Genomic DNA, 144,179 nt, shown 5'->3' with positions numbered 1-144,179 from the left:
TTGGCATCTGAAGAATAATCGCAGCATTTTTTTTTTTTTAAATGGGATGCTATTGAGGGTAGGAGGAAATATGATTGGAGAAATTCAGAAGATTTAGGCAGTTGCATTTAAGATGGACCAGAGTGGAGATAAAATGGCTTCTGAGGAGGATGTTATACTTAGGTAAGCAAGATTTAAAAATATTTGGGGAAGTGAATTGTCCTCTTGAGTAAGAGTAAGGGTTTCAGGAGGCGCTAACAAGGCTCTACTTAACAATAATCCAATGTCGCCGGCCGGTGTGGCTTCGTGGTTGAGCTTCGACTTATGAACCAAGAGGTCATGGTTCGATTCCCAGCCAGGCCACATGCCCTAGTTGCAGACTCAATCCCCAGTTGGGAGTGTGTGCAGGAGGCAGCCAATCAATGTTTCTCATCTTTGATGTTTCTACCTTTTCCTCTCCCTTCATCTTTGAAATTAATAAAAATATGTTTTAAAAAACAACAATAACCTAATGTCTTCTAAGTTATGTTTTGTGTGAGAAATGGGATATCTGCTGCAAAGAGAGACGAATTAAGAGAAGAATGGGTAAATTTGTAAACAGTCTGATGCATTATTCTTAGATTTCTACTTTCAATAGTGAGGAAAAAGAACAATTGATGATAGAAATGACCTAGGACTAGACGTTATAATTTTCAGTTGCAGCATTTCTCTTCAAGAAGTGAACCCAACCTCCACAGGTAAGAATATGAGAATGGTAGAACAGAGAAGAGCTGCTCAGGAGACAGGAGGTGGCTAATGCTATCTTGTGCTAATTACGCTGAAGTTCTCACCAACCTGGGAACCAGTCAAGGTCAATTTACATTAGTGTCCAAGTAACCATGATTCTGACTCCTACCTACCCTCCACAAACACTGCTGTCCTTCAAGGTGTCCTAATTCATTTTTGTGAGTCATTGGTGCATCCTATATGCCCAGGAACATGATTTTCCATATTCCTTTCTTCTTCCCTTCTTGTCAAACTGCTTCACCAACACCAAGAGAAATCAACTCCACCAGGCCCTGCTCTGTCCAAGATTCTGTCTATGCATACTCCCAAGCCTACTTCCTCTGTGTCCCAGGGCAGAACTGGTTTGTATGAGGGAAAGGGGAGCACTTTTTTTTAATGTATTTATTCAGCAAACATTGAAATGCTTACTATGAGCCTGGAAAGCTTCTAGGCTGTGAGGTGTATGTATCTCCATAAATAAGACAGACAAAATCCCTGCTCTCAGTGTTACATCCTCAGCTATGCTCCCTCATAGACGGTGAAACAGCAGTTTTGGAAGTTAGAGCCTTGCTAAGATTTTGGTGAAGACGGCTGTTTCAGCTTTGGGCTTCTGCTAGCATGTCTCCCGTAAGAACCTCATGTGCCACAAAAGAAGCAATAATTTTTAGGCACACAATGGCCCAACCCGTACTTAGAAAATAATTGACATTTTTGTTCTGTTGATAGAACACAAAGTATTCAAAGCTTTAACTCTGCCTGCTGCATTTTCAACGTTTTACATGATTCTGGAGCAGCAACTTTCAACCTTTCCCACCTCACTGCACACGCAAAATAATTGCTAAAATTCTATGGCACACCACAAATATAAATTTTTTGCTGATCTGACAAACATGGATATAATTTTGGCTGATTCACACTGGGCGGCTATGGTTGTGTTGGCTGTTGGCATTGTTTATGTGACGATCTAAAGGGAAAGAGTCTGTGCCCTGACTGAAAAGCCTGGTACTGCATGTCTCAAAAGAGCCTGTGGCACAGCAGGAAGCCGGGGCACACCAGGGGGACATCGCTGTCCTAGAGCCTCAGCTTTGTCCTTGAATAGTCACTTGGCCTTTTGGGAGGAGCTTCCCAGAACAAGTGAAGAGCTTGTCCCCAAAGGTGTACCTACGTTGTCCCGTCTTGCAAAACAGAAAACAGTTCCGCTTTCGACATGACCCTGATTTTTGGCATTTGACGCGTGCATCAAGATTTCAAGGTTTTTAGGACCATGTTTCCGTTAGATTCACGGTCAGGGAATTGTGACTTTCTTCCCTTTCCATCCTACAAGGAAGCTGCTCTCAATGGCAGCCTGGGGACGGGAACTGGCCCTTCCGTGAGCTCGTGGAAGGTCTCCTTTTCCTCTTCCCTCACGGTGCAACTTGTGATAGAAGGCGTAGGCCCCTAGGATGTGATACTGTTATGGCATCGTTTTCCTGAGAGGGAAAAACAAGGAAATAAAGACTTTACTTCAAATGGCTCAACTTGAGATCAATGTTCACAACTCGATCCAGATTCAGTAGCCATTTGTTGATGGAGTGTTTTCATTTCTTTTTCTGCACCCCCTTGAGGATTTGAGAGATGCTGTTAAGAGGCCAAGGCACCACTAGGGGGCAGTATTGGGTAGGAAGAAGGAAAATTTCACATCCACTTATTACCATCAAATTAAATATTTCAGTAAACCTAAATTTAAAATATCAGCTGTAGCCAATCAGAAGCGATCACCTCTGAATTCCTGTAACCGCTCACACGTATAGGTGATGGCACCTACTGAGGGAACGACTATTCATAATGAGCATGGAACATCCTTATCTGTCATTACTACTGAAGCATCGTTTTCCATGTCCCTGCCAATTTGTCATTGCCTCTCACTGAGTGCTTGATAAGTGTTAGCCGTTATTATTACTGTTATAACGTTAGTCATTGTTATTTCATAGTAGAGGCCTATTCTGACCACTTGTTTGGTTTAGTTTAGGAGTCAGAAACACTGAAACTAATAGAGTCTAACACTTTTTGGTGGACTTGTTTGGCTTTTAGGGTAACTACACCTTGTCCTTTCAGCCTGATACTCTCGAGGAAGGCACTGATGGCGTAGCACTGTCCGGCACAGAAATCTGAGGGGGACCCAAAATTCCTCTTTTTATTTTAATGATGAGACCTTAAGATCTGAAGAGCAATGTACTATACTTGCTAACTCTTGTTTAAAGTTACAGGACCTACCTTCTTAAGCTAGCTTTAACATGCCTTTCTTCTCACTTAAATAATATTTAAAATTTGGGGACAGGAATAATATTTTTAAAAAACTTTAGTTTTGAAATTCAAGTCAGGGAAAATTAGAAAAAAAAAAGTGTGTAATCAACAGTTGCTTCGGATACCATCTGTATCAGAAAATTGTTATATTCTTGCACATATGCTTTATCTGCGTGTTTCTGTTCACTAAGCCACTTTGAATTGTAGACTTTATGAAATTTCACTCCAAAATGCTTCAGCACATTATCCAATGTAACATAGTAGCATTATCACATTATTTCCCAATATACTGGCCATATATTCAATTGCCTCAACTAACCTCCCCCAAATATCTGTTTTTGTTTGTTTGTTTGATTGTTTTTGTTTTTTCAAGTCAGGCTCTTATCACAGACCATATATTACCATGTTTCCCTGAAAATAAGACATCCTCCGAAAATAAGACCTACTTACAGGTTTCCTTCTGAGTGAAATATAAGGCATCCCCAAAAAATAAGCCCCCCTAGGCTAAACATGAGAGATTTGGTCCACTGATTCTGAAAGAAATGGAGTCACAAGAAATTCATCAGGAAATTCAGGAATTGGATTGTTATGATGATGTTCCAGAAGTTGACATGATTGTCATTGAATAAATGAGTAAATTCTTGGTACTTTAGGATTCACAGTTTGTCTGGTTTGTGTTGACAACTACCGTACTACCGCACTGTATACAGGTAATAAATTTCCTTTATTTTCATTTAACAATAAATGCGTACCATATTCTTCTTCATAGAAAAATAAGACATCCCCTGAAAATAAGACCTAGCGCATCTTTGGGAGCAAAAATTAATATAAGACACTATCTTATTTTTGGGGAAACAGGGTATATCTGTTATATCCGAGGCTCTTATAAGCTGAAACAGTGCTCCTCCTTCCATTTTCTTTTGTCAATTTGAGAAGTTATTAAGTCTGTAGAGCATGACCCTCACCCCTGTGTACTTGAACTTCATTGTAACTACAGTGCTCCGTGTTGGAAGTGGGGAGCATCATCTGATGGGTGGTGCTGAGAGTCTTCATGAGATACTTACGGATTTCCTTTGTTTTCAGTTCAATGTTGACGTAAATGTTACATTCTCACAAAATAGGATTGTGACATATTTATTTCACAATTTCCTATATTATCTCTCTTTCTTTACTATCATGTTTCTAACATTTTTACAAACTATTTTCTTTTGAGATTGGCCATCCAATCATTTTCCACTGATGCTTCTTATTCAGAGTTTGACCTCTACCAGGCTGAATGTCATAAAATTAAAGTGGCAGGCGATTCCACCCGGGCTCACCTGATAAAATGGTCCAGACCATGGTTATGGCAAATCGGGATTCTACATTGTGTTTCAAAATTGGTCTGTTAATGTTCTTTTGTAAATAAAAATTTTATATGTAGGAATGCTTTCAATCATGTTCCTAATTTAAGAAAAAACCCCTATACACTAGTGTGTTTGTTATTGATAACTAGATTGCAAAGTCAAAGATCAATGGACCAGTTGTCCAAGGTGGGTGGATAAAATAAACCTTCCTTGGAAAACAGAGTTTACAACTCGCCATGAACAGTTTCCTACAACACTTCAACAAATGCAGCTTCTAAAAACAAATATTTATAACATCAAGGTTACAAGTAGAAATGCTAAAAAATAGTGAGACAAATTTTTAAAAAACTCTTTCCTTATCTTAGTCACAGAATTAAATAGAAACTCAATTTTATGATGATAAAATTCAGAATAAGCATAGATTTTACTTATATTTTATGGAAGATCTCCATTCCATTTTATAAAAAGCGAGTTATACAACTTGTGTTTTGTATTCTCAAGTGTACTTACAAAGATAACTTCTTAAAATTTCCCTCAACATTTCCTGTTTAAAACAAAAACAAAAACAAAACTAGTGAACACAAAATAAATTTAATATATTAATTAAAACTGAAAGATATTTGGAACTTGAATAATTTCTTTCCACATAGTGGACTCTGTGTCCTAAATTGAGCACCATTGAATTCCTTTCCTTCTACCAATATGTATAAAATATATAAGGTTCTCCTTCTTCCTAAATAGTTAAGCTGGAAACTTTATTTTTTGTGTGTGAAATTGTTTTGAGGAATACTTATTACTCCAGGCTCTCATTTGGTCAGTTTGATTGATACTGAGTGGAGAGGCTTTGGGGGGGAGTGGAGCAGAGGCGGGAGTGGGGAGAGAGAGAAGATTCCAGATGCTCATCCTTTCTGCTATGTGGACAAAACAATATAAAATCAATCCTCTACCTTCAGAGGGATAAAAGAACAGGCAGCTCAGAAAGGCCTTCCACACTGGCCCACCTGCTTTTTGTTTCTCTGCTCTTGTCCATTGGACACATCTAATAGCCAGGCGGCCTTGAGCCAGGTTTCTGTAGGACAACCTGCTCCATTGCTAGTTGGATATCTGTATTTATTTCCCTTCTCTTTTGGAGATTCAAATGTGTGAGAGAAAATAAGATTCATACATTTATTGGTTTGAAACATTGGTTATGAGAGTCTTTGTCTTAGCGGCATTGATTTTGGCTTTATCAAAATAACTAGGCGTTCACTGAAAGTCCTGGTCCCTTTTCACAAAGGTCATGACTACTCCCTGTAAACGGTTCATCTTGGGGAAGGAGGCCTGTGGAATGAGAGTGGGAGTTACCGTAGGGAGAATGATGGGTGATGAGGGACTGGAGGTTCAGGTAACTATGGAAAGCAAGCTCTGTGGACCAGAGGTAAATAAAGGCTGGTCCAGCTGAGTGGATGACAGGAGGGCCAACCTTTAAGGGATAGGTGGTGCTTTAAAATCTATCCACCGTCAATGGGGGAGCAAAAGGGGACATCTGTAATACTTCCAACGATAACAGTAAAAATAATACATCCCCCAATTCTTTGACACTCCTACTGTCAAGAGTTGGAGTCTGTGTTCCCCCTCACTGAACCTGGGAGATCCGTGGCTGCCTTGATGAACCAATGTGACTGAAGTGATGCAGTGTGGCCTCCAAGGCGAGGTTGGAAAAGGCCACGTAGCTTCCCGCAGTTTCTCATGGGACACTCGCTCATGAAGCCTCAGCTGCCATGTAAAAAGTCACTTGAGGTCACCCAGCGGGGAGACCTCCTAGAGAGAAAGAGAGGGAAATGTCCAAGGAGCCCCAGCTGTTCTGGCCTGCAGATGTGTGAGTGGTTCCAGCCCCGGTGCCAGATCTGAGTGAAGAAGCCTCAGGGTGACCTAGTCCCAGCTACTGCCTGGCTGCCACTGCACACTCTCCAAGTGAGAACCGCTCAGCGGAGTTCATGCAGCCCAAGATCAGCAAGCAAAAGAAATAGCTATTACTGTTTTAAGCCATGTTTAGGGGTAATTTTTAAAAACTATGTTTTTATTGCTTTCAGGAAGAGAAAGGGAGAGGGAGAGAGAGAGATAGAAACATCCATTGGTTTCTTTCTGCACACTCCCTACTGGGGATCGAGCCTGCAACAGGGGCACGTGCCCTGACTGGGAATTGAACCATGACCTCCTGGTACATGGGATGATGCTCAACTAACTGACACACCAGCCGGGCGGGGTACTTTTTTTTTTTTTTTTTTTTTTTTTTAAATGTAAGAATAGATCATTGAAACATGGCACGAGAACATTACAGAATACAAGGAAAGAATGATGCGGATAAACTCAAGTTTTCTCATGAAAATTCTGGGAAAATATTTAAAAAAATTTACATTTTTGTTGAAGTGGCTGTGCCCTTGTGAGGCCAACAGTTAGAAAGCACTTCTCTCTAGCTTGTGTTCATCTCTGCTGTGTGTTTGCATGAAAAGCGAGAGAATGAATGTCATTTCCCATTAATGGGGATGGTTAGGGGAAGTTGGAGGAAGAATAACTTTCCCTCTGCCCTTCTGAGTTCTTGTCTGAAATCCCTGCAATAAAAGGCAGAATAACAGGGAAAAACAAATAAGTTTATTAATAAATTTTCCTTATGTATACATGGAAGATACCCAGGGGGAAATTATTAGCTTCCTGAGGTGGATTAGAATTTAAGGCTTAAAATACCACCCTAACAGGGAAAAAGGAGGGGAGATGTAGGCCTCTTGGGGAGAGTAAATGATTTTTAAGAAAGATGAACAGGCCCTTAGAAGAATAAATGGGAGGTAGGATAGTTTGTGACAAGTTTTATCTGGGTATGGTGTCTTAAAGGCTTCTAGTCTTTTCTCCTGTGACAAGAACCAATCTTCCCTGGTGACGAAACTCCCAGATGAGATTTATGATCATTGAATTCCTTTAGGAGGGTCTGTCTTTGACAGAAAAGACGTATTCAGAGAAAGCCTCTCCCTGCATTTGTTGCTTCTCATGTGCATCCAGCTCAGACATCGACACATGGAAGCAGCCTACCTTGGGGTGGTTTGCCTTGAAATCTGGGATGACATAGTCTGCTGCCCTCGAGGACCAGAAGGTAGAAGGGCAATCTGGGCAAAGCTCTCCTCCTTGGTGAGCAGAGCATCAGGAGGATGAAGGCTTCCCTCCCAGCCTCTGGGTGCACTTGTGTGAGGGGCTGATGCTCGGCATCCACCTTGCAACCAGGAGACGACAGAAACCAGCTCCGGACCCTGCAGAGGGGAGAGATGGGGTTCTACAATATCTTCATTTTGCTGCTGAACTCACTGACGTGAAACTGCCGGCCACTGGACTTCTTGCTAGATAACAAATGTGCTTACTGTTTAAATCCCTCGTAGTGAGATTTTCTGTTATTTAGAGCCCCAAACATAGCTGATGCACACGACATAATGATGCTTCCAAGGAATGAATGATAAAAACATTTCTAAAAAGCTTTTAGAGTATCTCCCAAGAGAGGCTACCTTCCAAAAGTCCCAAAGGAAGCTCAGGAGAGAATGAGCACTTAACAAAAGCAAGGGCTATTTTGCTGGGTCCCCCCCCCCCCCCCCCGGTCCCCCTTCTCAGGACATTGTGTTAGCCACAAGAAGTAAAAAGTGAATGAGTCTTTTGTTCCTTCTGTCTCTGCAAATTTTCTGGTGTAGAAGAACATAATTTGGAATCCAAAAGTGAAGTATGAAATGCTATGTCAGGTTGTTACTGTTAGGATTTGGTAACCAATCCCCCTGCCAGCACCTCAGAATGTCACCGAATTTTGGAAATAGGGCCTTAAAGAGTTAATTAAATTATAGTGGGGTCCCTAGGATGGGCCCTAATCCAATATACTTGGTGTCGTTATAAAAAGAGGAGACTGGAAGCCAGCCAGTGAGTCTGCTGACCTGAATGTGTTTCTGCAGAAATTTTAGAGAAAGCTGGCAACAGTCAAGCCATGTGACAAGCCTTAAAGACATGAAGGTCCCCGAAAATGGCTATAAGAAAAGAAACAAAACAGAACAGAAGAGGAAATTAGGATAGAGAGAACGACACCACTTAGGTGCACACACAGAGAGACAACCATGTGAGCACATAGTGGGAAGGCAGCCGTCTGCAAGCCAAGGAGAGAGGCCTCCGAAGAAACCAAACCTTCAACATTCAGATCTTGGGCTTCCAGCCATTAGAACGGTGAGTGAGAAAATAAATTTCCGTTATCTCAGTCACCCATTCTGCAGTATTTTGTATGGAAGCCCTGGCAAACACCATACAATAGGTGTATGGCATTTGATTTCTGGTGATGTACGTTACGAATTTTTCATCACCAATAAATGAAGGGATGAAGAAAATCACAACTCAAGAAACACTTCCAAATAAGTTAAAGTGCTATGTCCTATCCAGTGCCACTTCTTTTGAAGGGCATAGCGTTTTTATTAGGTCATCAGTTTCATACCGCCGACACTGTGTGCTGAATAGATATTTACAAATTGCGGTTTGAAGGTGGCATTAAGTTATTTGGCTTCCAGTTTGCCCACGGGTCCCAATCTAACCTTGGAAAGAATAAGCGACTTGGAAAGGAGACTGAGAGAAGGATTATTCTTGGAAGGAGACCTTGGAGCTACTTCCTGTGATAATGAGGTCTTTGGAAGGAGAAGAGATGGAATAAAACCCGAGTTATTGATTTCAGACTGTGCTTAGCTGTGAGACAAAGATGTCAGGAACATTGCTAATGCTTTACACCTGTTAGTGGATAAGGAAACACTTGAAAGATTTTATTTTTGCTGAGAGTGCCCAGAAGGTAAATTCGTTTCTTAAAGTAGTCCAAGTTCTATTGGATTGACTCCTTTTTAAGGTTGTTTGGAGGCAAATTTGTTTCCTTTGTATAATAATTCAGGTGATTAGTCTTTGGCCTCGTTATGAATTCAGTTCTCAGAACGGTTTGTTCCTAAGTAAATTGCAATGCTGTTTTCTATTTAATTTTCTAGAAAAATAAAATCCAATGGAAATGTCCTCGCGAGTATCTATTTGTTATTACATTGCAATTAATGGAAATATGTGGTTATTGCTCTTTCTCCCCAGAGTATTTTGATGCTATGGAAATTACTCAGGATGTTTTCTAATAAAATAAAATAACAGAGCAACAATCTTATCTAGGTTTTCTCATGTCTGTCTTGCAAAATTAGCCATCAGGATATGTCTACCAAAATAGAACAGTACATATGCAACAAAATAGTAATCCTTGAAATGTGGTTCATAGCAAAAGGTGCACGGAAAGCTGTACTTTAAATGCATTTTCTCACCCAGTTTTTAGTGACATTCTTGGTTATGAAAACCTGAATTTATAAAAGAAAGCCAATTCTTGTTGATATATTGCTGTGCAAATTTCGGAAAGACTACTGGATAAGTGCCCCAAAAAGGCAACTAATTTTTTTTGTTTTGTTACCAAGAATGGAACCAATTTGTTAAAAAAAAAAAAAAAAATGTGCCAGGTTATAACAAATTAATGATCAACAATTAGAAAATAAACATATATACAGATAGAACTTTTGCTTGGAAAGTTTTGGCACTGTCATGTGCAGGAATACAAACATTAATCTTTGCAAACGAAGAAAGAATTCACACAAAAAGCTGCAGTTGTTAGAGGCAGAGCCCCTGAGGCACCTTTGACAAGCCACGTGCCCTGGAAGCTCTAAGGAAGGCCTCAGAGGTGGAATTTAATGGGAAAAAATACTTTAAAAGAAAACACACCTCTGCCAAAGACATTTCCCCCATTTTAGAAATGCAGGTTGTTCCCCCCAAATTGTATACACATTTTAACTGCTGATAGCTCAATTTTGAAAGTGAAATGTATTTTAATATACACTACTTTTATAATCACAGTGTATGTATACATATTTGGGGGATACTCTACATATTATTAAATGCTATTTGCTTTAGTATAGCATTATTGTACCAAATTCACCTCCTTATTTTTAACTAGCTTACCAAGACTGTCAGTGAGGGGTCGGGAGAGGGGACGAAGATTAGATTCAATTACTATCACTTTTGCCGCAATAAAGTTTTATGGCTTCATGACAAAAAGCCAGTATTTATCTAGCACTTACTCTGTGCCAGAAACTGACTTTAGTACTTTGTAAAGTAACCTGCAATGCTCCAGGGTTATACTAGATTAAAAAAAAAATTTTTTTTAAATGCCTCCAAATCAGAAAAAAATTTTGATAAGTAAATTCTAGAGTTCATGTTTTAACTAGAAAATGCCTTATCTCTATGGCCCCAGTACTCTGAGGAATAGGGGATCTCTTCTTTGATTCAGGGACTCCTGGTTACCCTACAGTTCCCCTTCTTTTCATCTCTAGCAGCTGGCCCTTGGCTGCTTGGAATAAAAACTGCATTTCTCATCATTCCAGCTGGGTATGGCCATGTGACTAAGTTTTGGCCAATGGAATAGAAATAGGAATATTATGGAGTAACTTGCAGGTACTTATTTTGTGAGGCGACGTATATGCTTTTATTAGATGGTCAGATTGTACTGTTCTTGTTGCCTCTTTGGGAAGAGACTTTTGTACTATGAAGGAACCCATTATGCTAAATAATATCTGTGTGTTCCACAATGACATAGTATGGCAGACAACCAGATTTTTGCGCGTTTAATATTTCTTAAAAAAGTGAAAAAAATAGGAAGAAGAAAATTGAAGTCAAGCTATTCAAATAATAAATTGAAGTAAACAGTATTTTCCGGCGTAATAAGACGACTTTGAAATGACAAAAAGTCAACCGAAAATCAGGGGCAAAAGACCAAAATTGCACAAAAATTACCTGCAGATCTTGATGGCAAAGTAAGTCTTTTCTTTGAAGTGGGTGGTAGTCCTTATATAGCGAATATAGGATTAAACCTATGTTTTAACTGTAAAATTAGGGGGTCGTCTTATATGCCGGAAAATACGGTAACTGTTTACTTCAATATATTATTTGAATAGCTTGACTTCAATTTTCTTGAATTAGTGAAGAAGTAGATATTAGAAATGCAACAGATCACTAAAGTCTGTGTTGATCTTTGAGTCACTAAAGAATTGATAAATCACTATGCTAAAGCAAAGAATGCATGTTCTTGTATGTAACAGTCCTGTTTGTTTATGAATTCAGTTTTCTGAATTATCAAGATCATCTATACTTGCTTAGAAAGAACAACTCACATTTTAATATGTCTCGCTGCCATGGCATTCATTTTCTGATGCAGTGTCTAAATTTTGTTTTTAATTCTCACCTGAGGATATGCTTTTATTAAAAATTAACTTTAAGAGAAAGAAACAGATTGGTTGCCCCTTATACAGGTCCTGACCAGGTATTGAACCCCCAACCTGGGTATGTGTCCTGTCTAGGAATTGAACCTGCAACCTTTTGGTATATGGGACGACACTAACCAACTGAGCCACCTGGCCAGGGCTCATATTGTCTAAAATTTCTCCTATTCATTATATTATTCATTTTCAAAACTAGAGCGGATCCATTAAAACCTTCTCTCTCTCTTTTTGTACCTTTTACTTCCTTAGGTAAGGATTTCCTTCTCTCCTATCTGGCTAAGACTGCCAGTATCTTGGCTCAGCTCAAGTATTTCTTCTGGGAGTTCATCCTTCTCAGAAACTGGATGTAGGCACTCCACTGTGGCTCAGCCCACGGTGCGTGTCTCCGCCAATGCACTTACTCCTCGGAGCAGAGGCTTTGTCTCCCCTCTCTCCTCTGCTGCACTATAAGCTCTGTGAAGTCCTTCATCTCCGTATCCCTAGATCCCAGCAGAGTGCCTGTCCTAGCAAAGATGCATAAATTCTTTTTTAAACATTTTTTTTTTCAGACCTGAGATTCAAAAAATCTCAAACACATTTTTCTTTTTTAATACACGTTTAAAGTTAAATTTACTGAGGAGTAACACATATATAATGAAATTAACTTTAAAAATTGTACAGTTTGGCCCTAGCCAGTTTGGTTCAGTGGATAGAGCGTCAGCCTGCAGACTGGAGGGTCCCAAGTTGGATTCTGGTCAAGGGCACATGCCTGAGTTGCAGGCTTCATCTCCAGTAGGAGGTGTGCAGGAGGCAGCTGACCAATGATTCTCTCTCCTCATTTATGTTTTTTTTTTCCTCTCTCTCACCCTTCCTCTCTGAAATCAATAAAAATATATATATTTTTAAAATTGTACAGTTTGATGAAATTTGGCAAATGTATAAAGTCCTATAATCACACACACCACAATAATGATATCACACACACACACACACACACACACACACACACACCCAGTTCTATTTGCTCTTTGCAGTCAATCTCCTACTCCATCCCTAGCTTCTGGAGACCACTGCTCTAATTTCTGTCTCTATAGTTTTGCCAGTGCTAAGCTGTCATATAAATGTATCTTTTTTCTATGGAGCATAGTATTCTGAATTCCATTCATGCTGTACATATAGTTTTTACCTGTTCATGTCTAAGTAGTATTATGTCTAAATAGTTTCCTATTCGTCTATGCATAGTCTAAAAGTATTTATTCATTTGATGGACATTATAGTTGATTTCAGTTTTTGACTCTTATGGATAATGCTACTAGGAACATTCATCTACAGGTCTTTATATGAACATATATTTTCACTTTTCCTGGATCAATACATAGGAGTGGGATCCTGGGTTGTATGGTAAGTATGGGTTTGACTTTATAACAAAATGCTCATCTTTTACAAAGCGATTGTACTTATTTATACTCTACCAGCAGTATATGCATTTTTCAGTTTTACTAGTGCTTTTAAAGTGACTATCAAAGTATACTTGTAATAGATTTTTGGTTTTATACTTGTCAGATATTACTAAGTTAAAACAAAATAAATGGATAGATGCTCGGAGGTTTTGCTTTTTTTGGATGCTAGAGTAGAAATATGTTGAATAAGACCCATTCCTCCCCAAACAATTCCTCCTCTGTTTTAGTGAGCAATGCTTGAAATGCCTTCTTGGCAGTGTCATTCCCTGCCCCACCCCCAATACTATGTTAAGATTCAAAGGCCCCAGGAAGCTGATCTGATAGGGTCACTCTATCAAGGCCTATCGGGACCATTTTGTGAAGGTCTAGCGAAGAGCTGGGCGAGGAAGCCATTCTGAGAATGGGCAGTCCAAGTCCAGGGACGAGCAAAAGACAGGAGGAGCAGACAGCCATGCTGAGGGCGAGAACAGACTACTAGGCTCCATGGAAAAAGATAGACACAAAGGAATACACACTACATATGATTCCATTTATATGACAGCCTACCACTGGCAAAACTATAAAACTAAAAAGCTAGAGATGGAGTAGGAGATTGACTGCAAAGAGCAAATAGAACTTGGCGGTGTGTGTGTGTGTGTGTGTGTGTGTGTGTGTGTGTGATGGAAATGTCCTATATCATTATTGTGGTGTGGTTACAGGACTCGATACGTTTGCCAACATTTGTTATACATGTGTTACGCCTCAGTAAGTTTAACGTTAAAAGTGTATTAAGGAACAACATGTTTGAGGTTTTTTGAATCTCGAGTCTGAACCAGGTGGGAAGGGAAGGGCCTTTGAGCAGGAAGCCCGCTCCTCCTCTGCCGGCGTTGGCATTGCATCTGGATCTGAGAGCCAGGGGTGCCACTTCCTAGTCATGTGGCTTTAAGCAAATCATGTATCCTCCCATCTAAACATCAGCATTTTATTTTTCTGTCTGGGATGCTGAAGAAACAATATGAACTCTACCAGGGTCAAGCGGATTGTTGTGGGCATTGCACTGAGATGTACTGTGAAGTGCAATATACGTGGTGCATGAATATTCTTTTTCATTCAGTCAATCTTTTTTAAACTGCTTTTATGCCCTTTAATCTCCTTCTGCTAAATCTTCTGACTTTTACTCGATACCTACTCTATCAGTCTTTCAGATTCATTTGATCTCTTTCCCTGCCCCTTTAAAACATCCTACCCACTGTAGAGTAGGTGATCTGTGTCACTTTCATAAATCTCTTTCCACTGCAGTTCATCTTAGTCCCAGAGAACAAAATTGGGAGGTTTTAGATGTGACTGGGACATGCCATTCAGGTTCTGTGATATGTCTCAAAAACAAACAAACAAACAAACAAAAAAAAACAAACCCAAAACTCAAATTGCATTTCAACGAACTCAAAGTGGGGTTCAAGGAGATCTGAGATGCTAGAAGGAGCCTTCTTCATTTTTGAGGGGATAGAGTTCTCCTCCTGTGACTTTTCTGTGGTCTCTAAGACAAGTACAAGCATCCTTTTGCAGCAGAAGTTCAGTCATAGTCATTTGTAAAGCGCCTACACTTTCCTGGAAATTTTCCTATATTCCCTTTCTATTTATAACTGCATTTGTTTTGCCTTCTCTGTGTTCCAGCATAATGTTTGTTTATAAAAAAGATGTCATGTAATCCTTTCAGTGCCCCCTGTGATAGGAAAGATGAAATGAGATTTTAACGGAGTAGATGGCTCTCCAGGGAAAACACGTGTCTCTGCAGTGATGTCACCAGATGAGGGCTCCATGGCCCCATTGTTCTCTGGGGACCCGCTGTTTCCATAAGCTGTCTAGCTCACTGGATGGTTTTCCTTTCAAGTGAAGCCATCTCAGAACTGTGCGAAGTGTGAGGGCCAGGAGTTAAGAGGAGCTAAGGAATCTCTGAAGACAGCCGTGCAAAGGAGATTCCTCTGTACTTGGCAGCTAGCTCTCCAGACTGAATGGCATGAGTCGAAGTTCCAATGAAAGTCTTGTTAAGTCTAATGTCAGTTACTATTTGACACCTTCAATAGGGCTTGGCTTGCTTTTTAGCTACCAAGTGGCCAGCACAGATGTCCACCAGAGGTGGATATTTACCACTGGAATGCTATCAGCGGTCAAATCTGCTGGCCATCATCCATCATCCCTTCTCTCCTTCCTCAGAGGCACTGCCTTGGTGTTTAGATGGGCACATGGGTGACCAGACTAAACTATACTGCCATGCCACCTTTGCAGCAAGATGTGCCCATGTGATTAAATTCTGGCCAATGGGATGTTATCACAATCATCAAAGAGCAGCTTGTGGGAACCTTCCTCAGAAGCTGACAAAGATCACCATGTGACCATCTCCCCCAATCTTTTTGTTTGCCCTTTGCTTTTTCCTTCTGGGTAACATTTTTATGTCACGTCTTAAGCTGGAGCAACCAACTTGGGCCATGTGGCACCTTGAAACAGAGGCTGCCTCTGTGGCGTAATGAGACGGAGGAAACTGAGTGTCTGAGGACTCCATGGAACAAGGCCATTGTATCAGCTACAGATGACCTACCTCTGGACTTCCACGACTGTTTTAGTCCCTTGTGTTTCTGATCTCTGTGGCCAGCAGCAGAGCACTCCCGATGCAGTCGGTTGCCAGTCGTAAGCACTTTCGTGGATGTGGCCATGTTCTCACTGATTCCCAGCGGTGGCCTCTGGGAGAGGGAGTCCATTGTGCCGGGTCTTTCCTTTCAGCCGCACTCAGAGCACACAGACGCTGCTCTGGTGCTGCTTTCCTACCCGCAGCAAGAAGCGGAGCTACCACCAAAACCGGTTTGGCTCAGAGCGTCGGTCTGCGGACTGAAAGGTCCCAGGTTTGATTCCGGTCAAGGGCATGTACATTGGTTGCGGGCACATCCCTTGGTGTGGGGTGTGCAGGAGGCAGCTGGTCGATGGCTCTCTCTCATCTATGTTTCTAGCTCTCTATCCCTCTCCCTTCCTCTCTGTAAAAAAATCAATAAAATATATTTAAAAAAAAAAAAAAGGAGCGGAACTACTTTCCTACCTTACTGTCTCCAGAGTGGGAATGAATGGCCCAGAGGCTCTCATCTCCTATCAGCAGCTCTGTCAGCTGTACTGGTAAATGCTGAGTGGGCCAGGTATATGTAGTTGCACATGTTACTGCCTGGCCAGTTTCATTTGGCTTAATTTTAGAATGTGGAAGATGCAGATGTATTGAGAAAGGTGGCAGCCTTCCACTGCTTTTGTCCAGTTTCATTCTTGAGACAATGAGGCAATGAGTCCTAACACGGTTTGCAAGATGAATGACAGGGCCAGGAATAGGGTACCCAGAATAGTGGAGAGAAGACCGACCATGCAGAGGGGTGTCTGGATTCTAGTCCTGGCACTGCTGATAGAAACATGGCATCTACTGAACAGCTCCGCTTCTCAGGTTTTATAAATGAAAAATGTGGAAGCTGGCAGGTTAGATGATTTCTAAGATTTGTTTCAGTCCCATCACTCTGATATTTCCTATCATCAATAAATGAGACCTACCTTACAGTTTTATTCCTTTCTCTGAAAGTGTTCCATGAATCTGTTAAGTATAAATACAGTAGAAAAAGTATCATCAATATTTTCATCAGAAGAAAAAAAGCAAAAATTTTTTTTCTTATTTTTGGATATATCTTTTAGCATCAACATTAGTTAAGAAAACAATTAAATAGCATCTTGACTGATTTAGCAAGTGAAACTGTACCATACTTTTGTCTGATTTAACTTTAAAGCCACTGACAACAATGAACCAGATTCCCTCCAGCTGGACCCAGAAATGAGAGTCCTGAAGGCTCAAGGCTCTTTCACTTACCATGACCCTGTTCCCTCAGTTTGCTGGTTTCCTCATACTGATGTTCCTTACTACTGCTGGCGAGACTGAACCCAAATGTAAACACCCATTTCGACCATTGATTTGAGGACCAGCCCAGAAGGTGTCAGTCCTTTCAGCTCTGGACATCCCTCTCAGTCTTCCCAGTGGCGGTGGAGTTCCCAGCTCCCCTTAGCACAGACTCCATGGACAGCAAAGAGGGCTTGGCTTGGATGCGTTTGTGTCAACCCTCCTTGGCCATCAGAAGTATTCAGCCCCATCCTGGGATCAGATTTAAATGGCCTAAGGGTGGTGCTCAGACAGCAGTACAGCAGATGTTTACAGTCTCTGTGAGCGATTCTTTGGTGTAGGCAGGGCTGCATGACTCATCGGCTTAAACCTGCCAGTTTCACCTCAAGCCACATGGTGGCTTGCAGTGGGGCAGAGGTGGGGGAAATATCTCCGAGCCAGCCGCAGAGCCCACACCATGGCCATATGTGGAAGCCCATTATTTATTAGCCAGGACCACCTTAGCTCCAGTGTGAAAAGCTGAAAGAGCATCAGGCCATGCTAAAAAGCTCAAAACCAGCTTCCTTCTGATAGAGGTAGTAATAAAAGCAGCAAAGGCACAAGACTTCATCGGAAAAAACCTGGTTTTCCAACGACTTCCCTGCTGTAAACACGGCCTTCCGTGTTCCTGACACCAGAGACTAGAACCTTTTATTATGGGGGCAGTGAATGGTTTTGTTCCAAAGCTCTCGCTACAAAAAGAAAATAAAAGAGGCCACTTGATAAATAAAACTATGCTTATACTTAAAGAACAAAAACAAACCTAGACCATGTGTGAGAGTCGAAACCATTTTCCTGATTTAAACAGTGAGCGAGGACTTGATGTACTTTCAGCTCGATGAGTCCAGCACTCGGGCAGCAGATAGACAGGGGGAGGACCGAGAAATGTTTAGGCATTTCCCAGATGCTCGCTGTACCACATGCAGTGTTATGTGCTCAGCCACCCGAGGACAAGCTTGCAGGAGAGCCAAGGAACAACAACAATGCTGTCATTTTCCCTTTGCATAAGGGCTGGTGGCAGAGTGCAAATGTGACTCTTCTGTCGTGTTTTAGTTTGCAACCCTCCTCCCTAAAACAAACAAACAAAAAACAGTACATCTCTCTCTCTCTTAAAAAAAAAAAATCGGTATTTGAATTTGAGATACTACTTTAATTTTATTTATATAATAGGAAGTTACCAATACATTTTCTTTTTTAAAAAAATTTCTTTATTGATTAAAGTATTATATATGTGCCCTCATCCCTCCATTAACCCCTATTACCCTCCCCCACGCATGTCCTCACCCCCCTGGTGTTCATGTCCATTCGTTAGACTTATATTCATGCATACAAGTCCTTTGGTTGATCTCTCCTCCCTTTGCCCACCCTCCCCTAGCTAATACATTTTTCTTTATTAGGAAAAAAACACCCCAAGGGTTTTGATCACACAACAAGGCAATAAAGCCACTTTGTCACATGCCCTTAGAACTGGCTTGCCTGCCCCCTTCCCTAATTTTGCCCATGGGATCGTCATTCTCTCAGTCATGAATTTGCTCAGTCACCTTAAGATGGTTTCCCATCGTTATTTCTAAAGCCAGTCATCTCCCTGCTTTCCTGCCACCTTAATCAGACCCTCTGTGTCCCCAACCCGAGCTCTGGCACAGCATTTCCCAGTGTCCTTGCTTGCTTGCAGGCTGTTGTGTCCCAGAGACACAACTGGTTGGGACTGGGCATTGAACCTGCAACCCAAGTATGTGCCCTTGACAGGGAATCAGACCCTTCACCCTTCAGTGCATGGGTCAATGCTCTAAACACTTAACACCAGCCAGGGCAACAGGCATTTATTTCAATGGAGTGAAAAGACCGTGAACTTAGATGGCAGAGAGCTCTGAGTTTGGATCCTGATTCTAAACTTACCAGCGAACCACTTGACTTCTCAGAGCCTCAAGACGTTATCTATAGCAAGAAAATTAAATTTCATGGGTTGTTGTATGTAAAATGCCACATGCAGTGTCTGGAATCCATTCTGTAAATTATCATAGAGGATTAAATTCCAGAAACCAGGTTCCATAGCTATTCCAGTTGTGTTCACAAACTTTCTGCTAACACAACTCTGCTTTATTTATCGCCCAAGACATTTCCTGTCCTCTGCTACACTTTCCAGCGTCTCCTTTTGAATCTTGGGCTTAGAATGCCCACTCCTCGTCCTTTAGGCGTCTTCCTCCTCTGGAAATTCTTCGGGAACTGCTTTCACATACAGCTTTCTCCCTCCCGTGCACGCCCAGCAGCTCTGATTGGTGGGAGGCATTTCTCCATGGATCTCTCACATTTCTGCACGTCCTGTGTTTTGTCCCAGATGTCCTCTTCTAGGGTATCTGTAGACGAGCAGCCTTGTAGGACAGAGATAATTTCTCCCTCCAGAGCAAAGGGCACATCTGTTTACTGCCCACGCTAACAAAGAGAATGTCTCCTTTCAGGGCAAAAGTCAAGCCGGCTGACTGTTCTTAGAAAAGACTCGGGATCCCCAAGCTCAAATTCCATTCCTGTAATGCAACTCACTGTGTAGGCAAGGGTCACGGGGCCCTCTCCGCATCACGCTGTGGGAATTGGGGAACCGGCACCAACGATGGCACTCTGGCCGCTGCTCCTGCTGTGAGTAACGCAGTCCCATGTCTCTGGCTCCTTTGGGTTCTGCCAGCACTCATGCAATGGTACCATGGTAATTTATTGGCTTGCGAATAGGATAAAATTTCAGACCCTTCAGAGTTCCTGACAACTTTTATTGTTGTTGTTATTATTTGGTTGCCATCGCTCCTAAATATATTTTTATAACAATCTCCACTCCCCCCGCCCCCATTGGTTTGTGGAGAGACTGGTTTATAGTGAAATTGGTGTGGGGAGAAATTGATTTTTTCCCCCGGTGGAATGTTCTGAATGGTGGATTGAGATGATTGCTTCCTGCGTTTCTCTCTACCATGTATCCCCCCATGTTATTATTTTCTTTCTTTCTTTCTTTCTTTCTTTCTTTCTTTCTTTCTTTCTTTCTTTCTTTCTTTCTTCTTTCTTCTTCTTCTTCTTCTTCTTCTTCTTCTTCTTCTTCTTCTTCTTCTTCTTCTTCTTCTTCTTCTTCTTCTTCTTCTTCTTCTTCTTCTTCTTCTTCTTCTTCTTCTTCTTCTTCTTCTCCCAATTTCTTTATTGATTTCAGAAAGGAAGGGAGAAGGAGAGAGATAGAAACGTCAATGATGAGAGAGAATCATTGATTGGCTGCCTCCTGCATCCCCCAATGGGGATCGAGTCCGCAACCCAGGCATGTACCTTGGCCAGAATTGAACCTGGGAGTCTTCAGTCTGCAGGCTGATGCTCTATCCACTGAACCAAACTGGCTAGGGCCCCCATGTTATTTTTCACATTGGTCTTTCAGCTTTCAATGACACCTTCTCCACATCTCAAATCATTTGACTTGCTTATGTTTGCTTCTGGTCACTCTACACAGTGGGATGGGATTCTTTTGATTTGCCTTAAAAAAACAAACAAAAAACACCTCCCTGATATTTTCAGGGAACATCAAGATTAGAGTAATAGCATTTGCTGAATTAATCCTCAAGATAAAAATGATTTAACAATGAGTCTGATCAGATAATGGCCATCCTTCCCCTCTTCCCCACCAGGGTGCGCACCGCACACAGGATTTTTGAGCATTCCAAAGTCTGGGATCTCGTCTGCTTTGCATGCCCGGAGGTCAGTGCTCCACAGATGCAGCTGGATTACCGTTAGTGCAAAAGAACTCATTGTCAAGTGGAGACTTGGTCTGGTTACACTTCATCAGACGCAGGCGCTTCAACTGAGAACAATGAAACCTCTTTTCCTATTGATAGTTCCTACGACGATGATTTCATCCTGACTGCATTGCAGAGCACTAGGTAGTAAGTTTGGAGACGAAGATCAAATCTTGAAAAATGAATTCCTATGAGTTTTCACATTTTCCAAAAGCCTGAAAGTGCATGTCAGTGCACACATACCAGCTGCTGACACAGAGCAGTGCCTGACTAGATATCCTGGACCTTGTGCTACACGCACAGTTACAACGCAAACACATTCCAAGTCCCCTGCAGGGTAAGCCTGATGTGAACAGTCTTGAATCTTACAGAAACGAAGGAAGAAATAGCAGAGGGTTGCCCTCTTAACTCGTAACTGGATTTCTTTCCTTTTGTCTTTCACACTTTGCTTCAGGAAGTCAGAGCTCTCTGAATGATCAACTCCTAGCAGCACCTGAGTTTCATGAAGTCTAAATTGTTTATCCCAAGAAGATGTTTTCTTTAGATGCGATGTTTTTTTTTTTGTTTTTTTTTTTAAAGCTTCCTAGCTTTTTCATGCAACCACAGCAGCTGAGGTCACAGAAGATGTAAACAGCCACCTTGGGTACCAGGATAAATAGGATGCAGTCAGTTTTCTGCCAAACAGTTGCTCACACTCTGATGGGAGAGGTAGCTTCGGTTCAGGTGAGAAGACCTGGGTGGAAGCCAGTGGGTGTCACTGAAATAGAACTTCTAGAAGAATCTCAGAATCAGTCAAGAAGGCAGAGGGGGTGCCCTGCACCCCTCTTCCTTCCTTAGGGATGGCTTGGTGTCTGGATTCCTAGCTTTGCTGGTACAGAGAGACTAGTTGCCTACTGCTTCTCACTTTTAATGTTAAAACACTGGAAGGCATAGCTCTTGGGAGATTCAGGTGGTCCACACATGAAGTTGCTTCAGGTGCCCATGTGTTAGAGTTTTGAGAGCAAAGCCTCAGCTTATCTGTGTATCAGTTGCTTTGCGCTTGGCACTGCACAGGCACCTACCCGATGGCCTTTACAGGTGTTTTACTTGCTTAGCCCACAGGGAGAGGATGCAAATGCAGTGTTTCTGGCTCTTGCTGGTCGCTGCGTCTCTGCCCGAGAAATAGGGCTAGTGTCACTGCCTCCTCTCTTTACATCCTTATCTCAAAGGGATTGGGAGGGCTTTCTTCCGTGAGACCCCAAAGCCCACTCTCCCTGCAGCCCACGCACAGCCCCGCCGTCGCTCAACCATCAGGGCACATTGAGACCAAGTTATCTCTCTCCCTCCCCACAGGGTCAATCAGCAAGAACATGCAAGGGAAGCACTTGCACCGGTCGCTAGGAACGCTGACTAAGTCAACCCCAAGCAAACCCAGGAGCGGGCCCCTTCTGCTTTTTTGGAAGGTGAAGGTCCTGCTGTCATCTAAACCAGCACCTCTTCCCTCGTCTACCCCTGACCAGACCAGAACCTCACAGCAACCTTGGGGCAGTAATTTCTATAGGCGGTTAATTAATGGGCACAAAGAAAGTTTACGTCACCTTCCCACTGGTCCTTTCAACCTGTTACCTTGGTCAGTCCTGGATATCAGACAGATCAATGACACACTTTGCAAAAACAACTGTTAACTTCCAGGTTGTAACTTTGACCTCAGACGCCAGAGCTCGCGCTGACCGCTAGATCGCGCTGTCGGACAAGAAATCTGAAGCACTGGAGCCGCCGGGAACCCCGGAGCCGGAGGGAGAAGAGGTGGGAGTAGTAGCTGGGGACATTGAGGGGGGTAGATCCCAGGATAGAACCCTGAGAATAAGAGCCAAACTGAATAAATGCAACCATCTCTGTCCCAGTCGATAAATATCATCTTTTACCTCCCCTCCCCTCTTTACATTCTTTCACAGATTACAAGGGGTATTAAGAACTGGACGCACTACTGAAGGGCACGTGTTGGAAAGAGAGCTTACACATTTTTGACACATTTGTGCGTTTACCAGACTGGATGTTCAGTTTAAGGTGACCAGGAGTGTAAACAATGCAGACGTCATGGGGGGTGGGGTAGGGATGGGGGGGGGGGGCCCTAAGGCGCCCCTTTGGATGCATTTGCGTGTCCCCTGGGAATGGATGTGTTTAGAGGAGCTTGTGGCTATGCATCTGTGTATTCCCCGACCCAGGCGTCCCCTCCCTCCTTCTCCTCTCATCCTCCTCTGGAAACTTTGTGTAGGAATCCTTTTTCTGAGGGCCAGAGGGCGTTTGCAGCCAGGGGTTTATATTTCCTACATTCCTTTGTAGCAAACTATTTGCAAATGCATTAAATCTAAGTATGTGAGCAAGAATGCCTCGAACATGAGAGGTCGGCCGGGCGGGTCCTTAGCGCTCTGCTCTGGTTTGGGGGGCGGTGCCCAGTGCGTGCTTGCGGGGACAGAAGCCTCTTGCACCCGGTTTGCCTTCTCCAGCCCCATTCCCAGGCGGCAGCCAGTGCCCTAGGCTTCCCGGGGGTTGGCTGACAGCAGCACTCCTGGCTGAGTGGGAACTCTTTCTAAACCGAAAATATCAGCACCCATTGTCACATTGCTTCCTAGTCAACTTCACTATCACAGTTTTTTTTTTTAAGTGCGAAAAAGTAGAAAAGGCGCGAGCACTGACATACATGTACTCTCCCCACCCCCGGGGGAGCACTCCCGGGGCCTGGGAGGCGGCCGCCGGGACTTCCCTACTCAGCTTTGTCCCGGAGGCTGCCCTCCGCTCCCGGGCATCTGTGAGGGGGGAAATGAAGTGAATGTTGGGGTGTAGAGCAGGCCGGGGTGCGGAGGCCGGCTCTCTCGGGGCCAGGACGGGGACTCCCTGGTTTTGCGGCGGAGGCCGTGCGCCCCGCGGTGCGCGGAGGGCCCCCCCGGGCTGGGCGGGTTCGCGCGGGGCGCGCGCCGGACGGCGGAGAGGGGAGGGTCTGACGGGGAAGAGCCTGCGCCGTGCACAGTGTGTGGCTCTTTGTGCGAGCCGCCCCGCCGGCCTGCGAGTGGGCTGTGTCCGGGGAATGTGCAAAGGTGGCGAGTTCCACTTGCCCCCCTTCCAGCCTTCTCCTTCCCCGGCTTTTCTGCCGGCGGCTGGGGGCAGCCAGAGCGCGGGGGCCGCCCCGCAAGTTCCTGCCGTTCTAAAGCTGCTGGTTCGGAATAGTCATGATGCATGGAGGGAAGGCCAAGCGAGCGGGCGTCCTATCAACCACTAGGGGAGAGAGGTTTACGTTGGCGACCAGATCTCCACTGTATGGCAGCCGGTGAATGCCTTACACGACCTCCCGCTCCCGCGCTCCCCGCCCCCCTCCATCCCCGGAGGGAGGCTCAGCCTGGGAGAGGGAACCCCGGGCCTCCCGGGGCCGCGCGCACCGACGTGCGTAACGGGACCCTCTCCAGAAGCGCTTTGCGGAGCCCGCGCTTCCTCCCGTGCGCCTGGGACCGTCTGGCAGCCCCGACCGCCAGGCTCCCCGCTCAGGGCCCAGGGCTGGGGTGGGGCGGGGAGGAGGCGGCGAGCTGGAGATGCTGCTGGCGTAGTGTCAGCCCCACACTTGGCTTCCATCGCCCCAGCCGTGGGGGTGGGGGTGGGGTGGGGGGAGCTCACTTCCCTTCTCTGCCCGGACCCCACGGGGGTTCCAGGTCAGAGCGTTTGGACCGAGGCCTCCGCTCCGGGGCCAGGTCTCCCACTGACCCGGGTGAGACCTGTGGACAGTGGATGGGACTGGTTCCCGAACGGCTTCCCGTGAGGGGGACCCCTGGGGGTTCCTAGCGGGGGTCGCCCTCTCTGCAGGCTCACCCCGAGCCTCTCAGTCCCGTCCTGCAGCCCCAGGGGAGGGCGAGGCCAGACTGGGAAAGCCATCCCGCCGCTCAGCCCGGCGGCGCGGGCGGCCGTCCGGGTTTCCGATCGCCGCTCCGAGGTCGAAAAAGACAGAAGGCGCGCCGCGTGCGCAGACAGTTAGTTCATGGAAACCCTGGAAATGGGCTTTAAGTGCACCCAGGACGGAGTGGGAGGAAGGACGGCCGTAGAATGGTGCTGATGGGGAGGGATGGGGCTGGGGGTGGGGGTCGCTCACACATCCCTGCCGTTTTGAAAAAACACACACACACACACACACACACACACACACAAAAACGAGAGTCGCCGACGCTCCCTTCCCATTGTTCTTAATTTAGAAAAAATAAATTCATTAGAGGAAATCGCACGCACAGGGGAAACCCGAGCTCCCCAGCCCGCCCCGAGCGGAGGAGTGCGCGGCTTCCCTTGGCAGGGAACCCGGCTGCGGCGGCTGTCCCCCCCTCCCCTCCCCGCTTCCTCCCCCTCCCCTCCCCTCCCTCCCTCCCTGCCCCCCCCCCCCCCCCCCCCCCGGCGGGGCGCTGCTACTACCGCGCTCGCCACCTCACGCCGCAGGAATGCTCGAAGTATGCACACGTTCCCAAAAGTAGACCTCCTTCACCGCCGGAGGAGCATACATCACCCCGTGGCAGCCGTCCACCTTCCCAGGCGTTTCGTAACCGAGTAAACTGAGCGCCGGGAACAGCCCTCTATTAAGGAGCCCGCGGCGCGGAGCCTCTGCCCACTCGGCGCAGGCGAGCCGCCCCAGACGCGTCCGCCGCCCGCAGCCGCGCGCCCCGCGCCGCCTCTCCGCCTCTCCGCCCCGGCTCCGGGCTCCCGCCGCTCCTGCCGGGACCCTCCTGCTCCTGCTCCTCCTCGTCTTCCTCCTCCTCCTCCTCCTGCCAGGTGGCCCTGACGCCACCCAGCTCCGGCCGCCGCCAGGTGCCCCGGAGCGCTCCGCCGCCCGCGGTCCGGCGTGGAGGGGTCGCCGGGAGCCGCCGCTGCCCGCTGCCCGCACCGGATCGCAGCGTCTCAGGTCGGTGGTTCGGCTTCCAGTCCTTTTTTTTTTTTTTTTTTTTTTCCCTCCGGCCCCATCCCTCCTCCTCCCACCGATAGCGAGGGAGACTCTGCTTCTAAGCCTGCTGCTCGCTCCGCCCTAAGCCATTCAGGATCCCGGGCGAGGACCGTTGGGACTTGTAAGCGTGGAGATGTGCCTGGGAGCGAGCTGCCAGGTGCAGTTGGGTTTTGTGATTCATGTGTATCTTTGAGAGAAGGGAGGATTTAGCTTTTCCCGAGAGCGGAGGCAGGCGGCGGTGTGTGCGCGTCCAGGGCCCCCGTGTTCAATGCTTCTCTTTGCGGAGCGATTGCATCTGGAGGTGCTGCCGGTGTCAGGGCAGGGCGCGCCCCCGGGGTGGCGGCCGCCGGCCCCCCGTTGTCAGCTTTGCCGGGGTTTCGGGGTACCGGGTGCCGGGGTGCAGCCCGGGCGCGGGGCAGGCATCTGGTGACGCCCGGGGTGGAATTCTTGGAGGGCCGGCTGAGTGCTCTGCAGCTCGTCCGGCCGTGGCTGCGCGGGTGTGTGTGGCATCTTGAGACAGATTCCTGGTCGAGTGTTCTGGCTCGTGTGCCTCTGCTTTCTAAAGCGCCCGAGATGGCGGGTTATTAGTCTGGCTCTTAGGGAGCTCAGCCGGCTTTCCGGAGTCTTGGAGAACGCTCCCTCTCCCGACTTCTCCCCCAGCGCCTCGGTGGAGACCCCACGCAGGGCCAGCGGAACCTCTTAGGTAGTTTCCATCGCAAATCCCAGGGACAGCAGGGACCAGAGAGGGTGGGCGCCGGGTTCATGGACGGACCGGAGCCCAGGAGCCAGGGAACAGAAAAGGTACTTCCAATCCAGCATCCTCAGCACCTCTCCGGGGACCAGGTGGGGCTTTCCAGGAACCCCTGCGCCCCACCTCAACCGGGACCGTCTAAACTGGCACGCTGGGAGTGGGAGGGGGGCAAGGAAGGAAATGAGCGCTAACCTTGCCCTTGGCCAACGATTGTCAAAATAGCGGTGGGTAGAGGAGGTGGATGGCAAGCAGAGGTTCAGGGACCCCCGCGGGATGGGAGGGGGAGGTTTTATTTCCATTTTAAGCTTTAAGTTAAGGAACTGGCCTCTTCCACCGGGGTTGGGAGGGGGCAAAGAGGCAGAAGGAGACGTATCCCTTAAGATTCCCCCCTCTCTACCCCCCTTCGCCTCCTCCCCTCCCCCCAAATGACTCATTTTCATTCATGAGGGTGAAGGGAGGGAATCCGCGCTGCCACGTAGGGACGGCAGCTTTCAGACATTTATGTCTGAGAATGCTCAGTGAAGTGTTGCTAAGCATTCAGGTAAATGTTTTGGCTAAAAGGAGAGAAAGCTTAAAAAAAAGAAAAGGAAAAGGAAAAGAAAAAGACATATGGACTAATGCCTGGCTGGCTGGATGAAGTGACTGTATGTTCAGATACTCGCAATGTGATTCATTCTTGCCACTGAATCATGCAGCCGATAGGTGGCGCTCTAGACCCAGACAAAATGCCTCCACTGCTTTTTTTTTTTTTTTTTTTTTTGTGGAGACTAGCGGTTTTAAAAAATATCTGCACACAGCTTTCTTTCGGTGGGTAGATTGTCAGCCTTTAACTTTTCTCGAGCACGACTGCCAACTGAGTTGGAAATTATTATAGCAAAGTAAAGGCCAGATGACGGGAACAATGGGCCAGTTTCACTTCTTGCTTTTCACTGATGGAGGAGCGGGTTAGAAATGTCAAACAGTTGTTAATTAGGGAGAAAGAAACTGCTAGAGCCTTCGGATCTCCAGAGCAGTGCCAACATATTAATTTTGGCTTCATAAACAAGTGCTCCGGGCAAATTTGGCATGCCTGCTCCGCAGACATTTAAAATGCAATTTACACTCGGGCCGAGGAAAGCTGCCCTGACACATGCTGCCAATTATTTGGAAAGACCTGGTTGGAGCTTGTCAGGTTCTTTGCTCAGAGAGGGCTCGACCTTTGGCTCATTTTTGGATTCCCGAGCATGAGGCCTAGTTTGTTGCCCTTACAATAATTTATGTATCCAGAGTCAACTCTCTTTTTATGTATTACCTCTGGCAGCTTCCCAGTTCAGTTCATTGCTAGCAGCTTTTGTCTCTGGGCTGGACCTTAACATGCTTTAGAAGATTCCCTTCTACCCTCATGGGTTAAGCACCTACTGGGGACCACAAAAGATGAATTAGACCTTTCGTCTTCAAGGAATTAATCATCTAGTTGCAAAGTCAGGAAAAATCAGAATGGGACATATTCTTCTCTGGAGAACACACACCTGTAATCACCTGGGATAAATGAACAGTTGTTCGATGAAAAGATTAATTATTACTGAGAATTTTTATAAAGAAATGTCTTTGGGAAACAGGAGTGTTTTGTCTTTCGATGGCATGTTCCTGGTCTGTTATGTATTTTAGGATTGTTTCCCCCTAATTTTGGGTGAAGGATTTATTAGATGTGAAGACAACACAGCTAGTGGGGGATCTTTCCCATTTCTGTATAATCCATTTCAGAACTAAAGAGCTGCATATTTGTAGGCAGAACAAAATGAAGAAAAAAAGAGAGTAAAAGAGGTTTATTATACTTTTCCAAATTACCCTGAGACCGCTAAAGCACAGTTAGCTAAAGAGTTCAGCAGCTAGGAAAAAGTGGCCGGCCAAGTAAAATCCCCAGCTGGAAGAGACATTTGGTTGAGTCAGGGATAAAACGACCTCTGAATTAGCCATCACCCAGGCCGGGTGAAGTCATGTGGGGTCTGGTAGGGCCTTCACCCTGGATGCTAAGCAGGACCCGCCTCTGGGAAACAGGACCCTCTTTACACTTGAACTCGTTCTGAGTGCCATGATGAAACTGCTCTACATGAACTTGACTTCCACCGCTCCACAGTGAGCCCCTTCCTTAGGTGCGGGGCTCGGCTCGGCCCCGGTGGTTATCAGGGCAGATCTGGCTGGGTCGCGGCCCAGGGCCAGGCTCCAGCTCTCACCTGGTTCTAGGCCTGCCCAGACCCGGTTCTGATGCAGTGACTGCTTCCTCCCTCAGATCCCTTCATGTGGCTGTGAGCTCCGAGGCCCAGGCCAAGCATGAAGACCAGGCTTCCCCCAGCGCTCGCCATCCTGGGTGCCACCCTGCTCTTGTCTTCCACGGAGGCAGAAGGTAAAAGACTCTTCCTTTACCCTCCCCCAGGGACAATGCAGAATTATAGGAAAGAAAAGAAAAAACAAAGAACAAGTGAACCTTCCTTCTATAGCTTGTTCTGTTTCCCCGCACCTTCTCTTCTTCTCCAAGGGTTTCTCTCCTCCAGAGAAACTCCCTCTTCCACTGAGGTTTGTCCATTTCTCCGCTCTCAAGTGCAGCTCTTTCTCGTATTCTTCCTAATCCTCCCCCTACGGTGCTGTGTGGTCTCCTTGCGCTTGTCTCTGCGGTGTGCTGTCCACACTGCCGCCCGCACTGCGGCCTTCCAGGAGGACCAGCTGTCCGTCGGTGAGGTGAGGGGGCGACTGCTGCTCCCATGGCTACAAACAGGATGCCTCCAGGTGCCACCCAGGAGCCTGGTGCGAGGATGGGCTCCCCCCGGAGTAGCTGGTAAACACCGGGCTTTGGGCCTCGATGCACAAAATAAAAGACTCCAACCGCGCCGGCTCTGTGCGTCTGTGTGTTTTGTGGGCATCTCAGTCTGAGTGTCGGAGTGTTGGATGGTGCAGACAAATGAGGTGGCAGCCAGAGCCCCAGGGGATGGGTGGCGAGTAGAGATCCTGGACCGGGATTGTGTTCGCGTGGCTCAGGGTTGTTGCTGTAGGGTTCGCGCGGGTTTGGAGGCTGGTGGCCCAGGCCCATCAGACAGGTTGGGTCTGGGCCAAAGCTCCCAATCCAGGAAGCCAGCGGGCTCCAGGCCAGCTGGGCACCACCTCCCTCTCCCTCTGGCTTCCAGCATCAGACCCACGCGTGGAGCTGGTCAGGGGCTGGGAGATGGTGGCCTTGACCCTAAGGTCTGCAAAACGGCTCTGATGACCTCGCCCTCTGAAAAACAAAGGGCTTCTGATAGATTTTCGACTTTACTTCGTTTTCTTATGTGCACTTGATGCCTTCATTTCTCAGTATTTGCTAAAGAAGCCATTTCTGTATATTAACCCAGTGGAGGCTTCTGTATGCCCTAAATTATCATGGGAGAACTGACAAACTAGGTTTGTTTTCTTTTTCTTTTTCTTCTTTTTTTTTGTCCTGCAAGGTAAATGGAGTAATACCATAAAAGACAAATTCTTCTTCTTCTTCTTCTTCTTCTTCTTCTTCTTCTTCTTCTTCTTCTTCTTCTTCTTCTTCTTTTTCTTATTTTTAGAGTATTTTATTGATTTTTTACAGAGAGGAAGGGAGAGAGATAGAGTTAGAAACATCCATGAGAGAGAAACATCGATCAGCTGCCTCTTGCACACCTCCTACTGGGGAAGTGCCCACAGCCCAGGTATATGCCCTTGACTGGATTCGAACCTGGGACCTTTCAATCCACAGGCCAACGCTCTATCCCTTGAGCCAATCCGGTTAGGGCTTCTTCTTTTTCAATAAAGAAATGCCCCTGATGGAGTTAAGGGAAAAAGAAATACTCTTTGTGGGCCAGCTGTGGAAGTTCAGGGTGAATTCTGGTTCTTTAGAGATTGTAAAAAGGAACACTGAGATTTTCAAAAACTTTCTATTGTGTTTGATTTTCTACTTTAAGATTGCAGGTACAAAGAAATGAAGATTAGGAAAAGCAGAGAGTCTCTAAAATGTATGGTATGCTTAGAAAAGTGACAGAACCTTGCTGGCTCGTCTTATCTGATGACTCTTTTGTGAATGGAGAGGTTTTCAGAGTGGCCTCTAAGCAGTCACGTTCAGATGAGGTCTCCTTTAACGTTCCTCTCTGTGCCGTTGTTAGGAAGGAAGTTTATTTGAGGAACGCTGGAAGCCCTACTAAAGATATTTTTAGATAATTCACTGAAGTGGCCTAGTTATTGCTCATTAAGAAAACAGTTATTTGAAAATCAGAAAGATTTGAGAATCTTAGGAAAATAATTAGGTTGGAAATGATGTAAGTGGGGAAAAAAATCAATTCTGAATTGGATAATGGCTGGTTAGCAAAGCACAGTTGAAAAGGACATTTTATTATCTTCTACTGGTTATTTTCACATTTCTCACACTTTGTCTTTTTAATTTGTATTTATTTCCACATGGTACAGCTCTTTCTTAAGCTGTGCCTTTTCTTGTCTCTCATCCCCTTACATCAGCATTTAATAATTATATTTTAATAGGATTCTTTTTGTTTTCTTTATTTTCTAGTTTGGGATTATTAAATAGAAATATATTGAGAGTCACAAATGCAAGCCATATGTATAACTTACAATTTTTTGGTTGTCACATTAAAAAAGGAGAAAGAAACAAGAGATACTAATTTTTATAATATATTTAACACTAGAGGCCCAGTGCACAAAATTTGTGCATGGATACCCTAGGCCTGGCCTGCAATCAGGGTTATCTTCTCCAGCTGCCTGCAGCTGGCCCAGCCCCCCCGCCACCACCCATCCCCAGATCCCCCTTTGCCATTGGGTGATTGGTGCCTGCTGGCCAGGGAAGAAGACCAAGAGGTGGTCAGTGCATCTCATAGTGACTGGTCCAGAGGTCGTTCTGGTCATTTTGCCATTAGGATCAATTTGCATATTACCCTTTTATTCTATAGGATAACTTTATGTATCCTAATAATATCACATTATAATTTTAACATATTATCAATATAGAAATTATTAGTAAAATATTTTACACTTTTTATACTTAGTCTTTGAATTTGAGTGTGTATTTTAAGCTTACAGTGTGTTTCATTTTAGACTGGCCACATTTCAAGTGCTTGAGAACCCCATGTGGCAGGTGGCGCCTGTTCTGGACAGCACAGCTTCTGTGCTAATGACCAACTAATGGTCCTAGGAACTATGAAAGACTAACAAAATTTGTGACCAAAACCTTTCTGGGGACAATGGGCTAGAACAGAATTTCTTTGAAATATTATTGTTGGGGACATTTCAAAATTTTAACATGCACCCCTGTTTCCTGCTAATTTTAGTTTAGTTTAAAGTAGCCATAGTTATTTTTCTTTACCTTTTGCAAGTCACATTTATATTTTTATATTTCTACTGTTTTCTAATCAATTTCTAGTTACTTATTTTTTATATGTTGAAAGCCTAATACTTTTTTATAATTATTTAAAAGATTTGACATTTATTTTTTGCATTTTTCCTTTTTTATAAGCGGTATCACCTTTATCTTGTTTTCCTTTTACATACTTATACAAGGAACTTTATTTTTCATAATACAGTAGTTTATCCTATAAAAATAAGGGTGAAAGTGATTTTTTTTTTGCCTTTAGTGTTTGTAATTTTTAGATACAACATAGACTTTATTAACCTTATCACTTGGCTAGTACTTTGCATGATCTAGAATTATCCTATGTAATAAAAGACAATATGCAAATTGTCCCATCAACTGGGACTTCGACTGGGAGTTCCACCAGGAGTTCCACCAGGGGGTGGGGTCAGCCTGCCAACTGTCTGTGGTCCCTCCCCCCGACTGGCCCTACCCATTTGTGCACGAATTCATGCACCAGGCCTCTAGTAATATATAATGAACAATTTGATATTACCAATTCATTAGTGAGTTGAGGCCATAAGCTTTAATTATCTTGTGTTTAGATTAAGAGACTAATTAATATATATTTATATAATTCTGTGTCAAACTTGTATCAGAAATTTCAAACTAGAGAACTCATAGATCATCTACTCCAATTTTCTCCTCTACTACATGAAAAAATGAGGACACAGCCGAAACCGGTTTGGCTCAGTGGTAGAGCGTCGGTCTGCGGACTGAAAGGTCCCGGGTTTGATTCTGGTCAAGGGCATGTACCTTGGTTGTGGGCAAATCCCCAGTAGGGGGTGTGCAAGAGGCAGCTGATCGATGATTCTCTCTCATCGATGTTTCTAACTCTCTCTTCCTCTCTCTTCCTCTCTGTAAAAAATCAATAAAATATATTTAAAAAAAATGAGGACACAGAGGCTGAATAATTAAGTCAATTAACATAGTTAATTAGGAAGACAAGACCTAGGTCTTCTAGTCCTGATTTAGCACTAATTTGCCCATACAGTGCTTCTTTCTTGTTCAAAAATTGGTCAACCTAGCTAGTTTAATGAGGAAACACATTACATAATGTGCAAAATTAATTCATTACTTGTCTGAAATATTAACTTTTCGAGTGGTTATTTTAGAAACACAAATGAAATTAACTATAACATGACAAAATTATTAAATTTATACTAATTTTGGATGGAAAATTTGAATGAATGCCTATTGAATATAGTAAAATCATTCTTTTGCACATTTCTAAAGTTCTCTGTCATTATAGAAATTTGGCACCATTTCAGTGTTATTATCACAAAGATTAGATGAAAATTCTTACTAGTTTATCGAGTTATTATTTGTAGTGTTTTCTCAGTTTTTCTTTATCTCCAACACATTTTATATACTTGCCCAAGCTTAAACTATTCCACTCTCACCTGTCCATCTTCCCATTCATCCATCCATCCACCTCTGATAAATTCTTGGATGTTTCTTCCTTTTAGGTGCCATAAGTAAAAACATTATTAAAAATTTATATATCAAGATAGACATTTTAGTCTTAAAATTGCTTGAACAAGTGTGTAAAGAATTTGGAGATATATGAGTATCATATATTTATTATCAAATAGGCATCAAATAATGGTTTTTATAAAATAAAGAAATATATGCATATATTAATAGTTCACTATGCTTAAATATTGTTTTTTAAAGTTAATCTTTTACTCAAATATTTCTTATTCTTTACATTTAACTGAGTATGGAAGAAAATTGTATGTGCTGAGTCAGATCATGGGATCAAAATTTTGCTGCTCATTAGCTGTGCTAACACCTCAATTTCACTGAATGATCTATGAAACTGGGATAACAAGGCCCACTCTGCTGGGTTGTTATGAGAAGAAAAAAGAGACAATTGCAAAGTGTTTCAGAGAACACAGGGTGCTGCTTGTGACAATACAAGGGCAGTTGTGAATTATTTTTATGTAAAAGAAAATATTTTTTAAATGAATGAAAATACATTTTTCATTGATTTAAGTTGTTATCTCTTTTACAAAAGAACACAAAAACACCAAAAAACGCAAAAACAAGCCCATAAATGTATACATAGCATGACAATCCTGAAAGGTTTTATATGTGATGAAAGTGGCAAGAGGAAACGTGGGGTGGGCTGTCTTTGTACACATGCTGGTTGGCCGTTCTGTCTTACTTTTGGTTCCTAAGCACCACAACTGAGTTTCTATGAACACCTTAAGTTCCTCTGAAATGTTAAAGACTTTTCCCAACAGTCAATTTTTCAGTTTTTCTGGAATCCGGGTCATTTGGAAATCAACAAGGTGGGCCGCTGCTGCCCTTCAGCAGTTTTAACCTAATGTCTGCCGCTTCAGGTCCATTTCCCTACAAGGTTGGTGGTACCGTTTTTCCATGTACTGATTTTTTTTTTAAAGCATGCTCAGGCCAGTTGTGTCTGCCTTTGCATTAAATTTGTCCTGAGCCATTGCTACTGGAACAATATTTTATAATGATATTCTTAATAGCTATTGTCCTATTAACATTTGTTGCATGCTTGTTATACTAAGTGATGATGGCAGCTGAACCTCGCAATACGGTAACGGACAGCAGAATGCCGGATAATTAAACTATGCATGTAGATTAATAGTCTAATCTCACTGCCTGTGTATGGATAGTAAGAAAATAACATTCGTTCCATTACTAGTGTATCCAATAAAACCAAAAAGCCATCTCCTACAGTTGTAAGCAGCAGTTCATTAAAGCAAACGTTTGCTTACTTCATCTTATTTCCATTAAAACGTATTAATATTACATAAATGGCTAACCCCAGTTAAATTCTATGACTCATGTCTCAACGCAACTGCTGTATTTCAATTGACCTCTGTGAAAACCTACAAAGAGATTTTAATCTCTCAAAAATTCTGACTCACAGGAATACGTTCAGACTTAAATACGTTAAGAAGAGTGTGGCTGAAAGTCCTCTTGCCTTGTGAATCTGCTTCAAGAGTAATAGTTTGTGATGCACTGACCATGCACTGACAGTGAGTCAGTACAATGCTGCATGATGAGGCATGAACATTGCAGAGAGAATATCATTATAAAATATTTCTGAAACGTCTTTGTGTAATGACTATTGTACATGGAGGCTTTCGTTCATTGTGGGAAACTAAAAACCCAGTCAACATTTCATTGACACATGCATGATGCTGTACAGTTTTGTATGTAAACTATTTCTTTCTGTACTTTTCGATTATTCCTTTCATTGACTTCTCCAAGTTTTTATGCGCAGTCATGTCTCCAGATTGCTGATCCTTCTCCACTGTTTTCTTTGAGTTCTGTAAATAAATGTCTGTAAATATACATTGATGTTGTCTTTTCATAATTAACCATTGTTTTGTAGAGGGCCATACTGGCATTTTAACTTAAAATGCCATTTCTAGTATGGAGTACGCCTGCTGCAAGGGAAAAGAACAGTGTTGGTTTACACCTTGGAAACATTCAGCAAATTGGTGTAAACGGGCAGAATATTCCTTTTATAAACATCTTTTTATCACTCTTTATATATTTATACATTATGAACATCTCATTACTATCTGAATATTTGTTTGTATGAATATACATTAAATGTATATTTCCTTGTGAAATGTAACAGTGCTAAATTTCCCATGATTCCATCTTTTCATTAAAATACAGTTTCATCTCTGCCACAGATTAAGATGTGTCAAACCAAAATTAATAACAAGACTTGGATGCAGAGAATGAACCAAAAATATCATTGATTTTTTTCCACATTATGGGAAAAAAAAAAAGGAATTGTGTCAATGTTCTAAATGAACTTCTGTGGTTGTAAGCAGGTTGTGATATGGCATGCTTATTCAAATTGCACTCAGCATGTATTGGAATTCTTTTAATTGTTATGTGAATTGTTTGCATATGTGGTTATTACATGTGATCTCATTGTACTTGTATGTACTTGTATCCAAATATGTTTCTAGTATGCTTGATTTTGCTGGCCATTCTTGGATGACCTAGCAACTCAAGAATCAAAAGTGTTTTGTGCTGTCTTCTGTAATATGTATACTCTCTGATGTTTTGTCATATCTTGTCAGCTTTTAATTTTATTCTTATCCAACAAGATATCTTTTATATTTGTTGGAAACAAATTTATGCAAAGACAATTTAGTAAGCTTTGCTCAACACAATTCTTAATTAAATTGACCATTTCCTGAAATTGGAAGATGTAACTGATAGGCACTCTCTCTTTTGCAGTTGACCCACCTTCAGACTTGAATTTTAAAATAATAGATGAAAATACTGTTCATATGTCATGGGAAAGACCAGCTGATCCAATTGTGGGTTATAGAATAACAGTGGATCCTACAACAGGTAAGTTTTATTATTAGGAGCATTAAAGATGATATAATCCAGTCTTTTCCCCTCTTCTCATTTTATTATGAAGAACCTGAGATTTAGAAGACCTGATAGATTTAGCCAATGTCACCAAATATTTGGTGGGCTCTGTCTAGTACTTACTGTTATATTTTTATAGTGTTGAGCTTCAGTAATATGGTTTGCTGTGCCAAGCTGTTGTTATTAAAAGTGGACTTTGTTTTTTAACTGATCAGAATATTGCCGGTCATCTTTGATTTTATGAAATAGAGTTTTTACTTCTTAACATTCTTCTTGAATTAGTTAATATTCAACATGTAAAGTATAAAGTGATAAATGAGTTGCTATACCTTACCCCCGTCCTACACATTTCAGTACTCAGGGAATTTTATTATTCTGGGATAATGGTGAGCTACTACGATGAAAGATAAGAATTTACTTTGACTTTGTGGATTCTATAGATCCCAGGCTAAGTGTCTAAAAAAAGTGGCTTTGGTTCTCCAGAGTTACATTTAGTGTTCATGATGTTGCCCAAGTGTGGGGAGCCAATCTCTGCTAATTAACTTTTAGTTCTAACACTGAATGGGAAAAATCACCTTTTCACTAACACCGTCCAGGTGGTAGGATCAAGTCTTGATAGACTTGATAGACTGACAGTAAAGATGGGTGATGTCAACATAACTTATCATCTGAGCTGTGTATATTTATGGTTTTAAAAAAATATCAATTATTTTAATTGCTCATTTAACAGGGAGTTGGGAAACTTTAAATATGATCTGAGAACTTAAAAAAGGGGTCAAGAATTTACTTTTTCTTTGAATCTTTTCTCCCCACATTTATTTGTAGTCAACTAATTCATTCATTCCAAGACAGAAAAGCAGTTGAAAAGCCATCGATTCTGTTCCCAGAAGTTGTGAATCACTGACTCCTAAATTCCCACGCTGGTACTGGGACCACCCAACACAGCAGAGCCCTGGTGTCTCCCTGTTCCATGGGGACCCTGGTTGGTTCTGCAATGCTCTACATGAAACCAAGAGCACTTTTCAGAGTTCTATTACGTCTGTTACCTTTTTTGATTATTTATGTTTTGGTGAAATTTTAATATAATTTAATAATCTTAATGGGCTCTTAGCTCTTTGGAACTACTGTATTTCCTGATTGATTTGAAATTTAACATAATCTAGAAAGAAGTATAAAAATTGTTAATATGTAAATAAACACTACACATACTGTGCCTTGAAGCATTTGCTACCTAGTGAATTCAGAAGCATGGTTACCCATTAAATGAGGAGAGATCAACTAAAAGAACTTGTATGCATGCATATAAGCCTAACCAATGGATACAGACAACAGGGGGGGTAAAGGCATGAGTGAGGGTGGGGTGGGGGGGATAATGGGGGAATAAGGACACATATGTAACACCTTAATAAAAAAAAATAAAAAATAATATATACACCCTTTTGAGTATGGAGGACACATTGCTTCCACACTAATCATTTCCCAGTAGAGGTTAATTTTAGCCTGTAGGGTTTGTTTTCCAGGAGCCGATTTTCACCCCCCTTTCTGTTTATTTTGCTTTATCTGCTCTCCTCCAATGCATACTTAAATATTAAATTATTTCCTACTTTATATCTCATTTATAAAGAACTTAGTTATCTATTGTTAGTCTTCCAAAATAATAAGAGACTTTTGGTTTGCTGTTCTGGAATATCTTTAATCTAGAGGACTCTTTAAGTCCTCAAACGAATATTGGATATGCTTGTAACAAGTCTATTTATTGAGTTCCTAGAATTCAAAGTTTTGATTTTGAAGACAGTAAAACATAATGTTTGGATGTTCTGAAAAATAATATAAATTGAATTTTTCAGATTTTCTGTATATCTGGGAATTACATTATATTGTGTTATATGTAAAAGTGTTTTGTTGCATTCATATATTTCTTCCTATATTTCCAGATGGGCCAACTAAAGAATTTACCCTTGCAGCTGATACCACTGAAACTTTATTATCAGATCTAATACCTGAAATAGAGTACGTGGTGACAATCACTTCATATGATGAAGTAGAAGAAAGTGTACCAGTTATAGGTCAACTAACAAGTAAGCACACATATACAGTTATTTTATTCTTTTAATATTTTTGCAGAAGGTTTCTCCCACTTATACATTTAATCTGTTACCATGAAGAGTTAATTTATATCATTATTAACTGTTCTTCCTAGAATAATCATTTTTATGATCCTAATTATTAGTGGATATGAATAACTTATTCTTGATTTATAAGTTTGGTCTCTGGAATCACTAGGAATGTTATGAATGAAAACTATTAAAAACATTAAAGTTTGCCAAGCAACAAAGTGAATGTCTTTTTGAAATAGACCTAATACTCAATAAAAATGATTTAGTTGCATGGAAATACTTATTTGGCTGTATTCTATGACCCGCTAGGCATGGACCATTCATTTGAAAGACAATGGTGAAAGACAACATATGTATTTTACTTTTAGGAAGTATTTTTATGGGTTCAAATAATAACCAGGTTTTTGACTTAGTTCAAACAGGTGGTCCTACGAGGCCAGGGGAGAAGAAACCTGGAAAAACAGAGATACAAAGTAAGTATTTCCCTTAATATTTTTGCTTGGATTTGTAGAAGTCATAAATGTAATATGAAGATATCTCAATTATATACGTAGTCTGAAATAATATTTCTAAATTATTTTCTAGAAGCTTTATCTAGAACTACAAATAATGCAATAGTAATATATGACTAAGTAGTTATAATAGCTATGTTTTGACTTTCTAGCCAAATTTTCACTTTATTTATTAAATACTAGAGGCCTGGTGCACGGCATTTGTGCACTGGTTGGTGGTGGGGGGAATAGGGGCAGGGAGGGTCCCTGAGCCTGGCCTGCACCCTCTTGCAGTCCTGGACCCCTTGAGGGATGTCTGCCTGCTGGCTTAGGCCCAATCTCTCTCGCAGTCTAGGGCTCTCACAGTCTGGGACCCCTCACTCCTTACTGCCTGCCCATGAGGCAGGAGAGGCTCCTGCCATGGCCACTGGGTATGCCAGCGGTGAGTTGGGTGAGTGGTGCTCCCCTTAGGGAGCACCCTGACCACCGGGGACAGCTCCTGCATTGAGCATCTGCTTGATGGTCAGTGCACATCATAGCAACCTACCAGTTGTTCCGCCATTCAGTCAATTTGCATATTAGCCTTTTATTATATAGGATTCTTTTTACTGGGGGTGTTTTGAATTTGTGTGTGTCCAAATTTTCCTGCAGGATTTTGGCAGTAGGTGAGAAACAAACCTCATCACTGGACTTAACTCATTATCTCAAAGATAAATGGGTAGAAATAGGTGGCAGCCTAGGTATATATGAGAAATATAAGGCTGAAACAGAAAGGAGATGCCCTCAAAGTGTTTTAAGCAATTCTATTGCCATGAAAATGTATTTCCAGGTCTGTGTATATGTTATGCTCATATCTAGGGTTCTCACATGACTTTAGTTGATAGCAGTTGTAGCCTTTACAGAATCTCTGTAAGACATAAGTGATAAGTTGGAACATTTGTAATAAAATTAAAGCACTTTTATTTAGTCTAGGTTTTGCAGGTTCTAGCCTGCTTTTGTTGTGTACTGCTTTGTCTGACTCAGTGGAATGGACCCTTAGGGGTCTTTTAGACTTCTAATTTTGCTGCCTTGTAAAAGTCGAACTTATGACCCAGGAGACAATAAAAAAGATTACGAACACAAAGTCTCCTTTATCTGGATTTTTTTTTGTTCTAGATCACTGTTTATTATTCTTTCTGATGTCTAATAAACTAAATAGTGTCAATGCTAATATTTCCCCTGAACCATCATATTTATTTTAGATCAAAGCATTCTGCCAAATGCTGACTTTTCAATAGACTTAAATTGGCTCATTAAATAGTGTGCAAAAATTACTTGGGCATGCAGCTTGTATTTTCTTCCTCTTCCAAGGCAAATCCTTATTTTAATAATCCATCAGCCCTAGCTGGTTTTGCTCAGTGGATAGAGCATTGGCCTGTGGACTGAAGGGTCCCAGGTTCGATTCCGGTCAAGGACACATGCCTGGGTTGGCTCGATCCCCAGTAGGGGGTGTGGAGGAGGCAGCCTATCAGTGATTCTCTCTCATCATTGATGTTTCTATCTATCTCTCCCTCTCCCTTCTTCTCTAAAATCAATAAAAAATATTTTAAAAAGTGACTGTAAGAACAAAAACATCGTGAGAAATTCACCCAGTGTTGCTTTGTGAATACAGATTGTCATGAAAACCAACCTGTTCGCCATGACCACAGAGAGTTGTAAAAGCATTGTAGTAATTTAAAGATACCACATGCATTTTTGCTTTTGAATTATAATTCTTCCCCCGTCTTTGTTTAGTAAAAGTAGATTCTAGTTATCGAATTCAAATACATTGATAATTAGGACAACAAGATATTATGGCTATCTTGCATCATATTTATGCTTGTTTTTACTCCTGTTAGAGTTATGAACCCTCCAGACAAACCCACTGCAAACTTCAGACATTTATATTGTAAAATGCAGGAGAATGTTAAAAGATTCACTCATTTCTTCAACTCAACTGCATTTGCTTGAATGGTACAGCAATTGTTTTGTATTTATTTATTGCTAAATACCAAGGAGTAAAAACACTTTGTTTACATTTCTTTTTTATATCTCCCAGATGTTTTATATAATTTTTACTTGGAGAAAAGATAAGTGAGGACATAGACTATAAAAATAAATAGGTTTATAGCATAAATACTAGAGTCACATGCCTTTGGAGAGTAGGTCATCTATCTGTTTATCTGTTCTTGCATTTCTTATTTAGCAATTTAATGACATATAATTCCATAAGTGCGTGAAGGTACTGAAAATGCTTCTATGTGTGCTAATAAAATTTTATATTCTCTTGTGCATGAAGAGCAATGTGAATATGTCCTAATGAACAAAATGATTTGAGGAGCCAACATTTTGGCAAAGTGAGTTTGTGATGGATAGATTTAATAACGCATCACTTAAAAATATCTCAATTGTATTTCAGAATGCTCTGTCAGTGCCTGGACTGATTTAGTGTTCCTCGTGGATGGCTCATGGAGTGTGGGAAGAAATAATTTCAAGTACATTTTAGACTTTATTGCTGCTCTCGTGTCTGCTTTTGACATTGGGGAAGAGAAGACAAGGGTTGGAGTCATTCAGTACAGCTCTGATACCAGGACTGAATTTAACTTAAACCAGTATTACCAAAGGGATGAGCTTCTTGCCGCAATTAAAAAAATCCCATACAAAGGTGGCAACACAATGACAGGTATGTTTTCCAAACGTTGTTATTGTTGCAAAGAAATGAAAAACCTGTTGGGGAAAGAAATGAAGCATTGCGCAATTATTAAATAATTTTTAAATCAATCACATTGTTTTTGACTTGGGCAAAATTGTGTAGTGCAGGGTGAGTAAAGATAGTATTGCCTTTCATTTCAGGGGATGCCATTGATTATCTGATTAAAAACACTTTCACGGAATCTGCTGGAGCAAGGGTTGGCTTTCCCAAAGTGGCGATTATTATTACGGACGGCAAATCCCAGGATGACGTGGAAGTTCCAGCCAGAGAGCTTCGCAGTATCGGGGTGGAAGTTTTCTCTTTGGGTAGGCCAAGTTTGGTTATTTTCATTTTGGAACTTTTCAATACTTAACGCTTAGGAAGATGAAGGCTTGACTTCTCAGGGAAGGATGCTATAAAAATGTTATTGCATTTTATTATATAACGTAGTACCAAGCCACCTAATTTTTACTCTAAATTTTGAGTAAAACTTTGGCTTGTCTATTTCTCTCTCACCCAGCTCCCTTAACATAGGCATCAGGTGAGGTGGTATTCACGCTTTTTGCCAGCCCTCTGCTTTTCAAAGAACACTGAGCCAATGATCCTAATAAAGATCCTCCTTGTATTATCATTAAGTGTTTTTTTATGTTTCCTGTATTATGTAATCCTTGAAGAATTTAGAGGGTTCCATCCAGCTCATTCAGGACTCTGGAAGAAAAAAGTATTATCTTTTCAGATGGCAGGGACAAATGATGGCATGATTGGGATAAGGGCCAATCTGTTTTGCTAAGCATTCGTTTTCATCTTTGTCTGGCCACTGCATGTGAAGTTATAAAATGTCTTTGTCATTTGAATAGTTGCACATTCGTTATGAAGCAAAGCAATCCTGGCTTTATGACTGAATAAGGATTTAAAAATGCCTTCACTTGTGCAAGACCGAGAAAACACAGGTCTGCCCCAATTCAGCACATTTCCCTTTTCACCATATCCTTTTCATGTTGTTTTTAAGGCATTAAAGCTGCAGATGCAAAAGAACTCAAACTAATTGCCTCCACACCTTCACTAAACCATGTTTTCAACGTGGCCAACTTTGATGCAATTGTGGATATTCAGAATGAGATCATCTCCCAGGTGTGCTCAGGCGTTGATGAGCAACTTGGTGAATTGATTAGTGGAGAAGAAGGTGAGTGGACTGCTGAGGGTTTTATGTGTTAGCCTTTTTCATTATTTGATAGCATTTATAGCTTTACACTATCAAGGAGGAGATACATTTACTCAACCATATTCTCCAGTGATTCTCCAACTGTGTACTCCACTTGAATTGTCTTTTAGTTACTCAACTTGTTGATATCATTTGCACTGTTTCCCCCCTCAGTGGAACATTAAGTGATAAAATATTTGGAGCATTGTAAAGTTCTTAAAATTATTGTTAGCCTGGTTGGTGTGGCTACTAGTAAGTGATTGAGTGTCAACCTCTGAACCAGGAGGTCACAGTTCGATTCCCAGTTAGGGCACATGCCCAGGCTGTGCGCTCCATCTACAGTGTGGGGTTTACAGAAGGAAGATGATCAATGATTGTATCTTATCAATGATGTTTCTATCTCTCCCTCTCCCTTCTTCTCTGAAATCAATAAAAATATAGTATAGATATTTTTAGATGCTGGACTTGCTCTTTTTCTTTAGGACCATTTTGTACATGTTGAGTGTACATAATTATGCTATTCAGGTACTTGTTTTAATTACCTCATACTCTGATTTAAGCATTGACAGTCTGGGGACACATTAATTTTAGCATTCTGCAACTTTAACTAATAGCAACACTGTTTCTATTAAATGGAGAAGGAAATGGGTTTTCCATCATCATACTCTGCATCGTGTTTTCAAAGCTTTAAGAACATTTCAAAACCAGTCAATTTGATCCTTCCATATCTGGAAAAATTTCCCATTTTTATAAGCTATTGCTTCTGAATATATGGGAGAAAGAGAAGACATTTCATAACCATCCTTTTGGGCGTTAAAAAGTCACAAGTGCCATGATTGTTCTCATCTTTGCCTGAGAATTGACAAGTGATTAAAAATAAATTCTATATAGCTACATCTTCAATGACATGAACACTTTAATCTCCAAACCCCAATTATTTTGGCAGTGTTCATTGGCCCTAATTCTGTTTCAGAATTCCTTCTCATTACTTTATAGGTCCCGAGTCTTTTTCTTTGCTTTAACTGCCTAATTGTCTGACTTTTTTTGATCGATATTAGTACAAAATCCATCCTCCACCCCACTTTTCTCTAGTTAACCTCTCTTTACTCAATCTGTTAAGCATTCTAATTCCTCTCCATCTTCACTGGCATGCATGTACTAGGGGAAGGCCAAACTTTTGCTCTGTCACTGTTTGAACACCACCACCCCCCCATAGGTGCAGGCCATGTGGCAGGTGTTGCTCATGCTTTCTCGCTCTTGATGGGATTTGCCTGAGATTTCTGTTCCTTGTACTATCTCTGAGTCACTCAAAAGATTTGGCCAGACTTCCAGCTGGCACATCCGTTGCTTCCCTCCCACCATTTCTTTAGGCATCATTTAAATACTCAGTCTGATTGCCTTTTTGAGGAGATGATGAGTAAAATTTGTGCTTATCATCTACTTCTTGCAGCTGACGTACAAATTAAAACTATGTCTCCTGGGAGACTGATTCCATTGACAAAAGTAAAAACTTGAAGATTTTCTCTAAAATAGCTTCAAGTACTTTATGTTTTCTGTTACTAAGTACACGACTGTGTTCTCAATTGAGTAAGGATAGAAATTCTTTAGATTTCAGTATTTGTCAGCATGCATGTTGTGAGCCATTGTTTCACCTCTCATTGGTGGCATTATGAACATCATTGAACTACTTTTCTTACTTTGAAATAAGTGGGGATAAAACTGTTTAAAATTAAAAGCCTGTCATTTTGAACTTGCTGAGTTTTTCTTGGCATACTATAAGGTGCCTTTTAAAAGATTATATTTTTATTCTTATAGTATAATTAAAGGGGAAAATCTTTCTAAGACTTGAGTAAGTCATTGATTCAACAAGTATTTGTCAAGTACCTACTCTGATATCTGAGAATAAAGGTAATGAGTAAAATACCAAAACCAAAATGGAAATCTTGGTCCCAGAGAAGAATTAGGTATCAGATATCATATCATTAATTTCTTCCAAGGACTTTGTTTCTTTCGCTGTCTTTCCCAGATTCCTAATAAAAATCTGGCACTGAGTCTCTTTCGGTTTGCTGGGTACAGGTGGACGTAGAACAAGGTTGGGCAACTCTTCCTGATACATTCATGATTAATTGGAAGAAGGGAAATTAAAAATCCAAACCTAAAGACCTTTATCAATAGGGTTGCATACCACTATTTTAAAACACTGTTCTGCTTATTACTTTTTAGTTATTGAACCTCCCTCAAATTTGGTTGCCACGGAAGTTTCATCAAAATACATTAAGCTAAGTTGGACTCCATCTCTAAGCTCAGTGACTGGCTATAAAGTCCTCCTTATACCAATGACCAGTGGCAGCCGGCAGCATGCTCTGAGTGTGGGGCCTCAGACGACCACACTCAGTGTTCGCGACCTCTCAGCAGACACAGAGTACCAGATCAGTGTTTCAGCCATGAAGGGTCTGACATCTAGTGAACCGGTTTCAATAATGGAGAAGACTCAGCCAATGAAAGTTCAAGTGGGTGAGTTAATTGGCGGATCACTGGGTTTGGAATATGTGAAGGTCCATTTGATAGTATGTCTTACTGATTCAGATTTAGTTTTAAACAACATATTTGAAATAATTTTCTTTGAAAGAAGCATGCTTACTAAGAAAACAAGATAGCTATATTTTAATGATTAATTCATACTTGTTGAACCTTATTTCTTTTTATAGAATGCTCACGTGGTGTGGATATAAAAGCCGATATCGTGTTTTTGGTTGATGGTTCCTACAGCATCGGGATTGCCAACTTTGTTAAAGTTAGAGCCTTTTTGGAAGTTCTCATAAAAAGTTTTGAGATTTCACCAAATAGGGTACAGATAAGCCTTGTCCAGTACAGCCGGGATCCTCATACTGAGTTCACTTTGGAAAAATTCACCAAAGTTGAAGATATAATTGAAGCAATAAACACTTTCCCCTACAGAGGAGGATCTACAAACACTGGGAAAGCAATGACTTATGTCAGAGAGAAGATATTTGTGCCTAGCAAGGGTTCAAGAAGCAACGTTCCGAAGGTCATGATTCTTATCACTGATGGCAAATCTTCAGATGCTTTCAGAGATCCTGCTATCAAACTGAGGAACGCAGATGTTGAAATCTTTGCAGTTGGTGTGAAAGATGCCGTCCGCTCAGAATTGGAAGCTATTGCCTCTCCTCCTGCTGAGACCCATGTGTTCACAGTAGAAGATTTCGATGCTTTTCAGAGGATATCTTTCGAACTCACACAGTCCATCTGCCTTAGAATTGAGCAAGAGTTGGCAGCTATAAAGAAAAAAGGTTAGTAGTCTTTGTTAATTAAAAGTTAGCTCTTTGTGAACAAAGAATTTTTGGTTTTAAAACTGTGGGTAATAGGCTTCTTCAACTCTTTTTATAGACAGGAAAAAGTAACTTTCCTATGTTATTGAAAACTGTCAAAGTTAGTTTATTTAACTCTGAGATATGACTTTCTCCTAGACATTTTTTCTCTGTAGAGTCATGAGATGTTTCTGATCTTAGCGTCTACTGTGTGGTGGATGCTGAGTTATGTCCTTTGAATCAAGGGGCAACTAGAACATAGTCCTGGATCTTTAAATTATTTTATGCATTCCCTTTCCTGGACCATTTTTGTACATCATTCCTTACATTCAGACTTCCCTATCCTTTTTTTCTTCTTCATTTGTTCAAATTCCCCCCTTTTGCCCACAGCATTGTTACTCATCTTATCTCTTTCATTGAGCCTTTCTTAATTGTTCTAGTGCTATAGAATTATTTTCAGTCATTTGACATTCATACGCACTGCTTTGTTTTGTTGATAACCTCACAATTTTTTGGCTCTCCAATGTCTTTCTATATCCCCTGAGGATAGGCTGTGTGCTTTAAACACTCTTTCTAGGTTTTAGTTTAGTAAATATTCTTTTGTTAGGAAAGATTTCTTTATTATTACTTTGAAATAAACTGTTTACCACTAAAGATTGATATATAATTGCCAGGGATGAATGGGAACATTCTGATGGTTTGCTTAGGTCTGCTTCTATTTAAAAATATCAATTGTGGGTAGGACCATTGCATTACTGCTTTATCTTAAGAAGCTCATAATTCAAATTCCATTTTAATTAGTCATTTAAACATTATAACTTAGTATTATGCATGGTTAAGACACATGATCAGGGCCTCCTTATAGGGCTGTGAGAGATCTTCTCTCAATGGTCATGTGTAGAATGTTTATTAAGTCTCAGTATCATGCTTCTCCCAAGTGACAATGAGCCATTTTAGGAAGATGAAATCATTAAGTCTATTTTGGCTTTATAGATTTAAAAATTTTAAACTATGTCCTCTTATTTTAATTTTATTTTATTAGCTTATGTTCCTCCAAAGGATCTTATCTTTTCTGAGGTGACTTCCTACAGTTTTAAGACTAACTGGTCACCTGCCGGAGAAAATGTGCTCTCCTACCACATCACCTATAAAGAAGCTACTGGGGATGACCAGGTCACGCTGGTGGAGCCAGCGACGAGCACCAGCGTTGTTCTCAACAACCTGAAGCCAGAGACCCTGTACCTGGTCAACGTGACGGCAGAGTATGAGGATGGCTTCAGCATCCCCTTGGCTGGAGAGGAGACCACCGAAGAAGGTGAGATGGGGCTTCTGCCACTGTTTTCCGAAATCTAGGCATTTATTGTGGGATGAAGATAGCATTTGAAATAACCATCTGCTTTATAGTTCAGAACTGATTTAGCATCTTTAAAATACAACTATACATAAAACCCTTTTAAAAAGAGAAAAGAAAAAAAACAAAAACACTTTTAAGTAAAACTCCTAGATTTCTTTTGGTGCATTTGAGGATAAGAGACATAGAGAACTGTTCATAATAGTGGAATTAACTCTTGAAGTACTGCTTATCCAGCATTTTCTGTCCCAGGTTTCAAAAGTCTCATGTTCAAATACTTTTGAAACTGCCTTTATCTGCGGATCTAATGATAAATATATACATTACCAAATGTTTTCTATTTTAATTGTGGTAAAATTTATGTAACATATGATTGACCATTTCAACCATTTTTAAGTGTATGTTCAGTGACATTTATATTGTTGTGCTACCCTCACCACATCCATCTCCAGATTTTTTTAATGTTGCAACATTGAAACTCTATACCCCTTAAACAATAAACCCCCATATCCCACTTTCTCTGCCTTTGGCAACCACTGTTCTACTCTCCGTTTTTGTGGATTTAAATACTTTGGATACCTCATATGAGTAGAATAATCATACAGTATTTGTTCTTTGTGACTGGCTTCTATCACTTAGCATAATGTCCTCAAGGTTCATCCATGTTGTAGCATGTGTCAGAATTCTTTTCTTCTTATGGCTGACTGATACTTCATTGGATGTGTAAACCACACTTGGTTTATTCATTCACCCATGATAGATACTTGGGTTATTTCCATGTTTTAGCTATTGTAAATAATGCTGCTAAGAACATGATGTACAAATTTTACCAAATGCTTTAAGCACTGTTTGTGTAGATATATTCTCTTTGCTAGATAGAATTGAATACTTCCTGATACACTTCACTACATTTGACATTTAAAAGGTAGAGACTTAGAATCACACATCTATTAAGCTTCAGATTCAGTATACAAACCCATTAGTTTATCTGCCTAATTTTGGGAGAATAATTTAGTCTTTTTCCTTGTCATATAAAATGAATCAGGGGTGCAAGTCTGCTAACAGCCATTTTTTTCTTTTCTTAAGGGATATAATTTCTTTCTCTTTTATGTGTTGGATTTTTATATAAACTTCTAATTGTGTGTGAGATGTGTGAAGGCATGTTGCACTCTGGTTATACCCCAGTGGATTGGGAATAGAAAAACTGCTAGTTCATTTCCTGAATATGATGTCTGTGTGGACAATTTTCCCATTAAACAAATAGGTTATTTAAGCATGTTTACTAAATATGAAGTCAAATGACATTCTCATTTGGGTTCAATCAAAAATTCATTTAAGACTGTGAGTCTATTCATGTTACCCACATTGCAACTTAACCTTGAGATTTAGATCTGGCTAGCATTCACTGAGTATCTGCAATGTGTTCAGTCCAGTGGTCAGCAAACTGCGGCTCACGAGCCACATGCAGCTATTTAGCCCCTTGAGTGTGGCTCTTCTACAAAATACCACGGTCTGGGCGAGTTTATTTTGAAGAAGTGGCATTAGAAGAAGTTTAAGTTTAAAATATTTGGATCTCAAAAGAAATTTGAATCATTGTACTGTTGATATTTGGCTCTGTTAACTAATGAGTTTGCTGACCACTGGTTTAGTCCAACACATGTATGTTATAATTATTCTCCAAGTCAAATGACTGTGCAGATATAAAGTTAGTTGTGGGACTGATTGGATAAGACAATTCATTCAAATAGATAAATGTGGTAGATCTGGGTGTTAGGTATTATTTTCCTACTTTCCTAAGAAAATCTGGTAAGAGTGAAAGCCTTGGTTACTTATATTTGAAAAAACAAATTTTTACTTTTAAATTTTATGTCAATATGAATTTATCATTTCATAGAGTATTTATGATCCTAAAGGTTTACTATTATATATACCTCTTTATTTGATTAAAAAGTTAATAAGTACCCGTATTTTCCGGCGTATAAGACGACCCCCTAATTTTACAGTTAAAACATAGGTTTAGGCCTATATTCGCTGTATAAGACTACCCCCCACTTCAAAGAAAAGACTTACTTTGCCGTCAAGATCTGCAGGTAATTTTTGTGCAATTTTGTTCTTTTGCCTCCGATTTTTGGTTGACTTTTTTTTTGTTACAAAAGTCATCTTCTACGCAGGAAAAAAAGGTACTTGGTTTGTTTCTTGACATTGTATTTGTTTGCTGTTTTAGAATCTAGCTAGTGTCTGGCTAAATGAATGAAGTAACCAGGATGTTTGGCAAAAAACTGCTCACGGCTTTGTTTAGAGCACTGTTATAATTTAGTGATCAGAAGCTAGTTTTGTATTTTTCACATAAAAAGGCAACTTTATTTTTTAAATTTCAGTAAAAGGAGCACCTCGAAACCTACAAGTGACAGATGAGACCACAGATAGCTTTAAAATTACCTGGACTCAAGCTCCAGGGAGGGTGCTAAGGTACCGAATTATATATAGACCAACTGCTGGTGGACAAAGCAGAGAAGTGACCACTCCAGCCAACCAAAGGAGAAGAACCTTGGAGAACCTGACTCCAGACACAAAATATGAAGTCTCTGTAATTCCTGAATATGTCTCAGGCCCTGGCTCTCCGTTGACTGGAAACGCAGCCACGGAAGAAGGTAGAGGAAATATGTTGACCACGTGGTAACAACTCAACCCTTAGTCTTCAGGAAAGACTTTGGACAACTGTCCAGATTCTACGAGCCCTGAGACTGTTGGCCTCAATTATCCGATATTTTGGACTGTGGTCCTTTTAGACTTGAGTTACTCACATTTTTTACTTTCTCATGATAGCATTTATTTGGTCCAATAGAATGTGAATGCTGTGATATGGTCTAAATATTATTTTAAAATATTATTAAATATTTTAATAGAAATTTAAGGATTACTAGCAATTAAAAAATCAAACTGCCTTGCACTGTTGAAACACATTATATATTATTTCTTCAGAAAAATTTTAGAATATTGACCTATTTTTACTTAAATGGTGTGATTTGGCTCTCAGAATAGATTGTGGCCAATGATTAACACTTAATGTTATTCATTGAGGAAAAAAAATAAGGTATTCATAATTTTCATTTTATTCCCTACTTTTAAAGTTTTTAAAACATAATAATAATAACAACAGCGTATTAGCAATGATGAAAAGTTACTGAGTACCTGTGTGTGTCAGGTTCCGTTTAAAGGGCTTTTTACGTATTATTTCCTTCAACCCTGCATAGAGTCCATGAAGTTGCTGTTTTTATTATTCTAGTTTTATAAGGAAATCAAAGCTAAATCATGTTGCTTAGAAGCCATATATCTGAGTTTGTGCACTTTGTTGTCCCAGCGCAGACACTCACAAGGAATATCGGCTCTAGCTTGGCTTGCATCACCATTTCCCGCCCCCCCCCCCCCCCCCCCCCCCCCCCCCCCGCATAATGTAGCGGATTCGCCTTTTCTGTACAAGCCTTGGCCTGGCCACCTGCCTTTTTCCTCCTCTCTTCCCTCCGGGAAGTCACTGTTTCCCTTCGTCTCTCTTCTCCTGGGGATCCAGGGCTCTCTGCGCTGGTACCACAACAAGACCTAGTGACTTTACCTTGCTGTTTTCTGGAGTAAAAGTGGCTGGCTGTTGTGTGCCCAGTGGAATGTCACAGAGTTGGGTGCCTTGGGACCCTTCAGAGGCCACACGACCACTCTACCAGGAAAGTCATGAAATGTCAAGCATAGTTGCACAGGGATGTTCAGCCCATGAGTTTTACCCCAGGCTAGGCCTCTCTTATCACTTAAATATATATATATTTTTAGGAACAGCAGTATTTTACATTTATAATTTTTATCACATTAGTGTATTTTCTGGCCATTACATTTAGACATTCATAGCATCATGCCAATAAATCCTTTTTTATTGCAAATTTCTTAGAGGACTTAAAAATCCACATTGGGATACCAATCAACATACTGTATATACATTTTACAATGCTTTGTCCCACTTTTAGAGAAAACCTTGTACTTTTTTTACATGCCAGATTCTAGCATGAAAGATATTAACCAACCCTGTAAGCACAGAGGAGGAATTGCATAACTTCTGCTTTGTTTCCTCTAATATATGGGGCCCGATCTAGAAGTGCTTGAATTCTATTGGCTAGTCAACGGTCAGGATATAAATTTAATTTCATATGCATCTATGCACATCTATAGCAACACAGTGTTTTTCAAGTCATTTTATTAAATAATGAGTTTTTATGTTTTTTGTTTTGTTTTAATGAAGTTAGAGGGAACCCAAGAGACTTAAGAGTTTCTGACCCTACCACATCATCCATGAAATTGTCTTGGAGTGCGGCACCAGGAAAAGTGAAACAGTATCTGGTCACATACACCCCGGTGGCCGGAGGTGAAACTGAAGAGGTCACCGTGAGGGGAGACACAACCAGCGCTGTTCTGAGAGGACTGAACGAAGGGACAACGTACACCTTATCCGTGACGGCCCTGTATGCCTCTGGGGCCGGCGATGCCCTTTTTGGAGAAGGAACAACGCTTGAAGGTAATTGCTGTCATAGCTTATAGAGACACCCCTCCTCTCCCCCCCAGCTTGTTTGCCATTGCATCTAGGAAGCTGAGAACGTTTTCCGTGAATGAAATTTAGAAAGGCACAATCCTTTCTCTTCAAAGACATTTGTATTGAAAAATAAGCAATCATAAAACTGCCTCTTATTCAGAGATGTAGAGTATAAGCAACTGAAACATTTAACTTGATTAGGAAGAAGCGCATTGGGGAGCTGGGTGCTAAAGATGTGTAGCAATGCCCAGGGTTGGTTAAATGGAGAATAGGTGTGAGACACGCAGAGGGGGAAGGCAGCTTGGGAAATGTTGTGGGTGAAGAGCGTTTGGATAAGCCACGGTCACACAGTGCTTCTGTCTCCCCGGAGAGGAGAGGAGAGGAGAGGAGCGGAGCCGTTTTCTGAGTCCCAGTCTCTTTTCATTCACCGGGTAGGAAAGCGTGCATAATAGCTCGAGAAATTTGAAAATCCAAGTTCCTGTTAGCTTGTTTTCCAACTGACCTCTAAATATCACTTGCATATTAGAGGCTCAAAGTTAATGCAGCACTTAGTACAAACAACACTGGAGCTGTTTCCCTGGTTCTCTAGAGACAATTGTCAAAAGCTTCATATCTTTTAGGACCTTGGAAATATAATGGAAGCTTAGAATCAACTCACCATAACTACAAAGCAAGTCATGTAAGAGAGAGAAAATATACATTTAACGTAACCACATGAGAATGGAATATAATGCCAGTGGATGGTCACAACGACGAGTCAGTACCATAGTTGGGGGCCTGAATGGAAAAACGAGGCATAGCTTTCTTTCCTGTTATTACTTCCTTTTAGATAACTTATTTAGAGTAGTCATAGAAAGAAAACAAATCTATAGTATCTTTTGTGATGTGAAATCACAGTGATGATTGCAAAATATGCATTAAATTTGATGGATCCAGAAGTTTGGAGGGTTGTAGATGTTTTAATCAGCAGGGATAGGCTTACAGTAGGTAGGTAAGCTTCAAGACTTAGTCAAGAATTAAAAACAAATAACCATCTGGGACCGGTTTGGCTCAATGGATAGAGCGTCGGCTTGGGGACTGAAGGGTCCCGGGTTCGATTCCGGTCAAGGGCATGTACCTTGGTTGTGGGCATATCCCTGGTAGGGGGTGTGCAAGAGGCAGCTGATCGATGACTCTCTCATTGATGTTTCTAACTCTCTATCTCTCTCCCTTCCTCTCTGTATAAAATCAATAAAATTTATTAAAAAAATAACCAAAAATATTTGAATTAAAATTGTCTTTGGACTAGTGATCAAGAATTCAATTCCAATAGTCCATACAATTTATTTTTAGAGGAAGATTTAAACAAAAGATAAAATACCTATGTGTAAAATACTGATTGCCAGAAGAGCCCTGGCTTGGGTACTTAGTCATGTAACCTTTAAATAACTCCTTAATCCCTCTGAGCCTCAGTTTACCCATCTATAAAGAAGGAATGATCATTGTTATCCCTTCCTACAAGGCCTGTGGAGATCAAATGGGAGAATGTAAGCGAAACTCTTTGGGAACTGTAAAATACTAAATGTATCAATAAGAAATAATTGTAATTAGAACTGACTACTAATACTTTCATAAGTATTTCAGAGACATCGCTTGTCTACACTAAAGTTTTGAAAACAATAAGAGCTAGAAATAGAAATTGTCTTAATTACAGAGACATAATCTAAGCAATAGAAGCATGTGATCTTTATCGTGGAGCAGCATCCAGAATTTCTGAGTATGTCCTTTCCTTTTGACCTTTGGAAGTTCTCTTTCTCTTGTGCTTTCCAGAGGTTTTCAACAGAAATTGTTCATAAGATTTTTTTAAGGATAAACTTTCAAGCTTTTATTTTTTTACAAAAAAGTAGTAGATTACAGTGGTGCCTCGCATAACGAACGCCTCGCACAGCGAACTTTGGACAGGTTTTTCATGAAACCATCGGCCAAAAAGCAGAAAATGGATGAAGATGTGCAAGATTCGGTAGACTCTACTTAGTCTGTCTTAAAATTAAAAAAATGTGTGTTTTTTTTTTAAAAAATTATGTTTTTAGATGTATCTAAATAAAAATATGTCATCTTAGCATATTTTTTTTTATGTCATCTTAGCATATTTTATGCTACAGAACGAATTATTTTTTTTAACATGTATTGTTATGGGAAAACGCGTTTCACATAACGAACTTTTCGCATAACAAGCTTGCTCCTGGAACGAATTAAGTTCATTGTGTGAGGCACCACTGTATTTGTATTTGGGAAAATTTCTCCCTTATAAAGAAAATCTTGGAAATCATTTAATAGTTTTTTACTTTTGCTTTTAACTTTTAATCTTCTGATATTCTGCATGTTATTACTTCATAAACATATTCACATTTAACCCAAATATATAAAAAAATTATGGTATTTTTGCTAAGAATAACATATAAGTAAACTTTAGGAAAAAAACCAAAAATACAAATTTTAATTTAACAACAAACATTCTGTTTGGCTGTGATTTTTCTAGGTTAGGCATATGGCTAAATTGCTTATAATTTTATAGCTTTGCACAAGTTGTGTAGAAAATCTACCAACTTGTATGCATGTATGAGTGTATGCTCCAGGACATAGCTGATCAAAAATCATCTCTAAGGGAGATACATGGGTAGTAAAATAAATTTAAAAAAATTATCCCTTTTCATTTCCTAAGAAGAAAGCGAGCTAAATGATTTGTAAGTTTTCTTTAAAAATATAGTCAATTCAGCCGAAATCGGTTTGGCTCAGTGGTAGAGCGTTGGTCTGGGGACTGAAAGGTCCCGGGTTCGATTCTGGTCAAGGGCATGTACCTTGGTTGCGGGCACATCCCCAATAGGGGGAGTGCAAGAGGCAGCTGATGGATGATTCTCTCTCATCGATGTTTCTAACTCTCTATTCCTCTCTCTTCCTCTCTGTAAAAAAAATCAATAAAATATATTTAAAAAAATAAAAATAAAAATATAGTTAATTCATACCTGAATTGTCAAAAAAAAAAAATAACTTTTTTTACATTTATACCAAACTTTACTATGTTGAAGGATAATATTAAATGCTGCCAGCCTGATTTTATTAACACATTTATCCCATTGCATTATGTGTGGTAAACTCGACAAATATGTGAGAGCATAGTTGTGACTAAATTAAAATAATAGAAGATTTTTGCCCCTGGTTATTCCATTTCATTTTATTGTATTAACTCGGCCAAATCCACATACCATATACAGGAATAGGATATGATGGTAAATGCAGGGGATGGAAAGCCCAGAAACAAAGCCAGGCCAGTGCTTCTGAGGGCTGCTGTTTTTCCAATCTGTTTTTCTCTTGGGAGAGGAGGTGGTAAGAGCCTACCAGGCAGGAATGTTTCTCTCATCCAGAGGCGAGGATCAGCAGGCGAGAGCACTCTGTAGGTTGAAAATTTTATGGATTGCCTGAAGTGCATTCTATTTAATTCAGAAAGAATTAAAACAATATTTACTGTGGTCTACAACCATCCCTAACTTGAAAATGTTCCCTAGTACTTTCTTGAAATGCAGCCAATGATCAGAAAATTCCCCTGTCCCTGGAAGAGAGATTTATTAGCATTGGCATTGGGGAAGTTCATGGCTGGCTCTAGAACTGCATGAAATAGAATCACAAAGGCAGAGTTTATTACTATTTCAGATCCCAACTTCAGAGGACTCTGAGCACAAACCATTCGGTTTGATTTACATTATTCCCCTCCCCCTCCGGTTGTTGTTAAAGTAGATTTAATGTGCTTACTAAAATACGGTTGTAGATGTAAATGCACTTTAAGTTTGGTAGAACTTTTACTTGTCACTGTTAGTGGTTAGAGAGAGGAAAACCGGTTCTTATAAACCTCGAAATGAATAATTCAGAGCTTTACCACAAATGAGTGAAAATTTCAGTTTGGGAATAATACGGTTCTTTTTATTTTTGAGTGTTGTTTTCTGGCTATGGAAAAGATGACTTTTCAGAATTTCCTTTGTTTCCGTTGCTACAGCAACCTGCCAGGGTCCTAGACATGAATGACTTCCTGTACATCACACAAGCTAACTCAGCTGACATTTTGGTACAATGAGGTTTTTTTTTAACACATCAAGGAATTCCTCTGCATGGTGTTGAGTAACATGGGGCCTCTCAAAGATGGACTGAACCAGGCCTCTATGTTTTCCTGATTTACTGCTGTCTCATAACTTGGAAAAAATCATACATGCTGGGCATCACTACTCTGACGTTTCCAGGGAACTAGCACAATCACCAAACAGTAATTCATATTTTCTCCTCTGCAAATTAATGGCTCACCAGGGAAGAGTCCAAATCAAACTGGAGATGTAACAATTGTGGAAGAAATGCCCCAGGCTTTGAGGTTGAAGAGTGATTTAATCGCTAAGAGGTTTTTAAGAACGATGCATTGCTTACGGTAATTAGGTTCAATAGTGAACTTTGTCCTTTTCAAAGGTGGCTCTAATTCATTGGTTGTAAATCAAGTGTGTTTCCACATGAACGTTATCCAGAAGCAGGTCTTCTGTATTCTGCTATGGAAAGTTGGATGACTTTTGAGTTGAGCTCTAATGGAAAAGACAAATTGATTTAGAAGAGGGTTTACATTACATTTTCAATTTAACTTCTATTTTTGAAAGTGGTATGTGAAACTCAATGAAAGCTGGCTGGAACAATCTATAAGATGAAATATAGTTTCATTTCATTATGATTAATTTTTCAGTTATCATCATTGGCTAATTTGTATTATAATTATATTTGAATTGGATGATGATTTGCTTTTCAGAAAGCAAATGGAAAAGGGCTGAGGATATGTAGGAAAGTTACTTAAATGAGGCATTAGTTCTTTGGCCTTGTATATGGAAAAAAGTAGAAATCAACCCCTGTGGACGTTCAGATCATGAGAAATGCACCTGTCTAAATTACTTCCCACAGAAGCAGCACAGAGATGTATGCAAGCAGGCATGAGAAAAGTGCCTTTTGAACTTATGTTAATGCACTTTATAATCAAGGTGGAAATACTGAGTATCAACATTCAAAAATGATGAGTTTTTTAGAATATTTAAATTTATGGTAGAAAAGCATTGTTGTTCCTTATTCCTATACTGGCACTATGCTGGGGAGAATAGGATAGAGGGGGAAACTATTGAGAAGAAATCATAAGAATAAAGATGAAGGCATACCCTCAGCGTAGAAGGTGACCTTTTTGATACGATTGCCAGAAATTCTATCACTAGAGGTAAAAGTAATATACAAAGCACAGGCATGTAGTGCAGAACTATGAGCTTAAATATTATTGAAAACAATATCACTTCCGTAAAAAGTTTGAACAAACAAAAACACATTTGTAGGTCTTGGGCAGAGGGAAAGGAGGAACTCGAAGAGGAAGGGAGCCTTTGCTAGCGCAATAGTGGATCCGGGTTTGGGGAAAAGTAGTGACAAAGTGGTACAGTCTACCAGAGCTGGTTTCTGTTGCTGCCACCATTGCTATGCCTTCCCCGTGGAGGAGCAGTGATCTTCCCTGGAGAGAGGCTACAGACTGGTTTCATGACGTTTCCCCTTTCTTTTCCTCTCCCTAACCAGGTACTCTAAAAAGAAACTGTCGCCAAAACCCAATCTAATGAAACCAAGACAAATAATCTCCTTCTGTAGTCATTGATGTCTGATGTTTCTTAGACCAGGGACAAAACCTACAAATTCAATATATTAAGCCAAACCAAATGCTTTGCTGGGTAACACTTGGATTGAACCTCACTTACAGGGAAATGATAAACTCTTGAATAAGAAGCACACGGGGTAGGGCAAAAGAGGGTTTACAGGTGTTTGTATGGAAAATAATCTAATAAATAATAATATCAGAATAAACTTGTTTCACATACTCAACTGAACACCTACTTTTGCCCCAACCCGTGTGTTGAGAGCCATCTCCTCTTAAGACAGAATAAGGGGAGGAGAGAGTAGTGAGCTTCCCAGGCATGTTTGTAATGGAAAGGATGTGATGAGAAGCTTCAATTAACTTAATTTTTGGAGGGTCAGTGTTTAGCCTGTTCCACTACCTAAGGGTGATATGTTGTGCACAGCCATGGACTCACATACTATATGAACCACCAAACAGTCTGACACAGCATCACTGTGTCCTGCACAGCTTCACCGTGTCCAACAGTGATGCGCCATTTTGCTTTCACCACGCATCTTTATTTGGAAGGAGCCTCATTTTAGAGTTGAAAGCAAGTGTGAGGGTTCCTTCCCACACTGATCAAGCACACCTTCCAAATATATGGCTCTCTAGGCCTCAAAAGAGGGGTAGAAGAAATAAGGGAAAGGGAAGAAATGAAAAAAAAGTAGTTGTAGGGAAGCAAGAATCACAGAGGAGATTTAGGAAACATCAGTGCTTGGGCATCTCTTTGGATATCCCAGTTTGTTGATTTGGGCATGGCCTAGTCTTCGGCTCTCCAGGTGATTCTACTAGGATGTATCTGATTAGGTCCGGTCCAGTTATTTTGCTCCTGAGGACCCCAGGGCTCCAGGAGGTTTCACAGCCTGTTGGTGGTCTGCTCAGCTGATTGCATATCTAGTTTCAAGACAAGCTTTGCCACTCGGCAGCCTGCCAATGAAATCATAGGGTACAAACGAATTGCTTCATTTTTTTTCTTGAAATCTAATATTTGGCCAAGCCAAGATTCCATTTTTAAAAACTTCAAGGGTTATAGGCCAGATGAAGTTTACTGTCATGAGTATATCATATTTTCAAAATTCTTGGGTGTCATGCAACAGCTGGAATACCCAACCCTTCTACTTTTTGTTTTCATTTTTCAGAAAAAGTTTGTCAGTGTGTTTGACAATAGTATAAACTTAATATTTAGCAGTATTCTGATCAAGCTGTCTGATATATAAGATGCCCATTGAAATGGTTTATCTTTGCAGTCTTGGCTTCTGGATTGAGCTGTCTTTCTTCTTCCCATATTTCATCGTTATTAACATGAAATGCTGCAATGCTGGTGCCTGCAAATAATGCCTTTATGTGACACATGCAGAAACTATAATTTTTTGAGCATTTTTTTCTGTAGTTGAGAGCTTAGCATTCAATTGAATTAGTGTTGCTAGCCATTAATTAGAACTCAAGAATATCTTTTAGTTAATATTTATTTATATCCTTAAAGGTGTTTTTATAGATTATTTTCAAGACATAGATAAACCTTGCAAATGTTTATTTCCATTTTACTAGCATTTTGTTCTAGCTTTACAGGTCTTGAGAGTGTTAAAATAGTCAATTAAAATCCATGGGAATACATGTCTAGTGATCTAGGCACCTTTTGTTTGTAGCCTACAAATGTCTTTGTGAATGTACTCTTGCTTCAGACACAATTCTCTTCTTATTTTCTCCCAGTGAAATCATTAGCTTGTGTTTGTGAAATTGATGTCTGTTGTCATGGAGAGAAACAATCTCACAAATTCAATGCTGTAGGAAGTAGGGAGAAAAATGGCCTTGGGAAGACTAGAAGCTAAAATTATTGTCTGCAAATTACTCCAGTGATAATTTGGAAGATAATTCCCACATTCTAGCTAACTTTATTTATCTTATATATATATATTTTGGAATGTCATTCATGCAGTTTTTAGCTCACTTAATTCAAAGTCAGATATAAGTACAATTATTTTATAACAGATGTTCCTAATTGCAACTCAGGAAATTTAGGAGGACAGATGCATATACAAAATGGCTGTATATCAAACAAACATGCACTGCACATGGAAAACCAGTTTTGGGGATATGAATGATAAAAACAAAAACAAAAACAACACCTACACCAACCAAACCAAACCAAACCAAAGAAAAAGCTTGCTTACATTTCTGTTAGTAGAGAAAAATATAAAGATGTATGGCAAATACAAGTAAAGAAGACCTTAGATGAAATTAATCTCAAGTATTGAGGGAAAAAGTCAACATGTTCTTGAAAATAAGTATTCTTGGTTACAGTGAAATATGCAACTAATTTCCCTCTAGAGATGAAATGACTTGTCAGCAGTTAAAGTTATTTATAATGGAGTTAGAATTTTCCATTTGCACTTGGGGTCTGGTAGGATGCCCAGCTTCTGTTTTATTTATTTCCCCCCTCTACAGTCAACCATATATGATAGGTGTTTGCTCACCCAGATTTCTTTTTCATTTATTGTTTGTTATCTTTACTTTTTGTGCTGAAATTTAATTGTGTAAGCATGAGTATTTTTGTTATATTTATTTTTATTCTTTGATTCAAGTAAAATAATAGCCTTCAAAATTCTTGTAATAGCATTATATATCATTTGCTTGAATATATAATTACTGGTAAGATGTATGCTGTAGGAGCAGATAGTTTTATATTTATGTCATACTGTGGCATAAACCCTAGTAAAGGTAGCCAATATAAAGTGACCTGTATATTTAACTTACATTTAAATTATGGAAAGTGAGGCTTTTATTGGAAGACATCTGTGCCTCCTATTAAGTTGAGGTTTCCATATTTTTCCATTTGGGTTGTATTTTTTTTTAATGAAAGAACCAAAATTTCATAACAGACATTTTCGATCAGCTAGAACAAGTGGTGTGTTTTATTTTGATGACTAATCACGTTTAGGTTTTCCAGAATTGGTGGTTTTTAGTTTCCTTAGGGGTAAGCTGAATTGAAAGTTTGCACTTTTGCTTTTTTAACTGCGTGAACAAATAGAGTTTCCACCAAAAAAAAAAAAAAAATGATTGTCCCTATTATGATTTGTGAGTGATATGAAATTGTTGAAATGATTGCAAATCATACATTGAAACTGAGCTGATTTAAATTAGAGAGGAAAATATGATGGTAACGAAATAAAGATCTTTGTGAGCAATGGGCTATGTCATAAGATGGACTGATATGTGGTAATTCAGATGCATCGTTTTCTTCGGAAAACTTTCTGTTAGGCATACTATCAATAGTATACTCCTTCATATTTAGATGTTACCCTTGTTCTAAAGGACCTTACCATCTTACTGGATAGACCCGGGCCAGAGTGCTAGGTAGGAATCAGATAAAATTCTAATATTCTATCCATCAGTTTGTTTCACTGACAGAACACGACAGTTAATTCTGAGAGGAGAAATGAGCATCTTTAGACAAATTTGAGTTTGAGTCCAGCAAGTTAGGATGTCTATCAGGACGAAGTAATGCTGACATATTTTGTAGACATTAATGATTCCCCTTTAATTTCTATTCTAGAACGTGGTTCAGCTCGTGATTTAATTACTAAAGACATCACTGACACATCAATTGGGGCTTATTGGACCTCTGCTCCGGGAATGGTTCGCGGCTACAGAGTCTCATGGAAATCGCTTTATGATGATGTTGAGGCTGGAGAGAAAAATCTTCCTGAAGATGCAATTCATACGGTGATAGACAACCTGCAGCCAGAGACCAAATACAAACTTTCAGTATTTGCCGTTTATAGCAGCGGAGAAGGAGAACCTTTGAATGGAGAAGCCACAACTGAATGTAGGTAACATCGCAAGTGTGTTTGGGTGTGTTAGTTACCCTCTCAAGTACAGGAAGTTGAACTACTTGCTTTTTTCTTTTCTTTATATGACCATTGAGGACTGAAAATTTAGAACCTTGAAAGAATATGGTTTGGCTCAGTGGATAGCGCATCTGCTTACGGACCAAAGGGTCCCGGGTTCGATTCCTGTCAAGGACATGTACCTTGTTTGCAGGCTCCTCCCCGGCCAGGGCCCAGGTCAGGGCAGTGCAGGAAGAAACCAATCCATGTGTTTCTCTTACATCGATGTTTCTCTCTGTCTTTCCCTCTCTCTTCCACTCTTTCTAAAAATCAATGGAAAAATATCCTCGGGTGAGGATTAAACACACACACACACACACACACACACACACACACACACACACACACAAACCAATGTGGTTTAAATTTAGGTTTATTTTGTATCTAAAATTTATATCCCTCTGCCCTAGCTGGTTTGCCTCGTGGATAGAGCTTCAGCCTGCTGACTGAAGGGTCTCAGGTTCGATTCTGGTTAAGGGAATATAGCCGGGTTGTGGGCTTAACCCCCATTAGGGGGCATGCAGGAGGCAGCCGGTCAATGATTCTCTCTCATCATTGATGTTTCTATCACTCTCTCCCTCTTCGTTCCTCTCTGAAATCAATAAAAATATATTACAAATATAAAATTTATACACCCCCCCACACACACCTTTGTGGAATGATCAACTAGATAAGAAACTCAACTAGTAAAAAGATCAGGAGCTATGGAAAGAAAGAGAATTTGGGCATGTTGATAGCTATATTACCGTGGGCAAGTTACTTAATCTTTTTTGAGCCTTAATTTTCTAATCTGCAGAATGCAGTCTTTTAAAAATTGTCCTGAGAGTTAAATGAAACAAGAATGTTCAAAGCACCAAGCAGAGTGTTTTGCCACTTAGAGATGACTGATAAATAATAGTACCTACTGAGACTATGATTAATCTCAGATCATTTAACTCTGGTTGGTGAGGTAAAATCAAAAGTCCACTCAGTTTTTGGATGGCTCCCATTTGCCTTAATCTCATGAATATTATTTCTTGCGAATCATTCTGAATGACATGCCATCATTTATTATCAGCTGGCTGGTAAAATATGTGTTCATATTTAAAAATTCTTTTTCCTAAAAAGCTATTTGTTAATCATGGGTATGTCTCAAAGTTTATAGGGGAAAACTTTATTTCTTTTGTTTTGGGAAAATTTTAGGAAAAGAGGAAAGAATGGGGGATTCTTACATATCCTTTTATTAGAAAGAAGTGGAAGGATTGGGTGATTATTTTTTTTGGTCAAAGAGCAATTTCAGTTAAGTCCTATATCTTGATTTTAAGTTATTCTTAAATTAAAACCTTTTGGTTTGAGAGAATTCGTCTTTTCTTTTTAATCACTGGAAAAATCAGTTGGCTATGTCTAAGCTTAAATTTGTGTCAAAATTAATATTTAAAAAAAAATCAAGCTCCTTTTAGGAAATTTAAGTAGTTGGAAAGGCATATTTCTCAGCTATGAAAAATATGATTGGTTTATATAGTAATAAATGAAATCTTGTGTTTGACTATGTTGGCTGATGTTGTTTAAGAATCTGGCAGAAATTCATCTCTATTTCTGACAGAAATTCATTTGTTGTAGAGAAGCCATGTTGTAAACTTAGGCCAGATATGACACATAAAGCTAAATTTATTTGTGGTAGTAAAATACAATTCATGTGGCTGAGAAATTATACAAGTATATGTATTTAGAGAGAGAAAAGTGTGTTTTTTCATTTTTTAAAAAATACCTCTCCTTCTCAAAGACTGAGTTTTCAGTTATTTATTTATGGTTGAAAATCTCCACAAGGGACATGTTTTAGCAAAAAGCAAATATAGTAACAGGGATCCTAAATAACCTTTCATTTCTAAGAAGCTGGGCATCTAAGAAATTTTCAGTTTTTCTTGGCTAATTGATTGATTAAAGGTGGGGGAAGATAAAGTCCTCTTTTAAACTAGCAGTAGACTAAACAGGAATGAAACATACTGTTTAAGCAGTTTGCATATGTTTAAGCAGTTTATAGAGTATATGCAAACTGCTTAAACATCTAAGCAAATATGAGAGAATCCGGCACTTTTGTTTGTTCTGCTATCATTTTGTTGTTTTACTTTGCCCACTTTGTGGAAAGCAAAGCAGTTTAGAAAGTATTTGAGAAATCAGAGTCAGATGTGGTATTTAGGTGGTGGGTGAATCCTCAAATGTGGCTAACTGGGCAGAGTCACTAGGTCATGCTCATAAAGTTCCTTATAAACTTCCGAGGGGACATTTTGAAAATAGTTTCAGGATTGCTTTCAACTCAGAGACATGGTATGCAGGCTGTTGATAGAATGAAAACCGTGCATTGTGGCTATAAAGCCGGCAGATGAGAAACTTTCTACTGGCCCTCCAGTGCTGGTTTAGCAGTAGATGTTGGAAAGCTTCTGAGAGTTACTGAAACAGGAATAGAACTAACAGTGTATTACAGCAGTATATAATATGAAGCACATCTACCAAGGAAGTAAAAATTGATTTTTATTTATGGGAAGCCGTCAAAGCTTTTATAAAATTTTCTCTAAAATCCAAGTTTTCTATTACAACCAGGATGAGGTATGTTGTATTTTATTTAAGTTCAATTCCCTTAGTGTCTTCTCTTCCTCTTACGAGGATTCTCATCAGATTAGGGCCCTACTGTCATGACCCCATTTAACCCTAGTTACCTCCCCAAAGGTTCCATTGCCAACTACCACCAGGTTATGGCTTTAACATAAATTTTTGGGGAGACACAATTATTCAGCCCATAATACGTGTCATAATTTTTTTCTTCTTTGCATGCCTTGCAAGTTTTATTTGATGCTAGACATTGTGAATTTGTTGGATGCCAGATATTTTTATATTCTTATAAACATCTTTAATTTTTATTCTGGTATGTAGTTAAGTTACTTGGAATTGGTTTGATCTTTTAGAAACTTATTTTATTCTCTGTTAGAGATAGACAAAATAAACCTTTATTTTTATGGCTAATTTTGCCCCATTACTAGGGCAATACCCTCTGTAGTACTATACATGATATTCCAAGAATTTTGAGGTTTTGTACTCTGGTTAGGAGGAACATTTCTGGCTATGTGGGATCTCTAGGAATTGCTACCTCTGCTCTTTTTGGGTGGTTATTTTCTTCATTTTGGGTAGTTTCCTCATACATAAGCACTGATTAGTACTGGAGGGCCTTTTGCAGATTTTTGGAGTTTTTTTCTGTCACATCATCTCCTCTATAGTACTCAGTTCTGCAAATCTAGGAGCCTCAGACTCCCCAAAGTTGCAAAACCATCTCCTGATGGAAGGGAGACCACCATGCTCCCCCTGGATCCTCCTTCCTGTCCTGGAGCTGAAAGCTTCTTCCTCAGTAATGAGCCAGGGTGATCATAAAGTGAAGTCACATTCATTTCTCATCTCTCAGGGATCACTGTCCTGTGCTATCTGATGTCCAATGTCTCAAAAATATTTTTCTATATATGTATATTCTTAAGTTTTTTAGGTTTTTAGTTGTTTCAGATGGTCCTTGTCCATTTGAACATGAAACTTTCCCTTAGGATCAAAAAACGATTCTTGCCCTCGCTGGTTTTGCTCAATGGTCTTTCTGAAAAGACCCCAATGAGACTTCTGACTCCGCATTCATGATTGTCACTATTCCCCACAGCATGTTTGCTACAGTAATTTTTTAAAGATGGAAATACAATAAAAAGTTTAAGAGCTCATCTCTGGAAATGGATCTTTAGAATGCAAATGGGAAATTCCTGCTATATGAACCTCCATTTTTTATTTATTAGCCAGTTGAAGAAAAAGAACATCTTACTGTGATCTCACTGAGGTTAGGCCCACACGCTATTGTGAATTTATGAGAGACCGTGATGCTCAGCGGGAGAACAGTGTACCTATTGAAGAAACCATAGATGGTGTATTTTTACATACATGGGGAGGTGGACATATATATTTTCTTTCAACATGGTACACGTTGTAATCTTTTTCTTTTTCTTTTCTTTTTTTTTTAATCTCACAGTATCCCAAGACTCGAGAACCTTGAAAGTGGATCAAGAAACAGAAAACACAATGAGAGTTACCTGGAAACCAGCACCAGGGAAAGTTGTCAACTATCGTGTTGTATACCGCCCCCGCGGGGGAGGAAGACAGATGGTTGCCAAAGTGTCACCCACAGTCACCTCAACAGTGCTAAAGCGGCTTAAGCCCCAGACCACGTATAACATCACGGTCCTCCCGATTTACAAGACGGGAGAAGGGAAGCTGAGGCAAGGACTGGGAACAACAGGTACAAAGCAATAACTTTTTTGGAAAGTGTGTCTTATTTTAAGGAATACTTTAGGCATCTACTTCATTTGTGTCTAAATTAATTCTGTAATAAATTACATTAGAATGATTTGATAGGATGCCTAATGGCCTATTACTTTTACCAGTGGAGTTCCCAGTGAAGTAATTTTACATATTAACGCTCCAGTGCTAATCCAATATTCTGAATTGTCAGAGTTGTTTACACTTCCATTTGAGCACTCTGCGAATCAGCATTTTTACTGTGTATTGTATATTGTGATATCAGCCTTAATTTCCTTATAATGTACATTTTGAAGTGTAATGCTTGTGACGATTCTCACGTGTGCCACTTAGACATTTCCAAGTCGATTCATTATTGTAGGGGCTAATAAAAAACCCCAAAGCCTAGTCTGATGAATAACATTTTAAAATCTTATTTTTACAGCTTCTCGATTTAAGTCACCCAGGAACCTCAAAACGTCTGACTCAACCATGTCCAGCTTCAGGGTGACCTGGGAGCCTGCCCCCGGGGAAGTGAAGGGTTACAAAGTCACGTTCCACCCGACGGGGGAGGAAAGGACGCTGGGAGAGTTAGTGGTTGGACCTTATGACAACACAGTTGTTTTGGAGGAACTGAGGTAGGAACAAACTATATTTGGTTTGTGTTCAGAGATTGAATAACTTATGTAAATGAGCAGGCCTGGCACCGCAGTTTGCCAGCAACTGATGTTGCTTTCTCACTCTTGGTGCTAGTGAAGGGGTAGGATTCAGAGACTCGCAACAGAATTTAGGCCTGAGCAGGCTTTATTTTGGTGATGTTTTAATGATTTTTGTAGTAAGTGATCAGGGATGGAATTTTTTCAATAACCTCCTGTTTTTTTTTTTTTTTTGTTTTGTTTTTTTAAATTAGCATTCCTATAACCCAATTTTACTAAAAGCAGCCCTTCCCTAGGAAGGCCTGAGGCGATGTGTGGGTTCCTGCACCTTCTGGAAAGGCCCAGGTGACTCACATGGGGCTTGGGCTTTGACTGAGTGTGAATCCTCTCCTGGGGTGGGCCGAGGAGAGAGAAGGCAGGGCTTGTGCGTTGTGCCAGCTGGCAGGATCAGGGAAGGGTGAGCTGATTAAAAGTCTCGCTCCAGGCTGTGCGGTGGAAAACAAGGAAGTTTGAGCTTGAACAGCACCCTACATTCACTGAAGTAGGAAGAATGGGCCACTGTGCAGTGGCTTTTTAAAAGTTTGTTTGTTTCAGCCCTTCATTTAGTGATAGTGAAGTCCAAATAAAAGCTTGCTATTTACTTGGTAAAGAACAGGGAGGAGGAAGTTTACTGAGCCTACTATGCGCCAGGCATTGCACTGGGTGCTTTCCGTTACCTTGCAAGGTACCACATTTAAGTTATTTTCTCTAAGCTCATTGCTCAGGAGCAGTAAGGATGCAGATGCTTCCTTGACATGCTCAGTGGGGCATGTGGAGAGTCTACACCTAGTAGAAAGGCAAGATGGAAGCTGGTGCTGTGAAGGCCTACTAGTCTCTAAGCTGGCTTCCCTTGATACCTCACAGTGTCAGCTTAACGTAGAGTGTGATGGGAATTGTTTTCCTTCTCTTGAAAAGTATGCATTATAACTTACTTTGAGTAGTAAAAGTTTGTAAATGAGGACTGATATCTCTAACAAAGAAAAATGCTACCACTTGGGGCAATTATCCATACAGACTATATGTTTTCACGTTTCAGGGCAGGTACCACCTACAAGGTAAATGTTTTCGGAATGTTCGAAGGAGGAGAAAGTTCACCACTTGTAGGACAAGAAATGACAACCCTTTCTGACACAACTGTAATTCCATATTTATCCTCTGGTAAGAAATTGAATCACATTTCCCTAAGAAACCTCAATATTATTAAACAATTTCAAATATTCATCATTAGGTTAATCATATAATGAAAAGTGACTATAAAGATGTTACACTAAAATTTATCTAAATAATTTTCATACTTAAAAATTTCCTAAAAAAATCCAGTTAAGCATACTTTTTACATTATAGTTTTAAGGCTTTAATTGTCAGCATTGCATTCATTACCTGGGACTATTTTATTTAAAGATGAGTTTTACGATAGATAATATGCATTTTCTCTCTTTTTAATGACTAAAAGGCAATTTGATATTGTTACAGTAATGGCAGAAATGATTCATTTGGGCTGAGCCAGCAAAGCCGGGTTACATAAATAGGTGGGAACCACCACTTGGGAAGCAAAATGGTAACATAAACCCTTTAGACATTTTTGCGCTTGCCGCAATTACAGCTTTCGGGTACATGAAGCTAGTTTTGAACATTCTTAGAGGTGCAAGTGGTGGGTAGAATTTACTTCTAAATATTTCCCATCATTTGCTAAAAAAAAAAAAAAAAAAGTAAATCTGGGCCGCCCAAAGCTTGCAAAGGCTTAGGTGCTTAGAATGGCATTTGGGAATCCGAAATCCTGACTTAGTGTATAACACACTATGATAACTTTGCAGTGTGATGAGCATTGTGTAATTCCTCCCCTCCCCCCATGACTTCTTTTTGTACTGGAAAGATCAGAGGCTAACATAGCAAGAAGTGGGAAAGTTCACAGCTGTTAATGGAAAAGAGAGCATTTGAAAATATGGATGTGGACAAAATAACATGTCAGATGTTGCTGTTTTGCTTGAATGTTCTATTGTTTATCCTATGATGATATTAACTGACTTGTATTTTTATTTTGTAGCTTGTGCACTGAGGATATTGGGATTATTCTCTCTTTCCAAAGCACCCTAGCTTTGTATCAATGTTTGTGCTTATTGTCTCTAAAGCTCTCAATTTGTATATTTGTTTGCCTACTTTTCCTAAATTGTCTTTCTTCTCTCTTGATTATTTAAATGTGCAGGCTTTACTATCTGTATTTACCTGGTTGTTTTATAGAGCAGATAACTGAGCAGTTAATATCTATATCATGTGATAGCTACCAGGTTTTAAAACAATGATCTTTACTTTAAAAAGGTCTAATTTTGAGTTATGTTCCTATTCCTTCATAATACATGCAGTAGTTATGTGGGAACTAACTAATTTAATAGATTTTTTTTGCTCATTAAAACCTCTAGCTTACACACTTTATCAGTTCATCTCATACTTGTCTACTAATGAACACTGAATATTATAGAAAAATTTAAATCTAATCTTTAGATCACATTACATTTTTTATTTTATTTTATTGATTTTGTATAGAGAGGAAGGGAGAGAGATAGAGAGCTAGAAACATCGATGAGAGAGAGTCATCAACCAGCTGCCTCTTGCACACCCCCTACTGGGGATGTGCCCGCAACCAAGGTACATGCCCTTGACTGGAATCGAACCCGGGTCCCTTCAGTCCCCAAGCTGACGCTCTATCCATTGAGCCAAACCAGTTTCGGCCACATTACATTTTTATTAAAATTATTAACACCTTAGATTCAGATGACTGTACATTCACATTTATTTCAGCTCTTGAGTTTGTGAGTTCATTCAAATTTATAATGATAGTTTAATTAGTTTCCAGGGTCTACAACGGTGGCCAGGAATTATAGTCACAGATGAAGGAAACATTTGCCACTGAAATAATCATAGGAGGAATTGATGACTCTCACGACTGTTTTTGAGGTTAATAAATCACATGGACATATTTCCAGAGTCTCAAATTCCAAAGCTATAAAACTGAAACAGTTAGGCAACACTGAGCATCGGGGGTGGCAGAGGCATGGCTAGGAAGTAACCCGCCGAGAATGTGCCCCTTACTCTGTTCTGTCTCACCGTTGCCATGTCAGGGATGGAGTGTCTCACCAGAGCTGAAGCAGACCTGATATTGCTGGTGGACGGATCGTGGAGCATCGGCCGGGCAAACTTTAGAACTGTGAGGAGTTTCATTTCCCGTATTGTGGAGGTCTTTGAGATTGGCCCCAAGAGAGTACAAATTGGTAGGTCTGACGACATTGAAGGCATTCAGACATTTTCATTGTGCTCTTTTATATATGCTAACACCAATGGTGTTATTTTAGGTCTTGCTCAATACAGTGGGGACCCCAGAACAGAATGGCAGTTAAATACTCACAAAGACAAGAAGAGTTTGATGCAAGCGGTGGCAAACTTACCGTACAAAGGAGGCAATACGCTCACAGGTAAGCCAGGGTGGTTCTGTTTGCGTTTTAGCTCTTGTTTTTGGTCAATGCTTGTGGCTAAATAATAACGTGATTGATTTTCTTTTAAAAATCCCATTAGGCATGGCTTTGAATTTCATTCACCAACAGAGCTTCAAAACCCAAGCTGGAATGAGGCCTAGAGCTAGAAAAATTGGTATTCTTATCACCGACGGAAAGTCCCAAGATGATGTTGAGGCACCTGCAAAGAAACTCAGGGATGAAGGCGTAGAGCTGTTTGCTGTTGGTAAGCACTGGAAAGGCTAGCAATGCTCTCGGCATTACAAAAGCAGAGGGTAATTTAAAAAAATATATTTTATTGATTTTTTACAGAGAGGAAGGGAGAGAGATAGAGAGTTAGGAACATCGAAGAGAGAGAAACATCCATAAGCTGCCTCCTGCACACCTCCTACTGGGGATGTGCCCACAACCATGTGCACATGCCCCCTACCAGAATCGAACCTGGGACCTTTCACACACTTGATCTTAGCCAAAAGGCCGAGAAGCGATAAACCTGGGACCTTTCAGTCCGCAGGCCGATGCTCTATCCACTGAGTCAAATCGGTTTCGGCCAGAGGATATTTTTGCAGTTAAAAATATTTTCTGAAGTGTGAAAAAAACTAACACCTATTCCCTATCACATAATCTATCAAAATGATGTGCCAGGGAGTTGATTTGTGCTACCCTTGTAATGGGACAACATTACATGTCTTCTTGGAAGAAAGCAATGTCTCAAGAGGACAGATCTACTCTTAGGATTTCAGAAAAGTCCTGTTTGGTTTTTCATGGCACCATGTTTATTTTTGATATCCATTACTTTACTTTTCAGAAAAAAAAAATTTCAAGAAACACTTTTTGGTGAAAATTTGATGCTAGAAGCATTGAGAAGTAATTAATTCATAATAGCCTTCAGTTTATATATATATATGTATTTTTTAATATGTTTCTATTTTGTAAGTAAAGGTAGGTAATTCTTTTATTGTTGAGGAAAATAATACATATGTTCTAGTTAACCTTGTCTGCGTAAGGGTAGCCTGAAAAATTTTTATTTTATTCCATGATTTTTTTATTTTAATGAGTACATATCCATTTCATTTTGAGGTATCAAAAATGCGGATGAGCTTGAGTTGAGGATGATCGGATCGGATCCCGATGAGATCCATGTGTACAATGTGGCAGACTTTGAGTCGCTCAACAAGATCGTGGAGGACCTCACCACTAACCTGTGCAACAGCGTAAAGGGCCCAGGTAAGGGTAGCCCAGGGTTTCCATCCTCAGCACCGGAATGTTTTGGGCCAGATAATTCATATTTTGTATAGGGGCGGGGAAAGGTGACTCTTTTGTGCATTGTGAGATGTTTAGTAGCATTCCTGTGCCTTGCTCATCAGAAGCCAGTAGCATCCTCTGATTTGTGACAACTAAAAATCTTTTTAAATGTCTGTTGAGGGGAATGCTACTCCTGACTGAGAATCACTGGTTCAGTCTCTGGTTTGTTTCAGATGCCATCAAATTGGAAATGACTTCTAGCTTATTTGAGGATACTTTTAATTATATGTCCCTGTGCGCGCGCGCGCACACACACACACACACACACACACACACACACACACGGGGGGGGGGGGGGGAGAGAGAGAGAGAGAGAGAGAGAGAGAGAGAGAGAGAGAGAGAGAGAGAGAGAAATGGAGATTGGAAAGAGAGATGCTTTTTTTCTAAAGCATCTTTGCTCTATAATTATTAAGTTTCTATTAAATGATTATTCTCAGACTTTTATTTTCTAAAATTTGGTAACTTTTTTTCCATTAAGAATGAGAGGGGTTTTATATATGATTTGGTTTGCTTCAACTATAGATGATCAGATATTATACTTTGTCACTTGTAACCCTTAAATATACAGAGACATTGCAATTTTAGAGTTGACACTTCTAGAAATGATAGAATCTATCTTTACCTGTGAAGAAACAGAAGTTAAATTACCCAGGGTCAAATGGTTAGAGATGTCTATAGAGTCTTTAAAGAAAAGTAGGTATTGATAAGGAATTAAGATTTAGAAATAAAATTATGGAACTGAATTTGTACTGACAAAGGATAGTGTAAAATGATTATTTTTTATAGATCACAGGACAAAAACACAATGAGCACCAAAATGGAAGGTTTTTGGAAAATTAATGACATTCTTTTAAGTCCTTGTAATGCAATGCAGATTATGGTAAAGATGGACTTTTATTAATTTGTTCTGGTTTTGGAAAAGTTGGAATGAATTTTACAAACAATGTGGTAAAATTTTTCACATGCCTTGGGCACTAGGGATACATTTATTTGACTGCTCCTTCTTGAGTTTCTCGCTCCAAACTTTTGCAGATTTTCTTTTTGGATTTTGTACAACAGACTGACCTTTTCCCTGGAGAAATGGACCAGCCAGGAAGCCAGAATTTGTAGGCTTCTGGCTCTGGATTTGCTGAGAGAGTTGTAGTTTTATTTAGTTGGAGAGAACTTTGAATAGGGATGAAAACATCTTTTATCTATTTTCCTTTATTTTATTTTTTGTCAACTATGTAATAGTTGCATTCATTCTAGTTTCCCAGACAGTAAAATTGCTTGATAATTTTGTAGGCTTGATTATGACCCAAGTACAATAAAGGTTAGGATACTAAGAATGGAAATGCTTTCTTCAGCTTTGGCTTACAAAAAAAGTAGAAAGAATTTATATGAGAATGATTTGCCATGCTCATGGAGTCACTGAATTAATTCTCTTTAAATTTTTATTTGTATATCTTTTTAGTGGTCCTATGGAGCTTAATATTTTGATATTTATCCATATTTATTCCAGATATTGCTCTGTGTTAGTCATTTCACCTATATCTATCCACAGAGAGCACAATCATAGACAGTATGATTTTACCAAATTAAAAAAAAATTGGTTATTATTTCTCTCTCTTTTGAGTATGAAAGTGGTTAATTTCTCTTACCACTGAACTAGATCCTGTATGTAAGGGAACTAAACAAGAATAAAAAATCAATTCTGTTCTCACAGAGTGCAACCTATAGTTAAAGAGATAAAACATGAATATAAATAACCAAAATGACAATGAGGGCAGTGAATTTGGGTGGTGTCAATAGTGATAATAACAATGCAATTTTCAGGTCTCATATTCTTATTTATTGATTATAAATTAAGATTATAAATTATTAAGTTTACTAGATTATAAATTGATTACAAGGCTAGAGAGAAGAGAAAGTATCCAAAGGTTGGGTCAGAGGTTTTGAGAATAGGTGACTGAGGAAACTGGTGGTGCCATAAGGAAGAATAGGATCAAGTTTCAATGAGAGAAATAAGCTCAAGAACCCTCTGGTCACCCAATCAGAGATGTCTTATGGGTAATGGGCCTCTATCATGATTTACTGTTGCCATTAGTATGTGAAAGGATGTGTGAACAAGCTTAATTTGGAAACTAATGTTTCAATCTAATTTCAAATGTTATCACTTTGATGTAATACTAATGAAAAAAGTATATGTACTTTATTTCCACTTGTAGGTGACTTGGAAGCGCCTTCTAACCTAGTTATTTCAGAGCGAACTCATCGTTCTTTTAGAGTGAGCTGGACTCCTCCTTCTGACAGTGTGGATAGATATAAGGTGGAATACTACCCAGTTTCTGGAGGGAAACGTCAAGAAGTGAGTATTCAACATCTGTAGTCCACTTCTTCCTGATATTCTGAATGGGTTCTCTTCATTAGGGCTCTGAGAAAAATGTTGGATGAGGAGCAAGAAGAATGTAGAGCAGTGCAGAACTGAGTCAGCAATGGTTTTTTCTATTTTTTGTTAGCAAGCACTTCCATTTAAGTTTAATTAAAGGGAAAGAGCTTTGCTTAAATTCTTAAGGTCTCTAAGAATCGAAGGATATCAATATGATTTTAAATTGTAAATTTAATTAGAGAATGCTTGATTGGTTCATGAATTTATACTAGAATCATAGAGTTGGAAGTGAACATTAAAGATGATCTAGTTTTACACACTCATTTTACAAATAAGGAAACAACAGCTGGGAGAATAAATTATATGAATTGTCCAAGATTGTAATTTGGTAATTTGCAAAAAAGAAGACAATGGTCTTACTGAAATATAATTTCTAAGCTCATTGCAATTAACTACTTTATAGTAGAAAAGAAGAAAGTGATTATAATATGTTGTTATTGTTTAAATTTTTCCTCTCTAGTTTTATGTGAGCCGACTGGAAAGTAGCACAGTACTGAAGGATCTGAAGCCTGAAACTGAGTATGTTGTGAATGTGTATTCGGTAGTAGAAGACGAATATAGTGAGCCTCTGAAGGGCACAGAAAAAACCTGTAAGTCAGTTTAAAAATAAAAAGTTGTTATTTTTGTTTTTTAAGATAAAGAGACAACAGCCCCTATGGGATTTTGTCAGTCTTCTGAATCATTCCTTTATTCAATATCCATTCAACAAATATTTACCGAGTACATTCTTTGTGTAGGTGTTCAATAAATACTAAGCGGTTTCTGCTCTTACTAGATGCTCCTGTCATCATGGGGCCCACTGGTGGAATGAGTAGTCACAGCTGTGATAACTTAGAGTGCAATGTACCTTTCATAGCTTTATTCACTTCTTAAGGAAAGATACCAAGTGGGGAGTGGGACTAAGAGTAGGAAGAGGAACTGAACTGAGATGATCTATTTGCCTTCCGTTGAAGGCCGGATCTTCCTGCTGGCTATGAGATCTTCCCATTGTTTTTCTGTCTTTTGCCCTCAGGCCTTTCTTTACTAGAGAAGTTCTAATGGGTTTAACCTTGAGTGGAACTTTGAGGGAAGATGTTTCTCACTCCTATTCCTGGTAGGGTTTATGAAACCAAATGAAAATATTCTTCCTTTCTTGTCTGGGCTCCAGTGGAAAGGGAGGCCATTTGTAAGAGAAAGGAGTGGGTACACTGTTTAAGGCAGAAACTGATCTACCCATTGTTCCGTTCTTTAGGTCTTTATCTCTTTTCTTATTTCCCTTCATGTTACACCACAAGAGTAGGAAATAATGTATTTCATGGTAGGCAGGATTAATTTGATAATTCTTTAAACTCAATCTTTTTGTAAGCTATATGGGTATTAAGTGAAGAGGAAACTGTAAACCTTTCACTCTGCCTCATGGGCTTGACTCCACAAAAACCCATGAATCCCACAAGTTCCAGTTATTAATGTATGGCACTGTCAGTTAAAGGTTTTTAAAGAAAGGTGAAATAAAATACTATGTTGGTTACATATATATATATATATATATATATATATATATATATATGGAATTCTGTGATTGAAGAAAGAAAATAGTCAAATTAGAGATGTTCCAGAAAAAAGAGATTGAAATCACAGGAGCTGGTATCTATTTTGGCTTCCATGTTGACTCAATAGAATGCTATTTGAAATTTAAACTTTCTTCTTTCTACAAAACTAGAGGCCTGGTGCATGAATTTGTGCATGGGTGAGAGTCCCTAGGCCTTGTTGTCGGCAATTGGGGCTGATTGGGGCTGTGGGAGGTTGGCCAGCCAGGGGAAGAGCTGAGAGAGGTTGGCAAGAGGTTGGCTGGCTGTGATGGGTTGACCAGTTGTTTGGTTGGTTGGGCTTTTATATATATAGATAGTTGTAACACATAGTCCTGAGTGTGAGGTAGCAAGGAACAATGAGATTAGGGTTTTTGGATGGAGAGGAGAGGATGATATTAACTCTCATTGATTTCTCATAGCAGCCTGTTATCTATTTACCATATATAAATGCCAATAACTATGTAGGAAACAATTAAAAAAATGAGTAAAATGACAAAAATTAGACTGATGTCTGTTTTTCCATCCAACAGTGCCTGTCCCTGTGGTCAGCCTGAATATTTATGATATTGGCCCTACCACCATGCATGTGCAGTGGCAGCCAGTGGGAGGGGCTACTGGCTACACTGTGACTTACGAACCCATCAACGCCACAGAACCGGCAAAACCCAAAGAGGTGGGAGATACTGCTTCTTTTTCATTGGGCCTTCCTGAGACTTCTCAGATTTAGAGTCCTTATTAAGTGCAGTTACTTATGAATTAACTCTTTTATTCCCTTGCACACAAAACAGAAAAATAGAAAATTAAATTTGTGGGCTGTGATGCATTTTAGTAAACATTGGTCTGAAAAAGAAAATGCAGTTCAGAAAAATTAAAAATAAAAGTTGTGTTATAATCAATGGGCTTTAATTGGTTGTTCCCATTAAGTGGAAATGTTTGATTTGAATGTCTGATTTCCCCTGGGTATGTCCATATGCAGATGCGCGTTGGGCCAGCAGTGAATGATGTGCAACTGACTGAACTCTTTCCCAACACCGAGTACAAGGTCACAGTCCAGGCCGCCCTGCATGACCTCACTAGTGAACCTGTCACTGCTCGGGAAGTCACTTGTAAGACATTGCTAATTCTGCATCTTTCCTTTTGCTGTAACAATAATGTTCACTAGGCCTTTTCTTTTACCCAATGATGCTAACCACCATTTGATTATTTGTACAAAAATTATAAGATTATTACTCATGGCAATCAAATTTGAGAATTAAGATTAATTCTAGACTTATGGCAGCATCTTAAGTTTACTCTAGGATTTACTTTTTTATTTCACATTTTGCATGCCCAATATTGAGATGTATCTTATAATCAGTGTTGTCCTTAAATTATTCTTAGCCAGATGTTTATCAGGGCATAAAACATAAAGCAATGGGACATCTTATAATTGATGTTGTTGTAGATCCATGAAATACAGTTGGTGAGAATGGAATGTTGGGTGAGTGTGGTTTGGAGAAAGATATTCGGTTTAAGATCAAGATGTTCCAAATTTTTATTTCAGTATAAACTCTATGGCACATATGAATAAGTTTCAATTATATGAATTAATCACCTCAATCCAAAAATATATTGATCATCTATTATACTTCAATCACTGTACTAGAGGATGCATCAATAATAATTATAAAGCAGTATAGAGCACATGGATTCCTTCCTGGTTTGCACTTTTCTTGATTTCCCCTTTTGTGTTTCCTGTTTGTTTTATAACCATTTTTTTAAAGTGACAATGATTGCACTTAGGACCTTTGCTTGACCTAGCTGGAAGTTTTGTTTCATGCTTGTTGAGGTTGCCATGCTGGGATAAATGACTTGGCTTAAATTTGCTGAGCCTCAGACCACATTTCCAGGGAAATAAAGTAGGTTGGAAGGAATCTTCCAAGGGGGAAAAGAGCCTGAGACAAAAGCATGATGTGGCAGAAAAGAAAAAGAACCCCTGCTTGGTGGGGCCATATAAATTCATGGAAAAAAAAAAATCACATTTTTATATGTTCTACCTGTTTGGAGCTGATGTTTTCATCGAAAAGTGTTAGTGGCAGATGGAAAGAGTTGGGAGCCACCCAGAATGAAGACCCATAGTGGGCTGAAAGACAAATGTGGCCATTGATTGGCCTATAGGGCTGGACTTTAATTCTATATGGGGAAGGGGAGCACAGAGAAATAAAAAGATTGAAGAGATGGAGGTGCTGAAATGGAAATGGGAGAGAGATTCAGGAAGAGAGATGTACAGAGTTTCAATAAGAGGCAGAGGAAATTGGCAGCCAGAAAGAGTGAGATATATTTTATATAACAACAGAAAACCTTATTATTAGTGATCCTCCTCCCATTCTTTTTAAGGTAAAGCTTTGACTTGGTAAAAATTTATCATTTTTATTTCCTCCTAACCATTTAGATTTCTGTGGATTTTCTTGTAAGCTTATTGGATGCTTACTTTTGGCTTACCTTCATTTTTTCACTCTCATAACAAGTTGTTTTCCTATTACATTTTTATGGGAGCTGGACTCTTTTGATTTTGTTTTTTACCTTAGTCAATTTAAATACATGTTAAAGAAACATGAGCCATAAATTTGTGATGAATCATGATACATTATGCAAACAAGATCTTATTTAAATAGAGTAGAAGAAATTAACATACACATGAGAAGTAGAGTTGTCATAAATATTTCAATTTATTCTATTTTTTAAAAAAGCCTTCTTAAGAATAATTCAGCTCTACCTGGTACAATCATAGTGCTTTTATCATCCTAACCATTTTTTTTTAGTTGTTTTACCGCACACCTTTAAGTTTTCTCCAAACAATTTCTTGAAAGCTTATGTAGAATCTTTAGTTTCCTGTTTGAGAATCACACTTGGACCTCATTTTTCATGCACCTCCAGTGCCTTTACCTAAACCTCGAGATCTGAAACTCAGAGAAGTGACCCACAGCACCATAAATGTCTCCTGGGAGCCCGCGCCTGGAAAAGTCCGAAAATACATTGTTCGCTACAAAACACCAGATGAGGATGTCAAACAGGTAGGATGGAGATTGGAATCATTTGTTTTCCTAGCAGGTTTATCAAAAGAACCTAAACAATATAGTTGATAGCATGCTTTAAATATTTCATTTTATTAATATAGTGTTGAAAATTGTTATATTAATAAATCACTTTTTGAATATAGATAATATATTGGACTGTCTTGCTCTTATCATTATATATATATATCTCCTAATAATCTCAAAAACATCACACTTAGGGAGTTATATAATTTAGGTGGTATTTCATTTTCATCCAGTTGCCTTACTGTATATGGTTCTCTGCATTCTATGAATTACTAAAAAATGTCAATGATGTTTCTAATAATAAAAGCTAGCAAGGGTATATAGGGAGTTTGTCCAATAATAGGAAGCTAGGACAGTTGAAAAGCACAGAGAGAAAGGATGAATATGTTGTTAGAGGAGTATCCTTTGGACAGAGAATGTTTTTGAGTAAATATGGGCTGGGAAGCTGTTTCCATGACAACCTGACTCAAAGAGGGAGCAAATTAAGGGGCTTCTCAAGTGAATGGGTTTAAAACATGTCTGTGCTTGGAATGGGGCATTAATGTTGAAATCTTTGGCATATAGAAATAGCTTCCCTGGGTACCCAGTTACTGATTGTGCTGTCATTTGGGTTTCATAGAAGCTAATTTATCCGTGTGCACACATTCACTTCATTATGAGTTTCAATTTCAAAAGAGGTACAATGACCAGTGGGTCTCACAGGATTCTTGTGCATAGCAAATCAGATAATACACAGGACAACATTTTCAAAAGAAAGAAGGCAGTGATATAAAGCGAAACCCTTGAAAAATGATTCAGTTGTTTGAATCTGTAGGCAGTCATCATTTACTGTGTCAGATATGCCTCTAGTACATATACTTCTTTTTTCCACTTCAGAAACATAGGAACTGTCTCCAGTTTCTGGACTCATGCAAACTGGAAAACATTACTTTTTTGGTACCGCAATTGGTATGCTCTTGTAAGGAGAGTTTCAGTCGATAGCAGAGAGATGTCCAAACTCAACCCTTTGTAAAAATAGTTCCGCTGCTCTGTTATAGGTAGAGGTGGACAGATCACGGACCAATATCCCTCTCAAAGACCTCACCTCACAAACCTTGTACACAGTCAGCGTTTCTGCCGTGTACGACGAGGGAGAGTCTCCCCCAGTGTCTGCTCAGGAAAAAACCCGTGAGTTGTGATTACGCTTTATTGGGCCATTTCATGTCTTCACGCTCTTTTTGCCAGTATTTAATAATGTTTGCATTCACAGATTGTTTTTCATCTCCTTCTACCTTTATATCCATTTCTTTTATAGTTTCTATCCCAGTTATTCTATCAGCCACTGTTGCTAATTCATCTTCTAGATATTTAACTGGTGTGTGTGGGGTTGGGGATGGGTGTAGGGGAGAGACTACATTCTTGATGTATATTGAACATTTTGTCTGGGACAGTTTCATTATGTAGCAAATATTTTTTTTTGACATCTTACTCTATGTAAAGGGCCATCAGGGGGAACAAAATATAAGCATAGGTGCCCTTGATAATTCATGATTTTGTTGTGGAGATAAAATTGATTAACAATACATAGGATCATGTAAGGAAGGAGAGGTGTCTGGCACTCAGATTGTATGCATTTGGATTTCAGAGGAAGGGGAGACTGTCACAGCAGGAAGGTCAGAGCCTGCCTCATCCCCATTTCCCTGTCAGTTGACTCATATGCATCAATTTTTGTCCCTAGCCACTACCTGCTCCATTTTGTTGCTTCTTCGAGGGACCCTAGTTTCTCATTTTGCCTCATGATTTGCCTCATCCAGTAATGTAGTGGTGGGACCAGGACTATGGTCTGCAACTTTTACTTCCTATACAGTACCTCTCTCACCAGAGGCTCAAAAGTGTCTCCTTTAGTGCCCAGCTGTCTGTACATGACCAGAGCACCTTGTGCAATGTCACAGCCTGCTCCGTAATATCAGGCAGTATCTACCTCTGCTATTTTCAGTGTCTTTCTTGAAATCAGTTCTTATCTGGTAAGGGTAGTGGCTAGGGACAAAAATTGATGCATATGAGTCGACTGACAGCTTTGCATAAACATGACATGTGTAGTAAAGAGAAAAAAAAATCAGGAAAAACGGTTAGTGAAAGCAGGGAATTTAACGTACTCAACAAATACTGTCAATATATGTTTTTAATCCTTAATAGTTCCTAATATCTTGGATAAACCCAAAGGGCACCCTTAACAGATGTTTTGATGGCAAATGTGTTTTGTGAAAGTGCTACCACTCTCTTTCTTTATTTCAATGGGCCTTTTCATTGTAATTATTAGAAACAGAGTTGTTATGGCTCTGGGTTTTGTGTATGGGCTTTGGTCACCAGGAGATAGAGAAATAATTGACAGCGAAAGTTCAGGGCTGGTGGCAGACATTCCAAGCTGCCTTTGCCGCACACAAACCAGAGTGCCTGGCTCACGGAGGCTGTTTTCCTGGGATGGCAGCAGTCCTCAGCACCCCAGGGGTTCCCTCTCTTTGGATGGGGGCAGTTGCAGGCTGCTTCACATTGTGTTGAAGGTTAGTGACTATGGGAAAAGCTTATGCATGGATTACTTTGATCATAACATTTCATGGACCATGAAGGTTCATGAACCCTCTCATGTGATTTGCCAGACTTTCTGTGTAGGAGTTGTGCAGTGTGGAAAGAGCCCATGCTTTTCATTAGAGTCTCAACAAGTTTGAGTTGCAAAATGACTAGGAACCACTGATTATAGGAGAGTATAACTAAATATTATCTTTTTTAAAAAAATCCCCATTTTAATAGACTATAAATAATCACCTGTAAAAACAAATGATTAATCACCCGTTATACAGTGCTTACAGTTTTCAGAGTTCTCTTTGTATCTTTCTTTCAGATGAACTGAATTGGGGAGATACTTGCTTCTGAACAATGTTTTCAGTCAGTTTTTCCATGTCCATTAAAATAAAGCAGGTTCATTACATTAAACTTTGTAGATCACATTAAAAAATTAGTCCTGTCTTTTCTCATGACAGAAAGGGTGCCAGCCCCCAAAAACCTACAGATCACTGATGTGACCACAGAGAGCTTCCGAGGAACTTGGGATCATGCGGCTTCAGACGTCTCTCTCTACAGAGTAACCTGGGCACCTTTTGGAAGCTCAGATAAGATGGAGGTAGTGCTCACTCTTTTCTTCTTTTTTTTTTAGTGCTCCATTGAATGATAGGAAATCTTGTTTTAAGTAGATATTACCTATTTGCCAGAAAAGCATCCTTTCCTGCTAGTGATATTTGAGCTCATGGCATGAATCAGAGCAGGAATATCTGGCTAAATAATCTCAACAAACTGCCCGTGAGTGTATGATATATATGGAGACTTAATTTGTGTGGGTTTGTTTTTTTCTTCCTCTTTCCCTAAGACCATCTTAAATGGAGATGAGAATACTTTGGTTTTTGAAAACCTGAACCCGAACACTCTCTATGAAGTTTCTGTGACTGCCATCTACCCTGATGAGTCAGAAAGTGATGCGTTGACTGGCAGCGAGCGCACAAGTAGGTGTTCAGCTTTCAGATGTTGTTATTTTAAAATCAAATTTTAAAAGAGCTATAGCTATATTACTAATATTTTCCAAAATTCTTTTTTTTTTTTTTTAGTGCGCGTGACACCCGTACCAACACAACGTAAGAATTTAGTTTGCTGAATTATATGAATGACCAAATGATGAAGGAAGGAAGGACGAAGGAAGGAAAAAAGAAAGGAAGGAAGGAAGGAAAGAAGGAAGGAAGGAAGGAAGGAAGGAAGGAAGGAAGGAAGGAAGGAAGGAAAAGCACCATTAAATCCATTGCAAACAGGCTTTTGCTTTTAAATTGTAAGGCGTTGATTAGGACTATTTTAAACAGGACTTTCTAGAAAAAACTTTGCTCAGCTATTATTTGCTAAGGAATTAGTTACGATTCAATGACCAATTAGCTTTATACCTAGAGAGTTATAGCTCTATTGGTTTCCTAGGGAACTATGCATATTTTTTGGGGGGAACTATGCATATTTTCCTAGGGAACTATGCATTGTTCTGTATGCTTACTATGTTTCTCAACTTCTTTTCAGCTCCAAAAAGTGGTCCACGCAACCTTCAGGTGTACAATGCAACCTCTAACAGCTTGACCGTTAAGTGGGATCCTGCTATTGGCCGTGTGCAGAAATACAGAATCACTTATAAGCCTACAACAGGGGAAGGCAGTGAACAAACGGTAATTTGTTTTATAAAAAAAACTGTTTCTTGGACAAATTCTACCCTTTCCTCTTCAAACACTTTTCACCCACAGTATGTAGTTAGTCACATTTACTATTTTGAGAGATGTAGGATTTGCTGTGTTAGATTAAAACATTTGCTCCTTGATGGAGCCTCAGTGGACTTTTTCATGGGAGACGAGAATTGCTGTTCACTGTAGCCTCATAGCATCAGACAGGTGCCTCAGTGCATCCACATTTCCCTTAAGAACTACTCAAGTTGTATTATTCAGGAAGATATCTAGATTTTTGAATCTATTTGATTTTTAAATCCATACTCTCTGTCTTAATCCAGTGCTGAAAGTTTCCTAAACTTCCATTTTTGTTTCTGCGTGCCATAACATATTTCTTAGATCTGGTGTTTCCAGATATGCATGCCTGTTCACCTAATTCATACTATTTGTCGTTTTTATCCTATCTTATAAAAGGGTATGCAAATTGACTGTCATGCCAACGCACGTGATGGCCACCTCCATGTGAGCACAAGATGCCTGCCACAATATGGCTAGCAGGGGAGGGCAATTGAGGGCCATCAGGCAGAGAGGAGAGCAGTTGGGAGGGGGAGGGGACCAGGCCTATAGGGGAGGGCAGTTAGGGGCAACTAGGCTGGCAAGGGAGGGCAGTTAGGGGTTATCAGGCGATCAGGGGAGGACAGATAGGGGTGACCAGGACAGCAGGAGAGGGCAGATAGGGGCAATTGAGCAGACAGGGGAGCAGTTAGGTGTTGATCAGGCTGGCAGGGGAGTGGTTAGGGAGTGATAAGTCTGGCATTTAGGGGCAATCAGGCAGGCAGGCAGGCGAGCAGTTGGGAGCCAGCAGTCCTTGATTGTGAGAGGGATATCTGAATTTTGTGCACCGGGCCTCTAGTATTTATATAAATGGAGGTTCCTAAGGAAGATGGTAGGAATAGAAACTCAGCCTTCATCTTTTTTTAAGCTTCCCAGTATTCCCTTATTTAACAAAATCCTTGTCCATTCACCTTGCTGACTTTAGTCGTCTCTCTTTGAACTTTCTCCAGCTTTGTTTTTATGAGCCGTGTGACTAGAACTGCACACATTATCCTAGCTCACAAAGCACTGTGATTGTTATACATATATGTGATGCTTTTAGTGAGGTCCAGTATTTTGTGAACATTTTTGAGGGGCTATAATGTTTCCTCACATAGCTTTAGAGCAGCAGTCCTCAACCTTCCTAATGCCGCGACCCTTTAATACAGTTTCTCATGTTGTGGTGACCCCCAACCATAAGATTATTTTCATTGCTACTTCATAACTGTAGTTTTGCTACTGTTAATGAATAGTAATGTAAATATCTGTGTTTTCTGATGGTCTTAGGCTCAACAGCAGTGGTTCACAACCTGTGGATCGTGACCCACATGTTGAGAACCACTAGCAAGGTCGCTAACAGGGTGAAAGGTATCTGGTTGTCTAGAGTAGTAAGTGGGTTTAGCTGAACCAGAAATCCTTCCCTTCCCACTGTGACTTTTGAATTGGTCTTTTGAGGTTTCCATAGAACTTGACTTAGGTGGTTTGATACATTTGGATTGAAATATGTCTATTTGAGTAAACTAAATACCAACTGTATTCATATAGCTTTTATAAAAAGTAAGATACCTTTGATGGATTGATATTTTAATATCAGAAAGATAACTTCCTTTGTCTGTGCCAGGCCAGATTTAGGTAAAACTGTATAGCAGGATGTACTTGACCTTAACGCTTCTCTTAGCTGATGATCCCTTAAGGTTTGTTACTATTAGGGATCTTCCCATTTAAATGCTAGTCCATGAACTAAGCTAAGTAACAAATCACAGATGCTAGAATTGCCTTGGAGAGTTGGATGGAAGAAGTAGGCAGGCTCCTTTCTGCTTAGTCATAGACTAGTTCTATTAAGTGGATGCTTCCAGATTTGCTAAATATTCAAGACTTGCTATGATGTTGATACTTTTTTCTTATCACTTCAAATATTACATTTATTAAAATTAGCTACTGTAGTTCAGTTTGCTTCTGTTAGGATGGCTACAGTGATTCACTGAGGTTTCCTCTGGAACTTGGAAGGATGGGTGCAACATCTGGACGGTACTAGCACATCCAGCCACCCACATGTGCACTCATGGCGGGCAGCGTGCCATCTTCATGTGATTTTAATTAGAATGGCCTAAACATCTGAATTCGGTAAACTGTTAACAAATCATACAAATCTTCTTTCAACAAGATAGCTAGATGGCCTTGAGCAATGAATAAAATACGGAGAACTCTGTGATTGAAGGAAATCGAAAAAGCATCATAACTGCATGGAGATGACTGGGAACTTCTGCCTGAGCGTGTCCTGGCAAAGGGGTCTGCCACGTAGCTTACACAGCAGATGCTCTGAGAGTGGCAGTGTTTGGGGGGAGAGGGGGTTTCCTAAGAGCTTCAGATTTTTTGCTGAATCATGATAATGTGTTTCTAAAGCAAGTAAAAAAATCTGTAAAAAAGGTAAAGATAATAATACTGAATGGCGCTGAGCCTCTAATAGTATGCAAGTCCTTGAGACCTCCAAGTTCTTTAGTAGCTCACTGATGATTAATGCCTCTGTGGGGAAAGCCCTGTGAAATGTGGTTTTGGAAGCAGTTTTCAGTGCTGGCGACGAGCAAGTGGAAATATCTTTTTGAGTCGCCAGTATGAGGCTTAGGGTCCTTTATGTGATTTAAGGTGTGTAGTGTATATTTAGAATGAAACTGTAAGACATCTCCTAAATCTTCAGGGTTGTACGTGTTGCCAGATCTTGGCAAGGGTCTCAAACAGCTTCCTTGTAGAAAGAGCTCTTTCTAACAGAGTAGTGAGATGGAGAGAACAAGATTAACACGTGTTCCTGTTTTACTCAAGACCACAATAGGGGGACGACAGAATAGTGTGCTCCTGCAGAAACTGAAGCCCAACACTGTTTACGAGATCAAAGTGTCCTCCCTGTATTCTGACGGTGAAGGAGGTCATATGACGGGGACAGGCAAGACCAGTAAGTGAATGCAGGCTCCTGGTGCTTCTTTAATAATGGCAATTGGAACGAAATCACATCTTTATCCGGAATCACTGAGGTGACACAGAGTTTTGCTAATCTCTGAAAGTGCATTAAAAATAATGTTGATTTAATATCCTTGCTTGGAGTTAACTGTCTCTGTTTGTGGAGAAAGTCACTTACTATTTTCTAGGATTAAAAAAATAGCTGGTGGCAAGATGAGACATGTGTACCAGATTATTGCATACATTCTTTCATTTATTCATTGCTTCAACAAATATTTGTGGGGTGGCTACTCTGGGGTGCCTGCTATGTCCTAGGGTTCCCGGGAGATACATTGAACCTGTGTTTCATGTGTGCTTGGCTGTTAGGATCATACAGTGATGTGATTTCTGTGCATTCCAGAACCTCTGAATACTGTGCGGAACCTAAGAGTGTATGACCCTTCTACCAGTTCCTTGAATGTTCGCTGGGACCACGCGGATGGAAATCCTCGTCAGTACAAGCTCTTCTATGCACCGACAGGAGGTGGTCCGGAGGAAATGGTAATTATTTCCCGTAGCGGGTTTAACCTGTAGCTGAATGAGTGGAGCTAAAGGAGTTAACAGATTTGTTTTAGCATCCATGAAGTTTACATTCATTTAATGGAACTTAACAGCATAGGATGGGGCTTGAGTGCCTGAGTGATAAAGAGATTGTGGGGAGTCGGGGTTGGGGGAAGCAATCATTCCAGAAGGGGGAGCTGAGGATGAGTGTAGGGTCTAGAGAAGCTTTCATAACCTCGTGTAACAGTTTATAGGAGGGCACTCTATTCCAATATTACAGAGCTTGCTTTTTGACTTGGTCTTGAGTTAGGATTTTGAGTATTCTATTGTTTGAAGTGTTATTTTTTTTTTTTTTGCAAGTTTTTTAAATCAAGTGCTTTATGTTTTATTACAATCTTTAGGTACCAATCCCTGGGAATACCAATTATGCCATTCTTAGGAATCTGCAGCCAGACACCCCATACACTATCACAGTGGTTCCTGTCTACACTGAAGGTGATGGAGGGCGCACCTCAGACACTGCAAGGACATGTAAGTAAAAAGGCAAAAAAAGCTAGCCTTTTCTTTCTTTCTTTTTTTTTTTTAAACAATTTTATTGATTTTTTACAGAGAGGAGGGGAAAGAGATAGAGAGCTAGAAACGTCGATGAGAGAGAAACATTGACCAGCTGCCTCTTGCACACCCCCTACCGGGGATGTGCCCGCAACCAAAGTACATGCCCTTGACCGGAATCGAACCTGGGACCTCAGTCCGCAGACCGACGCTCCACCACTGAGCCAAACCGGTTTCGGCAAAGCTAGCCTTTTCATGATAAATTTTGCTTTTCTTTATATAGACCCATTGACAAAAATTTGGAAAATTCAGAATAATAAAATAAAAACATACAAATTACCCATAATTCACCTCACAAACATCAACTGTTACTATTTTAGTGTATGAAATAAAAAATTTACAATGGCATTCGTCTTATGAAATAATAATTACAAGACTTATGAATGTATATACAATAATTAGTATGCCACTTTGGTCATTCTCTTCCACTGACAAAAAAAAAAAAAAATCATTGAACTTTGTGCTTTATACATCTGTGCGAAGCCATGTTTTGTATTGGCTCTATAGTGAATTATTATTTTTTAAATATATTTTTTATTGATTTCAGAAAGGAAGGGAGAGGGAGATAGATACCGTGTTTCCACAAAAATAAAACATCCTCCGAAAATAAGACCTACTTACAGGTTTCCTTCTGAGTGAAATATAATGCATCCCCCGAAAATAAGGCCCTCCTAGGCTAAACATGAGAGATTTGGTCCACTGATTCTGAAAGAAATGGAGTCACAAGAAATTCACCAGGAAATTCAGGAATTGGATTATAATGATGATGTTACAGAAGATGATGACATGATTGTCATTGAATAAATGAGTAAATTCTTGATACTATAGGATTCACAGTTTGTCTGGTTTGTGTTGACAACTACCGTACTACCGTACCGATACGGGTAATAAATTTCCTTTATTTTCATTTAACAATAAATGTGTACCATATTCCTCTTCATGGAAAAATAAGACATCCCCTGAAAATAAGACCTAACACATCTTTGGGAGCAAAAATTAATATAAGACACTGTCTTATTTTCAGGGAAACAGGGTAGATAGCTAGATATATCAATGATGAGAGATAATTACTGATCAGCTGCCTCCGGCCTCCTGCACGCCCTGGGCATGTGCCCTGACCAGGAATCAAACCCTGACCTCCTGGTTCATAGGTTGATGCTCAACCATTGAGCCATGCCCGTTGGGGCTATAATGAATTATTGAAATCTGTCATGACATTGCTTGATTACACATTTTTCTGGTTTTCTGAAGAAGTGCCTTTTGGCATTAAAAATATGTGTTCTTTCCTTTGCCATTAACTTGAAAACCAGTGTATAGTGGTTTTACTGTTTGTTTTTTTGCTTACAGGTTTTTGAAAGTATTTATAAACATTTCTTTGACTCTAAAAATATACTTTCTAATAGCTTAAATGAAGCAAGTATGGATGGCTTCTTTTGATAAAAGATGAGTAGTCTAGAAAGATGACACTATTGACTTGATTATAGTTTGGGGTTAATATGTAGATCTAGTTTATGTTTTTCTACCTCCCTAATGAGGCAGATCATTGATCTTCTCTCTCTCTCCTTTTGCCTTTAGTTTTAGTCATAGAAGACATTCATAGAATTGCAAACACTCTGAAACTCCTCCTCTCTGCCTCTCCATTGCCCATGTTGGAAAACTGAAGCTTCCTTTCTAGTTTTGTGTTCCTTACCCTTTTATGGCCGGCCCAGTATTACTGCAATTACTAGCAGCTTGTTTTTATTGGCAACAACTTTGCTTCCATATAGATAAAGGCCATAATTGGCTCGCATTGGTAAATTTAGATTTGGCGAGGGTTTAAATCTGCTTTTGAATAGATAACTGGGAGTTTAAGGAGGATAGCATTTTGTTCTTTTACAGAGTGTAAGCTCTGGAGAAGTGATAACAAAAACTCCACATGTATAAACAGACTTAGTTAAGAATTGTGTGTTGGCTCTTCCTTCCTCAGTGGTGAGAGGCTTGCCGAGGAACGTCCAGGTGTACAACCCCACGCCCAACAACCTGGACGTCCGCTGGGACCCGGCCCCCGGGCCTGTGCAGCAGTATCGCATTGTGTACACGCCTGTGGATGGCACCAGACCCTCGGAATCCGTAAGTCACATTGTCTTCATAGAGCGCAGCCGTGAACTTTGTAGATTTCACTGTGCCTCCAGGGGTTGCTGGCCTGGGACAATAAGCCAGTTGTTGGAGTGGCACTGAGTCTCAGGGAAACTTCACTTCCTGGTGAATGGAGGTTCATGTCTGTGTCATGCTGAGTAGCCTATGAGAATGCAAACCACAAACATGCCAGGGTATAATGGTTAAATGATTGCTTTTGATGAATTAAGGCAGGTGTATTCATTATAAAGTTAGTTAGCAAAAGGGAATTTTGGGGAAAATGCAAATTAGTAATATGATTTTAAAAAAAAAACCCAGTAATAAATGCAAATCATTACTAAACCTTGTCAATAACGCTTTCGTTGTAAAGTACAGATGTCTTATGAAACTTAGAGTACTCCTTCACTGGCTCATACAAATTGCTCAGTCTCTTCTCCATTACACAGCACTATGTAGTTTTGCAAGTAGATTAATAGTTTAGAAATCAGAGGTTACTGACTTGAACAAGGAAAATATAAGAACACTTAAGAAAAAGTAAATTGATAAATTAACTTTACTTATAAGTTCTTTATAAAAAGAAACAATAATGATAAACAATGATGAACAAAACATGTATTTTGTAAGAATATTGACCTGCATGTCCCTGTGTCTGATAGAATATATTCACACAACGTTGTCCTTATCCATTGTATAGAGTTGCTCTCTATTTTAACACAGAATTTCTCCCCACCAGTGTAGAAGTCTCTTATGAATGTCTAACAATAAGAGGAATGTTCTATGGGTTACTATCAACATCCCTGGATGCTATTTATATTTGATAATCTTTATAATAAGCATAAAGATGACTGAAGTTACTGAAATCCAGTAGTGAACTAACTTTGGAGAGGAAAGTTTTGAGGATAAATTGCATCAAATGGTGTGGGTCGGGCAGATCTACTGAAGAAGCACCATAGTTGGCTTCTGACGTGTCTGGGCTTAGCCTTTTATTATCAAAGGTATTATGCTGACTAATACAATACTTGATAAGCATAGGGGCTGTCATCAGGCAGAATTTGGCATTTCCTCCCCTCCAGATTGTGGTGCCGGCAAATACCCGCACGGTGCACCTGGATCGGCTGATTCCGGACACACCCTATTCCGTGAACGTCGTGGCTCTCTACTCGGATGGAGAGGGGAACCCCAGCCCCGCCCAGGGCCGAACTCGTGAGGCAGAAATCCTTTCTTCACCCCATTCCCTTGTCAGTCAGTTGGTAGGGCTTCTCTGCATGAGTGAGGTGTGGGCTACTTAGCAAACATGAGGACTTGGCCTCTATATTTCATTTAACAGTAAGTGGTTATAGTGGTTAAAAATCATCCCTTTCTTTCCCAGCCTGTGCATTTAGGCTCAGGCCTAGTTTTATGTCACTGGATGTTCAGCATGCAACTGTAGCTCTGAAATGCAGCACATTCTAGGTTTATGTTTTCGCGTTAAAACCATAGAATAGGGGTGTCGAACTCAATCAGAGAAGGGGCCAAAATCTAAAATCCAGCCTAAATCGCGGGTCGAATGGTTTACTGAACAGTCATAAACTGACAATGTCATAAACTGACAGCGGAGTGCAGTGATGACAGTGCGGTGCGGGCCACATTGCAAGGCCTGGCGGGCTGGATTTGGCCCGCGGGCCTTGTGTTTGACACATGTGCCATAGAAGATGTGTGTTTTAGCATAGGGAGTGAACAGCCTAGTGAATGGTAACACACCTGAGAGTCACTTCCTTAATCTGGCCAGGGGAAAATTCTTTCCTACCCCTCCTGCCCGCCCCAGGCCTGTCATGCTCACGGGCAGGCACATACTCTATTGTGTTTGTTTATTTAGTACCTCGGAGTGGACCAAGAAATCTGAGAGTCTTCGGGGAGACAACCAACAGCCTCTCGGTGGCCTGGGATCACGCTGACGGGCCAGTCCAGCAATACAGGATCATCTATTCTCCCACAGTCGGCGATCCAATCGATGAATATGTGAGTCCGACTCTCATTTATCTGAGCATTTTGTAATCTGACCGGGTTGGAGTGTGAGCCTCAGCTTTCTGCTTTAGGATGGAGCTAGGGTTAGAGTTGAGTCCTGGACTTCTGTGTGTCAGTTACATTCTCTGTGACTTCCTCTGACGTGAGATTGGGATCACCTGACCGTGCCTAGTATGGCCTTCTATACTACAGAGAATTAATGTCTTAGGGCTCAATTTTTATTCTAAATGCAGATGGAAAAAAACTGTCTTATCTCATGAAGTGCATATTTCTAACCTCCTACCTACACCATGGGAATTAATTCTGGTGAAACATGATACCAATTATTCTGAGCTAACTAAATTAATGTTCAAATGCTGTGACTATTCCAATCTTACCTTTTCTTTAGATCTAGTCTTTCTTAAATATTGGGCAAATTGATCTCCCTTTCCTCTAAATTTACATTTTTCTATACACTCTGGTTTTGGAATATACATACTCTAATATCAGCTTCAAAATTTTTGAGTGTCATGTTTTATCTCTCCAGAACCAGAGTCAAGTTTCTGGTAGCATAGCCCTCATTTAATGTTCATTTGTTATGGATAGAAAAAGTCAGCACTGGCTTTAAAGTTCAGTGATAGCTTAGTGGGAAATTACACGCAATGCTGATTATAAAGCAGTTTTGTCTGTGGTTTGCAACCATTTTGCTACATACATTCTATTTGATCATTCTCCTTCCATTATTCTTGTGTTATAAAATATTTCGTCTACTTGAACTTGATTTTTTTAAGCTTTAATTTAAGCCCCATCCCATTTTTATTAATCTGAAACACATGTACTTGCCATTTAATGTTTCTGATCAAAATGAGATGAGCCGGATTGCCACACTTTGTTTGCCAAAGCAAAGGTGCTCACGCCTTAGTGTTTGTTCAGCCTTCCCAGGTGCAACTAAGCAATTTCCCTTCAGTTTCTGAAAACTGTAAAAACATAATTTCTTCCCCCAATTCACCATTTGCAAGCAAGGAACTCTACTCTAGGCATCACTGGTATAAGTGATTCACATTATTTATGGAAGCAAAGCTTAGGGGGGCAGGGAGAGAGAGATCTAGTTGTTGTGTTTTCTCTTCATGGAGGAAGTTAAATGTATTTTCAATTGCTTCTTTTTCATCTTTTCCACATCATTAGTATTAGCCAAAGTGAAACTCTTGAGAGCAGAAACCCTCACCAATGTATTTCCAGTGGCTGGTACCATGCCTGGCTCGCAGTGGGTACTTGGGACACATTTGTTGAAGGAATACAGAGAAACACAACATGTACCAATGAGAGCTGAAGGAGAAAAACATACTACTGAGCACTGCAGGACTCAGTAATGTGCATGGAAGTGTTGTATGCATTATTGCTGTTAGCCTCACAGTTTCCTTCAGAGGTGCTAAGCCATAAAGCTGGTAAATGGCTACTATGGGATGTGAGCCCAGATGTGTTTACTCTAAAACCATTCTCCCACGCCACACACAGGCAGTGTGGACCATCCGCCTTGCCATGAGCTATTGTGTAACAAAAAGAAAATATGAAGAAGACATTACTGTCTATGGGAATCTATAAAACAATATTGTCTTTTGATCTGGAAGTCCTCTAGCTGATAATAAACTTATAATTTAATGTCCTCTATAGACCACTGTCCCAGGCAGAAGGAACAATGTAATACTGCAGCCCCTGCAATCTGATACTCCATATAAAATTACTGTGATTCCTATTTATGAAGACGGAGATGGTAGCCATCTAACAGGAAATGGAAGAACTGGTAAGAATCTTAGACCTTTTACAATCTTTAAATGTTGCATTTGCCAGTGCATCTGAAGTACTACATTGGTATTGCAATAACTTAATATTAGGCATTGAATTTTGTCAGATTGATAGGAGAACAGAACTGGTATTTTAACTGTTTCAAGGTTCACTTTAAAGAAGAAAAAGACAAAAATCTGCATATTTTGCTTTGCTTGAGATAGTTTTATTTCTCCTTTGAAAAACCATTTGGTATTCTCTGAGTATTGTTTCAGTTTGTGTGGTGGTCACTTCAGCCTGCAGCTGCTAAGTCAGTTTAGTATCAGCAAAAAGACACTCCATCATGATAGCATCTTTTTTTTTTTTTTTTTTAAATATATTTTATTGATTTTGGAGCTTTAAAAAGTGCTTTGCTTAGGAGCCAGCCCCAGAGTTACAGAGAGGAAGGGAGAGAGATAGAGAGCTAGAAACATCGATGAGAGAGAGTCATCGATCAGCTGCCTCTTGCACACCCCCTACTGGGGATATGCCCACAACCAAGGTACATGCCCTTGACCGGAATCGAACCTGGGACCTTTCAGTCCCCAAGCCAACGCTCTATCCATTGAGCCAAACCAGTTTCGGCCATTATAGCATCTTAAGTCATAAATAATCGAGAGGTTTAGCATTTCCCTTCTCTCTTTGCAAATGTAGCTTTTTTTTTTACAAAAATATATTTTTTTCTATTGTACCAAGTACTTTACAAAGAATTACCAGTGCCGAGACCTCCCATTTCTAGCCTACACTGGTGGCACGGTGGCAGTTGTTTGGGGTTTAGAGCAAAGGTTCTCCACTGTGGTTGCTCATTGGAATCACCTGAGGAGCTTTAAAAAGTGCTTTGCCTAGGAGCCAGCCCCAGAGTTACTGATGTAACTGGGAGGGGGTGTGGTCTGGACCTGCAGATGCTCCAATGTGCAGCCAAGGCAGAGAGCCACTGCGTCAGCAGAAAGGCATGCTGGGTTATAGATCTGGTGTCTGTTACTACTAAGTATTGGCCTCCCCCCCCCCCCCCCCCCGCCTTTTGTTTTCTTTGTTCAGCATGATTTCAGGATCCTTACTATGCTCAGTTGCCCAAACTCTTTTTGTGCTTTGCAATACTACAGAATTTGAAAGACCTACCATTCGAAAACTCTTAAGAGAAAAACAAGACTAGAGTGGTTTCAGCTTAGTCTCCCAAGACCAGGAATTTATATATTTATTGATACCTATTGTCTATAGGACGGAGTCAAACGAGACTCAGTTTAGTAGTTTTAAATTTAAAATCAAGATGATTTAATTTAACAACTTTCAATTTTTAAAACTTCCCCTTAGGTTTTAGAATATATTTTGGTATTTTTCAGGGGAAATAGCATATTTCAGAATTTTGTGCTTATCACAATATATTAAAAAAATATTTCCTAGATATTGAATTTTCCAGGAAGGCTCAAAGCCATTTCTAGTTGTTGTTTTGCAGAACTCTTCAAGGTGAATTTCTTATTTGTGTAATTCTATGAATAATAATTCAGCAGCTACTTCACATGCTGCCTCACAGTATTGCTTTTTAGCTCCTGGAGTTGGAGGCAGTGCCTGTGAAGGTTTGAGGATTTACTCAAGGTTATGTTCATGCAGAGTAGAGGGTGCGGGAAAGAACCCATTTAGTCATGAGCTAGCTGTGTGGTCTTGGGCAAGTCATATCTTATTTATGTGATTAGGTGGTTGGACTAGATAGTGCCTAAATTGCTTGTTGGCTCTAATATTCTGTAATCTCTAACATTCTAAAAGTGGTATGAGGTTTCCTGTGTCATTCTGCATCATATAACACACCAGCTCTGGAAATCACCAGTTCCTGAGTCCATTGGAGTTGTAGTTTGAATTTGAAAAACCCCTAAGCTTTCTGTTGAATATTTTAATGTCTTTTGTTTTCTGAATAAGGAACTTACAGGATTTTATTAAATTTCACTCATAGGATTGTACTATTAATACTTATAATTTATACCCATCAAGTTCTTTGCTCTCCCTGTGTATCAGTAAAAGGTCAGTAACGTGTGCCAATATTTGTTTGCAGTGGGACTACTTCCACCTCAGAACATACACATCTCTGATGAATGGTATACAAGATTCAGGGTATCTTGGGATCCTTCACCCTCTCCAGTTCTTGGATATAAAATTGTATATAAGCCAGTGGGTAAGAAAACACCTTTATCATCATTTAAATGCACAGGGGAGTATTTTGAGTATGAGGATATTCTTTGTTCCATTCCCTATGGTTAGATTCTACTGACAATTCAGTTCTCACATCAAATTTTTGATCAGAGGCATGTTTCCAGAAATATCATTTTAAGTCAATGATTTTAGTATCATTGTTACTATGGGTGTAGGTAAAATTTTCATTAATTTGCATGGCTAAAAATTTTATCTAGCCTATCAAGATGCACAAATTAAAGGTGTTTGTGTTCAGACATCTCATGTGTTATTATGATTATGAAATAATGCATATTTAATCAATACAAACTTCTATATTTTCCCCATGATGTCAAGGTTTTGTTCCTCTTGGAGAATATGCATTTTAGTTTAATTTATGACAGGCTTGCTTTCAATTCCCTGTTGATCCTGGATAAAACCTTTATTAAATTATTTACTGTATTTCTGTTTTATCTACATGCTTAGAACAGTGGAAGAAAATACTCTTTGTACCAAATTTGCTAGGGCATTTTCCATGCACTAGGAATGGCATGGGCTAGAAATTTTTTTTCTAGAAAAACTTAGAGAGGGAAGAGAAAGGGAAGGTGAGCTTGTGTAAGAAATGGAGAGAGAACTTAAAAGGAGGAAGAGATGTTAGTAACTGTGGACCTTCTGTCACTAAGCTTATGGAATGAGGTCCAAGATGGATATTCTTAAATCATCTCTACATTAAAGATGTTAAATAGCACCTACTATGGGCAAAGCACAGTGCTGGCAAAGGAGGCTCAGAGAAGAGGCTTGAGATTCTAAGGTAGTTGTTTGTGTGATTGATTAACTCATTAAAGGAACTGTGATTACGTTCCTGCTACATTCCAGGTATTGTGCTATGCTTTGAAAATCTGAGGGTAAATAATCCACTCTCTGCTTACAGTTTTGTATTCACCATATAATGTGGCTTGTGTTACATTGAACAAAAGCATAAGGGGCTTTAGAATTAATGCTGTTCATACTATCATTTGAGTATAAGTGAAGGCATTTTGATTTTAGGAAAAATTTAAGATTAGTGTTAACATATATCTATGTATTTTTGTGATTGTTATTAAAGGTTCCAATGAGCCCATGGAAGTCTTTGTTGGAGAAGTGACATCATACACGTTACACAATCTCAATCCCAGCACCATTTATGATGTAAATGTTTATGCTCAGTATGATTCTGGACTCAGTGTCCCCCTGACGGATCAAGGAACTACATGTGAGTCACATGTCTTTGCATGGTTGTGAGAAAAGTATAGTACAAATTACCAAGTTAGGCTGTTTTAATGTTATGTCTTCTTAACATATGCATGTTTTCTCAGCAATTAGTAGGTGACCCTTTTGTGCCGAACTAAACAAATCTATAAGTAATATAATTCAATATACAAATATCAGTATATGATGAGGTATGTTTAGTTCACAACAATATTATATTTTGAATTTTGAAAGATTAAAAATTATGATTTCATTTCATCATGAATGATCCTGTAGAATTAGAGTTGGGATGCAGGGAATTTTTTTTTTTTTTGGTAGTTTTTCTTGACATTTGATGTTAAAACATCTATCACCTAAATACATTGATTTAATTGCAAGTTTTCACAGAAATGCCATGATTATTGATTCAGCCCAGATAGAATTTATAATCACCAAGTTCTCTAATAATCACTTAAGGATTTAGCAGATTGCCTTTGGAAACATTTCTTATTTTCCACGAGATGTCTTTGACATTTGTAGTGTTGAGAAGGTCTCTGTGATATTTCTTTCCCCTTGAAAATCAGTGATGGAAAGGGAGAGCTGTTTTGGCTGCACCACATTTTCATGTATGTTTCCTATAAGGAAACAACAAGATTTTAGATATTCTTTTTTAGCCATGTGGAAGTTCTAAAATTTTGTTATGATTAAAAGTATGCTTTTCTGCCTTTATTTAAGAAGTAAGTCTATTATCTTTCTTTCTTTCCTTTGCAGTGTATTTAAATGTGACAGATCTAACTCCTTACAAGGTTGGGTGGGACACATTCTGTGTTAGATGGTCACCTCACCGGGCAGCCACCTCCTACAGACTAAAGCTAAACCCTGCAGATGGTACGTGTGCAAAATAAAATAAAAAAAAAAGAACTGGAGCTCATAGCAACATTTTAAAATCCAGTAAAGAAGATGCCATTTTATTTACAAAATTATGTATAATATGCCTTTAAATGCAATTGAGGATGACACTGGCATTTTCCTTTGTTGTCATGATCAGGAACGAGAGGACAGGAAATTACAGTGCGCGGATCAGAAACCAGTCACTGCTTCACTGGCCTTTCACCAGACACTGATTATGGCGTCACTGTTTTCGTGCAGACACCAAACCTTGAGGGTCCTGGTGTCTCTGTCAGAGAACACACCAGTAAGTGTTTGAGAAACCTGGAATGTCTGTCAGGCTTCAAAATGGAATGCTCTGGGTGCGAGAACTTATGTGACCCCTGAACAGGCACTTCTCTGTAGGGACTGCGGTGAGGATGTAATGATGGCAGGTTCTTGAAGGTGGAGTCTGTGGCTGGTTAGTTGGTATTATTTTTAAGGAAAGGGCTAAAGGAGGGAGATATGGCTCCAGTGGACAGTGTGAAGTTGATGGGCAACTATATTATGAACTTCTACTCATTTGATCCTATCCGAAGGCCTTACATTCAACCTTTGAATCTTGGCTTTGCGTTTTGTAACTATAGTCAATGTTGAATGACTATCAGTGATACAATAGAATTCCCAGTGTGTCCATGCCAATGAGATGTGATTTGTCATCTAGAATTTAAATCACTCTTAAAATTTCCTTCTGTGTTATGAAATGTGCACATATTGTGTTTCTCTAATTATTATTTTTTTTTAAATTCTAGCCGTAAAACCAACAGAAGCCCCTACCGAGCCACCCACACCTCCTCCCCCTCCCACAATTCCACCCGCTCGAGATGGTAAGTACAGTTGATTTGGAAATGTAATAAGTAAGAAGGGATTTGTGACCTCCTGACTAATGCAGCCTGCACATCATTTACAGTCGATATAGAACATTTCTGATTTCTGATTCTTGTTGAAGAGCTTTTAGGTTAAAAGAAAAGATTGCCAGTCATTTGTTCTCCCCCTCCAGGAGCATTTTGGTGTGAATGGAATCAGTCCTAAACCACTTCAGCTCTTCAGCTGGAACTTGTTTTCTTTTGTTTTGCAGATTAATGTCTCATGATAATCCTACATAGTTCATGGTCACCTGGTGGGCCTTTGTTTTTGGGGCTTCTGGCATCAGTAGGATCCGGGAATCTTTTTGACTATCTCTGCAAGCTCCCTCCCGGGCCTTTGGCTTTGGAAGTCCTGGTTTCTGATCTGAGAAGTGCCCTGGATTACACAAAGCTAAAACATTTCTATTTACTAAAGTCTGAGGCATAATTGTCAATTTAAAAGGTTAAAGCTGGTCTCTCAAGTAATTTGGGGCAGTTCTCTGTGGTTTATAAAATTAAGTTTAAACTAATTAACTACTGGTTTATTCCCCCTCCCCCCACATTCTGTTTTCTGAGTTAACCTGAAAGCATGTCAGATTTTAAAAGAATTTTTCTTTTATCTTAGAAGGCTCTAGACCACCACAACTTCTTTAAACCTATTAAATAAGATAAAAGTTAAGAGTGTATTATTATAGGGTAAAACAATAATGGGTTTCTTGAAATTTGGGTTGTTGAAAGAAATTCAGTAAATAATCTTGGCTTGTTGAGTTCTTTTAATACTTTATTTTTTTAGAGCAGTTTTATGTTCATAGAAAAATTGAGCAGAAAGTACATAATGTTCCATTTATACCCTGTACGCTCACTTGCACAGCTTCCCCCAGGATCACCCTCCCGCACCAAAGTGGCACATTTGTTACCCTCCATGAGCCTATATTGATGCACCGTTATCACCCCAAATCTATAGGCTATATTTGGGTCCACTCTTGGTGTTGTACATTCCACATGCTAAGTTTTTATAGAATAAAAGGTTGTTAAATTTTTATTTTCACAATTTTTTTTTTAGTCTTTAAGTCTGAAGATTCAATGAAAGATACTTATTTTATTCCAACCCTTCCTTCCCTCCATATAATCATAGTGGCCTAATTTAAAAAACACCTTATTTGCACCAAATCTTTGATAAATATATACGAAATTCCTAATCTTTTAAATCCTGAACATTGCTGCTTTTCTTTCCTTTCCTCCTCACTTATTGTTTGAGGCTACTTGAAGAGTTCCATGGGGAAAGAGCATACCTTTGCATAGTGGATCTAAATAGGCGGAGTAATTCCAGGGCAGGAATTGAGGACCAATGAGATAGTGCCTCTCACACTTTATTGTGAGCAGGAACCACCTGGGCATCTTGTTGCTGATTCTGGCTGAGGAACTCTGGGGTAGGGCCCAGAATACTGCATTTCTAAGAAGCTTCCCAGGCTATGCTGTTGCCACTGAACCATACTTTGAGTAGCAAGGTGGTAGGCTGCATTTCTCAGTTGTGTAATTTCACTTGAATGAAAGAATTCATGATATTTGAAACTTCCTTTTTTTTCTTTTTCCCCGCCAGTATGCAAAGGGGCCAAGGCAGATATTGTATTCTTGACTGATGCCTCCTGGAGTATCGGGGATGACAATTTTAATAAAGTTGTAAAGTTCATCTTCAACACTGTGGGAGCCTTTGATGAAGTCAATCCTGGTGGAATTCAGGTGGGTGTCTTTTCATGGTGGCTATTCACTAATATTGCCTTGCTATTTCCTTTGAACTTCTCTTTTTAAGTAGAAAGCCTTTTCATTACAAATTATGTTTTGACTTTTGTTATTTGATGTTTTCATTACACATGTATTTTTGGGAAGGAGTTGGGTGTAAATAGTAAACAGAAAAATAAATATTCCTTTAGGTATCTCTTTGGCTAGATGATATTTCTATTGAATAATTTAGAGGGCTCTGACTAACTTCCTACTTAAAACTCTTACAATGATACACTCCCATGAAAGGTCAGCCGATGTTCTGGAAACTAAATGCACTGCGATTATCACCCTCTGTTAAGTCCGTGGAGCCAGTGAGGAATAGTGACTGGAGTGGGTGTGTGACTGCTTCCCCCTCTATCATGGCATTGCAGATACTACCTTGATCAGAAGAGTGGCCATTATTGACTCAAAGGGTATTTCATTTGTTTTCCTAAAATAACTACCAACTATGTTGCTGTGAAATTACTCCAAAAGTATTTGTTTTACTAGAGTTGGAACTTAAGAGAAGGTTATCTTTCCATAAAGAGGCTTTGAAGAATAATTCATATTATAGCCATAACATACCTGTAAATTGGAAAATCTCCTTCACTACTCTCAATAAACCATTGAACAGAACACTTAAGTCCAGTGGCTCTAAACTATGTTTCGGTGAGCCCTTCTTCCCAGGCTCCTCTGAGAATCTGAATAAAGCTAGTGTTAATTATTTATTGGATTCTGTAAACTTGAAGACTTCAAATTCCCCCCTTTCTGGAGTGGTTTTCTTGATGGCTTTAGGCATTCCGTGCTCTTGAAGGGTATTGTCTGGGTCACTATTATAGCAAGTATCACTCTTTATGGTCATTATTGTGTGTAACTCTTTTCTATCTAACTCATTGATTCCTTAAGGCAAGGGACTATATTGTATCATTCTTCTTCCAAATCTTTTTTCTTTCTCTCTCCATTCCTTGTTGATGATTTTTTTCCCTTTATTTTTGCAGCTTGTACTTTTTCATGTGGCATCTTAGAGACATTATGAAAATAAGAGATTTTGACGTAAACCATAAATAATTTCATAAGCAAATCAAGTCTTCTTTTATGGAAGAGTACTTTATATAATAGATTATACTAAATTTCAAATCCTCAAATAACCGTGTAGATATTATTCCAACCCAAGAAGAGTAAAAAGTCAGGCCAGTTATATTCTCAATTTAATGTGTCAATAGCTAAGCCAGTTTTCCATTCTTTTAGAAATATAAGATTTCTAATAAAAAATAAAAAGAATAGCTATCATATTTTATTAACTTGTATGTGCCAACTATTTTGCATACATGATTACTACATGTGTTTTTAAAACAATCCTAGAAAGCAAGTATAATTATCTCAATTTTTCTGAGGAGAAAACTAAAGGCCAGAGATGTTGGGAACTTGCCCAGTGTCACATGGCCATTAATTGGCAGAGCTAGGATTTCAGTCCAGTGATTCCTGACTACAAAGTCTGTACTCTTTCCACTAAATCACACTGTCACTAAGTTTGTGATGAGGGCTGATTATTACCACACATGTGATATTTTCATATTACCCTCAAGAGTGGATGTGGTCAGTGAGAAGGAGCTCTTGGCTGTGGAACCAATTGCTTTGCCCACATTTGAGTTCAAGATAGTGTGTTCTCATTGCTCCCTGATTTTACCCATCCCTTCCTATACCCTAGAGCACATGTGTCAAACACAAGGCCCGCGGGCCAAACCCAGCCCGCCAGGCCTTGCAATGTGGCCCGCACCGCGCTGTCATCACTGCACTCCGCTGTCAGTTTATGACATTGTCAGTTTATGACTGTTCAGTAAACCATTTGGCCCGCGATTTAGGCTGGATTTTAGATTTTGGCCCCTTCTCTGATTGAGTTCGACACCCCTACCCTAGAGAAAGGTACCTTATGAATATAGTATATTTATATTTTCATATCAATTATTGTCTAGTCATTAAAGATAAGAAATTAGATAGTTTACGGAGACAACAGTAGTCAGTGTTATAATACCAGCTATAAAGAGCTTTATAATACTCTCAGGTCCGAGGCATTTCCTTTTCCCTTTCAGCAGTTAGAGGACTCACTGGAAAATTGAAACATAAAAAGAGATGACTTACCCTCCCCACAAACCACATTTTCTTTCAGGTCTCGTTTGTGCAGTACAGTGATGAAGTCAAGTCTGAGTTCAAGCTGAACACGTACAATGACAAGGCCCAAGCCCTCGGGGCCCTCCAGAATATTAGGTACAGAGGAGGCAACACAAGAACAGGTACAGTTGATCAGAGTCTATGTAGTCCTTCACTCTCCAAAGTCTTTGGAGTGGAAGAACCAGGTGTACCATTTCACTCTAACATTCAAATTCTTAACAGTTGGGCATGGCTAACGGCCCTTGGATGGTTTGCATTGAGGTGACACTAAAATGTTTCATTCCACACTCTATAGGAAAGGCTCTCACATTTATCAAGGAAAAGGTCTTGACCTGGGAGAGTGGCATGAGGAAGAATGTCCCCAAAGTGCTGGTTGTGGTCACAGACGGCCGGTCACAGGACGAGGTGAAGAAAGCAGCTTCAGTCATCCAGCAGTCAGGTAAGCCCAGGCCTGAGTTCCATGCCTAGTGCTTGTGCTCATTATTTTAACAGTTTTGAACATTCATAAATGATTACAAAAAAAAACCAATTTCCTGATTTACTTCATTGTTTCTGTTGAATCTGTATTTCATACTCTTCTAATATTAGCTTATGTTTAATTGTGGAATGGTTTGGTGATTACTCAGAAACAGCATGGTGTATATTCTTTGTGTAAGATATGATTCAGGGTCTGTCAATGAGCAGACTAGATTTCTCGTGGGGGCTGGAAGGCTGTAGAATGCAAACACGGATGGTCCCAGAGCAGGCTTCCTGCCATAGCAGAAGGGAGTCTTGATGCTGGCTCCTGTGCAAGGAGAACACAGGGAAGCCTTCACTACCACACAGCCTTGCAGATGCAGGCTCAAAGCGGGTTTCTCAAAGGCCCACTGTCCAGGAGGAACAGCCAGGATTCAGGGACATGTCTCCGGGGCACATCTTGGCAAACAAACATCCTCAGTGCCTCCTGGCAACGCTGCCCTTTGGATGAGTTGCTTAGGATTATTAGAGATGAAACAAGGTCTTTCCAGGACTTGCATCAACGCTGCCTCTGAAGCCCCCTCAGGTCCAAGGTAGACATATGTTGTGCATTACCTATTGTAGTGATTGAGAAATACTTGGTTACATGGAACTGCACTGATATTTTATAAATTACTGCTACTGTTTTATGCACTTTGAGCATAATTCAGCATAGTTTGTGCTCCTAGCTGACTTAAGTTTAGGGTTTTTAATACTTACTCTTTATGTTACCTTATTTATACCTAATTAGGTAACTAATTCCTTATCATTATTTTTTTTAACAGTCAAATCAAGCTTTTGGAGTAGAAACTTTATTTGTATTAACCTAAATACATAAAATTAATACAATAAATAAAATTGCATTGCTAGCGGGAATTGTATATTTCAATTTATTTTTTAAACATTTCTTTTTTTAAAATTGATTTCAGAGAGGAAGAGAGAAGGAGAGAGAGATAGAAACATCAAATAACGAGAGAGACAGATTGATTGGCTGCCTCCTGCATGTCCCACATTGAGGATCAAGGAATCAAACCGTGACCTCCTACTCCATAGGCTGATAGTCACTGAGCCATGCTGGCCTGGCCATATATTTCATTGTAAAAGTGACCAGAATGCTGCCTTTGAGCTTGAGTGTGTGGAGAATCAAATTTTTAAGTGAGCCCATTCTTGGTTTCTGAGTCACATAAGCTTAAAATGTTAATGGTGCCCAGGAGAACTGGAGAATTCTTGGGTCTATCGGGACTGTAGATCTGTGGAAGGAAATGAGCACCATGTTAATCTTTCTGCTCTGAAAATGTTTGCCTTCTGTTAGGATTTTATTCTAGGAAATCCAATTAATTAAATTTTATAAGCCAGAAAATAGTAAGGGCTGGAAAAAGAGCATATTTATTAAGGAGAGCTTGTGTCAATTAAAAAGACGTGCTGCACACACTGAGGAAATACAGCATCTGTTCTGATAAGATTTTATTTTGAGTTGTTTAAACTATAAAAGACGGGCAGAGGGCCATGTAATTCTCTCTATGAACATGCTTTTCAGGGTTCAGTGTCTTTGTCGTTGGTGTGGCCGATGTGGAGTACAACGAGCTTGCCAATATTGCCAGCAAACCAAGCGAGCGGCATGTGTTCATTGTGGACGACTTCGAATCTTTTGAGAAGATAGAAGACAACCTCATTACATTTGTCTGTGAAACTGCCACCTCGAGTAAGTCATGGTCCGCATGGGACCATAATCTCACTTGTTTTGAAAAATAACTACTTGGTAGGCCATTCCTTATCCTATATGGGATCAAGCCTGTACATAAATAGATCCTGGGAGATCCCTTGAGGACCCGATGAATCATTGTTCCTATTGAGATTGTGCTAAATGTGTGCTTGTCAGAGGTCCATTTTAAGCTTTGAAGATGTAATATATTCCTTATATGGAAATAAAGTGGTTTTAACACATCCTTTCCCCACCATCCCATGCCTGTGACATTTGAATAAATTAATCTTCAGCTTCAGGAAAACATTTATAGAAGCATTACTGTGAGATGAAGGTTTTCCCCTATTAGTAATCAATTAGTGTTTGTTCTGACAACATCTGTGCTTCAAGGGAGCAATGAGAAAACTGACTTGTACGTGTGTGCTCCATAGAAATTCATTCGGTTCCCATTTGTCTTTTTGGTAGATTTTTCTCCTTATGCCAAGATCTCAAGTTCAACTTTTAAAATACAGTGAAGGTCAAAATGTTCATTATTTTTGTCAGTTTATCCTCTTCCCCATCCATTGGCACTGATTCCTGGGGCATTAGATTATGGAGGCAGTTATGCAGCTAGTCTAGACTTTTGATCCTAGGCAGGGCTATGATTTGCAAGTGTTACAGTTTCCCCTATTAAACATTACATTGAATCCTCAGAGGTATGGGAGAGATGGCAATAGTAAGCAATGGTCAGTACTTGACTGTGAAAACTGACCTTGAAACTCAGAAAGGAGCTGAACTGGTGGAAGGTTGGCAGGGGACTACAGTTGTCTCATATCCACTCCCAGAGGTCCTGAGATTCCTGGCTCTGGGGAGCCAGTGAGAAAAGTGCTGTAGACATGTAATTGTTACGTGATGTTTGGTAGGCAAGCTTGGCAGAGAACAGAAGAGGGTTCGATAGGGACATACTCTTCTTGCCTTTGCATAAATCTGAAATTCCCTGGGTGGGAGAAAAAAAGTTTTTTAAGCTATTTAAAAACATCTGAATTTCCCTCCTTTCATTGTATTTTACTATTCTTAAGAACACTGTAGAATTCTAATTGGGCTGGAGAATGTTCAGAAAACATTGTTAATGCTGGTCAGTAGTATAATTTCTCCTACATATGGGAAGTCTACAAGAAATCCATTACAAAAAAAATAGATCAATGTTAGTTTTTGTAAATGTGTGAACAGTTTCATCATTTGATACATGCATATCGCTGATTTGTGTCCATACGCAATGTTTGTATATCGTGTTGGTGAATCATACTTAAAGAACACTGTCTATTGCAGATTGCCCTCTCATTTATTTGGATGGCTACACCTCACCAGGTAAGCATTTATAAACTTGGGCTAATTTGTTTCAGGGTTTAAGCCCTAAAATAATTTAAATGACCTCTGTCAACATTTTATTTTCTGACGTGAAGGTTTTAAGATGCTTGAAGCATACAACATTACAGAGAAGAATTTCGCTTCCGTCCAAGGCGTCTCCTTGGAGTCAGGGTCTTTCCCCAGCTACTCCTCCTACAGGCTGCAGAAGAATGCCTTCATCAACCAGCCCACAGCGTAAGTGTGACTGACAACAGGAGGGTCTTTTTCAGACAATGATGGTTTTTTAGGCTCTTGAAATCCTGGAACTTTAGGTTGGTCAGAAGGCTCCTTATGCATGACCTGGCTTAATGTCCTTAAATGCAGTTGGGCTAAGTGTCTTCCACCAGGTCACACAGGTGATGAGGACTCCAGCCTTGCTCTTCTCAAACCTCAGCATCTCACCCTGGTTCTGCAGGGTTATGGGTTCCTGGCCCTTTTGAATTCAAGGCGAGGATCACAGCTATGCATTTTCCAAGGGAGGCTGTTTAAACAGGAAGGCGACTTCTTATTTGGGATGTTGCTCGCTGTGGGGCAGAAGGGCCACTGGAATAGGTGCAGAAGGAGAGCAGCATTCTTTTCTGGGGTTCAGGACCCCCAGAAGATGAGAAGCCTCACAGCTCTGCTTGTCCGCCTTCCGAGAGGCGGCGGTTGGTTTTTATTGGCCGAACTGCCGGCTAGCTTTTATTTTATCCTCCGTGCAAGTTTGCACCTAGGAACCATAACCCAAATATGTATTTTTTTATTCATTAGAATGGAAACATTTTAATCTTGAGAAGTATGTGTTTGGCAACTTAGCGAAAAGAACACGAAGAAATAAAGCTTTCAGTAACTGAGGACGGGGTCAGAAAAGGCTGTCTGAAATGTGAATCGCTCTGGGAAAGCTGACGAAAAATTCAGGCTAAAACCGAAACTAATTTCTCTTAAGGAAGCAGAGAGCGTCTTGTAGTGTGGCCACACTGGAAGTTCCTGACTGTTTGATGGTCAACCAGATCAACCAATTTTAGGGTTTTCAGTAAACCTTCAGTCCCAGTATTTAACTTTCAGTCACCTCAAGATTTGATACCTACCTTTAAAATAATTTATTTTATTTTATTGATTTCACAGAAGGAGGAAGGGAGAAAGGGAGGGAGGGAGGGAGGGAGAGAAACATCAGTGATGAGAGAGAATTACACTGGGGATTGAGCCCAAAATCCAGGCATGTTCCATGACTGGAAATTGAACCGTGACCTTCTGGTTCATAGATCGACGCTCAGCCACTAAGCCACCTCAGCTGGGCAATACCCACCTTTTTACTCGTAATAGCTTACTGTCCTCTTATGAGTCAGAGCTTATGGCTGAAAGAACTATAAATGCAATTCAATCTCCCCCCGCCCCCAACCAAGGACTCATTAACTGAGAAAGAAGAAGAAAAATGGGCAAGATTAGACATAAATGAATATGGAGGTGTTATTTTTAACATGGGATATGATGAAGACAGTCGGTTTTTGAGCACACAGAAGCTATTATGTCTGCTTGCCCAGAACACATGTTTAGGAGGCAGAGCTGCATCATATAATATTCCAGAAGTGCCAGTGGTGTGGCTGGTGCAAGGGCTTGAGAACTCAAGAGACATTCTGGGCCCTCTGTCAAGGTTCACTAAAGAATAGGTTCTTCCCCGTCTGAGAGCTGATGATCAAGGCCCTTTTCCTGCCTTCAGAAATAACGTGTTATTCAATAGTCTCAGACAGAAAACCATCAATTTAGCTTCCATGGTTCCCCTGAATAACGATGGAGTCAACTTTGGGAGGACAGATGGAACCACATGTTTTTGTCTAACAGCCTTAGAACAAAGAAGCATTTCCTTTTAACTGAATTCCATCCCTTTATCAGCACTAAACGTTTGCACATGTACATGACCTTAACATTTATTACTCGTGTTCTTTTTGGGAACATGTAAGCTTCTGGAGATTATGTAATTTATTTATTTCCAGGGAGGAATTTGGAAATGTAAAAACTACTAGAGAAAGCGAGGGATAAATTAAAACCTTAAGCTATTTTATAATCTAATACCCCTGACACTGGGAATTAAGTATATTTAGTGAGATTCTTTTTCTTTAAGGTACATCCATAGGTATACTGTTTATCACTCTAAAATTATTATGTAATTTTGCAATTGTGTATGTGTCTAGAAAAAATTAGTTGTTAGGATAAAAGACCATTTGGCAATTTCCCAGACTTCTGTGACTTTATCAGATTATAAATAATCTATTACTACTTACATAATGGACCTTTAGTGCTTGTTCTTTTGATGTCTTTCCTAAATTTTCCTCCTTCTAATATGCTGCCAGATTATTATAAATGACTTCTAAAACTACCCATAATAAGATCCTGGTCCAAAGATTTAAAATATCCTCTATTTCTGATGAGAAATTTTTACTAGTGAATTCACTCATTTGTTTTATCCACAGAGATTTACACCCGAATGGACTCCCTCCTTCATACACGATTATATTATTGTTCAGACTCCTCCCAGAAAGTCCCAATGACCCTTTTGCAATTTGGCAAATCACAGACAGAGACTACAAACCACAAGTTGGAGTGATTGCAGATCGTAAGGATTTTTATCTTATTTTAAGGCACAGGTGTACATATTATTGATTAGGTTTTCTCTTTTCTTCTCTTTTTAAGAACCTTCTGAATATGCAGAGTGGGGCAAAAGTAGTTTATAGTTGTGAACATGAGAAACACAGGGTTTATTTTTGTACTATTCATTCATTATTGTATTCTTTTCCATAATACCAACTATAAACCTACTTTTGCCCCACCCTGTATATATGCTTTTGTGTTTAAAGTTGTTAAAATGTAATTTATCAGTAAATATTTTAATTGTGTTTTATCCCAACTAAAACTATTGAATTTTTTAGTCAACTTACCAAAAAAAAAGAATCATCATGAATACTTTCAATATAAAATATACCAGGCATGTGATTTAATAACAATTATGTATTAATTACAGCTTCTAGCAAGACATTATCATTCTTTAACAAGGATACAAGAGGGGAGGTGCAGACTATTTCATTTGACACAGAAGAAGTAAAGTCATTATTTTATGGAAGTTTCCATAAGGTAAATATTACCTAGTTACTTATAGAAAAAAGAATATGGCTTACTATTTTAAATTAATTTATTTTATTATTTGTTAAAATGTTATGCTACATTGGTAAAAAATATAACTATATCTTTTAAAAATAAAATCTTCTGCTAATACCTTTTCAAAATCTCAATTGTGTAGTATGTAACTACTTTTTCTATCTACCTTTTTATTGTCGAACCATTACATTATTTCATTTCCAATGCTTAATTTTTTATTTTATTTTAATTGACAGGATTATTATTTTATAAAGCCACTTCTGCTTGCTTGTTTATTGTAAAGTTACAGACATGCCAGTATAAAGGTTATCACTATCTACCAATATAATAAAGATAAATCTTTATATGATTAACATTTACATTAACACACTATGGATTTTCTAAAATATCTTGTTGAAAGTTCTTAGATGCGCTCTTATGGAATTGTCTATTTTTGTTTATCTTAGTTAATTCTTGTGTATGTCAACATCCAAGGATAATAGAGACTTCCTATAAGATTTTTAAAGGATGATTAATTGACAAAAGTACTGAAGTTTGACATATAGAGAGGAAGAGAACAAACTAGGTTAGGGATGGACTTTTTAATACCATTTCTTCATCCATTGGGCTAGCAGGAGGAATACCTCTGGTGGCACAACTGGTCTAAAATTTCTCCAGCATGACCCTCAGAAAGTTAATCTCCTATATAGAAGACAAGTATTGCCAGTTCAATTTGATTCTCAAGTGAAAACTGAAAAACTTTTGTGTATTTGAGTAGATGTAGCTGTATTTCTTGCTGATTCTATTCCTGAGAATTTGGGTTCTTTCCAGAATGCTTTTCTTATTCATGAATTAAATTCTCAGTCAGGATGGCAAGGGACTTTTCTCACAAGCTCCAAGACGCATCCAGATGTGCACATTAGCAAAACACAATGAAAGAAAACAAAGCTCTTTGAGAATAATGGCATATCCACTTCACACTTTATTGACTTCCAGGAAGTGAAGTGCGTGCAATAAAATAAATGCCTCGTTGGGAAAGAAAACTCTAGTTTGGCAAATATTATTAGCTTCAACTTCTCCTTATCCAATATTAGATGATGAATTTGGCAAAGTTCTTATGAACTTATTTTGGCTCATTGCTACACCTATTAAATTTATATTTGAGTAACCTGCTAAAAAGAACTATTTCATTTTTCCTTCCATACCCTCTAAATATATTAGAAATTTAATTTCTACTAGCCAACTAATAGCCATTTATTTTTAAATTTTAAATTTTTATTGGATCTTCATCTTACTTGAGCAAAAAAAAAAAAAAGTATTTTGCAGAGGTCTATAGCAGCAATTATTGCAAATCCAAGATCATTATATTTGGCATTGATTCTTTATTTGCCTTTATAGAAAGGTATTTGTAGTCTAGGTTTTTCTTCTTACAAGCTTTCTTTTCTCCCAAATTCTCTCTCTCTTTTTTCCATATTATGTTTCTTTTATTATTTTTTTCCTCCACCTTTTCACTATACTTTTTTCTTTCTTCCATTCCCTTATCCCATTCTTTTAACCTACTCTCCTACATCATTTATCTAGTAACAAGTTCAATCACTATTGGCTATCACATTCTTTACTGATTGAAGGATTCAAACATTCTTCTTTCATCTTCCATCTAATCTTGGAACTAAAGTCCTTCAGTCCTTGGGAAAATGAGTAGCACTCTGATTGTAGGAAATGAGTGGAAATAGCATGCAAGGGCTCTTGGGAAAGAGAGGGTAGGCTAAAAGGGCTCCAGCAGGGACTAACAGACAGCTATTGGTTCTTGAAAATTCTCTTGAAAAGTTTTTGTGTCCCCATTCTGTTGCAACCAATGACATATATCCAAGTGAGAAATTTCTATTAAGAGGTTAAAGAGGAATAGATGAAAAATAAAGTTGTAGGGAATGGCAGAGTATGGGATGGGAGATGAATTGGAAAATGTGTTTCTACTTTTTCTGCTGGTCTGTGACCAACAATGTTTCACAGTTTAGAAATGGTTTCTAAGTACTTAGGACAATGGTCTGCAGATGAAGAGCCCACTCTAAAATGTGATTATGCATGTGTTTCAAATGCAGTAAAACATGCGTAAGAGGTTGTAGCAAAACATGTTTTTAGCGTGTGCTTAGTACGGTTGACATTGAATGACCAGTATATTTGGGATGATTTTTAAAAAATATATTTTATTGATTTTTTACAGAGAGGAAGGGAGAGGGATAGAGAGCCAGAAACATCAATGAGAGAGAAACATCGACCAACTGCCTCCTGCACACCCCCTACTGGGGATGTGCCCGCAACCAAGTTACATGCCCTTGACCGGAATCGATCCTAGGACCTTTCAGTCTGCAGGCCGCCACTCTATCCACTGAGCCAAACCGGTTTTGGCTTGGGATGATTATGTTACAAATTAAAAGTCTTGATTTTGAAATAATTCTGGATACTATAATTTTTTCAAGTACTTTGTAATACTTACCTCTGAGATTGTTCACACAAGAGCCAACAAATAAGCTTTCATTCCTTTTATAATTTTTATTTTTAATTGAATTTATTCAGGTGACATTGGTTAATAAAATTACACAGGCTTTAGGTATATAATTCTATAGTCCATCATCTGTATATTGCATGTGTTCACCACCCCAAATCAAGTCTCTTTCCACCGCCTCCCATCCCTCCTTCCATCTGGCAATCACTGTACTCTCTTGTCTGTGTCCAAAAGGGTGAAGGGATTAAGCAAAGGAAACAAGTTTTACTTCTTATTAGGTAATAAGTGTCTTGGAAATGCTTGTATGATGCTGTTCGTGAATTCAATGGTAGATGACTCTGCTGTGGGCACTTAACATTTCCTTATTTTTAGTAAGCTATGTATTACTTTTATATAAATGCCATATGTAATTCATATTTACCACTTACAGATGCACTACATTAGTGTTTTGGTGCTGATTCTCTGTGGGAAAAACATTTACTGTTTAAAAAATCTCTAGGCATAGTTCTTAGGTTTATTGACTCACAGCATTTAGGGAAACTTCTGTTTCTTTTAACTTTTAGCTGAACTTTTCAAAATAATCATTAAGAGCTTACTTGAGCTGAGACCAGTTTGGCTCAGTGGATAGAGCGTCGGCCTGCGGGCTGAGGGGTCCCAGGTTCGATTCTGGTCAGGGGCATGTACCTTGGTTGCGGGGACATCCCCGGTAGGGGGTGTGCAAGAGGCAGCAGATGGATGATTCTCTCTCATCGATGCTTCTAACTCTCTATCCCTCTCTCTTCCTCTCTGTAAAAAGTCAATTTTATATATATATATATATATATATATATATATATATATATATATATATATATATATTTTTTTTTTTTTTAAGAGCTTACTTGAGTATTTGTGCTGTGATAAGTGGAAACTATCAGCAAAACTATAAACTTTAAAGATTACCTGCAACCAATCTTTACATTGTTGAGATACACATTTTATTAATTATCTGTCCTAATAGATTTAAGATTCCTAGTGTCCTCAATATCAGACAAAAAAATAAAGTTGAATCTTGATCTATTGGTTTCTAGAGCTGAATCTCTATAGAAGACATATGCTAGTTCTTTCTATGTTAGGTATTTATACAGTATGAAAGTTCTTTTTGACTGAAATTTGGAAAAAAAATATTTCTTGCCAGAAACCTCAGTTGGTAAAGCATTGTCTGATACACCAAAGTTGTGGGTTTGATCCCTGGATAGGACACATAAAAAAAATCAACCAATGAATGAATACAGTGGAAGAACAAATCGATGTCTCTATCTCTGTCTCTGTCTCTCTCTCTCTCTCTAAATCAATAAATAATATAAGAGAAAACAAATTAAAAATTCAACTTAACAAAGTCAGTGAAAGACATCCAAGGCTCTGTTTTACTGAATCTAATAATAAATTATTGGTTTATTAGCTTGTATTTGAATAGTTCTTTATAGTTTACAGAGTCATCTCATCTATATTCTCTCTGGTCATCTTAGTAATGGTCCATGGTGGGAAAATAAGGAAGTATCCATGTATGTATGGCTGAAGGAAACAGGCTTAGAGAGGTTTCCAGGGTCACTTGATTTCCTGTTAACAAATGACAAGACATTGCAACCTGGTCTTGGATTTTAGTCTAAGATGCCTCATTTGGGATGAGAACAGCTTAAAGAACACATTTTTAAACATGGATATGAAATATGAAGAAGTCAGCCAATTTTTTGGTTGTGAAAAATTTATAATGGAAACCTACGATTTTTATAGGTTCATATCGTAGTGACCTCAAAAAGTATTAAGCTTTACATCGACTGCTATGAAATTATAGAAAAAGATATCAAGGAAGCTGGAAATATCACAACTGATGGTTACGAAATTCTTGGGAAACTACTTAAAGGGGAGAGGAAATCAGCCACAGTAAGTAACACATTTTTATTTTTCTTGGTATCTTAAGATTGAAAGGGCATTTTTTAAAGCAGTAAGTGAATTTTTTTTTTCTCAGTGAGTTTTAAATTGTTAAATTTCTTGTTTGGATTGAAACTTGGGAAGCGTTATATCCAGAAAATATGCTACTGACAGAATATAATAATGTGTTTTATTGCTAAAAACAAAATAAGATGTCAAGGCAACAGAGAACATCATGCAGTCATCTTGAAACAGGATCCAGTTGGAGAGTACCACACAAATCGCTGCCAGGGTAATCAGGGAAATCTAAAATAATTCATTTTTTTTGTTCTTCAAAGAGAGTAATTGCTAATACAAATTTGCGCCATCGGGACGTTAAGCGTTTGTGGACATTGGCTGTGACCGTCACTAGAGCCCGTGCTTTCTCGCAGAGGGGCCGCCGTCTGTGTCCGAGGGCAGATCGGCGTAGAACAGCAGCCAGCTGACCGCATTACTAACAAGTTCACTGGCGCATGTTTGAGGCAGAAGCATGCCAACACTATTTACAGTTCTATTTAGTGAGACAGTTTTAAATGGAGGTTTCCACTGTACCAAGTCGTAAGAACATTAAAGTTCATATTAAATGTCAATCAATAGTCACAGAGTTCTAAAAGCAAGTCTGCTGTCTTTGGCTTCTATTAATTTTTAAATCACATTTATTTCATTTAGCTTTCTTCCATAGGCAGAATTTTCTTCTCCTAGATTCAAAAGTTGAAATTTCTATGCTACGATGAAAAACTACAAGTGCGAGTTTAATATAATTGTGATTAAAATTCAGACTTGCTATTGACTACTGTATTTTATGTTTAAATAGAATAACTATATCAGAGCTATGAAATTAGTTATAGCTAAACAATCTTTTCTTTCTTATTAAAAAAGTTTTATTTTTAAAAAGTAGAAAGATAGAGAGTATATATTACAGCTGGCCCTCAGTATCTGCAGATTATGTGTCTGTGGATTCAACAGAGGATTGAAAATAATAATAAAGAAAATTCCAAAAAGTCAACTCCTAAGCAATATAGCATAAACAATTATTTACATAGAATTTACATTGTATTAGGTATTATAAGTAACCAAGAGATAATTTAAAGTAGATGGGAGGATGTGTTTAGGTTATGCAAATACCAGGTCATTTTCCTTAACCTTAAACATCGTTGGGTTTTGGTATCTGTGCGGTCCTGGAGCTAGTCCCTCTGCAAATAACAAGTACTATATTGAAATAGTTAAGCTGAGGGTAATCAGAAAAATTATTAGTCAGCCCCTAGGTAAGAATTTATGAAAAAAAAAAAGAGCATCAATGGTAGAATAAATGCGGAATGGCTTTTGAAATTTTACTTTTTTTTTTTTTTTTTTTTTTACAAGGATAGACCATTAAAAGTTGATTTAACTGTGTTGTTTTGAAATTCTGAGTGAAATAAATTCACAGTTAAACAAAGGACTTTGTTCTCTTTGAAAAACAAAAAACTCAAACATTTCTTTTTTAGCCAAGGAAGTGAATCAGAAGTGGGAATTTCACATATGCATTTGCTTTACTGTCTCTTTGTCTCAGGCGCAGGCTTTTATGCTCTTTCCTCATGAAGTAAGGGTCCCTTTGCTCCCAAGGGCTTGCACCCTTGAGACAGAGAGGTTGGCAAAGGTTAAATTGTAGAAACGTCAAGATAAAATGTTTCTCATGCATCTTTCGCTGATGTTGCTGTTGGTTGTTTGCAGTTCCAAATCCAGGATTTCGATATCGTCTGCAGTCCAGTGTGGACCAGTAGAGACAGATGCTGTGATATTCCCTCAAGGGTAAGTACAACGGAATGGAAGCCTGTGGCAGCGTTATTAGCCCCCGGGGAGTAAGGGGTCCGGATGGGGATGGTCTGGGAGAGGAAGTAGCACTCAGCAACTTCTTCAGGATGCACACACATCACTGTGCACGCTAATCAGCGACCAGAGCTTGGGCCAGTGACCCCAACCAGGAATGGAGGTTGGATAAGACACATCTGTGAATTCTCCCTAGCAGCGAGGGTGTTATGCATAGTTAGAAAAGTCCTGCTGCGTCAGCGTGTTTGATACACCTACAGCAGACCCCTCCTGTTGTTTATAAAGTCTCAGCATTTTATAGAATAAGCCATCACCTCTCTGGATATTTAAAGTTTGGGATCAACAGTATTTGTTTTTGAGATGATGACTCACTCCCATAGTATCATTTCCCATAGAAAATGGTTACAAAGTTAAATGCTGATGATGGATTTGAAGCATTGGGCAAGCACTAAATTGCCTACATCCCCCGGATGAGTGTGCATTTATTTATTGATCACCTATTATAAGCAGGCACTATTCTATGTGCTAGAGCCACAGCAGTGAAAGGTAAATATTCTAGTGAAAGACAGGGGAAGAGAAAGTAGCTATAGTAACAAGTAGCTATAGACTATGGTATAGCCTAGAGCGAAAGTCCTAGGATGAAAAACAAATCAGGGGAAAGGGATAGATAGCTAAGTGAGTAACCACCAGCCCTCCGTGATAGGGGAGATTTAAGCAGAGACCTGAATCGGGTGAGGCAGACAATAAAGTGGACACTGGTGCGAGAGCCAGAGAGAGCTTTAAAGCCAAAGGCCCCAAGGCCACAAGGTGCCACACTATCTGAGAAATACTAGTCAGATCCGTGGGGCTGGAGCAGAGTGAATGTGGAAAGTGGGATGACCAAGGTGGGGCTTTGCAGGGCCTGGGGGGCTTTATAGGCCACGGGAAGGACTCAGGTTTTCTAAATGAAGTGGGCCTTTCTCTGACACCAGATTAGAGAAAACTGGATTAGGTAACCAGCAACCGCAGTGGCAGTTTTGTAGACATTTCTTTGTTATGGGAGGTTTCCTAGAGTGAATGTAAAATAAAGACATAAAGGAGCGAAGCAAGATTCAACCCAAGACTATTTGTAACGATAACTAAAATTATTTCTTGCACATTGGGAAACAGATTTCCTTGTGGAAATACGATAAGTGGAAGTGGAGGATGGGGAGTCGTTTTTGCCCTCAGTTCATAGGTGACCGTTCTTCTCGACATTTCAGAGAGATGAAGCGAAATGCCCGGCTCTCCCGAATGCTTGCACGTGCACACAGGACAGCGTTGGACCTCCGGGACCACCAGGCCCTGCGGTAAGGAAACTGGAAAAGCCCTCGTTTTTCCTTTAAAGCTTTGGAGTAGTCATTCTTTATTTATTTTTTAAATTTAAATCTTTATTGTTGAAAGTATTACATATATTCCTTCCTCTTTGACTCCTAGCCTGCCCTCCCAACCCCCAAGCTATGCATATATGCATACACGTTCTTTGGTTGATCCATCCCGCCCTCGCCCCCCCCCCCCCCCACACACACACACTTCCCTCCCTCTGAGATTCTGCTGTCTGTTCCACGTATTCTTTTGCATAAAATGCTTCTAGCCATCCACATTTTCTGGGACAGAGCAAGCCATATTGAAGACCACTTTTGTGGTATATTTTGGTGGAGTAATATAAGAAGAAGATGTAAACACATTTGAACATGCAGGAATGAATGAAACCGGCTTCATATTTCAGAACTTTTCTCTTAAAGACGTGAATCTGGGTTTCCATCTGTAATCACATGCTTTTGAAAATCCCTTACATCTCCTAAAACCTCCTTCTGTGTACATTATGGAACCACAGTTGGGTTCCATAGAACTATTGTTTAGAACAAGGATATGTGTACCTTATGTAGCAGACATCTCACGGGAATGAAGATGTTACATATGTGATGATATGAACCCTGGGTGAAAGTATTGGGGTTTAGAGTAACTTGAATGAGAAGATAGAGTCTATATCTATTTATGGGGGATGTGAGACCAAGAAATTGTAGGCAAAACATTGAAGATTGCAATGATATGTCTCATTAATCAACGTGAAACCCTTTGCTCTTGTCAATCCAACATCTGAGCTGGGCTGGTTTTGTGAAATGCTATTCCCCTAGGCCTTAATGGCCTCTTTTAAGAAAATGATTAATTAACATAAAACCAGCTCAGAGATTCTCATAATACCCAATTTTGCCATACAGAGGCTATAACAAATAATGTAAAATAATTTTATATTAATTATAAGCTAGCTTCTCCTGTACAGAATCAGAATGTCATTGGAATTACCATAATTTCTATCAATAGTGATTTACCTGATTTATATTTATAATCATAAAATTATATCCCAATGTGACTTAGATGTTTTTGAGAAATAGAGTTTTTTTTGAGATTCTGAGTGATCCAAGATACTCTTCTTTTTACATATTATTTCCCAATTAAGAATATATGCATATAATTCCAAAGCTGAATTTTCTCTTTACTGTATTTAAATAATGCTTGCTTTTTTTCAGTAAACCTCACATTTTAAAATAAACTTCAAGATTTTCTAACAATTAAGAAAGTTCAGAATGTGAAAATGAGAGACACTTAGGGTGTACAAAGTTTTGAAATTCCCTCTCCCCACTTATTTGTGGGATATAAAGTCTTCAGTATTTTGTAAGTAGCTGCAGAAGTATTGATTGGAGAATACGCTGCTTCTTGAAACAATTTTTATATATTGACTTTTTTCTACTCTCCTTACATTCACCCTGAAATGTGTTCTTACTGTGTATTTTAGGGAGGACCTGGTGCAAAAGGTCCCAGAGGTGAAAGAGGTATCAGTGGGGCAATTGTAAGTATATTTCAGAGTGCATTTAAATGTTCCTCTATACTATGTTAAAGTCTGGTTGTTCAAATTTCTGCTGAGGGGATATGTGACCTTGAGCAAGTCAGTTCACGCTTGGTGTGCCTTAGGCCACTATATTACCTCTGTCTTGTCTTTGGATGCCAAAATGATGGACCAGAGAAATGAATGTACAGGGTATGTCACTGCTGCAGGACTTGCACATGGGAATCTGCAAAACCCGTGGGTTCTGCTGCAACCTGTGGAAGCAGTGAGTGACCCAGCCATCAGTCAGAAGACCCCACAGGGATCAGAATCCCATTAGAGGGTCGGGAACCATTCTGCTGCTCTGCTTTACACCTGTCTCAGAGAAAGAGTTGAGCAGCCACATGTGTGTTTGCTGGGGGTCACCTGCCCCTCTTACCAGTTTCACACTGGTCTTCCATGAACCACCCCACGCTTTTTAAGATAATGTGTAGCTTTTTCCACAATCTCACAGATGATAAGCTAAGTCAGTTAGGAAAGGGTGAGCCTGGGATGCTAACCCAGGTCTGTGTGACTCCAAGTTTGTGCCTTTGACACCTAGACACATTGCAAAGAAGCTTCAGTACAGAGTATCTGCTCAGCGGATATCCGCTCGTTGCTGGATTCATAGACATATTAGTTCCAGAAATGAGCCCAAGTCTAAGAGAAATCAGGACTAGCTTAAAATAAACCAAATCTAATAACATTTGAATTTTGATCTCAGGAATATATGACTATAAATATCTGAATATGTTAGAGTCAATATATTTTACTTCTTTAAAAAAATGTACCTCTAATAGGGGTTTTGGAAATTTAAGTATTCTTGTGAATTTATTTCATTTTTCAGTTGTTCTTATATGAAGTATTACATGATGGTGTTTTAGGGTTAGGAAGGCAAGTTTCTGACTGGATGCTAGCACTGGACGAGCATTAATTACATGACCACGTGGTTGTTTCTTCCTTGTGTGTTTTAGGGCCCCCCTGGCCCTCGTGGGGATTCAGGTCCTCCAGGCCCCCAGGGTCCTCCAGGTCCCCAGGGGCCCAACGGACTCTCTATTCCGGGAGAACAAGTAAGTACAAAGGCTTTCTGTATTACACGAGGATGGCAGATTAACACTGAATTTAACTGGAACATTTTTTTACTATGTTTTGCCAAATCTAATGTTTTCTCAGAGAATTCAACAAAGTTAGTCATTGAGATAACTTCCTATGAGGACTATGATTTCAGATATGTAAATAATATATGTAATAATGTGTAACTGTGTAGACAAAAATTACGCTACTTCTTTGACCTATAAATCTTTTAAAATAAATAATACATATATCCTTCAACATCCTGAGGACTTTGACATTGCTTTCAGTCTGTGGCTTCCCTGGAGTCCTTTAGTAATACCTAGGACCTCAAGGCAAGCTTGCATTATTATTCTAGGTCATTGCTTCTTTAAACATTTTAAAATGCTAATCTAAATTATAAAGGATGTTTTACCTTTTAAGACATATATTGTATTTAACTAACTTTTTCTGTATATTAAGATAAAGTAAACATACTTTGCGAATAGGAATACAATAACTGCATAGTTCTTAAATTTAAGTCTTAACTACCTTTTAGGAAGATAGATTACTTTTTTGGCATTTAAAGAAAATAAAATCTATATTAGATATAGTTAGAAATGAGACCTGTGAAGGAACAGGGCTTTCTTGCTCAAATGGCTTGAATGCATCTACTGTGAGCTTCTTATGTCCAAAATAAAGTTGTAGAGATTTTACCTTTTTTTTTTTTTTTACTACTACTATTAAATTACCAGTTTTAATTAGTTCAACTTTTCCTTTGTAACAAGTGTCTTCAAACAAGTAGTAATAAGTACCAAATTATGTTATTTTCTTAGAACATTTCATTGACTATTAAAATTAGCACCAAATTAAATATATTAAGATAAAATAGCTTTCTCCCTTCAAATTTTATTTATATGAAATTCCCGTATGTTAAAGGATCTTCTTTTCAAGTAGGTATATTACCCCATAATTACATAAAATTATCCCTTAATAAATGAAAATTACAATATGGCATTTGTAGCTTAAAGAGTGAGCATCAATGCAAAAAGTGATTTATTCATTACCCTTCAAAAATATTCTTACATTGGATTTATGAAGTGATGGAGATTTCAGAGATGACTCATGTCTTCCCTTTCCACTTAATCTCTGTAAAACCCTGGGAACTGTCTTCCCGCTGCTTTCTCTAGGGTCGCCAAGGGATGAAGGGTGATGCTGGAGAGCCAGGACTTCCAGGCCGAGCAGTGAGTAGTTGTTCTTGACATTACCTCTCCTTTCACTTGTCAAGTGCTATTTGACAAGCTGCCTTTGTACTGCCTGAGGAGGTGAACCAAGGTTAAGCAGCAACGCAGAAGCCTGGCTGTGTCCTTCCATTATTTCCATTCCATGTTCTGGTCTTAATCTTCAAGTCTGTGCTTGTCAGATCAGGTACCGGCTTGATGACTAAGTTGCTACAATATGGCTGACACTATGCTTGCTTCTGGCTTTCTGTTTCTTTTCAGAGCCCCCTGAACTTCCTTTCTTTAAAAAAAAAAATGTTTTTTGGGGAAAACCACTATCTTTTTCCATGCAGGAAGCATATTACCTTGTTTCTTTTCATGTAGGGAACCCCAGGACTACCTGGCCCACCAGGACCAATGGGACCGCCAGGAGATCGAGTAAGTTTTCTTGGGCAAGTGATGATGATGCTGAAAATGATATCACCTTGCTGCTTATTAGTTAAGAAGCCTCCACAATTCATTTGCATGGTTGGAAAGCAGAGTTCACATATTTTGTGGAAGACTGAAAAATGAGTATCACTGGCTCAACCAACATCAGATTAATCTCAAGGTCAATGAAACAAAATGGCGGGACTTTAGGAGAGACTTTGAAATTTTAATTTGGGAAAATTTTTTAACTTATCAGATTTAGGAAAATAAGTCCATAAAAGGAATTTCAGCTGATTAGCAGGAGATTTAAGAATTCTACCAAAAATTTCTTTCTTTCTTCCTTCCTTTCTTTCTTTTTTAAATTTAAAAATAATTTAAATATTTTTTTATTGTTGGTAGTGTTACAGATTATTTTAAATCCTAAAGTTAAAGTCTTCATTATGAGGCAGCTCTTATGTAAGAGAATAGCCTTTATTTTCAGGGCACTTTTTCGAAGTCAGCATTGCCTCTGTACATCTTTAGAACTTAAATATCACCTCTAGGCCTTGATGATGAGATAGACAAATGGTATTTAGTAGGGATTTTGCTCATTAGGGACAGCTTTCAGATTTGCTCTTAACTTACTATGAAAACAGGGCAGGAAACCCAACATTTCCAAGGATAAGTACAATAAAAAGGGCTTCTACTTAATATTATAGAAATATTTGGTTTCATAGAAATTTATGAATGTTTTAATAAGATTTCAGAGTTGCTCAAAACAAAGAACTAAAGACTTTTTAGCATCCTATGGTTCAGTTTGAGAGTAGTCTGTATTCTGCCTAATCAAAAGTTAAAACATATGTCTAGCAGCAGAAACTGAGAGGGCTGGTGCTGTAAAAGCTGTCATTGAAAACACTGACTTGCTTACCTTAATACCACCAAGACTCCACTGGACAGAAGAAGGAGGTCATTCAGATAATGCAAAGATTTTCCCACATAATACCAAAAGGTGAATGATATGGCAATGGATTCTATTTGCTTCTATGCCTACTTAGAGTTTGGGGGAGAGAGAGGTCAAAGAGAAAAATGGTATTCTCTGTGAGTCTGGTACCTGGAGATTATATATATTATATCTATCTATATCTATATCTATATCTATATCTATATCTATATCTATATCTATATCTATATCTATATCTATATCTATATCATCTATATCTATATCTATATCATCTATATCTATATCTATATCATCTGTAACGATATTATATATGTATAATATAGTATACTCATACAAACACATATACCAATATATATACATACACATATCAGTGTGTGTGTGTGTGTGTGTGTGTGTGTGTGTGTGTATGCATTTTTTTCTGACTCTTGAATCTGGAATTAGTTTTTTAAAATTATTATTTTCAAAAAGAAGACAATAGTGAAATTGCAAGAGTCAGTCTACTCAATTAGAAAACAAAACCAAAAATACAAGATATGATTATGGGCTGAATTGCTTGCTGCTGCAACTACTGAAACCTTATTGGGCCCATTGCCACCACTCAGTGTGGGCTTCATGCAGACATGGTGGGTTGCCAATGCAAACAGCATCGACATGCTCTCTGACTGGAAATCAGCAGCCATTACCACGATCACTGCTGCCCTGAAAAATGAGGGAGTGGGAAGGATTCTGCTTTTCACTCTCAGATTCTAATCTGAGAATCCAACTTTGTGGTGAGGCCACCCAGGTCTCCTAGGGCATGGGGATTTTTCAGAAAAATCGTTCAACTCTTTTCCTCACAGCCTGTACACCTACTCACCACTTAGTTTTCTACCACTAATACTGAAAGTACAGTACTGATAGAACATAATTTTGGAAAGTTAAGTAGACTTTGGGTGCAAGCATGTTGAGAGAGAGAGAGAGAGAGAGAGAGAGAGAGAGAGAGAGAGAGAGAGAGAGAGAGAGAGAACACAACTCGAACCCTGTGGTAGAACAAGGGAAGAAGTCCTCAGGAGAGCAAGTGAAAAGGATCAATGGTGGAGAAGGAAGATTGTTACCAAGTTGGAGTTGGTAGGACAGAATACATGGGTTGTCTTCAACACAGATGATTTTCAAAACAAGACACAGCTTTGGGGAGTGCTAGAAAGTAACAAAAGTACCACATGTACTGGTATCTAATTCATGTGTATTTTTGAAGACAACCATAGATCTCTTCAGCCACCCTTACATGAGTGCAAGCAGCAATAACTGCTAGAGCTTTGAAAGTAAAGGAGAAGTTATGGCACAAAGAACTGCAGCTGCCTCAGCCCTTCTGAGGACAAGTTATAAATGTTTCTCCTGAAAGAAAATAGAACTGTAATATATGTAGAACAAACTGCTATTCATTGTTAAAAAATAAGAAAGTCCTGTCATTTGCAACAACATGGATGAACCTGGAGGATATATGCTAAATGAAATAAGCCAAACACAAAAAGACAAATTCTGCATAATCTTATTTAAGAATGGAATCTAAAGAAGAATTGAATGCAGGGTAGCAGAGAGAAAAATCGTAGTTGCCAGGGGCAGTCAGAGGGGACGATGGGGAGAAGTTGGTCAAAGGTACAAAATTTCAGTTATGCAGGATGCATAAGTTCTGGAGATCTGCAGTATAGTATAGTGACTATAGTTGATAATTCTATATTGTATATTGAAATTTGTTAATAGAGTAAATCCTAAATGTTCTTAGCACACTCAAAAATTAACTATGTGAGGTGATGGATATAATAATGATTAAAGTGATTATCTTGATTGTGGTAATTATTTCACAATGGATACATATATCAAAATATCACCTCATACACCATAAATATATAGATATTTTTGTCAATTATACCTCAACAAAGCTGGAAAAAAGAAAATGTTCTTAGGCTGACTGAAGAAGGGTTATTCAGAAATATAATAGTTATAAAAAAGGAAGGAAGGAAGGAAGGAAGGAAGGAAGGAAGGAAGGAAGGAAGGAAGGAAAGAAGGGCATGTCCTATATAGCATTTGGAGAAATTCAGATGGAAGAAAAGCCATTCAAACTGTACAAGCAATACTATTACCAGCTCATTTTTGCTTCTTAAGCGGCTCTCAGAAGCAGTGTTGATGCTACAGCAGATGAAGTTGGAATCTGCTTTTCATTTTGCAGGATTAGATCTTCCAGAAAAGAGTTTGACATTTTTATCTCTATTATTTTCTGAAAAAAATGTTCAGAAACTTTTATAGTGGAATATATGTAACACCATTTAAAAGAAATAATTTAAACTTCCTATTGCAAAATCAATGGAAACATGGATACTTCATCCAAACGTTCCTGATTTTTGCTAGGATCCAGGAATATGGATGGAATTATCACTCTTATTCTCTGCAGAAAATGAGACAAACATCTCCTTCAACAGAAGAATGGGACAACCATAAAAAACGATCTGACTCAGAAATCCTCGGCTGGGTTTCAGAGACCTGCTATTGGGATGGATGTTAGCTGGGCAGCAGAGTGACTCATTCCAGACAGAGGTCATTTGGCACTGTGTGGAGATGGAGCGAGACAGCCAAAGAGGGAGCCTGTGGGGAGATGCGCTGTGCTTCTGAGACAGATCTCTCCTTCCCAGTCAACCAGGCACCAATGCCGGTCTGGCCTTCTCTGTGAGATGAGGAGAGATGGGCCACTAAAAAAATGAGATGATTGAGGATTTCATTTGTTTCCAATGGAAGGTGGTTAAGACAGCATCGCCTCTTTCTATGGGTGGAGGAGGGATCACAAAAGTGGAGACTTCAAAAGTCCTGCCCTGCCCATTGCTCAGGGAATGAGCAAGGGAGTTTACTAATCAGTTACTTGGGCTCTCCTCCCTCTTTTATGCGACCACGTGCTTTTCTCAGCAACATAGTCTTCATCCCATTTTATCCTTCTGGGGCCAGTGTGTGGATGTGGACTTTCAGTAGAAAGGGTTAGTTTCTCTAGACTTTCTACTCTTACAAAAGCAAATGCTAGTATCTTCAAGAAATACATGTTTTTCTCTGCAGAAGGTGAATTTGACTCTTGAAATGATTATATCTATAACTACATAGATGAATGAGTATAGAAATTAATTATTCAGTGAAAGGCATTAAGTTGAATTTGAAAGTGCTGTGTGCGTTTTGGGTAGTATATTTGTCTTTATATTGCAAGGTTACCTGCCAACAGCAAATTTGGGTCAAATTCTTCACCCTTCATGCTTAGCAACCTGTTTAGCATTTCTTCCTTTTCACGCTTTCACGCGGTCATTTTCTCACTACCTCTAATTCATTTTGTTTTTTCAACAGGGCTTCACTGGAAAAGATGGCGCAATGGGACCCAGGGGTCCACCAGGGCCGCCGGTAAGAACAGAATTCCTTACCTTGCTGTCTTTCCACTTTGCTAGAGAAGAGCCTGGTAACCTGGTTTCTGTGCTGGGGGTACACCATTGGAGCTGCTGTTTTATTTTTAATTTCCTAAGAAAAAAAACAGATGTATTAAAATATAGTTTTATTGTTTAATCAAGTTATATTTGAAAAAAATAGGAAAATATCCCTAAATAACTTGGTCACCCCATCAAAACCATAAGAATTTTCAAATTAGTATCTCCTAATAAGAATTCATTAAGTGCCTTAGTCCCACCCATCCCCACATTGAGTGGTGGCATTTTATGACCTTACTGGTTACTTCCTGGTGTACAATTTTAAGGATCTGTGGCTATGATATTTGAGTTTTAAGGACATTTATTACTGAATTGTTATCAGTCATTTTAAGGAAGTAAGTTTTATTCAAGTAGGTCTTCTAATTAAGATCTTTGGGGAAAATACTAAAGCCAATGATGCAGGCATACAGATGCCACTGTATACCTGCATCCAGGTGAGATCACAGATTGTTTGAGATGATAGAGGTTTTCATATATATATATATATATATATATATATATATATATATATATATATATATTCAGGTAAGGAGGAGTTTAAATTTACAATAAACTTTCATTTAAAATATACTACAGAGCTTAAAATTGGCATAATTGAGGAAGTAAAGGATTCATTATTTTACCAAATCTGATTATTTAATTTTAAGGAAATTTCAGGCTTTAGAACATAATGTATTTCTTAATAGGTATTATATATCAATATAATGGTGGGTAAAAGTAGGTTTACAGTCATTCATGTGAAAAAAAAATACAATAATTAATAAGTAATACTACAAGAATAAATTGTTTCAAGTAATCACAGCTGTAAACCTACTTTTGCCCCACCCTGTGTGTGTATTATATATATATATATATATATATATATATATATATATATATATATATATAAATTATATTGTTGTTAATCCTCACCCAAGGGTATTTTCTCACAGATTTTTAGAGAGAGTGGAAGGGAGAGACAGAGAGAGAAATATCGATTGGTTGCTTCCTGCACACACCTCTACCAGGGCTGGGAATCAAGCCTGCAACCAAAGTACATGCCCTTGACTGGAATCGAACTAGGACCCTTTCGTCTGAGGGCCAACACTCTATCCACTGAGCCAAACAGGCTAGGGCTCACCCTGTATATTCTACTAAAAGATGACTAATGTAATTTGAAGCTGGGTTAAAAGGAACAAGGAGAAATTCTTATGGTTTTGATGGGGTGAAGGGTGCTGATGGACAGAAGAGAGTGGAAGTGTGGAGAATGCACCAAAGGGAAAGTGAATTTCTAGGCTGAGAGTGCAATATCCAGCAGACAAGGGGAGCCTCTGCCACAATGACGCCAAATTTAGCAAAGAACTGGCTACCTTCTTAATTTCTCCCCAGCCAAAGTCTTCACTGCTGTCTTTTGATGGGCTGTCTGGTTATGTAATAGAAATACACTAAAAACAGGAATTGCTTTCTGCAGGTTTACTTTGTACCAATTTACTGAGATCGCGGTCTGTGAACTGTAAAACTGATTTTATATATATATATATATATATATATATATATATATATATATATATATGGCCTAAACATATATTTTAGAACTATACAGTCAATAAAAATTGAATGGGAATTTTCAAGATTTGTTTCTCTTTGTGTCAACTTAAAATTTGGTTTTACTCTTCCTTAAAATGTGGTTGTGTACTGCTTCATTGAAAAGCTTTTGAAGCTGGCCACTTTGTCAGCTTATATCTAAAGATGGGACTTTAATTCCATCACATCGTTCTCTTTCCTGACCTGTGTGCTGTAGGGAAGCCCAGGCTCACCTGGAGCCTCAGGACCGAGTGGGAAACCAGGCAAGCCAGGAGACCACGGCCGGCCGGTAAGTGGACTGCTTGCATGTCCAGAGTTATCTCACTGCTGCCTTCAGTAATGAGGGGACCGAAAGGCTCTGGCATGTTTATGTTATCTTTGCTGGGATGTGTTTGAAGCGTTTGTTGAAATGATGCCAAACCAGTGGAATTAATTTGGTACTGGTTCTAAAGTCTTTCTCTCTGAGTTAGAATATTCTGGGATGAAAACTGTGGTTATAAGGTTTCTTTAAAAGGAGAAAGGGATTATGAGCCAAGACACATATTTCTGCGCTGTGTAAACACTTTAAGCTGGGTCAGCAGAAGGATTCTGTTTATGTAGAAGTACTATGCTCTTAACAGAAAAATACATGATGATACATGATGATGGTGCAGGGTGCTTCCACAGGTAGTGTGCTGATGTCACCCTGGGCAGTATCATCCAGCCAAGCCACCTGCTCTTTTCTCTTTCCTGGAGGATGCTAAGAACATTAGTCCCAGAATTAAAAGGATTGATTGAATCTGCTATTAAACTTTTTATACTGCCCAAATTATGTCCGGGTTAACTTTCTTTTAGTCAGGCGTTTTGCTAAAAATGGTCACTGAGATGGTGTTATGCTTATCTGGTATTTTCAAATTTGTATCTCCAAAACTGAATTTGACATTCTTAAAATATCCAGAAGTATTTGCAATGACTAGTGGGCTTCACATACTTTACAAGTTCTTCCTTATTTTGCATATGAATTGTGGATTTATCTCATCGAAATAGAATTCTGAAATATAAAAAAAAAGTTACCTTAAAGATAATGGAGTCCAACTAGTTAGCTGCTCTCTGGACTGGACTTCTGTTTTCTTAAGTGTTGTCCAAGTTACAAAATCCTGAGTTTAAAAAAAAAAATTTTAATGCCACACAAATTTAGGGTAGAATCTTTATGTGACATTGGTTGCTTTTTATGTTTACATAAAATTAAACAAGCAGCACAAAGATTTAAAGGACTCCAGATATACTTTATAATCTGTGTGTACCCTAACACATGATCTAATCACTCTCCTTTCTTCAATGAATCATGGCAGAAACCTCACAAGAGCAGTTTAAAGTACATGGAACTCTTCTGCCCATTCAGAATTCCATTTTGACCGATGAGTTTCACACAATTCTACTACTGATGCAATTGGTTGCTACCAGTGGAAACCCAAATGAAACTTGCAATTCCTTGACTTAAAATGTGACCTTACATCTTGCCAATAACAATGATTTCCACACACCCTCTATACAAGAACAATCTCAGAGTGGTAGTAAATAAAATAAAAAAACCACCACCACCAGGAACAATATCAAAATAGCAGCAAATGTGAAAAAAATTTCCCTGAAATCTACCTAAGGCTCCAAAGTCAATAATAATATGTTTCCATTAACAGTGTCTGGCACTTTTGGCAAAGGGAGAGCCAAACTCTAGTTTATCTTATGATTGTAACTTGTAACATTTATTTGGGCCTTATTGACCTTTTTCCTTCTCCTTTTCTGGTCCTTTAAAGTGGCAAGTGGCCTCTTCTTATCTATTCTATCTTACCTTTCATTTCTATACGCCAAAGTAGCAGAGGGGTGTATGAAGGTGTTAGCAGAGACCTTGACTCAATCAGTTAGCTATTGTCAATGATTTTCAACCTTTTTCATTTCATGGCACATATCAACTAATTAGTAAAATTCTGTGACACACCAATATATATATATATATATTGTTGATCTCACAAAAAAAACCAAACCAAAACAAAAACAAAACAAAAAAACACAACCACCACCACAGGTATAATTTTGATTTATTCATAATGTATGGCTATTGTTATGACGGCTGTTGTCATTTTTTTATTTGACAATTTAAGGGAAAAGAGATCAGTGCCTCTGACTATTCAGGTTTTGTGTATTTTAAAAATTCTTGCAGCACACCAGTTGAAAATCAAATTTCTGGTTTATGTCATTAGCTGTTATAACCAGCTGATGTCTTCCTGCTAACTTACAACACTTAATGTGGATCAGTGGATGTTTTCAAAAACTGCTTATGGATTATTTTTATTCATTTACTCAATGCCTACTTGGTTAGTGCCTAAATGAGCTAGTCAATGTTTTAGGGCTGGGGATATAAGAGTAAACAAGACAAAGTCCTTGCCCTCATGGAGATTCTAGTTGGGGGATATAGACCAAAAACATGTACCTAAATATTTCTGGTGATGATGAGTGACACGAAGAAAACAGAAACAGACTAAGGATTAGAGAGTAATTGTGATGGGAAAGTGGCTATTTTAGATATAGTAGTCAGAGCCTGTTGGAAGTGGTGAAACGAATTGAGGAAGCAAGCTGTTTGAAGAGCTGTGGGAAGATGATTCCAGGCAGTAGGAATGGCATGAATAAAAGCCTCGCATGAAGAAGGAATCTGGTATGTGAAAGGAACAGTGGAGAGCTCTGGGTCCCCAAAATCAAGGGCGTGAAGGAGAGAGAAATAAAAGGTCATGTCAGAGGGCTGAGCAGAGATGATTACGTGGATCATCTGGCCAATGAGAATGAATTCTTTTATTCTAAGTGACACAAGAGGCCCTCGGAGCGAAAAGAGTGACATTATCTAATTTTCCTTATAAAAATGTCAGTCTGGCTTCTGTGTGGAGAACAGGCTCTAGGAGGGCAATCCAGGAAGCAGGAAGACCAGTTAGGAGGATATCGGAGTCGTTCAGGCAAAAGTATTGAAGACTGTAAGATATGGTTTGGTTTGGGATATGTTATCTGATCATCAGATTTTTCAATAGATCGGATGTTCCTTCTATGACAGCAGTTGGCAGCCTGGAAGTTCATTACTAAAAGACAAAAACTTTCATTATAAGGAAAACTTTCCCAGGATCTTCTCATGGCCCATGAGAGGCCTGACAGAACAGAGACAAATATTCTGTAGTTGTGTTTGGATGTGGGACCACCATTTGGATTGAATTATCTAATAAAGGAGACATGTGGTTCCTTTTATACTCAATGCACACAAAAAATCACTGGAAGTAGTTATGGATATATGTTTAGTTAGGGAATTGACAAAAGCCCAATGGTTCTTACTGGAACTGAATCAAGATGAATGTCATGGAGAATCCACAACAACCAGCTGAGTTACCCAGCTATGGTGATATAAAAGAAAGTATAAAGGTACAAGAGCAATTTTCATATGCATTTCAGTTCCAGGCCTATATTGTGAATGGCTTCATAAAATATATGCATAGTTCATAACTTTTAAGTTGTTATCCTTAAATCCACATCTCAGCACTCTTTTGGAGGTCATATGCTTCACAGAGAAGGAGGTAAGAGAGGCAATTAGATTGCTTTTATAGACAAGACAATGTGAATAACGTTGATGTGAATGTGGTGTCATTTTGCCAATTCATTAGAAAGCAGAACTTCATCATCATGTTTGTTCGTGAATCATTTTAGATCACGTTTGTCACTTTCTAATACATGAAATTCCTGCATTTCAGGGTGCCTCTGGATTGAAAGGAGAGAAAGGCGATAGAGTATGTATTTCTTAACATTTGAAATACATTTATTTTGTGTGTAAAACATTGACGTCTAAAACTATAGAAATAATATGCTAATGATTCTCATTGATTTAATTAACCAGGGGGACATTGCTTCTCAGAACATGATGCGGGCAGTTGCAAGACAAGTCTGTGAACAATTGATAAATGGTAAATTTCTTTCTTTTTAACGAATAAAAAGTTTTTAGTTAATTGCAGTAAAATGCAAAGTTTGAGTCATAAATTTTCTAAGAGGTATGTTTCTATTTCATTTTTGATGATCTTCTTTTTTTATACATTGTCAATTTTGTAGCTGGTTAGATAAGGCTAGTGATATTTTAATGATTGTCCTTAAGGTAAAACAATAACTTAAGGTAAAATAAAGCCAGTTATCCTTACATTTGGTTTGATACAAAATCATATTTCAAAGGGGCTTTTCAATTTCCATAATATAGGATTTTTAGTTATCTACATCTGGGCATGTCTGGAAGCAGCAGCGGTTGGGTCTTTCAAGTTGAAACCTTTAAGTTGTCATATGACTTTAAGGAAGGAGGCCCACCCAGACTAGCTTAATCATAGAAAGTCCATCTCGGTGGGGACATTTTAATATTGCCTCCTTACTTTTTACAGACTCTTTCTTCGTATTCCATGAGGCCTATTAAGTTTATTAATAAAGTTCAGCGCCCGAGTTTAAGTGTGGCCTTAAACTCAGAGTTCCCTCTTTTAGAAGCTTTCATCACTGTATCTTGAAGTGCTGCCCAGGGGAACATGCGCATGAGAGATACCTGTGTTGCTTTTAGAGCTCAGGGTTGCTGGGCCATTCTTTAAACCTGGTGAATCATTGTCTTTGAAGATGAGGCCCAGAAATCTGTATTTTTCAACATATCCAACAGGCAACTTCAGTGTACACTAAATCTTAATTATCGTTGCCTCATGTACACACCATAATGGCATCATTTCTTAGTTTTAAAAAGTTTCTCTTTTGAGTGACATCATCGGGCAAATCTCAGGGGTTTCCATCAGAGCCATATTAAACTTTCCCAACTCATTTTTCTTTATAGTAAGCCTTGTGGCCTACTCGGTTGGTATTGTGTGGAGACAGTTATTTACCAGAGATCAGTTTGCCCTTGGTGACTGGAGAGTTTTGTTTTATTTTTAGGGATGAGATTGGAATGTCTCCTGGACAGAGGAGGAATAGAGATGTATTTCCCTAGATACTAAGAGAAAACAATTTCACCCTCTCCTCCCTCTCTTATTAGGGCTCTTACTAACAAGTGTTACTTCTACTTATAGGTCAGATGAACAGATTCAATCAAATGCTGAATCAGATTCCAAATGATTATCACTCCAGTCGGAACCAGCCGGGCCCACCAGGCCCTCCCGGTCCCCCGGGCAGCGCAGGAGCCAGGGGAGAACCAGGACCTGGGGGGCGACCAGGCTTCCCGGGCACGCCGGGCATGCAGGGCCCCCCGGGGGAGCGAGGTAGGTGTCTCTGGCTGCAGCAGGAGCATAAAAAAAGGAGCTACATGGGTAGGAGCCTGAGGATGTTCAAAAGTATATAGAAGACTGAACTTGGCAAACTACTTCAGTCTTGTTTGAACAGTCCCGGAGAGCTATGTGTTTCTGAACTTGTCTTCTTTACGTGGCCACAAGCCACAGAGCCCCCTAGCTGAGGATCTCAGTAAAGATCATGTGGGTATCTGGTTGTTGTTAATGGGAAAACCTGTATCTTGGCAAACTAAATCAGGCACTAGAGACTTATCAATTGTTGTGGCTGGCAAGAGAGTTGGGCAGCAACTGAACGTACAGTTTTGGATCCAATTGTGTGCTTTTTTTTGTTGTTGTTCTTTTATTCAGAGTCTGGCCCTGATCTGATGTGTTTGTTTCACTTTAATGTTATGGTAGATAAGTCTAATTGGAGGCAAAGAAGGAAAATAGTCTTATCTGATTCTAGTTGTTTCAGGATTCTGGGTACTGGTTTTGTCCAAGCAGCAGTTAACATTCTGGAGAAAACCTAGATATTTTTGTAATTCTGATGGCTTGGACGCTGCACTAATTGGGCTACTAAAGATAAGATACTTTTCACTGAGTTGTAATTTTTTTTATAAATTTCTGTTTCTAACAACTGTTTCTAAAAATATATATTAGACGTGTTTGTTTTCTTCAAATAGTTTTTCCCCTGACGTGTAGCCAGATTTGTTTCCTGGCCATGAGTCTGGAATTACACAAATGTCTAGAAAGAATCTGGCTTACAGAGTGAACTTCTGTGAAAAATTGGGTAGTTCTTTCACTGAGGGAAGTCAATGGCTTGAGTCAGGTAACATCATTAAAAGGAAGACTACATGTTTCCTGATAATTTTCCTCCTGTGCCTTGTCTTTTTGTCCTTCCTTAGGTTTGCCAGGAGAGAAAGGCGAAAGGGGTATTGGGTCTCAAGGGGCTCGAGGGCCACCTGGCCCCCCAGGTAGGTCTGCTGGTTCATAAAATAATAAACAGTGTAACTACTGAGAGAGCATACAGCTCCCGTTCCCCCAAGAGATTCACAACCTCCTCATGTCAGCTTCAGACATGGCTATCATCATGGTATTTTCATATGTTAGGAAGCAGTTAAACTTGTATAACCCCCTCATTTTTATGTTCTCTTTGCTCAAAAAATGTTTGCATGTGTTCTATTAAGCATTCACTGTAACTTTAATATGTGAAGATTGAGTTTCAGTGACACAGAGGGTTGCTGTTTTCTTTTTTATTATGAAATTCTTGTTTGTTTGGCTTCATAGCTTTAAAGAATGGGATCACTTCCTGTTTTTGTTTTGTTTTGTTTTGTTTTTCTAGTATTTAAGATGTTGCTAGTAGACAAAAAAAAAGTATTCTCACTAAATAGTCTGAGACATCACCAGATTTCACTTACAGGTTCTTTATTGATGCTTTGGTAAGAAATAACTATCTAGTTGTTTTATACATGTCTTTTACTAAGTTGAAAATGAATTTTTTTTTTCTTCCTGATAATGTCCATGAGACCCTCACAACCCAAGGTCAATCCTAGTGGTAACATATTTAGGTTTATGTTAGCCATAAGTACCACTTGATGTATACTTGACATTGCTTTACATAGCCTGGAGGTATGAAGCAGGCACTTCCGTGTTTTCCCTGAAGTCTAATGTGGTTAATAGAGCCATTTCCTTCAGGTAGTCTTATCTCTGTGAGAGTGGGAACAAGCCAGAGAACTCACTGATAGCTTTAGTTTGGCTTCATTCTTGCTAAGTCAGTTTTCTTGAAATGAAATCATTAAAGTAGTCAGATTTCTGTCTTTAACTCTTATCAATCACTGGTAGGAAATTTTCACACTTTGGTTCAATTGGTGATTTCATAAGGAAATATTTTCTTACCATACAGTAGGAGCCGCCTAGTTCTGAGGCAGTGGAGGGGCCAAAGTATTGTTGACTGCCTCAGGAGATGTATTTAACAAGAGGAGAAATACTTGTTTTAACCCACACCAGGTCCACAAGGAGAATCCAGAACGGGCCCACCAGGGGCCACAGGGTCCAGAGGTCCTCCTGGCCCCCCCGGTCGTCCTGGAAACTCAGGTATCCGAGGACCCCCAGGTCCTCCCGGATACTGTGACTCATCCCAGTGTGCCAGCATCCCATACAACGGGCAAGGCTATCCAGGTATGTGGTTGTCATTGTAGGAGCCCAGATTCACCTGAATAAGGAACCTTTAGGGAAATGAAGTGCCCTAGGATTGAAGAAAGATTGATTTGAGTAATTCTTGAAGATAGCAACTCTTCCAGTTGTGTGTTTTGATTATGTAGACATAAATATTGTTCTCTTTCAGAGCATAAACGGTTACTTCACTGTTAGGAGTTAAATAATTATTTTCTATCCTTTCCAATATTTCTGCAATTACCAAGGAACTATTAATAAAAATCCCCATATTTCCCCTGGAAGTTCAAAGAATGCTACCAATTGACTTTTTTCTTCCTAACCTAATGGCTGGGAACAGTGATTTGTTGGGTAAAATTGTAGAATGCTAAGAAAACACACACACACACACACACACACACACACACACACTTGTTTCAGGAATCTAACATCTAGCCAAACTAGTATTTGATAACATGATGCAGACAACTGACAATAGTTCACTCACATTGTAGAATTAATATTTACAAGCTCTGGAATGTAATTTTTAAGAAGTTAGTAATGAAATTCTAATGTTTCAGTTCTCTTATGTCTGATTTTGGGACTCTGGGGACAGGGGACATATGCTGATCTGGAAGTAAGAAAGTCATGCTGTGGTCAGTGGTGACCTTTTGCATCAGCGCACCCTCAAGCATCTTGCAAGTTTTAAAAATGATACCGCTGTTTGATATGGTTGGCTACTAGCAAATAGTGCATGAGTAGTTGAATATCTAAATATCTATATATCTATATATTTATGTGAATACTTACTTCTGGCCAAAGTTATAATTAATCTTTAATGTCCATTGCTCATACAATCCATTCACAAAATTATAATGTAACGTGTCATAAAACACATTTAAATTACCTCTGCCTTATGGTATGTACAAATAACTAGAAATATATGGATATATATGTATATATACTTTAACCATTACATACTTAGATGGATGTGTATATATGTTTTTTGCATAGTAATTCAACTTTTAAAACTATCATCTTTGACCTGTTTCAGGTTCCGGCTAACATTTTCTAAGTCGCCAGTGCTGCTTACAGTTTGAATACATGAAAATCCTGTCTCTGAGATGTTTGCGCACATGCTTATTAGGAAATGAGTCTGTATGGAAATCTCACCACAGATATGGTTAACGAACCGGGTCAACATCATAAAGGAGGGTGGAGACTCTATACTAACTTGAATGAACCAAAAGCAGTGGTGTTAGTCTATACGCCTGATGCATTTCAGTAATAATGTAGAGAAATATTTTTTAAAAAAAGTTGAAACAGACAGCCATGAGGAGCCTCGACTGTGAAAGAGGTGCATAATAAAACTACTAACCAGCGGAGTTCGTGCCATTTCGAGAAAAAAAAAAACAATTAACCTGGTTAAAGAGAAATGTCTTATGTAAATAATAAAACTAATTGTGGCTTGTACATGATTTGTATGTGATCCTGTCCACTAAAATCACTTAACAACCCTCCAGTAAGCTTCTGCACCCAAGCCTGCTGCTTGCTCTGTGCCGGAATAACACCGAATGGAATCTCCTCCTCTGTCTTGCTTGTTAGTGATGTGTCTGATTCAGGGCATGCGTCTCATTCATTAGTACTGTTCTTTGTACATGTGACTCTCATGTGGGTTTTGTCATTGCCACGTTCAAAGCCAAAGTTCTATAGTCATTTCCTGTCTTCCTCTTCGCTGTAGCCACTGGTGTTCCTCGCCCACCAGCTGTAACTCAGTCTGTGGGGGTGACAGCCACAGAAGTTGTCATGTACTGTATATTATTACCTGGTGGTAGCCGATTTTCACCCCCAGAGTTCAGATTCTAGGAGCCATCCACACGTCCCCTCACCTCCTCACCTTCCCAAACTTGTTCTCTGAGCTGAGGAGTTGAAGTCATGCACAGGTACTTGGGGATGTGTGAAAATCCTACACCAGGTTCTGCGTTTACAGTTCTTTTGGCCCAGTCTGACCCTTCCCAGGTTTTTGTGCAATGATTGTATTTACTGCTGGATCTTTTGAAGGTTTGTTTTTTTTTTTTTTTTTTTTTTTTAAGTCCGTCACTTTGTTTGAGCATTACCAAATTCTCTATGCAAATGTTAAATAACCAGGACATTGTAATTTATATATTTATCGTTAGGAGATTAAGACTGGAGTGCCGTCGCCTCGGGCGATGGTTTTAGCTTTTGCTGTGTCTGTGCCTCCCAAACCATAACTGTAATGTTGAATCGGACAGAGCCCTACGTGCCCGAGGGCGGGGCCTACCTGCCTGAGCGCGAGCCGTTCATCGTGCCGGTGGAGCCGGAGCGGACGGAGGAGTACGAGGACTACGGCGCCGACGAGCCCGGCCGCGAGTATCCTCCCCAGGCGCGCTGGCGGCGCGCCCTGCCCCGCGGCCCGGGCCAGCGACCCTGAGACGGCGCCCGGGGAGGCCAGGCCGGGGGAGGTGTTGAGATTGTCACTTGCAGGTTCACTAGAGCAGCGTGCACCCGCATCTGCGATGTTTCTTCCGGCCATGCTTCATCCAAGAGTCCCCCCTTTGACTGTAGAGAACCCTGTTTCTGCAGGAAGCCTAGCCAGCCAGCCAGCCGCGCGCAGTCTGTAGACGTCTTTGCTTTCGCCCTTGACATGCTTGCAAAATCCTTTGTTCACCAGAGCTGCAAGGAGAGAACGTGCCTTGTTGTGCCTTCCGTTAGCACAGCCGGCAGCCTCAGTGAAAACTCTTAGGGTAAGCAGTCAGTCCTGGAACCCAGAACGACTGTGTATTGGCAGTTTGTCTTTTCCAATACTTATTTGCAATTCAATGACACCACGATTTCAAGGGATGCCCCCTCCTAAACCAAAGAGGAGGGGAAGGTCAACTGCATCGCGATTGTTTATCTTCCTCTTCTAGCTTCTGTCACACATTATGGCGTAGGACGCTCTTATACATCTCCTTTAACGACCACAAACCTTAAGCCATGTAGCTGAAATTACTGTATCGCTGGATACAATTTCATATTGCCTTTAAACCTCCTTGTTTTAGACACACTAACATTTATGCCAAATTGCAGATGATTCTGCAGAGATGGAATTGCATGTTTGTGTTGTATATTTAGTACGAACTTTTTTTTTTTTTTTCCAGAACATGTTTCTTAGTTATCAAAAGCAGTTGGAAATGTTTGCAAGACTATGAACATAGAATTGCTGCTTTTATATTTTAACTGCAGATTGTGAATTTCACTGCCTTATATTATTTATTTCTGAAACAAAAGAGGCATTTTTCAATAAAACTACTGAAAATTGAACATGGTCTGTTTTTTTTCTTTGAATGGCCTTTTGGACTGTTCAGGCGGTTGTTACAACAAACAAGTTTATATCCTTGGATACGGCTACAGATCTTGCTAATATATTAAATTATGCTAAATAACTTTAGATTTTTAATGATATGGTGAAGTCATAGAAAGAGAGTGGTGAGAACCTTAAAAAGCCGAGCTGATTCCAAAGGCTCTATTAGGAATGTAGAGGATGTGTGGGTTGGTGGAAAAACAACTAGGTATCCTAGGAGACCCCAAACAACCAAATAACTTAACAAGCCACATGATTTAGTATGCATTTAATCACTTTCCTATACCATGCTTTTACCCAGTAGCATGTTTAATTGCAAAATGGAAAATCCCTTAATGGAAATTTTTACATTCAATGCCTTCCTTTTACACTTTTTACAAATGCAAATAACATCCTTCTAAATATCAAAGAAAATAATGTAAGAACCAACACCAATTGGAGAGAGGCAGTGGTAGAAAATTTTCCGCAGAGCAAAACATCTGAGTTTCATACTTTCCGGCAACCAAGATCAAAAGGGATAGACAATAACTGAATGTACTGTGTTCCCCAGGTATGAATTTAGCAGCATCGTTAAATTCATAGTATTCATCTGTAATCCCCCATACCTTTATTTCTAAGGTTAGAAGAGACCATTGAGGTCATTTCAATTCAATTCTTCATGTAGGGAGAAGCAGACTCAGCTAAGTAGTATCAGAACAAGACTAAACTTCTAGGTCTTGTGGTTCTTAACCATGTTTTATCACCAGATACTCTCCTCCACCCCCTTTCCTTCTCTCTTCCTGGGAACACTCCCTCCGTAGGAGTTTTCAAACTTCCAAGTTCTGCCAATCTATTTTCATGAGTTTCTGACTCACTTGGGCTTCTGATGCTCCTTGATGAAGAGCCTCTGTATCAGGAGCGTGAGGATGGGTTCCGTTCCGGCCACTGACTCAGCAGGGTTCCAAGGCCCCAAGGATGTGAGGCACAAAGGAATTCCATCTTCTTCCAATGGCAGATGTGGGTTTGATTCCTGATGTTGGCGGTCACCCATTTTCTATCTCCTGATATGTGCTCTCAGAGAGGGGAGGAGGGGCCAAGCCAGTTCTCACCAGGGATGAGCACAAAATTACTGACCAGCTGAGATACATGCAGTGATTTTTAGTTTCATAGCCTACTTCCTCCGTAATTAAGTTTGCTGAATCTATGTGAAAATACTTTTTGTTTCTCCTGTGTGAGCGCATACTGAAAGTATAGGGAGAAAAGGCCAGGTGGTCTGGGTTTAAGAACTAATGTTAATACCCCACAAAATCAAACCTGTAGGTGCTGGTTTATTTAGTCAAACTTTCTTTGAAGGACTACAGAACAAATTCTAGTTCTTTAAATTTAAAAGCATTACAAGAAATTTGTTACTTATAATTTGTCTTTGAAACCAGGGTTCTGATTTTTAAGAGACTAGCTTCAAATAACTGTGGGAAGAGGTGACAGCTTCTAAAGGGGGCTAGAGTAAGAAAGCTTTCTAAATTTCAAAACACAAATAGATCCTGAATATTTTTTATAGAATATTTTGTACAATGGGATTAACCATTTAGCAAATTTAACACATATATTTTCTCAGATTTATAGGCGTCTATTTTTGAGTCTTTAAAGAATTATGCTGTCCATGCAGTTGCTCAAAATTACATTTCAAATAAGGTTAGTGTAGTTATCCCTGAGTATTTATTATTTATTATGTCCACGGTTCTGTATTTGCCACATAAGATTACTCTTCATTTGGTTGTAGTTCTAATTTCTTCATAACAAAAGGGATTTTGATATACCCTCATGTGGTCTGAGGAGCCTGTAACCTTGGTATGAGACCTTGAACCCAGGACCCTTGGGTCCACAGGCTGACACTCTATCCACTGAGCCAAACTGGCTAGGGCCAACACTGATCAGTATATGCAACTGTGTCTACCCCCTTGAAGTTCCACAAACATTTCAAATTTACACATCTGGTATTTATTAGGATTAGATTCAGCTGTGACTGACAGAAAGTCACAAAATAACAGTGACTTAAACCAATATAAATTTCTTTACTTCTCATGTTTAAGATGTCAAAGACCCAGGTTTTTTGTGTTTTGCTGCTATGCTTTTTGCAGTTTCTTGGGTCAAGTTAAACATATGGTCCAAGATGGTTAGTAGAGTGCTATCTATTATGTCCTTATTCCCCCTGAAGGAAAGAAGAAAAAGTGAAGAAAACACCACCCCTTATTTTAAGGACACTTCTTACACAACTTGAAACAACAAATTTATATTACGGACCCGTTAGCCAGAATTTAGTCATTTAGCTACATCTAGCTGTAAGTGTGGAATGTTATCTTTATTTTGGGCGGCCATGTGCCAAACTAAAACCAGCAATTCTGTTACAGTGTAAGAGGGGAAATGACTAGTGAGGGTCAACTCAACTCTTAGTCTTTGACACAATGTTCAAATCTAAATATATTTCCCCATAAATTTGATTTGCCTTCATTGAACCGACCAACCACCAAGTTCCCCAGGCCTGAAATTTGAGAGTCATTGTAAAATTTTCATTCTTTCACTTTTTATATCCTATCAATCAAGTCTAGCTGACTGAGCTTCTACATATATCATAATCACCCTGTTGTTACTGCTCAATTTTGGACTCTTGAGATTCTTGTCATGACTATCATAACATTCTCTTACATGGTCTTCTTTCTTGTAAACTTGGCTCCACTCAAATAAATCTTCCATACAGATCAGAATGATTTGTCTAAAATGCAAGCCTGACCATGTCATGTCCCTTGCTTAACATTCTTCAAATGGTATATGGATTTCTCTGCAAGTCTTGATTCCATCTGTCAATTCACTATTCCTCCTTTATCACCAACACTTTTGTTGGACCTTCTGGAACTCCTATTCCATTTTTGACAAACTTCTCCAAATCCTTAGTTCTTCAGTAAACAACCCCAGCACCTCTTAGCAAGACCCTGAAGATACTGTAGAGATGGCTAATGCCTCCCAGAATTGGTGAATGGAGACATGTCCTCCTCATACCTCAGCACTATTTCCAGATCAATAATCCTTCTTTCAACAAAAAGCTTTTATTGTTGGAGGCTTATATCTGACTCCCATCACTATCATCTATTCCCCTCGTGGTTACTCTACCTCATTCAGAAGAGGCGTTAGTGCTTTTATCCACCCCACTATTTGCCATCTTCTAGATATCATGTCCATTGGCTAACAAATCTAACATTATCTCAGTTATTTGAACTTATTGTCAAAGGCATTTTCTTTTACTTGGCCTTAACTACTCAGTATCTCCAAGGACTTACCTTGGGGTTGTGTCCAACTGTCACTGCTTTAAAATCACTAACATAGATCCTCCACTCTCCTTGGGTTTCCAGCTCACCTGCTCAAGTACCTGCACTGAAACTATTTTCAGATTCATTATGACACTCAATGCAGCGAGGCTTCCATGTTCTTACCATCTATTAGCTCCTCCTTGTCTTCACTTCCTTCCTTGTCCAACTTGGATTTCATGTCTTGGTAACATACCCAGTTTATTGAATACTGAACTCTAAGAAGTACAAAATAGTTTCTTTTTCTTTAGTCAATTCCTTCAGTTATGTCCTATTATATATTCTTTTTCTATCCCTTAGCATACCTCAGATAGATCCCATTGCTTTTAATATATTTTTATTGATTTCAGGGAGAAAGAGATAGAAACATCAATGATAAAAGAGAATCATCCACCAGCAGCCCTCTGCATACTCTCTACTAGGGATTGAGCCCGCAACCTGGACATGTACCCTGACAGAAAATCTAAGCTCAACCTCATGATTCAAAGGTCAATGCTCAACTACTGAGACATGCCAGCTGGCCCTTTTGCTATTAGATCATTTTGAGTGTGAATACTCCAGTCCATTCCAGTGCAATTCAATCCACTTGAAAAATGGAATCTCAAATTCACTTTTGTACTCATTTTTCTTCCTACCTTGAAGTCAGAACTTAGACTGTAGAGATGCTAGGCAACCTCTTTCACCCCAGCTTCTTAAGAATTCAGGTGGGAGAAGAGGACTAGGAAAAAGGAGGCAAAGGCTTTTCTCATTTACATGTGCCAGTAGAATCCTCTCTGGCATGTCAGTGCTCACTGTGTGCCAGGTGCCCAAATGCTGCTCCTCCTGTTGAGTGTCTGTGTCTGTTTCTCAGAAGGGCATGCAGGGCTCCAAAATGACCTCTTCAAACTTCTGCTGAGCTTTTGTCCCCATGGACTGCTTCACAGCTGTTTGCTACTCAGGTCTCCTCTCCTCACCTGAGGCCCTCTTAGGAGGGATTCCCGTAAGCTGGCTCAAGCCTGCCTGCTTTCTAAGTGCTCATTTGACCACAGGAGACCCAAGCATCCTTGTCAAGCCAAGTGAAAGAATAAAGTCTGTCCCCACAAATGCCCCCTTTCTAGCTGCCTCCCATTCATTTTTCCCCATTCAGGCACATAGGCCTGCAAGTTAGGTCAGCAGGTCTACTGCGCAGTAAATGTTCATCCATGGAATAACATGCTTTTCTTGAAGATACCCCTCAATTTCTCTGAGTATTTTTTTTTTAAGATTCTTCAGTGTGTTTCACTGGGTGAAGGTTTGAAGCATTCTTTTTATCATGAAAATAAAAGCCAAAATGTTCTGCTTTATATCAATGATAAGTTGCTTGAGTGGATTCTTCTTGATTCTTTCTTTTGCAAATATAAGCTGCTTGGGGGTGATGGGGAGATAGTTTGCATGAGCCAGTTCTTCTAATTCTTAGAAGTACCCAGGGAACGTGCTTTATGATTCTCTTTAAATTAGGGTGATGCTTCATAATTTTATTCTTTATGGCCATTTGTTCACTTCTGAGTCAAAGGCAAAATTCTATTTAATATCCCATTAACCAAAAGAGCCAAACTTCCTTGCTCCCACCTCCTTTAGTTACACTCATGTAGTAAAATCCTGCCTCTAGATTATCCCAACTATTTGTAATCTCCATGACTGTACCCAGGATTTTAAGCACAGTTGGAGAAAAATCACCCATGGAGTGGGTTGTTATGTTTATAAATACATATGACTAACCTCAGCTAGCCTGTCAATACTGCTCAGTAATTTGACCAGCTATATTTTCAACTCTTTCCAAACTTCCCAAACTTCCATCCTATACCTCATCCTGATTATGAGATTTCTGCTACTTCTCATCGAAGCAGCTATTTCATACAGGAACACAGCTATTTCCACTGGAACCTCACTTCTCTACCACCAGGGCTGCAAAGCTGCCTGCATCTGGACCCATCCTTTCTTCCTGTTTCCTCTCTACTCCTTGAACTTTGAGTCCCTTTCCATTCTTTCCACTAATACTGGATTAAACACCTAATAATTATTAGGTGCTGTTAGAAATGGTACTGGGTTCTATAGTGAAGACAGAAAAGTCTTCATGGAGCTCACATTTTCAGAGCGATAAACAGGCAACAAATAAACAGGCAAAGCATACACAGGCAGAGGGCGGTAAGTGCGACGAAGGGAAAGAGAACAGGGCGGAAGGATAAGCAATGCTGCCTGTCTGTGGCACGTGCATGAGTTTATGTAGAGTGGTGAGGAGATGCTCATTTAGGGAGAGACCTGAGTGAAGGGTGGCTGCCAACACAAGGCTCAAATCTGGCTGAAAATTGTGTAAAATTGTGTAATTCCGATGCTTTGGAATTATGTAGATGACAAGCTGTATCCCTAGAACTGTAGTTCTTGACTTTCATACACATTGGAATCACCTTGGAACTTAAAAAAAAAAAAAAAAAAAAAAATCCTCAAATCAGAGTCCCACTCATAAGTTCTGATTAATTGGACTAGGGTGAAATCTGCTAACCAGGCTTTTTAGAAGCTCCCTAAGAAATTACAAAGTGCAGATAAGGAGCCAAACTGTTATCTAGAGAATCAGATTCAGCATGTTAAAAAAGGAGGCCCAAGAATCTATTTAAAATATATTCTTCAGGTGAGTCATAGAATCAGCCAGGATGGGAAATTTTTACACCTCTTTGACTTTGGGTACAATTTTCATGCCAAAATGATATTTCTAGCCCAGTCCATTCTTTTGCCCTTTGGTACGTAAATTCAACTGCCGTGGTCCATCTCTAGTCGAACATTTTACAGGCATTTCAGATTCAATGTGAACAAAGTGATAGTCCTCACCCTCCTTTCTAAAGGAGCTTTTTACTATAAGACGCTTCTTGTTTTTGTGAGTGGTACAACCACCCTCTCAATTGCTTACCCCAGAAACCTGGGAGTTTTCCCTCACAGCCTACAAACCATCAATCGCGGCATCTTTTTTTATTCTATCTACTAAGCATCTTTCCATTGTCCACTTCTCTGTATCTCCACTGCCATTCTCCTCCTCTAGAACCTGCTGTCTTGTCTGGATTTCTCAGAGGTGTGCCATCTGATCTCTTTCCAGTCACTCTTGCATCCCTCCCATTCATTTTTCTCACAGCTTAGCAGACAAAATGATGGTTAAGAATGCAAATTTGGTCATGTCACTGCATTTCTTGAAATCATTTGGTGGAATTTAGTTCAGAAACCTTATCAAGACTCTTATGCCATTAAGGATTTGGTTTCTTCCTACTTTTTGACCTCAAGACATTTCACTTGTTCATCCTACCCCTCTTCAACCCCCTGACCAACTAACTATATTATACTTCTTGCTTTACTACTTCTTTATCTTGAGGCTTCATGGGTGCTATTTCCTTTATCTAGAATACACTGTCTTCCCTTGGTCACATATTATTCATCCTTGGTTTAATGCTGAAATAATCACTTCCTTTGGGACACCTGTCCTGTCACTTCCAAAGTTCAAGATCCCTGCAATGTACATTTATACCCCTTACTTT

At 39.4% G+C, this 144,179-nt stretch overlaps 1 protein-coding gene across 4 annotated transcripts; it reads left to right on the top strand.

Annotated features, from left to right (window-relative positions):
* The first annotated feature begins 25,610 nt into the window (after nt 1-25,610).
* On the top strand, nt 25,611-137,263 carry COL12A1 (collagen type XII alpha 1 chain). Of its 4 annotated transcripts, none has more exons than XM_084890831.1 (66): nt 25,611-25,744; nt 28,804-28,917; nt 36,169-36,285; nt 38,244-38,387; nt 38,840-38,899; nt 41,355-41,618; nt 41,789-41,953; nt 42,637-42,810; nt 45,052-45,342; nt 45,537-46,139; nt 47,200-47,472; nt 49,887-50,159; nt 51,791-52,063; nt 61,336-61,608; nt 65,700-65,966; nt 66,411-66,603; nt 67,697-67,818; nt 69,777-69,926; nt 70,008-70,127; nt 70,228-70,392; nt 71,247-71,393; nt 73,679-73,818; nt 74,360-74,489; nt 75,998-76,140; nt 76,444-76,573; nt 78,384-78,520; nt 79,585-79,714; nt 81,565-81,704; nt 81,948-82,080; nt 82,183-82,209; nt 82,634-82,776; nt 85,681-85,810; nt 86,216-86,355; nt 86,757-86,886; nt 88,934-89,076; nt 90,156-90,285; nt 90,938-91,080; nt 92,737-92,866; nt 94,931-95,050; nt 96,152-96,298; nt 97,045-97,161; nt 97,322-97,468; nt 97,953-98,027; nt 99,646-99,785; nt 101,974-102,097; nt 102,271-102,414; nt 104,008-104,172; nt 105,481-105,519; nt 105,615-105,753; nt 108,006-108,148; nt 108,554-108,663; nt 112,943-113,092; nt 114,830-114,907; nt 116,167-116,253; nt 117,741-117,794; nt 118,784-118,879; nt 120,050-120,103; nt 120,464-120,517; nt 124,806-124,859; nt 126,720-126,791; nt 130,264-130,299; nt 130,407-130,473; nt 131,596-131,784; nt 132,696-132,764; nt 133,798-133,968; nt 136,215-137,263. In XM_084890831.1, exons 2-66 carry the CDS (start codon nt 28,845-28,847, stop codon nt 136,391-136,393), a joined length of 9,366 nt encoding a protein of 3,121 aa, XP_084746957.1. In that variant the 5' UTR covers nt 25,611-25,744; nt 28,804-28,844; the 3' UTR covers nt 136,394-137,263. The 4 variants fall into 4 exon arrangements, with proteins under 4 accessions (XP_084746957.1, XP_084746959.1, XP_084746960.1 ...); XM_084890833.1 differs by lacking the exon at nt 136,215-137,263 and adding an exon at nt 134,996-135,415; XM_084890832.1 differs by lacking the exon at nt 25,611-25,744 and adding an exon at nt 25,852-25,940.
* The last annotated feature ends 6,916 nt before the right edge of the window (nt 137,264-144,179 follow it).

This window comes from Pipistrellus hanaki (assembly GCF_964339955.1).
Source record: "Pipistrellus hanaki genome assembly, chromosome: 7".
Lineage (NCBI taxonomy): Eukaryota > Metazoa > Chordata > Mammalia > Chiroptera > Vespertilionidae > Pipistrellus > Pipistrellus hanaki.
This window is presented reverse-complemented; position numbering and strand designations above follow the sequence as displayed.

Coding starts and splice junctions, on each gene's coding strand:
- COL12A1 (XM_084890831.1), top strand. CDS start 28,845: ATGAAGACCAGGCTTCCCCCAGCGCTCGCCATCCTGGGTGCCACCCTG. Junction 90,286..90,937: donor CCCCGCCCAGGGCCGAACTC/GTGAGGCAGAAA, acceptor TTGTTTATTTAG/TACCTCGGAGTGGACCAAGA. Junction 131,785..132,695: donor GGGCCCCCCGGGGGAGCGAG/GTAGGTGTCTCT, acceptor GTCCTTCCTTAG/GTTTGCCAGGAGAGAAAGGC.